General features: G+C 44.4%; 1 protein-coding gene across 1 annotated transcript; it reads left to right on the top strand.

Moving 5' to 3' along the window:
- Positions 1–5,749: 5,749 nt before the first annotated feature.
- Positions 5,750–90,072, top strand: TRABD2A (TraB domain containing 2A). The gene is made up of 7 exons (XM_064438101.1): positions 5,750–5,970; positions 13,863–14,423; positions 62,592–62,738; positions 64,924–65,098; positions 79,483–79,573; positions 85,277–85,537; positions 89,294–90,072. Exons 1-7 carry the CDS (start codon positions 5,866–5,868, stop codon positions 89,472–89,474), a joined length of 1,521 nt encoding a protein of 506 aa, XP_064294171.1. The 5' UTR covers positions 5,750–5,865; the 3' UTR covers positions 89,475–90,072.
- Positions 90,073–144,179: the final 54,107 nt, after the last annotated feature.

Consider the following 144,179-nt stretch of genomic DNA (forward strand, 5'->3'; position numbering starts at 1 on the left):
AAACAGAGCTAGAATAGAAACTTAATTTCAGTACTGCTGTACTGATGGGCTGTCAAGAAAGAAGAATCTCTGTAGCCAAGCAAAGGATAATCACTGACAGGCTCATATCCAGCTATGTGGTCTCTTGGGATAGCTCAAGGCTAATCCAAAATTGTATGAAACATTTTCAGTATGCTGTTTCTTTAATTTTCCTGGGACATTTTGCAGTGTGTGAAGCAAACTGTCTATGTAAATCTTCACAGGATCTGAGCTTTAAACGCCTTGAGGCAGGGACGGTCATTTGCTGTGCATGGCTCTATAGCAAATAACCCAGCAGGATCACCAGTGGCTTACTGCCATGCAAGGACACATTCAAGTGCTTCTTGGAAGTCAGGTCTGAATGGGTTGGCACATACACGGCAATTCTACTGTGCCACAAATGCCTGACCTGAGCTCCACCACCCTAAGGAAAAATCCCACCCCACTGAAGTCAGCGTCAAAACTATGTGGTTTCGTTTATGCTGGAGCTTCCATGATGCACTCTGTGGGTTTGTTTCTGCCTTAGTGACTGCAGGGATATGTTCACCATGTATTTATCTGATTTCACTAAAAAAGGTACCTTACACACTGCTAAGACAACATTTTGTAACAAGTTAGTGTTGCCTACACTGTGCCTTCAACCCTGACAGCTTTGCTAATATTTTAGAGCCAGTTCAAAAACCAGGTTTTCTCTTAGAAAATTCCTCCCCTCTTTGTGGAAATCTTTAATTACAGCTGCTAAAAAATCAGGATAGCTTTTCTCCCCCAAAGATGTCCTGAAAAAAATCATGCTAATTTAACGGATAAGCTGAATTCAATGCATTTCTACCTGTTTTAGATTTTCTTCAATTGTTCCACAGTGAAATTGTCCTGATATTTCCTGGAAGACATCAGAAATATATCCACATAAACTGAATGTTTTATAGACTGTGGATCCCTCCTGGGGGGCTCAGACTTTCCAGCTGCTTCCCAGATGGACACCTATGTGCACAGGACCCGGATCCACCTGGGTTTCCAGCACTGATTGCTCCTGCATCCTTCCTCCAACCCAGTGAAGGGCTTGAGAAAAAAGTAGGAAGAGAAGAGGGACTGTCTGATCCCTCCTTTCCCGTGCCTAAGCAGCTCTTTTGCAGTCAGTGGAGCTGAGGGCCATGTATAGGTTAGTGATGGGGCTACAGTTCCCAGAGAGATGGACTCTCCTTCAGGGACCTCCATTTCCCTTCCAGCCCTGCAGAGCAGGCTTGGACAATGTGCCTACTGTCCGGTACGCAATTTCATGGTGCAGCTATGCTCAACGCAGAGGAGCACCAAAGTATCAGGTGAGAGGGTGAGACGTGGGCTGATGGGGATGGAACATCCCTTTTGCTGGAGAAAAGAGGTTAATGTCACTCAGACTACTTCAGCTTCACCATGGAGTTGTGGTCTGTTTCTGCTTCTCCAGCTGCAGTATGATGACAATGCAACTAAGCTACCCCTTTAAAACCTCTCAAGATATACAGTACTTTATATCTGCATGAGATATGGTGTCCCTATTTACTGCATTTAATAAAATAATCTATTAATTGTATTCATTTTGACAACCTTTTGCATTTTTTTCCTCCTAACATGAATTAATAGCTGAATAATCCACACCATTCTTACTATTTTGTTAGCACTTTATTCTCACCTTTTTAAAAGTTTGAGTTTTGATTGCACTCTTATAAAGAATACTTTCAGAATGGGGAAAGGGATTTGTAAGCCATCCTTTAACTCTTTCCAGCCTGGCTTCAAATGATCCTCTCCTTTATTTCTGAAGTCCTGGGGCCTAGGGCAATTCAGAGCTCCCTGTTCTGGTCATGTACTTTCTCTTCACCCCCTTTCAATGCCTAAGAGATTTATTTTTGTTTAGCTTTCTCTCTCCATTCAAATTGAGATTACTATTATTAAAATGTGTTTAGAGAACAGAATTCCACTCTTTACTCTTTATTTTTGGCTTTTGGCTGACTATGCTTGATAATTACATGTAACCACTTCACTTTGTAATATATTCCCCATATTTCCCTTCCAGCTGACCTAGCACTTTCATACAGTAACATACTACAAAGTTCACTAACCCTTTTTATCTAGAGGCATAATTGGGGCTCTGTGTTCCCGAATCTCTGAAGTCCACATCAATCCTTCTAAGCAAACTTCCTTTCAAATGCAGATAGAGTACTTTCTCTCAACTTGATGAAGAAAGCTCTTTTACCTCCTTTATTATCTGCTTTATGATATCTGTTTCATAATTTTAAATGGTGAGAAATCCTCATTGCTTAATTTTCATGGAGTTTAAAATCTATGCTGAATTCAAAACCAACTGAATCACGTTCAATAGTGGGTGAATCACAGTTGACCTGACTGTTAGCAGAGTGTGAATATATTTTGTCCCAAAATCTGTGCAAAGCTCTTTTGTGGCAGCTTCTTTCACTCGAGGCTCACTGTGTTTGGCTGTATGAGGTGGCTTTCTTTCCCATTGCAGGTTAATGTTAGGTAGCAAAGGCACACGCACAAGCTGGAGAGGTCTGTCAGGAGTGTGTGCACTGTACATGCACTGTGCACTGTGTGCACACGGATGCATGCTATCTAAATTAGTATGTGCAGGAGTTTTGGGCTGTAATCCCCTGTGGATCTGTCAGCAGTAACACCCACTTGAGGAGACTTACGCTTCTGACAGCCTCTGAGCCATTTCGATATAAATGCTCCTATGGCCTCAGAAACAGACACAAGTTAAACATCAGCTGACAAAAAAAAAAAAAAAGTAGCTATTTTTTACACACAGCTGGGGGTCACTGCTTTGCCCCACCTGTAGGCACACTGAAAGCATGGGATGTGAGGGTGGGCAACTGCCTGTGCATGACAGCTGCTTGAACTAGCTGCTTAAACTCTGCTGTTGTGAGAGACACAGCTGTGGAACCTGCCCCTTTAGGTACTTTGAATTAAGTACCAACTAGACGGCTCAGGTCACAGACTCTCTGTGGTCTAAGGCCCTGATTCAGAAAAGCATTTAAGTACGTGCTTCAGTTTACCCTTTTTGTGCAATGTACATAAGCACATGCTTAGCCTTAAGCACATGCTGGAGTCCTATTGAAATAGTTTTGCAAGGGACTGGGATAAACAAATCCTGGCCATTCTACAGACAAGACTTTATTAAATAAAAATGTTGGTTTTATCTCTTAGGTTTCTGTTAATAGGTCTAGGATGTGGCTTTCTACTGAAAATGTTGCAGTGAAAGTACAAATTACTTTGAAAGTCTCCATAAAACATTCTTTTTGTCCTTCGTTGTTCCCTATTTTCCATCAGCAATTCACCACAAAGAATGCATTTCCCACCAATTCAAAAATAAAGCCAAGCAGCATCTTAATCTGCATTGCCCGTATGCCTGCAAGCTCTGTGTTTCAGGAAGTGTTATTATGTATTTTGCTGCTTTAGAGCCAAAAGGTAATAAAAATGGTCACTGAGAAGGTACCTAATCAGTCTGCCAGCACATCTCTGAGTCATGAAGGATTTATTCTTATTCTCTATAGTTTGATCTAGATATTGTATGAATGCTATCTGGCTTCCATGCCCAGAAATACATACAACCAAATGTGGGTGTGGCTTACTGCATTCCATGGCAGGAAAGAGTTGTTGCTATGTTTTGCACCTGGCTGCTAAAAGTGGTGTTTGTTTGGAAAAGCTCCTTAACTGTCTCTGACTGGTGGGCAAACTCGCTATTTGAACCGGTGGTATTGAATCAAGGATTATTTTTTTTTGAGAGGATGATGAAGAAAGATGTCCCATCCTCAATTCTCCCTTTGATAGGTATAGGAATATCTAGTGCATTGACAAATTGCAGGTAGTATTTTTCCCTGCTGTAAAACAGGAATAATAATTAAAATAGTTAGGGATTATAACTACTTTATATTGCATAAATGCCATATTCTTTGTCAGATAATGTTTTTTTGATCTAAATGGTTGGCATGACCTACCAAAAGAAGATGCACTTCATATATTGCCAATGTCATTCTCCTCATGGAAATCCACAGTATTCGTTACAGAAGGCAAGGCAATGAAGGGTTTTGGCTCCGGCTACCTTCTTCTGGAGGCAGTTACTTTGCACCACAAAACTAGGCTTTCCTAGCAAAAGTAAAGAATGGCAGCTTCACTTTCTCTGAGATGGTGGGGAGTTTGCCGTTAACTCTGAATGAGAATTTAACTTTAGAGACAGAGATTTGGATCTCTGGGATTGGAAAAGATTAGTTTAAAAGTAAGAACAGGGTAAAACTAAAGAAACAATTACTATCTGAGTCTGCAAAGAGCCTGAAACAATTGGTCTGCAGCTTGCCTGTTGCTTTGTGCATGGTGTTTTCACACACAGAGCTTCAGAAGGAATGGTCAACATTATAAAGAAATTATAGTGGTCTTTTAAGACCATCTTTGTGCTCCCAGTGTACCCAGCCCAGAGGTAGGTCAGGTCCACTAGCTATTAAAAAAAAGGCAGAAGCATCCCCATCCATCACCACGGGACAGTGAGCATAATGGTGACTACTGAAGTAGAAATGGTAAAAACACTATTACTGAACGCTGAGAAAAGGAAGAGAAATGCACTGTGGAGAAAGGTATGCATTAAGAGCAACACCTTATTCTGCTACTTAAACAAGCAGATGCTGGTTCACAGTGGCATAGCTTTTTTGCCTTTCCGCAGCCTCTGCTGTCTTTTTATTTATATCTGGAACAGATTTTGGCTTCTTCTGTGTTGGAAGTCCTTAATTAAAGCAACTGGGGATGGCACAGGAGGGAAGATACCATGCGATAACACCATACACTATGGTGGGCAATGGTAAAGGTTTTTTTAGCTTAAGCCCTAAAAGTGCTAAGTTTTGCTATATGTGAATTATGCATGCATATTAAAATTATTGGGAAGATCTTATTATGAATATTTTGAGAGCTATGGAAGTTCACTCTTTTATTTTGCACTGGACTAAAAGCTGGCGTATTTCTGGCTTTGCTCAATATTTTTAAGACTGTGATTAATAGCATGGATTTTTGTAAGGTTTTAAATATCAGTCTCCCCAGAAAATATGACTGAATTTTACAAAGATGTTGATATGTTCTTCAGTGCATTTTTGATCTTAAATAGATCACACTGCTTGCGTAAAGCACCTGGACACACAATGTCGGCACAGGCATCCTCAAACAAGAGGCAGTCAAACGTAGCAGTCCTCAATCTGAAGTTGACGGGCAATGAAGAGCCTTGGGAAGAATCACAATATTGCATTTTATAAGCACTTCAGGAGAGCTGCATGCTGGGCAGAGACTGGCAGGCGGGAGCAGGGAAGTAGGGCCCGGCAGGGCAGCGGGCGGGCAGGGCCGGAGGCGCTGCGCCTCCTGCGGGCCCCGGGCGCGCCGGGGCGCCCCGGCGGCTGCTGGGGCGGGGGGCCGGGCCGGGGTCTCGCCGCTATGCGCGGCTCCCGCCGGCCCCTCTGCCGTCTGGCTGAAGCAGACGGCAGCGGCGGGGCCCGAGGGGACCCCCCGCTGCCACCCCATCGCCCGCCCCCGGTGCGGCGGGCCCCGCGCCCTCCCCTTCCTCCCCCCGCCCGGCACGGGAACCTTTAAGAGGAGGGGGCAGCGGCTGGAGCGCTTGGCCAGGGGACGGGGCCGCCTCTGTGAGGGCGATTGGGTCAACCGGCCAGAAAAAAAAAAAAAAAAAAAGAAAAAAAAAAGAAGGGAAAAAAGCAAAGGGGGGATAAAAAAAAAAAAAAGGTGTAGAATAGAAGAAGAAGGGGGAGGCGGGGGATAAAAAAAAGGGAAGCCGTTTCCAAATTGTGCCAAGTCTGGGAGCGAGCAGGGATGGTGCACCCCGGCTGGCTTTGCCTGCTGCAGGGCTCCCTCCTCCTGCTGGCCAGAGCGCGGCAGAGCCGCGGCCCCGCCGCCGCCTGCCCGATCCGCGGAAAGGTAAGTGCCGGCGCGGGGCGGGGGGGGGGTGTCTCTGCCGCACCCCGCCGCACCGCACGGCCCCCCGCTGCACCCCACCAGCCGCCGGCGCCAGCAGCGCAGGGCTGACGCGGCCCCGCGTGACTGGCGTGGGGCGGGTTGGGGGTCACGGCGCGGCCGTTCTCCCCCTCGGGGGGCGGCGGCGAGAGGGTGGGGTGCGCGGGGCCGCCCCGGCCGCGGCTCAGCCCGCTCGGCGGCGGGCGTGGCGTGCGGAGCTCCGTCGGTGCGCGCCTGGGCGCGGGTGGCTGGCGGGAGGGGTCGAGGGAGCGGGCCGGGAGGGAAGGGTAGTGTCCTGGGGCTCCGCTCCAGGTGGGGCGACCGCGGCTGGGTGCTGGCGGGGCAGCGTGGCGGAGGAGGAAGGCGCCGGGGTGAGCCCCAGCGGGGCTTTTTGCCCGCGCTGAGCGGGACGAGCTACGCGGGCCGCAGCCGGACAGGCTCGCCTGCAGGGACTTGCTGCCGGCATCCCTCGCTGCGGGTAGCCTCCTGCCCTGCAGCCGAACGCCGCGTGTGGTGGAGCAGGTTCGGACCAGCAAATGGCCGTGCCCCTGAAGGGGAAATTCGGTTATAAGTTGTTTTAGGTTTTGTTCGTCCTCTAACCTCATCAGCCAGACTGTAGTCACCAGGAGTAGCGTGAGCTGACCTGGTTTCGGTGGGTGGTAAGGGCTGCTGAGGGTCCCTGCTGCAGGTTACAGATGATGTTCTGGACAGTGTGAAGCTTGCGAGCAGGGTGTCATTTCCATGAAAAATCAGACACTGTAAAAAGCAGTTCTCGCTGAAGTTTCTAAGATAAAAGTTACCAATAATAGTGTAGGAAGAGCCTTCTTGAACTTACTTTGTGTTAACATTGGTGTTAGTGTTAACAGACCCTTGTGTTGTCTGACGGCGTCTGCTTGGACGTGGAAGCCGCCTGACCAGAGGTGCTGTGTGCCCGAGCCGCTCCTGGGACGTGTATCTCACCATCTGTGTTCATGTCCTGCCCCGGGCAGGGTTACCTCCTCCAGCACAGCTGTTACGGGAACTGGAAGCCCCGATAAGAAAGTGCAGACCTGCAGCGCTGGGGAGGTGCCAAAGCCACCCTGGGCTCACTGTGGGGTAGGTGTGCAAGGATAGGTGTGAGGAAGGTCTGGTCTGTGACCTTTCTTCTCCCTCTCACCTGCACGTGCACCTACATGTAGCCCCTGGTCTAGGGGCCTTGCTGTCTCCAGCTGAGCGTGTGGCCCCCCCTGCAGCCATGGAGGCTGAGATGTCTCCTCCTAGGATTTAGGGCACTGCCAGTTCAACCATATGCCAAGCTACATGTACCTCACTAGAGGTGTCAGCCTGAGCCTGGGTTAGTCAGAGCTTAACTGTACCTTGGCAAGGCACCCTCCCCCAATTTGATCATGCCTGGAACCAGTTTGTCAGCTGGATTTCTAGGTGGCTAGCCATGACACAGCCGTAAATCCAGGTCAAGCCTCTCGAGTGGGTGCCGCCTTCCCCTCAAGGCCATGAAATGCAAAAGCTGTGGGCTGGTGTGAATCTACTGCAAGGAGCTAGTGAGAGCAAGAACAAGGAAGGGGACAGCCTGAGCAGCAGAAGCCGCGCTTGTGGAAATGGGCAATGCACTAATTTGGTGGGGCGCACAGGGAGTTTTCTTCAGGAGCTGTTGACTGGACTTCTGCCAGTTACCAGCAAAACTGGAGGTGAAGTGTGTTAATGATATCTCATTATCTGCTGATTATTATGTCATTAAAATGTGAGACCACCTGTAGTTCTGGTATTTGCAGGCTGTTTTCTAGGGTCATTAGGATGGTGGCGGTAGCCACACTGCCTAGGAATTTCAGCATCTGCCTTATTTGCAGAGCTGATGAGTGTATCCTTATAAATTTTTACATCAGCCCCTTGGGGAAAAAGTATTCTTCCCTAACCCTGCATCATCAGGGAATGCTTTTTTTGTTTGGTTTTACCTTAATTCTTTATGGGGACTCTTTTCTTACCTCTCTAGATTATAGGTATACCTTTCTTCTTTTTGTCAGGTTGCCTAAAGCTTCTGTCATGAAAGAAATACGTGCGTTGATGCCTGAAAGAGAAAAGCTGCTATTTTAAGGAATTAACATACAATACTTCAGAAGGCTTTCACATCATCACTCCAAAATATAGTTAAAGCTGCAACCAATATTATGGCCCATCCTTTTTTTAATAGGAAAAAAAGAAAGGCTTTGAAAACAGTTAAAAAAAAATAAAGTATGCTGGGATCCTTTGGGTTATATTCCAGTTACTAAGTAACGTGGTCTGGTGGTGCTTTCTTTTTGCTTAACATTGGAGAGTATTGGTAAATTTAAAGCCTGAATCCAGGAATTAATAGCAGAATGCTTGTGGTTGTAGCTGGTTAGTATTTTATGATGCGTTGCTCCTGATAGGGTGCCAGTTAATTTAAAGGGCTACCTTTCTCTATATATGCACTTCAGCAGAGCACATAATCTGTCTGCTCTCAACCCTTGGCTTTTTAGTTAAAAATTTGACTTTTATTTTTCATTTCTGGCAAACAGAGACTGAATGTGTGTTCTTATAATAGTTGTAGCCAGTGCAGTGTTTATCCCAGGCAAGTTCTGCTTACAGTCTTAAGCTGAGTTTGAGAGTGTCAGTAGTGCAGGTAGGCAAAAGCTGAAGAGAATGACTGTTAAAAATGTGCCTCGCATTTCTGTATGCATTACCGTAGATACATGGGCACTTTATGTGGTGAGTAAAGGCACAGTCTTTGCCTCAATTAGGTATAAATAAGCATTGCAAGATTTGACACCAGGATAGATAAGAGGGAGGGAGAAAGCCATATAGGGAGGGTTATAAGGCTGCCTGCCTGGGTGAAATGTTGCATGCCACATACTCTGGCTTCTGTAGGAAGCAAAAAAATTTAAGAGAATATTGTGGATTGAGAAACAGTGCAATCCTGGGCTGAGGTTCAGGAGATGAGTGGTAAGTATGAGGGTTACACTGAAGCCACAGAGGACACCTACCTGCACTGTGAGTTATACACTTTGTGGTGGAAAATGTATGTTCTACATATACAGACGGAAGATGGAAGGAAGCAGAAGTGAATGCAGAAGGAAGCAGGCAAGGTGTAGGTTTCCCATGTCTGGAGTGCACATACAGTTCCTCAGTCTTTGTACAGCAGCTTTCCTTCCCTCTGAGCCTCTGTTCCCCATATCACCACAACGTTCTCTGTTGAATTTTTTTGTTTTTTTAAACCCCCTTGCTCCTCTAGACATTGAGAGTGCTGCCACTAGATGCATTCTTTGTTACCCCTGGTTTTTGCTCCATTATTTTCTGGATGTTTACCAAAATTTTACTCTTGACAGTTGGTACATCCTTTGGCCCAATTTTAGCTAGTTTCTCAGAAGAAAGATGACATTCTCTCTGATCCTTTTTGGCACCACTCTGCCAGCAGAGTCATTGCTGCTTCACCTGAAATGATGAATGATGTCTGACAAACACAGTAGTATTTGTGTATTTGAAGACTACAGGTTTCATCCTATGGTGGATCTATAAATCCTGCTGGAAAAGCAAGCTGCTGGAGATAGTTAAAATGAACATAATCTAAGGCTTAGTATATTTGAAATCTGAAAAAAAAAAAAAAACTATTGGAAAGATAATGGAAATACCTCTCAGTCAAAGTGTGTGCTCTGCTGAAGCAGGTAGAAGAAAGGCAGGAGGTCATGGGAGTTTCCAGTGCCACCTGTCTACAACCAGCTATGTGATTAGAGGGCAGATGTTGGGATATGGGACTAGCATGCTCTGGTTTCAGCTACTGATGTGAAGTACCTCACTTTACTCTCCCTTTCCTCAAGGATTTTTTGTTCCTGCTGAGACACTTCCTCTGCTCATGAGGAAAAACCCTCGATGTGCACCATACTTTTCCAGGATTTCTGCAATGCTGAGCACTGTTGTCCACTCATTTTGGGGAAGCATTGTCTGGCCTTATATGCTCCCATTGCATCTCATGGCGGGCAGTGGAGTTCCTCCCCTGTGCAGCCCTTGTTGGGAAGGGAGGCTTTCCTAGTCTCATGGCAGGGAGTGGATCCCATAGGTCCCAGCGTGTTGTCTCTGTGACAGTGTCAGCTTGAGCAAGTCCTTTTCCTTCTCCCTCATTTGCCTGGATGGCTGAGGAAAAGCCTTTCTCCTTTTTTTGTTCCAAGCAATTTTTTGGCTGGGCTGATACCATCAATCAGTTCACAGCCAGCTATTGCTCACCTGGGGAGGTGAGGTAAGGGGAAGGCACTGTGCCATAGTGCTGAGCATTCAGAAATACCTTGATGTGCGACTATGTAGTGGGAGGTTAAACTAGAGGCACAGGGAGGTGTGGTGAGGCTAGCATGACACTGTTTCAGATCTTGGTGCAGCAGCAAGTTCAGAGACCTGTGTTCTTGTGTGAGACTACCACTCTCTTCCTTAGGCTGCCGCTTCATTTTTCCGCCCTTGCTCCTAGTTTTTGCCATCACATGTAATGCATTGAATACCACCCATAAATTAGAGAGTTGATATGGAAATATGTATCTTGATCTATATGTGAACCTGACTTTTTGTTTACTCTGCTGAAATACCTAGAGCTGTATAACCCAGCTCTCTTAAGCCTCCAGGACACCACTGTGACTGTAATTTATGCTGCTGGTTTTAAAGCACCTCTTTCTGTTGTAACTGCTATGTGGAAGGGTCCTACTGCAAAGGAAAATTGGGTTCTAGCACCTTTATCTTCTGCATGCTTTCAGGGAAGTGAGGTGAGAGAGAGGCGCTGCCAGTGATGGCATGTCCTGTGATGCTAAACAAGCCTCGGCACCGCTCATGTGCTATCTCACAGCCACCTAGAGCACTGTTTAACGGCTCCCCTTTTACGGTCTTTGAGAGAGATTATACTCTTGCTTTTCCCTCTCCGAAGCTGCAGTGAAACATGTGTGAGCTCCAGGAGGTGCACAAGGAACGTGAGAGTGCCAGAAGGTACAGCAGGGGAAGCACAGTCCTGCTCAGGCACACCAAGGACTTTGCCCCGTCCCCTCTCACATGAAGCAGTACTGGGCTGTTTGCAGGGGTCTGGCATGGAGGCAGGGAAGTGCTGGGACTCCAGTCTCCACCTCGTGAAGGAAAAGTAGATGCCAAAGGAGTGTGAGGCACTAGCGTGTCCCAAGCAGCTGTAATGCTGCCTTTTGAGGGAAAGTGAGCTTTTTGAGCTCCCACTGGGATGGTACCTAACTGCTGGTGCCCAGAAACTGGCTCTGCAGCATCTGGGGAGGTTTCCTATCAATGGTGGGAAACTGAGGCTGTTCTCCAGCCCCTCAAGCTAGTTCTGAGAAGGGAGGTCTGAATGGCACTCAGGGTGGGTTGCCAAGTTGCCAAGTGCTCTTGTTGGTATGGAAGTGCCAGGAAGAGTGCCCAGCCACTCTGCTTTTGTAAGGTCTCAGTCTCTAGGATTGTGTGAGAAGTTTTGCTAGGTCTTAGCCTGCTTTATTCTGCCTGTGCTGCAGGAAGGGATATTCAGAAACATGCAGAGGAAGGAATTCTGAATAAAGGAAGACTTTATTTACTCTCTGCCTGGTGGCCTGTGATTTCCTCAGTGGTACTGCTAATGGTTGGTAGTATTATTCTGCTTTCAGAAGCAGATTGTGAAAGCCGGGGGGATTTGCAGAGCAAAACAAAATTGAGAGTGCAATGCCAAACATGTTTCTAGTTGGCCTGTGTGCAGTAGTCTGGAGCAGTGCTGAAGATCCATGTTGAAGCCTGGTACCATCAGTCTGGGCTTGAGCCTTCTGGCTGGGTTTATTCAGGAACTGAAGTTTTAAGCTGGCTGGTGACCAGTTGTTCCTTATGATTCCTTGCAGTCATGGCTGTTCTTGTATACTGCCATGTACAAGATCATGCGTGTGCAAAGAGGAGTGTTGACCTCCCAACATCATACCTGTCGCAGTGCCTTTTTTGTCTTTTTACTTGCTTGCAGACAGAAAGCAGCAGTTCTGGTCCTTCTTCCTTGCTGTCTGATCACTACTTCCAGTTAATTTCTCACCACAGTGGTGTGTCCTTCCATTTTTCCCTCCTGACTAATGACAGGAGGGAGCCCTGGCTTGTTTTCCGTCTTGTTTTACTTTGCATATTCATTTTCCTGCGTTCTTCCTGGGTCTGTGCCAGATTTGTATTCATCATCTGTTGCCCTGTATCTTCTATACCTTTCGGTGTTGCATCATATTTGTTCTTTCTTCTTTCCATGGCCTAAAAGGGAGTTTTTATGGTCTGTAATTCAGGAGTGCATTTCAGGACTGTCCTATAGGATCCAGAGTTGTAGCATGTTGTTACCAAGGTCTGATGTATCATTCAGACTCTTGGCATGCTGTATAAATGTCTGAAGAGCTCTTTGGAATATACTTGGTTCATCAGTCCATGGTGGTAAGCTGGACTGGTGATAGCGCTTTGCTGAAGTGTTGCCTGATCTGTGGCCTTGGTTTGACAGAGAGCTGCTGGAGAAGGTTGTCTGGGATGACTCATTACAGAGCAGTCTTTAAGATTAACCTTTCTGACCCTGGGACTTTAGTATTAGAAATGTATAGGCAATGTGCTTCCAATAAATTCCTCCAAGCAGCCTGTTCTGCATTTGGCAGTCAGACAGGCTTCTTAGATCAGCACACATGCACGCTTAGGCTCAGAGCTGAGCTTAGAGTTATCTGCTGGCTAAAGGCTGACCAGATGTTTGAGTGCATCTGGAAGCCTGTCCTCCTCCTTAGACATGCAAAGGCTACCTCTTCGTGTCTGCACAGACAAATAGAAGCTGTGTCCATCACTCTAGTAAGGACCACTGCACCAGCAGGGTGCATGCTGTAGGTGATGGCAGGATCCAGGCGGGATCCATTTTGTGGCATCTGTTGTCCTGTCCTGCAGGACTCCATAGGGCTTGAGCACAGCTCTGCACTCTAGTTATCCTGGGGATTCTGTGAAGCACATTTTGCAGCGGAACAAACTTAAAGTCTGATTCTGACTTGCTGATGGCTGTAGTTTTTAAAAGATTTTAAAATCTAAAGAAAGAAGCTTTTTCCTCCTCTGCATTTAAAAGAGTATGCCCTGGAACCATAGGCTGAGTTTGGCAGGCAGAATTTATTCCCTGACTTTCTAAGGTGTTGCATATGTTTCTGTATTCCTTAAGAAGGAGGAGAACTGGGCCAGGAGGCGTCTTGACTGTGTGTCTGTCTGTCATGTGCTACATCCCTGTAAAACTATTTCTGCCTGCTCCAGCAATTCTGCCTGCCAGCTGTGTTTTGTGTTGCTTGTTTTAGTGTCTCGCTCAGAGCAGGAAGTTCTCCTAAGATGCTGTGGCACCTTCTGACTAAATGTCACAGCAGTTTCTTTGACGAAAGGTGCCTTGCTGTGCTGAAGTGAGAGGTGTCAAGGTGAAGGTGATTGAAACCCTACTGTCCTGGTCTGCTTCAGGAAAGTGATGTCAGCTTTTGACTCGATAAAAACTGGAAGCTGGATAAGCATCTTGTCTGTAGCATGGCCTGCTTTGGCTGTGTTCTTCTCCGTGTCTTGGCAGATACCCAGATGGTGAGCTGGGGTGGTATTACTGTTGAGAAAATCAAGCATTACCTTTCAGGAGGAGAAAGCCAGGGCCAATCTGCTTGTGTTTTTAACTAATGAAAATTGAATTTTGACCTCAAGACCTGAGAAAAAGTATGGTCAAAGAGGACTGTGTGTGAGCAAAACTGCTTTAGGAGAAGTCCATGCTGGCAAGCTGCTGAGCCAGGTGACCTGCTGGCTTGGCACCATGTTTTCCTTAAGCCCTGTACTGCAGTGGCCTGGTGTGAATGTCTGTACTTACTCAGCTGTGTCTCCCTCTCCCCCAGCAAAGCGAGCTGAACTCCTTCCTATGGACCATCAAGAGAGATCCCCCATCTTACTTCTTTGGTACCATTCATGTCCCATACACACGCGTCTGGGATTTCATCCCAGAGAACTCCAAGAAGGCCTTCCAGCAGAGCCACATCGTGTACTTCGAGCTGGACCTCACTGACCCCTATACCATCTCAGCTCTCACCAGTTGCCAGCTCCTGCCACAGGGGGAGAACCTCCAGGACGTACTGCCCCGTGACATCTACCGCCGGCTCAAGCGGCACCTGGAGTACGTCAAGCTCATGATGCCATCCTGGATGACCCCAGACCAGCGGGGCAAAGGGCTGTATGCAGACTACCTCTTCAACGCCATTGCTGGCAACTGGGAGCGGAAGAGGCCAGTGTGGGTGATGCTGATGGTGAACTCATTGACAGAGGTTGACGTCAAGTCGCGAGGCGTGCCTGTCCTGGATCTATACCTGGCCCAGGAAGCAGAGCGGCTGAGGAAGCAAACAGGTGCTGTGGAAAAAGTGGAGGAGCAGTGCCACCCGCTCAATGGGCTGAACTTCTCCCAGGTGAGACAGAGTGGTGTGCAGGGTGCCAGGCTGGCTGCTTGGGTGGATATCCCAGCAGCAAGAGCACAGGCTAGAGCGAGGGGTTGGTGCTCTCTGCCCAGAGGTTCACGTTTTCTCCTTGCAGCCTGTGCCCTCAGGAGAGCTTGCTAGCTGTAGGAGTCAAGGCCACATCCTAAATTGGTTTAGACCTGGCCTAGGGAGACCCCTCTCTTATTTCTTGTGCAGGCTTCACCTACTGGAACTTTGGATGTCTCCCGTCTGACCCTGGCTGGGCTGACCTGCAGGAGCCCAGGGCAGGCTGGGGCTCAGTGTCTGAACTTGCTTTTGAAATAGCTGGTTACGAAGAAAGGTGTGATCACTTGGGGGAAGCAGAGGTGCTGTGCATAAAGGTGAGAAGTAACCGTTGGTTGGGAAAGTATTCCAGTGGACCTCTCAGTGTCCTCGGAAATAGCAGCCCATCCTCTGCATTGGGAAAAGTGGGGTGGTTTTTTTTGGTTTTGTGGTTTCTGGGGGATTTTTGTGGGGGTTTTGTGGTTTGGGGTTTTTTTGTTTGGTTGGTTGGGTTTTTTTCCCTTCATGTGAGACCAGGTGAGGGTCAGCACAGCACAGCTTCCTGCAGGGAGCTCCACAGGCTAGTGCAGGCCGTTGTGCAAGTGCCTTTGTGTTTCCAAACCAGCTGGACTTTAGCACAGTTGTTGATGTGGTGTCACTCACACCAGGCAAACCTCTGTGTTGTCCATGCATTGGGTAGGGCGGTCACGGGCAATCCTCTCTGAACTAAGTACACCAGGGAGCAGCATCTGTTGCTCTTTCCTTGTGCTGTCACTCTTTGCTCACAGCCACCCTAGGAATTGGCTGGGAAGTCCCATTTCCTCCACCTCTCATCTGGTTGAGGCTTTATTAACTTTATTGCGTGTGTTTTTCTTTTGCTGACACTCCCCCACTGGTTTAGCATGGTGGGGGGCCCATGTGCTTTCTCCACTGCCTTGTAAGACAGTGGTAGGGAAGCTGAAAAATGTAGGTTGCTAGAAATATAGGTTGTAAATCATGTCCCCATTAAGCTCATGCAACTGTTGACACTTACTTTAGGCCTTCACACATCTTTCTTCAAAGAGTGGCTGTTGCTGTGCAGTTTTGCAGGTGGAATAAATACTGCGTGAGCTGGGAGGTTGCATGGAGTAAGGATACAGAGCTGCGACATCCAGAGTTGCCCAGCCTGGTGACATCTATTGTGAGAGCCCAGCTGAGGGGGTCAGGGTAACCAGAACTGCAGAAGAAACTCAGCTCTAGTCAGGAAAATCACAGCCTGTGATCACCCGACGGTGGGTAGAGACATGCATGCGCATCATGCAACCTGCGGCTCCTCCCACACCTGCCCACTTCCAGAGGGAAGGAGCACGCTGTCCCTCGTGGGAGCAGGCCTGGAGCAGCAGCTGCACCACAGATTCACACCCTGACCTATGCCCGCTACGATATTTCCAGTACAGGCAGCTCAAGGAAAAGGAAAACCAGAGGCAGACAGTTTTTATGTTTCTAAGCCAATTTCATGATTGTTTCAGAACCTGACTTGTGAACTCTCGTGGTTGGCAATTCTGTAAATCTTTGATTTCAGAGCCCTCTTCTCCGTTTGTTCAGGCAGTTGGGTTAATTATATGTTTAATATAAACCAAAGACTTTGAAATAGGCTCTTGGAAAATGATTTCCTTTGGTATTGTGCTGTTTGGGAACCCCCAGCATCAGACCGCTTCTGTGTTTGCCTTTCAAGTGAGCAAACTCACAGGAATGACTTACAAACTTCTGCTAGGGAAAATGGGGGCACAAACCCATGACAAATGGTCTAATCCTGTGCAAGAAATGTTTTTTTTTGTTGCGGCAGACTTGCAGAGAAATTTATGTGGCAGGGAAGCAAGTTCAGTGCCTTCAGTTCATGTTTCTGCATAGAATTTGCTCTTTCTTTCTTTCACTTACATGGTTGTATTACCTGGTGAGGAGGACTCCCAGGCCACGTACAAGCAGTCCATTGTTATTAGCTAGATCCCTCTTTTGATCCATACTATTGTACAAGGTCTGGTTGGTGTGGGTATGTTACTGCAAGTGAAGGTCTGGAACACTTTATCATTGATTGTCCTCACGGGGTTGCACAATGCTCAGTACCTGCAAAGTGCAGACAAACCTAAGCTAGAGACTTCCTTCTTGTGAGGAGAGAGAGAGAGGAAAAAATAAAAATAAACAAAAAACCCCATACATACAGCAACTAACACTGCCTGTCATGGAGCTCTTTTTCTTTGGCTATATTTTGTTCCAGTTTCCTCTTTATCTTTTGTTTAATGGCTCTGTTATTTTACCTGCCAAATCTCTCTGTTCTTGCTCAAGTCAGGCTGGCTGCTCACATAGCCAGGCCATAAAAGTATCATTTCTATATGGTACACAATGATGTGTTCCTAATCTCTGAAATACTTTACTGCCTCCTCAATCCTCCTTTCTTGTTCCAAGATCTATGCAGCTTTAGGGAGTATGGAAAGATTAGTCTGTCTCCATGCCAGGGCCATGGTGTTTACTTTCCTGTTTCATGCTCTATCCTAATTTGTCTCAAAGACTTTTTTTTTTCTCCCACCCCACCTCCTTTCATGGGTAGTGCCTCCCTTGTTGCAGAACCCTGTAAGGATGTAGGTCTCATTCCTAGCATCATCTGGGCTTCTAGAAGATAAAAGGCTTTGTAGCTATACACAGTCTGCCATTGCTAACTTCCAGCACTGGAGTCAGTCCCTCACACCTCCCATCTGTTCCTTTCAAGTTATGCATGTGCTTACATGTTTGCTGGATTAGAGGCATTAGTGCTCCAGCCTAAAGCCTGTGCAGCTTTGCTGTTGGCTCCAGCTGTAGTGTCAAGAACACCAATTTGGTATTGGTTCAGAAAATGAGCTGGCCTTGGCCCATACCATGCCATGTGCTCATAAACAAGCTGTGTTTTGCCATGCTCAAGTAGTGTCCAGGCTGTGTTTCTCACAGACCGGTTTGAGCTTGAATACAAGAAGTTTGTACTTGTGTTAAACCTAGGCGTGGGACCAAGGCTTGAGTGTGTAAATGCTGTCCAGGCATCACCACTTCCTAGCCAAGACGCTGGCCAGTTTGACATCTCCAAGCTTGGGACACTTGATGGAAGATATTGCCTGTTAGCTGTTCTTGATTTGAGAGTTGTTTTCCCCATGTGGCTTTCCTGTGTCCAGACCTTGCCGCAGCACTCTGTTCCTACGTGTGGGCATCTGAATACATGGCTACATCTTCAGAAGTAGTCTTCAAAGCTGCTTGAGTGGCAGTAGAAAGCAGAAGGCCACTAAGGACCAGCTGCTCCTGAAATCCTGGCTCGAGCTCTGGGACTGAGCACTTGAAAGTCTTGTCTTTTGCATCTTTCAGCCACTTCCTCCTATAGTTAGTTGCAGATAGAAAATTAAGCAGAAGCTTCTAGGGTTGATCATTTTACATTAATTAGGATATTAATTGTTCACATGTGTACACAAAGAGCAACCTCTGCAAGCAACAAAGTGCTGAGAGATTACTGCTTTTCTCTAAAGGGTTCCCCGCTCTTCCAAGTTCTGGAGCACTAACGGGACTCCGAGCTGTAGACTCTTACATCATGAGGCTTGTATTTGCTAAGTAACAGCAGCGTCATTTTTCTTGCTTAATCTATGTACCCACTTGGGTGAAAAGGCTACCCTTGATAGCCCCTGGTATAAAACTATCATTTAGAAGCAGCCCACATTTATGGGGAAAGTAGGAAGCCAAGACATGACTGCCTTGTTACATGTGGAGCAGAGAGTTGGTTGGTTTGGGTTTTTTCCCTTCCTAAGGAGGCTAGAGAAACAGCAGTGATGACCTGAAATTAGGCCCAAAAGATCTGATATGAAATTGGAGAGAATTGTGCTAGTCTCCTCATTTTAAAAAAAGGGATTTTTTGCTACATTGAGTTAATCAATTATAATGCGTATCTTTAATATCCGGAGTGATGAGGTCAGATCTGGCAACGTTTCTGTTCACAAGACCCCATTTCAAACTCACCTTTGACAACTGCAGTAACAGAGAACCTCGGAGAGAAGAAGAGCAAGGAGAGGCAAATGCTGGGAGCTCTGCGAGGGGTAGTTCAGATCCAAGCTTGGGGCAAGGTGAAAAGCAGTTGCTTGGTGAAAGTGCTGATGGAGGAGCAGAGCACTCACTGCTGAACAAGTTGGATGGCACACTACTTGCGGTAACCTGCTTGTATCTTCTGCCCTGAGGGTGTAACTTCAAGATGTATGTGTGAGTAACAGCCCTCCCTTCTCAGGTGATGGGAACATCAGGGTTTTCTGCACATGAACTGGAGCTGAAGCAACTGAATTGATCCTATTTGCATCTTTGGCTGCTGGAGTCTGACCTAGATTTGGTTTTGTTTCCAGTTTGTGTGTAGGCACACCTGCAGCCTCCAGGTCTAGACATCAGGGATGGGGAATGGGCTGGCTGGTGGGAACCAAAATAGCTAAGGCTTTGCATTTCTATTGTCATAATTAGAGTTTAATTAAGATCTTATTAAGTACCTGGGGAGTTCAAGGTTCTTCTCTCCCTGTGAGTAAAGAGGGAATTCAGTTGCTGATTTGCTGTCTCTGCATTCAGAAGGGTGGAGACTTTGTTTCAAACAGCCTGGACTCTGCAGTAGGGCTTTGAAATCCCAAACTGCGGATTTTGCTGTGGCACTGGTTTGCGCTGGTCACATGTGCCATTATAAGCTCCTTTCATTTGCACTCTACGTGCCTATCAACTAGATGGATTTTCTCTTTAAAAATGCCCTTTGCTCAGCAGAAACAGAAGACATCAGGCAGTAAATGTGGCTTCGTCTCTCCTCGCAGCTCCCGCAGGCGACCCCTTGCCTGTGGCTGGCTCCCAGTGTTAGAATGTGAGCATGCCAACACACATTCCCCTTTTCCCAGTTAGTGAGGGCTGGGTGATGAGTTGTGTACACTGCTCTGAGAAGGCTCATGACTGGGATACCCCGCTGTCCTCTGAGAAGTCAGCACTAGGCTGGTGGGCTGGTTGGCAGACACGCTCCGTGACACTTCAGATCCTCTAGCTTTGGGTGAGAGTACTGTTGCTGCAGAGGAGCATAGCCTTGTCAGCAGGCTGAGAGGGGTCCTGGTTATCGGAGGCAGCTCGAGGGAGCACACAGAATGTCTGGGCTCGATGCTTTTTGGAGCAACTCGACCAACAGTTAAGTGTGTGGAGCAGGGAAGGGATATGGGCTTGGCTCATTCAGCTGGTCGGGCAGTCAGGTGCCTCCATGCTAAACTTTGGTCTGCAAGTTTTCAGGTCTTGGTGCAGATTGCCAGTGATTAGTCATGGTGGCCTGATGCTGTGGCTCTGTCTGATGCCTGATCCTGAGGGCTCACTACTTATTTCCCATTGCTAAACCCAAAGTGTGGGGCTGTAGCTGATAGCTTTTCTCTTGGACAGTAAGGTTGCAACCAGTCTGGACAACCTAAAGGGGTGTGTCTGCAGAGCTGTAGAAGACAGCTTCCTTTCTGTTCTAAGAACTGGACTGCACTGCTGTCACCCTCCCATCCAGCAGCGGTAGGACAGTTCATTTTTGGCCCAAACTGGATTCCCTGGTCCACGGGGATCCCACTTGGCTCCTGCACCCCAGTGACAGTGTTTCTGTCCCATGGCAGTGGTTCCGACGACTAGTTTTTCGTTTTCTGCAACAAACTAAAAATACAGCCCAGTTTCAGCTTTCAATTGTTTGATTTTGTTAGGGTTTGTATTCTGCCAAAAAGCCTCTGCTAGCAACTTTCTCTACCTTGTGTGGGTAGTGTAACTGTAATCAGTTTGTCCTTTAATGTTCTTTTTGTTAAATGAAGCAAAGGGAACCCATTGAGCCTTTCCCAGTGGGGCACTTTTTCTACATTAACTGTTCCTTCAGCTCTCCCCAGGCCTTCCCTCTTCCTTTTCACTGCTTCCCAGGAAAGAGGGAGTGTTACCTTTCTTGTTGTGGTCCAGTCCCTGTTTGTTCCTTGGCCAAGACAAACTGCAAGCCAGCAGACAGTCTTTGTTTTAAAAAGAGGTCCAGATTACACAGCACTGCTGCTCTCTTACTGTAATTAGTTTGCTCCCCTGACCTTTGTTTTATCTGCAAAATCCATTAATGATAGAGTTGGGGTTTGTTGGGGTTTTTTTTGCCCTCTGGGTCGTTGGCATGTACACTTAATACTGTATGGCAAAGAATTTCCCCTGCAGAGGTCTTCAGTATCTTACACAGTTGTTTTTCATCTGCATTTACATTTTCAGGTCTACTGACTACCATTTTTGTTTTCCCTGTCTTCAGAATGTGATGTGTTGGTTTTGTATTTCTCTAAATTCCTACTACCATACATTCTATTCAGAGGTCTGTTCACTGATGCTATTGCCTTTACCAAGTAAACTTGAAAGCTTGCAAAAAGCTGTCAGGGTTTTTGGAAAGGCTATGGTTTCCATTTTCCATGTTGACTTGCAATTTTCTATAATCCTGTAATTATTTAATGTAATCTTAATGAAGGCTTTTATTAGCTAGTTAGAAAGGTCATTTGCAAGTAAGATGGGGAGGCTGAAACACAATTTTAGATGTCTGTTGCTTTATCTGGCCTAATGCAGAAAGGGAGCTGCAGGAACAGCTCATCACTGTTTTTGATAACAGGGGAAAGGTTGGGTTCCTCAGTAAAATTATTACCAGGCAACAGGCTTAGCAGGTAGATACACATCCACATGAGACATTCATGTCCAGTATGCCTCGATGAACGATGCCTAGACACCAAGACGTGTGAACAGTTTCAAAGGGATTAGACAGATTGATGAAGGATAATCACACCAGGGAGTCTCATATGTGTCCCAGGTGCCATCTTTGGCTCAGGGTGTCTCTTAGCCCCTGACAGCTTGAATTGATGGCAGGTGCCAGGCGAAGAACTGTTCTGTAGGTGCTCTGCCATTGTTAGAGATAGGGTGCTGGGCTTCTGCCCCACTGGGCAGGTGTGGGAAGGACATTACCAAAATGTAACTGAGGCTGCATTTCCCAGAGGCATGGCTGAAGTGAGCAGCTGAAACAAAAGGCATGACTTGTCTCTGGAGATGCTGAGCTATGCTGGCAGTGCCGGTGGGGACAGAGGATGTACATCCACCTGGGCCTGGCTAGGTGTCATGTATGAGACTCACTTGGTGCCAGGCTTTTCTGGGAGTGCTAGTAGCTGGCTGTCCACTCTCCTTCCTCCTCAATGTCCCACTCAATTTCAGAAGAGGGATGCCGGAGCAGGCTGGGCTTTTTGGTTAGTGTTGCCATTGCCCGTGCATGTGCTGTGCCTTTGGAAAGCAGCAGCTCTTCCTGCTGGGGTGCCAGGTGAGATGGTGCTCCCAGGGATGCAGTAGGCCTTTTCCTTCCAAAGACTGACCCTGGCATGCGTGATGGCCCTGCACGCAGTGCCTGCAGTCCAGGTTGTGCTCTGGTTCATGGTGCATCTGTCCAGTCTCCTAGAGCATGCGATCTGTGCAAGTGGGCGCTTGGAGACTCAGCCTGAGACAAGTAGCACTAAAGGTTGGTGCTCAGACACAACAGCTTTCAAGCTACATTGGCTCACTGGGAACAGGAGGTGGGCTTGGAAGTTGATAAGGAATAGATCAGCCAATGTAAGCTTGCCAGTGTCCCTGCTGGAGCACTCAGATGTCCACGTTTCTTTCCTTTTCATGACTCTCATCTTTTTTTGAGCATGTAGAGGTCAAATGTGAACAGACAAGCGTGTGGGGAGCCGTTGGCTGTGCAGTCTGAAACCAGGGAGAGGTTTATGAAGGGATCCATCCATGCAACTTAAGAACAGCCCTGTCACTTAAAACCAAATGTGTAACGGTATTTAGTCTGCAATTTACTGTGATAACAATCCTGTCATGTAACTGTGTAAGGGAAGATTTAGGTAGCTGGCCTTGTGCATTTCTCAGAGTCTTTGCTCTAACAAGATTAGCAGGATTGCTAGCTTTGGCCAGAACTCAAATTAATCTTTGGCAAAAAAAAAGATACACTGTTTCAGACTTGACTTACATGAAGCATCTGGTAAATGCATTACAGGAACGTCCTAGCAGATATTTTTTTTTAATAGCAGCTTTTATATGTTTTTGTGTTGACCTGTTTTGCTTTCTGTGTGTGGTTCTTTTTGCACAGAGGCTGCATCATCAGTGGACTCAGTAGTAGAGTCTGATTTTCATCTTATTTACTCAAATCCTTAATTTTTGTGTGGATTACTTATAATTTATCAGTGTGTCCCACTCCCCTGGTGTCCCCCAAACAGTACCATGTGAGAAAAATATTTATATGTCTTTGTGGACCATCAGGCTGCCAAAGCTGAAATCAACTGGGTGTGCAACTGTGCATCAAATCTGGCTGATTTTACTGCAAATAAATCAGTGCTACCAGGTGCTATTTGATCCAGACATCAGGCATCATTCCAGGGATGTTCCTTTCTCCCAAAGGTAAAAGCTGAGGTGCTGGCTACCTTTGCTGGGTATGCCTGCTATTGAGATACCCTCATACTGGCCACTTACAACAGCTGTAGTGAGAGACCCCACAGAGATGCATTGCTTGTGGGGAGAGCATCGTGCTTTTTTGCTGTCTTGAGAGTGCTCCAAGTACAGTTAGCCCCCTCCATCTTTCAGAATTGGCACTTGTTGGCTTACTGGGATGTCATACAGGATGAGCCATTCTGCCCCCACCAAGGAGATGGGTTTCATGGTTGTTCTCCACCCAGCTGAGCAAGGAACCCACTCCCAGCATGGCTCAACCCTATTTTCAGTCATGCTTGAGTCAGGGCAGCACAGGACTGCATCACTACAGCTCACTGGCTTTGCTTTTCTGGCACCTTGTGGCATTTTGAAGAGCCTCCTGCAAGCTCAGAGGAAGAGTTTGGGCTTCTTGTTGGAACCAGTTATGTAAATAACAACAGAAACTTTGAACTAGCAGGAGAGCTGCAGCACTGCAGTGATGTGCTGCTGAATGTGTCCCGGTGCAGGGTGCTGTTGAGGACCCTGCTACTGACACTACAGCCCTGGGTTCTTCTGATGCAGTGTAGGCCAGATTTTCAGTTGTTTTAACTAAAAGCTTTACCTTTGCTGGGGGTCCTGGATTAACTGCTTAAACTTCAGCTGCTGAGGAAATTTGAATTTTCATCTGGACATTAAGTATCGACCTGCCTCTTTACCTGCAAGCATTTAATCAGAGTCCCCGCTCCCTGGTACATCTGAAGAAACAGGGTGAAAAGCAGGTTTTGTTATTGCTTTGGGCTTCTTTCTACTTGTTTTGCAGGGGGGAGCTGGCTAAATCACTCAGGTGCTCAAAATCCACTGGTCTCTTCCCACAGTTTTACCCCTCTGCTGTGCAGCCAGAAGGACAGGTAAGTTATGACAGAATCCAATGGTAAAGAATGCTAAAGCATCTTAGTTTTCCACAGTTGCACAGGATCAGCACAAAACTAACGTTCCCAGGTCTTTCAGTAGACATCTCAGGGCTGTGCAGCTTTGGGAAGTCTTGACACTGTGGTTGCTAGCACGCATGATGAGGGCTGTTTCAGCAGGGAAGACATGCCCTTAGCACTAGACAGACAGAGGTTTGCTGCTGATGTTCTGAGCTCACTTTCAAAGCTCTAACCTTAATCTGGTCAAAGCAACCCATTCTGCTGGGAATGTGCAGCAGTTTGACCACCTATGTGTATTGATTAACATCACCTTTGTGATATCCCATTGTCATGCACTGTTCCTGGATTGTTATCCACAGTGAGACAGATTTTGTTTGTTAACATGCTTCACAGACGAGATGCCAGGTGGTTAACATATACCACAATTTTATTATATTTTCCACTGTCCTTAAGCAAGTTATTTTAACCTATGTAGTAAGCCCAGTACATAGTAAGACAGAAATTGGTAGAGCAAGATACATGAAATTGGGGGAAGGGTTATACAACCTTTTTGGTGTTCCAGTGGTCCGTGGCAAGGTCAGAGGTGATGGGGGTCTCAGACCAGCTGAGATGGAGCTCCACCGAGTTATTCCCATGCTCTGATTTTATAGCTGGTGTGAAGCTCCTAGTCCCCACATATCTTTGTACTCAAAGTCTTAATCACTACAGCACATCCCGCTACGACTCTGGCAGTTGAACAGGGGCTGTTTGGGGGGAATAAATGAGGGGTGAGGAGGGAGGAAGGCCTCATGGTTCAGCGAAAAAGTTCTCTCTTCTATAATTTAAAAGAGCCACACAACTAAACCCTCAAGCACAAGTTGTGCTTGTGTTTACTGTTTAGTTGGGAGTGGGTGACAGCTTCTTGATTTGATTTAAGTACTTCCCCCAGGGTGTTGTGTTAGAAACTGTCTAGGCTCTTGACATAAGTTTAGGCCTAATTTTCTGGCAGCTGATAAGCAGCGTAGGGAGTGTCAGAGGTACGTTATCAGAGTCTGCACAGCTGGGGCTGTGGGCTAAGCACGGGGTGACCACCAGGTCTTCACCTAGTTCTGCCCTTCACCTCGGCCTCATCGTGGTGTTCCCCTCTTCAGCAGACCCCTGACGTTTGTCCAATCCCAGGGCTGGGACCCCACACCCATGCCTATAATAATCCAGGAACTCCCCCGACTTCCATGTATGCCTGGGGAAATTCCTGTCCATGGAGTTTCAGGGTATCTCCCAAAGTGCAAACATGCCAAATTCCTCTGTAGCTCTTTGAGCTCTGTCACTGTTGGTATGTCTGGTAAAATGGTCTCTGGGGATTTTTAGGGCTGAGATTTCTATACTCAAGCAGTTGCAGACATCCTGAGATGAGCTGTATCTATAGTCTCCTTGAAACCATGGTCGGTACCTGGTAGTGTACCTTTCAGTCTTGCATTGGTGAGAGGTGACTAAGAGACCCATTCCTCCCAGTCTGGCTGCTTGCTCCCAGCCTCTCACCAGTCAGTGGTCTGTGACAGCTTGTGCGTTTCAACCAATTGCACTGGGCACTGCATTTCCGGTTTCCCAAATGCCTGCACAAAGGCTTGACCCTGCAAAATACAGGTATGTAAGGACTGGTTGGGAGCTGCCGATGGAGGCTTAGCTGCTGAAACAATTCGTACAGTATAGCCTAAGTCTAGGCTCCTGGATGGTCTCTGCTGCTCAGCCAGTGTACAGTAACTTGTTAGGGTAAGGTAATTTGGTCACAAGTTTCACCCCCTGTGAATTTATAAGGCCTGTTTATTAAGATAAATGGACTATTGTTACAGCTGGAGTCCAGTGGGATGAGTTGCATGTTTGGAATGTTTAAAAATAAAGTAGCTACAGACATGCTTTCTAGGAAGGATGAAATGGAGAAAGAAGAGAGGGTGACACCACATATCTCTCTATTTGCTGTGAAGCTGGTGGTAAGTCAAAAGAAGAAGACAGGGAAAGCTCAAGGCTGTAACTGATCAACAGCACCACAGGGGACAGAAGTATTGCACAATGCCTGGGTGAGGAGCTCCTTGAAAATCTGCCAGAGGAGAAGAAAGAGGAAAATTATACTTCTATTTAGATATTTGAGGTATGTTTTTGCAGCACTGGAAGAAACCTATTAATTTAAAACACGAAGGTGAATAGCAGTCTATCTAGAAGGTATCACAGCTGGCTTGGAATAATGCAATTTCAGACCTCATCCAGCTTTATAAAAATGAATTAATCACTGAACTGAAAAGGATGTTTGCTTAGGTACAAGTAATTGTGACTGAATTTAATTTGCTATGTGAAAAGGGAATATATAGTCCCAACCAATAGTATATATGATTGGTACTTTAAGGGGGCCCAGTTTCCCCAAGCTGAAAATAATTATGGGCCAAATAAAGTGGGAGGAAAAACTTAAGCATAAAAATGTGAATAATAATTGGGAGTTGTTCAAGAATCTTGTACTAGATCCCTGAGAAACCACAATCCTGCATTTGCAAAGATTAATTCCATGGTTAAAAAAACTGTTCTGGTTAACAGAGGAGATGAAAGCAGCAATAAAAATCCCAAAATACAACACATAGAAAAATAGAGGAAACGACGTGGACAAGCAATCTGCAAGGAAATGTAGAGAATTGATGAGACAACTGAAGAGTACCAATGGAGTGCCTTTGGGCAGTGGGTTTGGAACAACAAGAAGGGATTCTTTATATGTATCAGGGATTCATGAAATCCTAGCAGTGGTACAGGCTCCATACTGTACAGGATTGCAAAATTGTTGCTTATGAAATAGGCAGAAGTAACCAGTAACTATTTCTTGGTTTTTGGAAAGGAGAAGACTGTGTATTCATAGCTTGGTCATAAGGCAATATTTTCTGCTCCAGTAAGAAATAACTTCCAGTAATTAGGAAAAATGTTAAATGTCAGTGTTTTTAAATGCACAAAACATTAACAATGGTTAACTTACAGTCCAGAATATTTAGAGGCTAAGCCAAATTGCTCTTTGAATCATTAATATAGGCACTCAAAAAACTTCAGGGGAGTGGAACAAACCTGCTGTATCAGCATTATTCTGGGACAATGAGTGGATAGCTTGTCAGGCAACCCAAACTTCAGTTTGCTCAAAGCGTAAAAAGGTTGATAGGCTCTGCAGCTGGTAAAGAGCTGAGAGAAGGCAGGATGATGCTAGCCAATTTCCCTTGAATGTGAAGCTGGCCTTGTCAGACAAACATGATCCCACTTCTTGATAAGAGTATTATTTTTGGTGATAGAAGTTGTTGTGTGTTGACATAATTTATATATAGATTTGAAGGCTTGACTTTGTTCCTGGTGATACTCTGATATAGGAGTACACGCTAGACAAAATGAAAAAAGGGCTTGTTGTAGACAGCACAGGGGAAGCAATCATTCTCATAAAATGGCTGCAGGTAGAGAGTCATCCTCCACCAGGGAGGAGGGAAGCTTGAAGATGCATGTAAAGAAGTATTGAAGGTATCAGTTCCTGGCCCTGCATTACCCAGTGGCCTTGTCAGTGATGTAAATACCAAATAACTGTTTGCACAAACATAGAGGTGTTGCAGACGGAGGGGAGGTAAACAGTGGGACAGTTGTGGGAACAGAGCTGAGTCACCTGGAAAGGTGGGCTCCTCTACTGCTGTTAAATGCAAGGCTGTACATCTAGGAGCAAAGCATGGAAGCCAAGCTAATAAGACTGGAGGCCTTATCTGGAATACATTGATGGTGCATAGGGATATAACTACTGAACATGACTGCCAAGCCCGGTACTGCAGCTGAAAGGGAGTTTGCAGTCCTCAGGTGAGTGGTAGGAGCAAGGGAGAAATGTCATGGGGAGCCCAGTGCCGGAACACTGGTTAGTCCTGGTGTCAGCACTTCAGAGAGTGTTCAAGAATTGGAGCAAGGTCAGAAAAGAGCTATACAATTAATCTGGGACCTGAAGAGCATGCCTGTACAACAGGAGAGGAAAAAAACTTGTTCTATGAAGTTGTTTGTAGAGAAACTGAGAAGTCATTCCATGAACATCCTCAGGTATCTGTCTGAGGAAGAAGGACAATGCTGCAAAAGCCCCAAGTCCAGTGGCCTAACTGCTGAGGATACACACTTTGAGAATCAATATAATTGGTTTCTAGTAAAGACAGTTAGCCAGTTGAACAGATTTCCTTAGGACCTGGTGGAATGGCCGTCATTGAGGCTTTAAATCACCACCAAATAGCTGTCTGAAACAAAAACGATTGCTAGGTAGTGTTCAAAGACTACTGATTCATGCATGAAATCAAGGTACATTTTGTTCTGTCTTATAGAATACCAGTTTGGGACATTTAGACATCTGCAATTAAGGCTAGACAAGCGGTTTCAAGAAGCTTTCAGACTCTTGCTTTTTGCAGATCTTTTCTGTACATCATGTTGAAGCTTTGTAAGTTTGTTGTCAGTGCCAATCTGACTTTCTTTATGCTAATCTGAAACCAGACTTTTTTTTTTTTTTTTTTTTTGACAATGAGGCATAGGACAAGAAATTATTATAGAACAGGTACCGTGACTTTAGCATAGGGGCAGGCAGGAGTAGGGGGGCAACTGCAGGTCAAAGCTTTGTGCTCTCTGCTGCACATCCTCTGCACATGGGTGACCTTTTAGGAGCACTGAAACAACGCCACCAAGCAGACGGGTCTGTTGTGTGCTTGAGGTATTGAAGGCCTTTGCTAGCCAGTTCCAAATGCCCACAGGCATCAGCCAAATGTGTGTGTACCTGTGAGAGGGACTTGGAGGGCTGCATCAGTCCTGCAGAGGAAGATCCGTAAGGGGCAGGCACCAGCTCTTCTGGGCTCTGTTTACCTGCTTAGCAAGGAACAAAGTGGGATCATAAAGCCATAATGCTGTCTGGAAGTCACATTTGTGCTCGGACTAGTCAGGGGTGAGTGTTAGAGTTCAATGCCTCTTTCATCTCACTAAGCCCCCGCCTTAACTTCCGTGGTTTACATCTCTTCCAGGAGACTGCAAAAGGGCAGGGACTGGTGTCGCTGGCTGGCACAGGGCAGGGGATGGTCCTCAGGGTATGCATAGCCACTGTGGGGATATGTGGTAGGCAAGCACTGAGCACCCTGCCTTGTGAGCAAACAGTATGGCACTGCTCCCTCCCTTCATGTTCGCAAAAGCCCTTGCCATATCCTGTGCTGTCAAGTGGAGGTCTGGGATTGCGAAGTGATGACAGCCCTTGCCATTGGCTCCATCAGCTTGCTATTGATTTGTGGTGCTGAGTGCAGGGAGCACCAGGCAGTTGAAGAACGATTTAAAAAGTACTGTGTTGCCAAGTCCCTTTAGTCTGAGTCTATCCTGGAGTGCAAGACCCTTTCCTGGGTGCTTCTGTAAAGATGGCTTGAGTTGGTCCCCAGAGGAGTGGTTTGCAGTAGTTACTGGGACAGCAACAATGGCACGGAGTCTGTGATGCATACAGGTGGGAAACTGAGGTGTCAGTGGTGCTGATAAGTAGCAGAAGTCACTCCTCATGTTCCTACTCTCTGGGAAAAGTACAGCATGTCTACACAGTAGCATTGTAATGAATCCTCTGGGAATAATCCATTTTCCTTTGCCTAAAATTTGGTTATTATTTTGGGCTAGTCCAATTTGACATTAAGAGCTACAATTTCCAGGCTTGATTTTTCAGTCTGCACTGAATCCTGGCCAGTTGGCCAAAGCAAGAGTTGGGGCACATTACCACTATCACAAAACTGTATCCAAAATGTTAATCTGGTGCCACTGTTATGGATAGCATCGTGGATAGGTGGGGACGTCTCTTTTGTCTTCCCCATGTTCAGCGAGGACCGGGAACCTGGCCAAATGCATTGCCTTGCTCAGGCAGTTTTCAGGCCGGTAGCATTTCAGTGCCATTATGGTGTTTTGAAGACCTGTCATGAACATATCTGTTCCCTGTCATGGTGGATTAGGGAAGCCGGCTCACCTGCACATCAGCCCATTGTACGCTGGAGTGTAATGTTTTCCTAACTTCCAGAAGTCGTGAGCTCTCCTGGGGAAGTGCTTGAGAGAAGGCACTGTTTTCTTTTTCCAGTGCCATCACGCGTGGTTGTGCACATGCAGTAGCTAAGCAGAAAGCAGATATCTAAAATTCAGAGGAATTGCATCCTTTGGCAGCTCAGGAACCTAAGTGCATCAGAGGCTGCATGACTGTGAGAAAGGAGAAACAGAGGTGTTTCCAGACACTGTTGTCCTTAAGAGATGTGTGCTGGTCCATAATTGATGCTTCTGTATACCTTCTGCCAGTAATGTCTGTCTGGAAGGAGCCACCCTGCAAGCTCTGTGCTAAGCTCAGTACTGGTGGCTCTGGTTTGGAAGGGGGTGTGCAGGACCGTATGCTGGCGTAAAGCAGGTTCCCAGGCAATGCAGTGGAGTGATGGTGGCAACTCAATGGTATCTGCTTAGTGTACACAGTTGTGATCCGACACGTGCATGCTTTTCTGTTCTTGCTTTTGATAGGTGCTGGAGATCTCTTGGGAGGCTGTTTGTCCATGTCTGTAGGAAATGATCAGCTGGCTGTAGAGTTGCTGCATGGTGCTAGATCTCCCTAAATAAGGGGCTTTGCTGTGTGATATAGAGCCAGAGTGGTGGATCCCACAATGAGTCCCCCAAGCCAGAATAGGCTTGGCTTGGGAAAGACTGTGAAAAAGGAGTCCTGCAGCTCTTGGGAAGTCCTTGAAGGGTTCTGTGTAGCCAGCCAGAAGGTGAGCTGATTCAGATCTATTCCAAATTTTACAGAGAAGCTGCTCTAGCCTGTGGTGCTATTTTCCTCTTCCTTCTCTGACTAGTTTTGGTGAAGCTCAGGACCTGGCAAAGAGCTCCCTCTGCATGCAGACCAAGTTGGCCAAGGGTGAAGCAGGTAGACCGTGGAAACTGGAAAGGTACCCATAGTCTTGTCTTAATGGATTTTGTGAAGTCAGCTGCTGTTTCTTGATGCCAAGTTTGTGTAAGTCAGGAAAGGATCTCCTGCAGACATCAGTGGATTTCTGCTTCAGTCCCTTTAGAAGAAATGGGAGAAGTTCTAGCAATAATTTCTGATTTAGATCTCCTCATACAAACATGGGACCCATTGGCCTCATGGAGAATACCTCTCTCTGGAAAACACAGCTGGTGTACTCTTGAGTTTACAGCTGCTCCTGTGTGCAGGTGGTGGGGCTAACCTTCACTTTTTATCCCTGCCTGCACACTGCTTTTCTGAGATGTGTCCCAGCCAGGGAAAGCACCAATTCACTGTATCAAGCATGTTATACATGTTCCTGGAGTGTAACATTGCAGGGTACTAGGTCTGTAGTCCCATGCCTTGGTCACACTGGCTTACATCCTGAAAACTGCTTACTCATTTAAATGCTCAGTGGTTGCAAATCATTGATTCACTGATTTTATTAGAAATATACATGTTTTTCGTATGCGACTCTCTTTTTAGTCTTTATATGAGTACCCATGCCTACAGTGCCTGAGTTTTGCATGGGGACTGAATGACTGCATTACATGGGCTAGAACCAGCCCCGAAATGATCTCTGCTCGTGAAGAAACTGTTGCAAGGGACGCTCTGGTCTTCCTGCTATTTCAGGTCAATCAGCTTTTCCCTGCTGTCCCTAAAACTTCACTCATTCTCCAGTATATGTGGTCAAGAGCCTTACAGCTAGCGTTAAGAAGAGCACTAAGTCTAAAATGCTCAGTTGTACTTTCCTTTGTCTTGCATTTTCTTCTCCTTCCTCTCCCCCATCTTAACATAAACGTGGTCTAGGACTTTGCTGATGCAGAAGCTAAATGAAATGTTACTTTGCACTCGCATGGTTGTATGCACAGCATACAACACAGGTCCAAGGGGGTGTGTGCAGCAGAAGAAGGGGAGAGGTGAAGGGATTGGTATTTGAGCTACTCCCAGTCTCTGCCTCGGCTGTCATTCTGCACTTAGTCCCATATCCAGGGCTTGGTTTTCCAGAAATTCTCAGTCAGGTCTGGCTTGCCTGCCACCCTGGTATTGTGGCACTATGTATGATCCTGCTGCTGTCACTTTCCTCTCTGCCTCTGAACATTACAGGCGTTGGGAAATTTAGTCCTGTTCCCCTTCAGGGTGAGCAGACTTTTTTTTTAATTTATTTTTTTCTCCCCAAATACAGGGCTCATGCCCTTTTTTGGAGTAAGCACAAGGGGGCAGAGCTAGAACTGAGTTTTAACTGCATTCCTGCCAGCTCCTTTTTCCAGTTTAATATCAACACTTGGCCAGGGTTTGGTTTTTTTTCCTTTTATTTCTTTCTTCCTGGAGTACACAGGCACACTTGTTCCCAAGACAGTTAGAGAGGTCTAATGCAAAATAGTGGGGTCCCCAGGGACTGACTCTAAGCAAGCAAGTACTTTGGCCTCCAACAGGGTTCATCTTTAAAAATAAAGGCAAACTTTCCTGGGCTGGTGGGTGACAGGCATAAGCTCTGCAAAAGCATCACTGTTTGTGCCAAGATGCTTCAGCTCTGTGCTGGAGCACTGCAGGCCTCCTGGGAGTTGGTTCCTTTTGGAGGTTTCCTCCTCCAGCATCAGTGCAAGTGCATGTGATGTCCTGGCAGCTGCAGAGCTGGGGGCAGCAGGTCTCCCTGCTGTGCTCCTGCCCACAACATGTGTGCACTGGGTGATGGTCCTACCTGCCAGGAGATGATGGAGAAGGAAGCCCAGATTCCTGCCAGTCTTGCACGACCTTGTTACATGCTATATGGAAAATGCCCTTCGGGCAGGACTGCGGTCCTGGCAGGATTCATATAGGTTGCACGGCTAGAGCTGCAGGAAGACAAGAAGATGATGTGGGGAGGCAGGAGGATAAGGCTTAGGTTTCCATTCACTGACAGCCTCTTGTGAGATAAAAATGAATGCTCTTTCCTCCAGCTGGGAAACGAGGCCAGAGGATGAGCAGTGAAATGGGTTCACCAGGGCATGTGCTGTACAAGGATAATGCCGTCTCACAGATGGTTAAAGAGCTTCCCAGGGTCTGCAGTGGTGGAAGCTGCACAGACACCTGTGGAGGGAGCAAAAATGTAACCTGTTGCAAGGCTAGGAACAAGGCAGATGCTCCGGTGCTGCTGCATGTCCTCCCCAGCTGAAGTTCCTGGTTTCTGTACTCACCTACCTTTCTCAAGGACTTGCATAATGAGCCTTTTGTTGCCTGCATTGCCTTTGTGTCGCAGGGGTCAGCACAGTGCTTCTGTTCAGAGCCTGCCTATAGGCTTTTGATAAAGAGCACTTGCCTTCCTTCTTGTGTTACCCATGCTAGGCAGAGGTGCAGCACTGCTGAAATAGGAGGAACATATGCTTCGAAGCTGGGATCTACACCTCATGGAGCAAGATCCTTTTCAGTCCCAGCATCTCTGCTTGCAAATGCCTGCTTCTACACTACCAGAGCCTGTGTGCGTGCTTCGGCACTGCTGGTCTGCTTGAATTACAGTTTGTTTTCTGTTCCCACTGCTTCTCAATCCAGCCTGGCTCCCCTAGAAGTGAGTCAATTTATCATCCAGAGTCTAGCCATAGGTCATGTAGTAGAAACCTGGAGACCCACCAATATATGAGTCTTCACCTTAGGTATTGTATTAGGTGGGGCTTTCAAGCATCCTGTAGATTACTGTCTGTGTTTCTAACTGCATTCACCCTGGCCAAGACATTTTCCTCCATCCACTTCAGTCCCCAGAGAAGAGTAATTGCAGATTAGTTAGCTGATAACAAGAACTTTATCTTGGCCACAGAAGGTCCCAGCAGAGGATTTTACTGATGGGCTTGCATAGCTGAGAGTTAATGCTGATGGGAAAGCATCGTTCTGAAAGTTGTGCTGCATTTACTTTTAATGAGGGCAGAAACTGTACTTTCCTCAGACTGATTTGAATAGAAACCATTGTGCCTCACCTCTGTTGTGATTTCTGGTAAGAGTGGCAGGGGAAAGTTATGGTACTGTCTTGTTGCTAAGACTCACAGGAATGAAAATTGGGTAGTCTCTAGCTCTCAGATAGTGGTGCATGAAGCCAATCCATTTCTCAGGCTTAACTCCTACCAGGAAGATGATCTTATTTTCAGTCACATGCCATCTTATTTATTGAGGAGCAGCAGAACTGTGATAGGAAGCAGCTCTGTCCCAGCATGAGTCAAACAGCAAAGGGACTGCTGGGTTAGGCTTCAAAACTGCACAGCACAAGCAGCCATGGGAAGAGGGGCTGTGAAATGGTTGGTGCAGGAGTGGAGAAGGCTAAAGTAAAATTTTGCAAGGACAGGGACTACTAGGCCTCAGAGGTATTGCAGGGTCATCAAGTAAGTAAGAGGGAGTGCAGGGAGGATAGCACAAGAGACTAGCTCCTAGTTTTGGCATTGCTGCTTTTCCCTCTACCTCTCCAGGCTGTGCCAGTGGCAGCCACTTAGCAGGTCCTGTAGAGATCTGGTTGCTTTTAAGTGTTTACACTTTGTGCATATCTGCTCATACTGTTTTTATCTGATTTTCAAGCAATGCATAATCTTGCAGAATTTGTCTCCAAGGCATTTCAAGGTGGCTCGTCTTGGGTCTGCCGCTGTAATATTGTAGAGGTGAGTCAGTTGGTTGTTGTGCTGTGCATCATCTGGCAAATGGAGCAGCAACTAGAAAAAGCAATGCTTAACTGCAGAATTACAGGCACAGGGTACAGCTTATGAGATAGGTGCTTCTTATATCCCTGAAGGTTTCAGATGTCCAACTCTTTTGAGAGCCTCACAACTTGCCCTAGTGAGACAGTGAGGACACCACATGGATTTGCTAGCCAGTGGCACTCTGTGCTAATTTGTAGCGAAGCAGAGCTTTTTAGATTCAGTGCCATCAAGAGAGGGGTGTGTTGGATAGAAGCAGCCCTGTTGTGGTGTTGAGAGACAGGGATGGGCCATACAGCAGAAACAGACATGGGTTAGCCCATTATGAGTGTCTGAGTGCAAGCTTATAATGCTGCACAGCAAGCTGGCTGGAGAAGTGTGCAGAAGATTGCCTAGCGTTGCATTGATAATTATTAGCAATGTGATCTATGACAACAGATAGGCCTCTTCTGTGTAGTGAGCAAAAGTCTTTCTCACCTTTTCATTCTCTTGGTTTGTGCTGAAACATGTCCGGCTGTCCCTGATTTGTGGCCTGATATGTGGTCTCTGCTGAATTTAACATGTAGTTCTGCACTCCATAATCAGATGTGGCAAGGGGTACTCCTTTTCTGCTATGCAGATCATTTCCCCTCTCCTAGCCCAGGAGAGTTTACAACTGCAAATTATGCAACAAGACAAATTGTGAAACATTAAATTCCTGGACAGAGAGTGAACATGGCAGTTCCCACTGTCCTAGCTCAGCCTGACTCTTTAATGACAGCTTTGCGTTCACTGGCTAACTATAAAAATTAGGAGTCATGGTTCCAGCTAGATTTCACCTACTGGGTACTTAGGGGATGAGCATAAGAAACAACATGCATAAATTTACTTCCCCTTGCATGACCTCCCAGTTTCTGGTTATCAGAGGCATAGGGACTTCCTGAGCTAGAGTTGCATTATTACTGAGGGTTGGTGAATGCATTACAGCTATTCTGCTGAACTTGGCTAGCAGAGATGCTGACCAGGCAGGCACAGAGATGAAGGAATTGCTTTGTTTCACTGCCTTGCAATAAGAATTAAAGGAAGCTAGCCTACATTAGCAAGACAAGAACAGATAACCTTTCCGGAGCCACATATCAAAAGCACTTTGGGTTTGAAGGTACAAAACATGTACTAGATTTTTTAGCCAGAGGAGAACTCATAGGCATGACAGTATAGGGGTGCAGGTCTTCTGCCATAGACAGAAGACAGTATGTGGGTGTAGCAGACAACTGTGTGGTACAGCGTACCACTGCAGGGTACTCTAGCAGTTATGGCCTTGAAGTCCTTGCCAGCTTGTCATTCCCAAATCTAGGGACTGGATTACTCAGGAAACCTTGCAATCATCCAGTCCTGGGGCTGGTTTGGGACTACATCTACAGGAGAAGAGTTTCTATTCAACCATTTTTCTTGTAATGTGATTTTTATGACTGCTGATCTGGACCTGCTGATAAACAGGTCAAAGCATGTAAATCAGATCAGCTGAATTAAGTAAGTGTTGGCCTCTTCTCAAACGTCTTCCAGGTTTAGTATCCTCTAAGTCAGTTTTCTAGCTTTTACATTGTCTGTTGCAGGCTGGCAGCGTAGCATTTCACTTTCCTTCTTCATCTTCCTGACCCTAAGATGTTCAGTTATTTATATTAAATGAACTTTGCTGGGGACCTCTGTCGAGCACTACAGTGTTAAATTGTGAATATGAAAGATTATCATCTTACCTACTATGTGATATTGCAATTCAAGCAATCTTCAGCTGTTAATTGCTTTTTCTTATCAAATGGAAACATGACACTTCAGAGGCTGTTAATTCCCTGCCTTTTCTGCAATGTTCTTTCTCTACTGCTGTGGTAAGTCAGAAGCATGGCAGGAGAAATTATGCCCACAGGCCTGGTTTGAAGGTTAGATTCAACCTCAATGAAGTTCCTAAATCATGGGAAAAGTTTTGATTAAATTTGAGCCATGGTGTTGGTCCCTTCTCCCAAGTAACAAGTGATAGGACAAGAAGAAATGGCTTCAAGCTGCCATCTAAGCCTCATGGGAGGATTAGATTGGATATTAGGAATAATTTCTTTAAAGAGTGGTCAGGCATTGGAACAGGCTGCCCAGAGATGTGATAGATTTGCCATCCCTGGAGGCGTTCAAAGAAAGTGTAGATGTGGCACTTCAGGACGTGGTTTAGGAGGCATGGGGGTGTTGGGTTGACAGTTGGACTTGATGATCCTAGAGGTCTTTTCCAACCTTAATGATTCTACGCAGCTGCACAAGACCAGCAAGTAGGCTTTGAACTCCCAGCAGCAGGTGAGCTGGTAGCGCAGTTGGTGCATCCAGCTGAGGTGTGGCTAGTATCTTGTCCTGGTTTAGACAGGAGGGAAAGTTGAATGAGATGCAGTCCCATAAAAGATTGAATCAGAGTGTAACAAATGCTGTTGGATAATTAGTTCGCTGTAAGAGATTCAGAGGAACAGCATGCTGACATATCCAGCTTAACTGTTCATGTATAATCTGGGCAGGTCTGGCCCCCGCACTGCACTGTAGCATGTTTTGCAAGTGTCCTACTTATGCAAAATGCATCTTCACTTGAAAAGAGACGAGCATAGAGCACCTACATTGTTGTAGGATTGGGTTATGTGAAGTGGGAGAGGAGGGATCAGATACTCCAAATATATGCTCTAGGTGTCAGGACACCTGGTTTTGTGGTCTTTTCTCCATCACCTCTCTCTTTGTCTCCTCAGAGGGATTAGTTATGACACATACCAGAGAGTTGCCACCAGATAAAAATGAAAGGAGGCTGAGCCCGGAGGACATGTACAAGGATGCCAAGAAAAGGTCTATGGTAGAGGCAGGCTTAGGTGATCAGGAGGAGGAGTTGGAGAGCCTTACTTGCATGTGGTGGCTGGAGGCAAGTTTCTGCAAACAAGGCCTGTGGGCTAGAGGGAAAGCAGGTGCTGTCATGCTCTGCGGACTTCCATTTATCTTCCATATATGGTCAGGATGACAACGTGGTGTGGTGCCTCCATGTCTCACCTGTGCCTGTTTCCTGGGCAAGCTCTGTGGCAGCAATGTAATTCCTCACTGACAGTTCTGTAGAGGACTTTGAGTAAGTTTGCTCTGAGGAGTTGAGGTGGACTCTTTTGTACCTAAAGTTTTGTCAAAAGGTCGGGGTGTCCTCAGTTTGAAGAAAACAAAAACAAAACAAACAACTCAAAAAAAGCCAACCCTATCAAATGTAGTCTTGATGATGGTTTGAAAGAGGCAATTTCCAGGACTGTTATTTGGGGTTTCTTTGGCAAAAGTATTCTTTTCCTTTGAAGGATGCCATGGCATGGTATGTGACAGAAAAAGAGCCCCATGTCTCTAGGCTGAAACCTCGTAATAGGAAGACCTGGTTTTAATTCCCAGCCCTGCCACTGCCTTCCTGCCTCTTCTGTGCCTTGTGTTCCTTGTATAATCTCAGAATTAACAGTGCTCTGTAGAGCTGTTATGAAGATGTTGCAATGTGTACACTGATACAGTTCTTGGGAATAGCAGTAGCAAAAGAGTTCACAGGATCAGAGAGGGTGGTAGCGCGCTGGTTCTGCTGTTGGCTTTCCAAAATGGGTATAGCCTGTCCATGTGCTTTAGTCATGCTCTAGGTTCAGTTTTTTATGGACTCCTGAGAAGCTGATCCTTTCCTAGTTTGAGAGTCTGGTTTCCTGAGTAGTAACAAGCTATTTCAGTAGCCTTTTAAAGAGGTCGAAGTGGGGTTGTTTCTGCAAAGCAAGCTGAGGAGACATGTGAGGTAGTCCGACTGCTTTGAATGAAGGTGGATTTAGCCCCCCAATAAGTCTAGATTTTTCACATGAAGCTATGTTAATAAAATAGATATCATATGTTTTCTTTCAGTAGCTAAGAAAGCGTTTTTGGAGTAGCAAAAAGTAGAAAAGATCCATCAGGATAACAACAGATGTGCTTTTGTGGAGGGGTACTAAATCTGTTGTGTAAGCAATAACCAAATAATTGCCTAGGAGAAAAGGAAATGCTGGAATAGGTTGTTTTGCTTAATCTCTCCACTACTCTGTTAATGTGTCTGTTAACATCAGGTGGTGCTGCTCTTGTTTGTGATCGTTTGTATTTTAAAAAGCATTTTCTTGTTAAATGATTTAGTGAAGGTATATTTTGTTAATTTATGTTGGCTTAATTTTAGCACAAATTTTATTAGGATTGACAGCAGCTCAGCATTGCAGAGATCCAGCTGTAGCATATATTTATTGTGTTTTGCCTCTTAATAGATCTCCGTTCCTCTAGCAGGAATTAGATCGTCATGTTTGAGAAGATTATCTTCTAAAACATAATTAGTTTAGAGCATAGTGCTGCATCAGAGTATTTCTGGGGGAGGAGGGTAGGAGACATCTCAGGATTTCTCTATGTTCAGGGCTTTGATCAGGGTAAATTGAATTATTTTGGAGACTGGAGCAGTATTTCACAGTTCTGTCACCAATGGACATGTTTTAAAATAGCAGGAGGGTAAGTCCCCTCAGATTACAAAAGTTAGCATGGATTCTGGCAGATGGTCCTCCATGGCCTGAACCTAACGTTCCCGAGTGCTTTGACTCCCATGGTTAAATGAGTGATGCTGGGTCATGGTACTTTTAGTTCAAGCCTATGGGTCATATTGGTAGGTTTGTGCAGGGAGTGATGCCCAGTGACTGCTGGTGCGTGGCAGATGCAGAGCTGAAGAGGGGAGCATTTGACATTTTGTGGTGAACACCAGCTGGCAAATCAGTGCAGAAGTCATCTGAGAAGTGACTTGAAAGTGCTTCTGAAATTCCTGTACAATTTTTTTAAGGCTCCCTCAGTGTGAAGGCAGAAAACATCCTTTGCTCCTGGATGTGATGATTGTCAGATAAATAAGCGTTGGTTGAACCAGATTTAGGAAAGTGCTAAGTGGATTAGAAGAACAAGTCCTGTTAGTCTCAATGGGATTTGGAGTCCTTCATCCCCTGTCTGCATCTGAAAATCTTTGCTCATTAGGGCTGTCTGGGATAGACCAAAATCTGTACAGTACAGGATTTTGAAGGAGCTATTTAAAGCACCCTTGTTCTTTTTAATGACACAGTTTGTAAGAGGATGTTAGGTCTGAATGTCCTCGCAGTTACCTTGCGTATCTTGTGACAGCCCCGTCATCAGTGCCACCGCAGAAGGAGCTGTGAAGAAGTGATTTTTCCAGTTGTTAGGAAAGTGCAATGTGTCTGCTCAGATTTCGGGGTGTGAGAAGACTCCTTGCTGCTTCTTGGCTGGGCTGAGCTCTCAGCTGTGTTGCTATGTAGCAAGGATGCAAAGGAAAAGCATCAGCATGCCTTTTAGAGGTGAAGGTTGTGGCTTGCTTTCCAAGTGCTTTGCTGAGTATCTTTTCCATGGATTATGCTTACAGCAGAGACAGCAGGTTAGGCAAAGACAGGTGCATAAAAAAAAAATTCTTCCAGTGATCCTGGGGTGGGTAGTTTGGTGTTGTTTTTTTTTTTCTTTTTGAAATGTCAGCTTGGTATAACTCAGATCAAGGGAAATTTTGACCTTTTGTACATACAGTTCACACTTTTTCAGCTGCTCCATAACACTGCTCTGAAATTGCATTCAGCTTTCCCTTGGTGGTACACATTTTTGTGCAAGTGGAGTGTGTGTGTGCACACAAGCATGCTAAGGGGAAGCAACAGTATGACAGGAGGTCAGATGCGTGAAGAGGATCTGAGAAAGACACGGAATAGAGATGCAGAGTTTGGCAGAGATGATTTATTGGGAAGGATTGGAGAACCGCGAAGTCATAACTTTTCTTGTGAGAATTGGTTTTTAGTTTTCGGTTTTTTCCTTTGCCGTAAAGGCTTGTGGATGGGATCCGTGTGTGACAGAGACCAAGGCAGTCCCTTGGCTGCAGTCGCTCTTTCAGCAACCTTTTTCTGGTTGCTAGAAATATGTTGTGACTCTGTCTCTGCTATAGGAACAAGCTGGGTGGCCTGTGAGCTCTGTGGATGTGCATGAATGGTTTCTGTTCAATAACTATATTAACAGCTAATTTAACAAGGACACTTGGTATGTTAAGTAGGTTTATAAATAAGCTGATTTAATTAATTTAATAAATTGAAATTGAAGGCCCAATCAACTGCCTGCAATTGGCAGTTATTAAAATTCAAGACTGAACTGGTTTGCAGACCACTTCTGTGGGTACTGTGCTCATATGTTGTGGGTGATCTTTTTGCATTCAAGTGTCACGATACAGAGAAAATGCTAACTACCACTTTGTGGACAATCGCCAAGGTGAAATTATTCTGTCATATAACAAACAGTAAACCCACAAGATTGGAAATGTTTCTGAGTTTAATGAATTTAGCAGGAAAAGTATGCTTTGCCATAGCATGCACTCTCAGAAATTAATCTTTGGAAAGGTTATCATATTATTTTGGACACTGACTTTTCTCTGCATACATATATTTCCCCTGCCCTAGATGGCTCTTAGTTAATTATTGTGTATACAATATTCTGTTCTTTAGCCAATTTCAGTTTCATATTACAGCAGCATCTGGAACTTTGTTTATAAAGAGACACAAATATACAAAAAAGACTAGACATTGGAGCAACCTGTCAGTCAATATGACTTTGTTTCAGTGCTCAATTTTCCAGTGCTGGAAAGATCTAATATTCTGTTATGACTTGAACCAAGAAAGTTCTAGCCACAGTAGTTAGGCCTAGGAGATGGGGAATGGTGCAGACATAATTGGGAGAATAAGGCAACAAATATTTTAAAAAGGGAAAACCCTCAAGTATTATGTCAGTTCAAAATGGAGATGGACTTGAACAATTCAAGTGATACTAGTATAGTAGGCAATGCCAATTTGAGGCACCTTGCTTGTTTTTGTCCGTGCTTTCTAATATGGTTTATAAAGACAGAGCTTGCTTCTTTTTTGCCTTTGATTGGCTGAACGCAGGTAGTACCTAATATTTTACTTACTTTACTGTCTGAAATGAGCCATTTTTCGAGTGTTCTTTCCTTAAGAAAATAGCCTAAGGAGGATGCTAAGCAGATGATGGTTTAGATGTCAAAGGCTGAAAAACTCTTATACAGAATCACAGAACGGTAGGGGTTGGAAGGGACCTCTCGAAATCATCTTGTCCAGCCCCCCTGCTTGAGCTGGGACACCTAGAGCAGGGGGCACAGGAATGCGCCCAGGTGGGTTTTGAATGTCTCCAAGGAAGGAGACTCCACAACCTCCCTGGGCAGCCTGTTCCAATGCTCTGCCACCCTCACGGGAAAGAAGTTTTTTCCCATGTTTAGCTGGAACTTCCTGTGTTCCAGTTTGTGCCCATTGCCCCTTGGCCTGTCATTGGGCACCACTGAAAAGAGTCTGGTCTCATCTTCTTGACACTCACCCCTCAGATAATTGTAAGTATTGATAAGATCCCCCCTCAGTCTTCTCTTCCCAGACTAGACAAACGCAGGTCTCTCAGCCTTTCTTCATAAGGGATATGCTCCAGTCCCCTGATGGTCTTCGTAGCTCTCTGCTGAACTCTCCCTAGTAGTTCCCTGTCTTTCTTGAACTGGGGAGACCAAACTGGACACAGTACTCCAGATGTGGCCTTGCTGGGGCAGAGTAGAGGGTGAGGAAAACCTCCCTTGACCTGCTGGCCACACTCCTTTTAATGCACCCCAGGATACCGCTGGCCTCCTTGGCGACAAGGGCACTTTGCTGGCTCATGGACAACTTGCTCTCCACCAATACTCCCAGATCCTTCTCAGCAGAGCTGCTTTCCAGCAGGTCAACCCCCAAGCTGCACTAGTGCATGGGGTTGTTTCTCCCCAGGTGCAGGACCTTGCACTTGCTTTTGCTGAATTTCATGAGGTTCTCAGCTCTCCAGCCTGTCCAGGTCTGACTGGGTGGCAGCACAGCCTTCTGGTGTATCAACCACTCCTCCCAGCTAGGTATCGTCAGTGAACTTGCTGAGGTTACACTCTGTCCCATCATCCAGTACATTGATGAATATGGTAAACAGGAGTGGACCCAGTACAGACCCCTGGGGAACACCACTAATTACAGGCCTCCGAGACTATGCCCCTCTGAGCTCTGCCATTCAGCCAGTTCTAAATCCACCTCTCTGTCCTCTCATCCAACCCACATCTCTTTAGCTTGTCTGTGAGGATGCAATGGGAGACAGTGTCAAATGCCTATTGAAGTCAAGATAGGAAACATCCACTGCTCTCCCTTCATTGACCCAGCCAGTCATGCCATCATAGAAAGCTATCAGGTTGGTCAAGCACGATCTCCCCTTGGTGAATCCATGCTGACTACTTCTGATAACCTTTTCCTCTGCATGCCTGGTGATGACCTCCACGATGAACTGTTCCATTACCTTTCCGGTGATGGAGGTAAGGCTGACTGGCCTATAGTTTCCTGGGTCTTCCTTCTTGCCGTTCTGAAGACTGGAGTGGCACTTCCTTTCCTCCAGTCCTCACACATCTCTCCTGTCCTCCACAACCTTTCAAAGATGATGGAGAGTGGCGTAGTGACAGTATTCGCCAGCTCCCTCAGCACTTGTGGGTGCATCCCATGGGACCCCATGGATTTGTGTTGTGATCCAATTTGCCTAGGTCATCTCTAACCCAGTCCTTCTCAACCACAGGGTAGTCTTCCTTCCTCCAGATATCCTCTCACATCTGCGTTCTGGGGTGCCTGAGGGCCAGCTTTAGTAGTAAAGACAGAAGCAAAGAAAGCATTTAGTAGCTTTGCCATCTCTGCATCCTGCGTCACCAGGACACCTACTTCAGCAGCAGACCCACAGTTTCCCCAATCTTTTACTACAGATGTATTTGAAGAAGCCTTTCTTGTCTTCTTTGACATGCCTTGCCAGATTTCATTCCAAGTGGGCCTTGGCCTTCGTCGTTGCGTCTCTGCATACAATGACAGTGTTCCTATATTCCTCCCAAGCGGCCAGTCCCTTTTCCCACGTACCGTGAACATCCCTCTTCCATTTGAGGTTCTCTAGAAGCTTTTTGCTCATCCATGCGGGTCTCCTGGCTCCTTTGCTTGACTTCTTCCTCCTGGGGATGCACTGATCTTGAGCTTGGAGGAAGTGGTCCTTGAATGCTGACCAGCTCTCTTGGACCATGCTGCTTTCTAGAGCCCTAAGCCATGGGATTTCTCCTAGCAGGTCTTTGAAGAGGCCAAAGTTGGCTTTCCAGGAAGTCCAGGGTTGTAATCCTACTTGTGGCCCTGCTTCTACCGTGCAGGATCCTGAACTCCACCATCTCATGGTCACTGCAGCCAAGGCTACCCTCGACCCTCATCCTCAACCAGCCCTTCCTTGTTTGTTAGGATAAGATCCAGCAGCACATCTCGCCTCATTGGTTCCTCCACCACCTGCATCAAAAAGTTGTCCATGATGCTCTGCAGGAACCTCCTGGATCATGCATGGCTCACTGTGTTGCTTTTCCAGCAAATATCAGGTTGGTTGAAGTCCCCCACAAGAGCCAGTGCCTGCAATTGTGAGGCTACTTCCAGCTGTCTGTAGAAGGCTTCATCAGCTTCCTCTTCTTGATCAGGTGGCCTGTAGCAAACACCCACAACAGTGTCACCCATATTTGGCTGTCCCTTAATTTTTACCCATAAGCTCTCAACTTGTTCTTCCTCCACCCCTAGGCAGAGCTGGATATGTTGCAGTTGCTTCCTCACATGAAGAGCAACTCCCCCCACCTCTCCGTGCTAGCCTGTCTTTCCTAAAAATCCTGTAGCCATCCGTGACAGCATTCAAGTCATGTGAGCTACCCCACCATATCTCTGTAATTATGATCAGTTCATGGCCCTGCAACAGCACACAGATCCATAGTTCCTCCTGCTTATTCACCATGCTGCATGTGCTGGTGCACAGGCATTTCAGAGAAGTAATTGAACATGCAGGTTTCCTGGGAGGGGTGCACGAGGACCCACTATAGCTGTGCACACCCTTGAGGTGGTTGGTCTTCTGGTTGTCATGAGGCAGCTAAGGCACCTTTGTCGCTGCTCTGGTTGGCTTATTCCCTCATTGGATGCGATGGCACTAGCATTGCCACTTTGGACCCCACCTCCCAGGTCCTTCATTTTAAAGCCTGCCTCACCAAGTTGGCCCTCCTGGTGCCAAAGATTCCCTTCCCCCTTTAGACAGGTGGATTCCATTTCTCTCTAACAGGCTATGGTTGTTGCAGAAGGTCCCATTGTCATAAAAGCCAAACCCCTTGTGATGGCACCAGCCACATAGCCAAGAGTTGATTTGCATTGTTTGTCTGTTATGGGTTGCCCATTTTCGTCCAACTGGTAAAATTGAGAAGATGACTTGGGCACCAATGTTTTTCACTTGCTCCCACAGAGTTTTATAGTCTTCCTTGGTTCTGCCCAGGCTTTGGCTTATGGCATCATTTGTGCCCGCATAGAAGAATAACTGCAGATAGTAATCTGTGCTGTTGACAAGTTGTGGCACCCTCCCAGTGACATCTTGGATCTCATGGAACAGAGCAAACCTCTTGTGATTCCCTCTCAGGTTGGCAGATGGGCTTCTCAGTGTCTTTTAACAGAGGATCACCCTTCTTACAGTATCTGCTCTGTGCTGCTGGTACAGTTGCACATTGCAGACCTTGCTCATGAGTGTCTACAGCTGTTAAAGCTTCATATCTGTTGTTGGTAGTGATGCTGGAGGGTGGAGACTGAAGCGGAGCCCTGCTTGTATGGGTCACCAGGGTACAAGGTTCCTCCTTCTCAGTGGTGTCTGCTGCAGGAATGTGGTTCTGAAACCACCTATCTGTCTCCACCTTGGCTCCACTAATAGTTGCGCAGCCTTTTAAGTGTTACCTGCAACTCTGCCACCTGACGCAATAGACCATCAACCCGTCCACACCTTGTGCAGCTACTTACCTTTTCAACAAGAGAAGGGTCTGGGCACTCACTGCAACCTACTGTCTGTACTGAAGCCTCCTTCCTTACTGGTTCCGTCTGGGTGGTTGTGTCAGACATCTGTGTGACTTTGTAGGAACACCGGCTTTAGCTCTGAGGCTAGTGTCCACCATTTTTGGCAGAGATCTAGAGCACTTCCTTCGGCTGTGGACCTATAAGCAGGGTGCAGAGCCCTTCCTGCCCACCCTTCTGTGTGAACTGCCATGCCGCACTGTCCGACGTGCCATGCTCTGTTTGCCAACCCTGTTCACAGCATTCCTGTGCATTCCAACACAGAAATGTACAGTCAATAAAAATAAACATATTGCTTGTTTGTGAGTATGAAAAGTCCTTTGATTTCAGTGACCTTTTGGTTTGGAAGCTCAAGAGATGTGGCAAGCTTGAGACCTGAATTTGTCAGAAATGTTGCAAATGAATTGTAATTACACGTTCATTCCATTAAAGTAGTAAATCCCATAAGCTTTTGCTGGATGGGAAATACTTATTAAATAGTACTAGAATGTATCAAGAATAAAATGAAAAGTGGAGGGATTATGATGTTTTAGTGCACTCAACTATACTAGTTTGTGCAGTGATTCTGGACAGAGTGTTTGGATCATGGTATATGACTTGCTGCAGTGCTGCACGGGTCACAGCCACCTGTGACTCTGGACTCCCCTAGCCATGGTACAGCCATGGCTAGTAGCACAGCGTGGTACGTGCAGTCTAGCTAAAGTCTGTGTTTGGTGTGCGTTGCCATGTGAAAAGAGGAGCAGCAAATGTTTTGGGAGCTCTGTCCTAAACAGCTGTAGCAGTGTAATTGTGATATTTCACATCTGCAAGGGAGGAGGACCTTTGCAGTTAGAAGCGTTAGTGCCAGGAGCCAGCCTATGACGCAGGTTTATGATGATTCCTGTTGAGCTATTTCAGCAGACTTGGTGCATCTCCGGTCACCCTTTTTGAAAGGGGAACCTGATGATAGCATTTGGGCTGTTAGGGTTTTTTTGCCTTCTAGAGCTTTTATTTTCTGGAAAAGCTTCTTTTGTGTGTTAGCTGTAGTGCTTACCAACACCTTTGAAAGACACCCACTTCTCCATTACAGGGTTCTTGAAAAGAACAGGACTGAGGATGAAGGCCCTCATGATGAAAGCAGAGGTATTTCCTTGTGTCAGCAGTTAAGAATTTAAAAGACTAAAAAAACTTTACAGAATCAGACATGGGACTTCCCTGCTACTGTCTCTTTCTGTCCTCCTCAAGTAGCCTGTAAATGTCTAGCTGCCTGTGGAAAAGTTTCAGAGGACTTTCTGGTCTGGGTTTAACCAGAACAGTTATTGCTTATGCTCCCTACCAAGTGAAGGAAATTGACTGTACAGATTTGTGCTTATTGAAATCCAATACTTTTTACTTGACTTGTTGAACAAAGAATTTGCTTCTAGGGTAGATACAGTCATGCAGTCTGATGAGTGTGATACAAAAATGGAGTGGGTAGAAGAAAGAAGTCTTTTAAAATGGCTTTTCTGGTGGGTAGGTTTTTTGAGAACTCTCCATCAGCCAGTCTGCACTGGTGCAAACTCCCTTGTGATGCAGAAGTATTCATTGCACCATTTTGCAGCAGGGCAGCAAAAGCTGTGGAGGTAGGGAAGGAAAACAAAAAGAGAGAAGCTCTTGGAAAAAAGAAGCTTTGGAGTATATGAGGATGGAGGAAGGGCTGAAGCAAGCAAATATTTCCGTTAAGAAACAGTACTGTTACAGACCATCAGGAAAAGAATGGAACTGGTATTGGTTTATCCAACAAGTTCTTGATGCAGGGAGCGTGAGAGGACATGTGGTAAAACTAGCTATTTCAAAACCAGCAACACCAGATGACACACAGCCAATGCTTCTGAAGGAACTAGCACAGGATGCCATGAACTGCTAGCCAGCCTTTTTGAACATGCATGGAGAACAAGTGAGATCCAAGAAAACTGGACTAGGCATACATAGTAACAACCTTTAACAAGATAAAAGCATATCCTTAGAAATTGTTAAGCAGACAGTTTGAATTAAAACCATTTTGAAATGTAACAAAAGGTCAAACATGGCAGCATTTATATCAAACACTCTTTTTCAGCTATTTTAAATTTAAATTGAATTAGCCCTTTCTAGTGGTGAAGAATTGTAGGCCATCTTGTGCAGTGTTTTTGAATCGATTCCATCTGCAGAGGAGAATTATGCTAGGCTTAAAGTGTTAATTATTTTTATTTCATGATTGCTTGGGTCTGATTTTTGATGGTGGCTTTTAAAATGAGCAGTCATTTCATGGACCGTGTCTGATGTCCTTGGATGACTGGTCTGTCTGACCGCAATTTAAATAAACACTGAGCTGCACCAAATACATCCTTGACACAGTGCACTGAGGGTTGGCCCAGTGGCTTTTGAGTATCATGAGGTCATTCAAGATGAAAGATTGTGCTGACAAAACTGACTGTCTCTGGACCAGAATTATGTGATTGCTGTGTAAACTGAAAACACAGGGCTGGATTAACTGGACCAAAAGTAAAATTGCCTATGTGATCCTTCCTGGACACAAAATAAAGGTGCTAATAACTTTTTTTTTAAGGGCGTCTGCAGAGAGATGATACAGTCCCAGCAGAGGCTGGATATCTGTAGCAGACAGAAGGGACTTATTGTGATTTGGATTTACATTCATTTGATTATCTTTCTTGCACAAAGAGAACTTGCACAAAGTCCCATGTTCTAGAGCTGTGATGGTTTGTCAGTTTCCATAACCGAGAACAGGGAATAAGGGAGTTATTTGCCAGGGTGTACAGCCTTCAAGTTTTGTTTTATTTGGTTTGAAATGTGTAGAATGTATATGTGATTGGACATACTAGCTGTGAGCCTGATGTATGACTTAGGTTTGCACCACTTAACCAGTGGTGCTGCTAATTTTGTGTTTGTAAACTCACACTTTACTGGTGTGCACATTAGACACTTTTCTGGTAGCAGTGCTGTCTACTTCACCTGAAGGGTCTCCTGGAAGGTATGGTACAAGGGGGTTGCAGTAGGGGCTGCAAAGATTGGAGTTCTGGGTATAGTACTAAGCTTTGATGCTGAGTGAGTTGTCTCTCTTGGATCTCACTCTCACCATTTAAGGATGAGTGTGGAAGCGCTTCCTTCCTCAGTGCTTCTTGTCACCTAGCAGAGCATCCATAGTTTCATGTTAGAATAATCTGACATATCAGTGTTGCAACCCATATTTGAATTTGATACTGAAACATTGACACCTATTGCTATTGAGACTGGGAGGTACGGGCAGCTTGATTACAAAAAGCAAATCATAGGATCATAGAATTGTTAAGGTTGGAAAAGACCCTTAAGATCATCAAGTCCAACCACTAACCTATCACTGCCAAATCCACCACTAAACCATATCCTCAAGCACTACATCTACCCTTCTTTTAAGTACCTCCAGGCATGGAGTATACCTCCCTGGGCGGCCTTTCAGTGAAGAAGTTTGTCCTAATATCCAACCTAAACTTCCCCTGGCGCAGCCTGAGGCCATTTCCTCCAGTCCTATTGCTTGTTACTAGGGAGAAGAGACCAACCCCCGCCTCGCTACAACCTCCTTTCTGGTAGTTGTAGAGGGCGATATGGTCTCCCCTCAGCCTCCTCCTCACCAGGCTAAACAACCCCAGTTCCCTCAGCTACTCCTCATAAGATTTGTTCTCTAGACTCTTCACCAGCTTCATTGCCCTTCTCTGGACACGCTCCAGCACCTCGATGTCCTTCTTGTACTGAGGGGCCCAAAACTGCACACAGTACTCGAGGTGCGGCCTGACCAGTGCCAAGTGCAGGGATATGTCTCTTCCCTGCTCCTGCTGGCCACACTATTCCTGATACAAGCCAGGATGCCATTGGCCTTTTTAACTGCCTGAGCACACCGCCAGCTCATGTTCAGGCGGCTGTCAACCAACACCCCCAGGTCCTTCTTGGCCAGGCAGCTCTCCAGCCACTCCTCCCCCAGCCTGTAGCGTTGCATGGGGTTGTTGTGACCCAAGTGCAGGACCCAGCACTTGGCCTTGCTGAATCTCATACCGTTGGCTCTGGCCCAACTATCCAGCCTGTCTAGGTCCCTCTGCAGGGCCTTCCTGCCCTCCAGCAGATTGACCCTTCCACCCAGCTTGGTGTCATCTGCAGACTTACTGAGGGTGCACTGAATCCCCTCATCCAGATCATCAATGAAGATATTGAACAGGACCGGCCCCAACACTGAGCCCTGGGGAACACCACCCATGACTGGCCACCAACTGGATTTGACTCCATTCACCACCACTCTCTGGGCGTGGCCGTCCAGCCAGTGTTTAACCCAGTGCACTCTTTCAAGCCATGAGCAGCCAGCTTCTCCAGGATAATGCTGTGGGAGACAGCGTCCAAAGGCCTTACTAAAGTCCAAAGGCCATGTGATGGTAGTTAGCATATGAGGTTGTTACCATCCGGAATGGGCTCTACCCTTTTCCTCTGCACCTTTGGAGCAGCAAAAGACTGGGAGCATTGAATTAAGTGAGTTCTGGCTGAGTTTGTCAAGTGTTGAGCCCACCAAGGGCACTTTGACTCTGGGGCTGGTTTGGATAGTCATGCAATCAAGCTGAACACCAGCAGGTCACAAACAGACAAGCAGAAGGGGAAGACTAAGTCTGGAAGAGGGGACTTGGAATGGTAAAGGAAGGGAATTTATGTAGAGCTCAGGTCTGTGCAGTAGGAAGAGGGGCTTCAGCCAGTGTAGCAGAATGAACTCAATGTGCTCATATAATGTGAAATCCTATTTCTGTTTGCAAGGAGGAGTAGAAACAGTGAAGTGAGAGGCTAGTAAGAGCCTTAATTTGCAGCACTGCTTAGCTGGAAGACTTCAGCTGATTAGGACTGAGCTTTTTGGACAGTAGTGTGCATGCACATGGCAAAAGGCTTTAACGTCCTCTATTCTTGGAATTCACATGTGTACCCACAATGGTTTACAGATCTCTACTGGGTTTACAGAGATCACAGTGGGGTTGGTGTGCAAAACTTCCAGAAGCTTCTCAAACCTCTTGGGAAATTTAACTTTCCATTTTGCATTAATTCTAAATCGGTCAGCAGGTTCTGGAGGTTTGGCACCATTTCAGTTCTTTTGGATTTATACAAGAGTTTGAAATGCTGTTCTGAGGGATGGTGATTTCATTTTTGTGTTTTATCTGTCACAAACAGATGTTCTTCTGTGTAAGGTTCCCTAATTAAATGTTTGTTTGTGAATTTACTTTTCAACACCAAGTGTGTTTAACAATATAATGACATGTTCTGAACATGACATCTTTGTTGTCTGGGTAGGTTTGTGTTTAGTTATATTTAATCGTGAATGGTGCAGAACTTGAAAACTGGCATCATTGAGAGTAACTCATATCTGTTATTGGTTGATGAGTGTTTTTGGATAAGCTGGGGAGATTACTACACCCACAGGGCTATGGTGGTCTTTTCTTTGAAGCTGAAATATTGCTGTGTCTGAAAAAATAGGGAAGAGGTAATATTGACATTTCTCTGTCTTCAGTGAGTTCCCCATCCTGCTTGTGTGTAAGAAGGCAAAAAACCCTAAAGATAAGCTTAAGTTAAAAAACAATCTAATGCCCCTGGAGCTAGGGTTGCTTTGAAGGGTGAATGAACACAAATTTGGAAACAGAATCCTGACAGGGTGCAGTGGAAAATACAAAATTGTGTATTGTGGCATACTGGTGTGTGTAGTCTGTGAGAAGGGCTGCCATTGAGCTGTGACATGAGCTAGTCCAGTGGGGTCCCTTACTGTTAAAGACTCTGGTAAAAGAGTGTTGCTTCTGTCCCTGTTTGGGGATCACGCATTGCAGGGTAGCAAATACCAGATGCCCTGTTCTGAGGAGGCAACTTTGTCTTAAGAATTGTTTCTAGTTAGAAAGGTTAAAGGTGAAGATAGATCAGAAATACCAGCAGGGCATCATCTTTTCCAAGATGATAAGATGAGGAATTTGTAGGAGTTCATGAATTATAAGAGATTGTTTCTTCTGTCTGTTGGATTTTGTCACAAGTTCCTCAATGACAACTTAATTTTCCCTGTATATGAGTTTGGGGGTAGCGTTTTAATCCTTTCATCTACATGAATGTTTAAAAAACCCTGTAGGAGCTTTATGATGGGGGATACATAGTGTATTTGAAGGGGTGAATAGCTTCTTTTTGTTATCTGTTCTGTGTCACAATTCAGAGTGAGGTATTCTCTGAGCATTCTATCCTTAATCCAGCATCACAACACTGAATAGACCCATGGCTTGTGGACATGCATCTCAGATTTTAACTGAAGAGTCATGAGCATAAGGAGTTCCAGTAGATGTTGTCTGACATAGAGAAGACACACATTAGTAACGATTAGTAATGATGCAGGAGGGAGGCATCTTTGTGCAGATATTTGGGGTGGATAGTAGTAATGAAGCTTAACTCAAGACTTTCTATATGGTGTGTTCTCATTCGAATGTAAGTTTTCAGACTAGACTTTTTGGAGTGCAGATGTCATGCCTGGGCTGTACAAGCCTTTTTGAGAGTTTGTTGTCCAAAAAAATGGAATTAAATCACTTGGGAGTGACCCCAAGTCCCTGGGAGAGATCACATTTGTCTAAAAGTACAGCTTGTCAGAACTTACTCAGCTTGGAAAGGATGAACAGTTCAGCCACTTGAATTTTATTGCCCTGATTACTTACTTATTGTGCTCTTTCTGTCAGGGTTTTAGCAAATGTTCACCAAGCAACTGCTGTTGTACGATATTGTTTGTCTTGTGATTTCCAAAACTGGGTTTAGAGAATCAGGACTCACATCCCATTATGCCTTTAAAATCCGTTGCACAATTCTGAGTGCACCAGAGCTTTTTATTTCAATGCTGAAAGTTACAGACCTTAAGCCAATATATTAATGCATTTTTCCATACGTAGAATTGCTGGTTGAGTTGCTACCAGTTGCGTTGCATCTTTTCCACATAACTTCTGAAAAAGCATTGCCTTCCCTAGCCCAGGAAACCAGGAAAAAAAGGAAGCCTAGGAAAACTACCCAGGGGTTCCCTTCTAAGGCCAAAGTATGACATGCCTGTGAGATAAATCTTGCCATGCTTTGTTCTTATTTTACCACCACATTTCATCACATCCCAGAGCTTTCCTGCTTACCGTAGGCCATCTTAACAGTCAGATTTTTGTAATCCTGGTGAGTCTGTGAAAATGATGAGCTCCTGGCAGATATCTCTGCTTTTCTCAGGGGTCCTTGAGCAAATGATTATCCAGGCCACTTACTGTGACAGTGATTGTGTGTGACCATGTGCTGGAACTGCTGTGGGGAAGGTGACCTGCCCTGGCATGTAACAAAATGATTTGACTATCTAGGGCTGACACAGGCTAAAGAAGACCAGGTTAGCTCATTGCTGCGACTGCTGTCTGCCCTGTTCACTGAGGTGATTTAGAAATCTCTGATCTGGTCTGTGGGTTATGAGTTCAGAGATACTCCATGGCTTTCTTGCCTGACAAAATTTCCAGATAATTTTTCTGAGACACATTTATTTCGATCCATTCCAGGTGACAGTGCGGGTAGATGCCTGTTACAAAGCTACTGCGATCCAATTTGAGCTAACATCCTTCTGACTTCATATTTTGATGGACTGCAGTTAATTTTTGGCAATTTAACTTTTTTTTTTTTAATGTAGTCAGAAGGGGAAGGAAAATTGCAAAGGCCTGTTGTATAGCAGGTGAGTCTTGGGGTTGGCAGGGTAAATAAGTATCATTTCTTCTGCTTTTGGATGCATTGAAACTGGCACAGAAGTCCACAGGTTAAAATGTTCCATACTTTGAGATCACTAGCTTACCCTATCTGTGAGATTCATTCGATTCAGTTGAACTTAGGAAGTCACTTAAAATTCCTGAGGGGTACTTGTTAGCAATCCCTTTCAGGAACAAAACTGAAAGAGAGAAAAAACCAACAACAAAACAAAACAAAAACCCAACCAAACAAAAACCCAAACCAAAACCCCAGATACTTTTTAACAATAAACAGCCTGTCTTTCAGTGGTGCCAAACGCCCATCAGTTCCCTGATTGCATTGGCAGTAGGTGGTTTTCATGTGTCTGAAAATCAGAGTATTTTAGATTTGCCACAAAGGCAGCTTGGTACGTTGGCTAAAGTGGGACTGCTGGTCATATACTAATGTAGACAGCCAAAGAAGTTAGGGGAGGTCCTGCCTGGCAGTGAAGCCAGTTGGGTCATTCCAAGAACATGTCCTCAGGGGGTTCACACAGCACAGCTGGTAGCTTGTAAATTCCCACCCTACCTTAGGTTACACCAATTTTTATATGTGGCTGAGCTCACAATTGCTGTGAAGGTCACAGCTTTAGGCCTGTGTTTCACTATGTGAAAATTTTGTCAGTTATTCTTCTTGGAAAGCTTTTGCAGTGAGAACTTCCAGCCTCTGATCTGCCTGAAACCAGCTAGGGACCATTTCAGCAGTTCTTGTTTGAGGTTTTTCTTGGCAAGTCTAACACTGATATAAACTCCCCCTTTCACTCTTGTACCTTGAAAAGGTCATTTTGCTCTGCTGTACTCCATTTGGAAGCCAGAAGCTTCTCTTAAAGATGCTCCAAGTTAGTTTTGACATAAACACTAGTTCAAAGTTGTTCTGTTTGGAACAGCAGCCAGAGTCCTGGCCTAATTGTTCTGTTGAGTGGAAAAATGTTTTATCAATACTGAGCGTTTTATACAGAACATGCTTTCCCAGCTGGCAGAACTTCAAGAAAATCCGAAGTATCTCATTGGCCTGGTTACCAGAAAGCTTGCAATGTCTGAGCTTGTTCATCACATTGCAAGGTTATGTAGTTTACTCTGTGAACTTCACAGTCTTGATTTGCTCATGCTTACATGAATTGTGCAAATAACGTACATCAATTTTACATTGATTTTACAAAGAGGGGGAAGCACTCAAGCCAATTAAAAGTTTCTTTTCCAAATTATTCCATTCTACCAGAAAAGGTACACAAGAACTGGTGAGAGTTGTTTCAAACTTCAGTATTCTGCATTTGTAAGACATGCTACTTTTACCAATCCTCCAAACCGCTGTCAGGTTTAGTCATAAGCTATGCATGGCCTGTGGTAGAGAGGAGAAGTCAAAAAAAAAAAAATAAAAAAAAATCAGTGTAGGCAGGAGGGGACCTGTGAAACTTTTTCCTTCATCTCACAGCACTCCAAAGAGCATCTGTGGTTGAGTGAAAGAAAACTGGAGGCCAAATCCCACGTCATTGATACCAAGTTTGTTTAGTTTCATTGACTACGTTTTCGGAAGATAAAAAGTACTTCGAAATGTTGCCCGCAAAGCTGTGGAGATAGGTTGGACTTCGACTTTGTTACTAACTTACAGCTTACAGTGGCAGACACAGTGATGTTTTAATCATTTCTACTTTTTTTTATATATATATAATTTCTACAGTTTGGAAAGCTGAATTGTTCCTTTCTAGGGGAATTTTCATGTAAAGTTGTTCAAACATAAAAAAAAACCAAAGAAAGGTTTGCTAGCCTTGGTACTTTAGTTTTGCTTCCACTAAATTAAGATTATCCAGTGGAAAAGAAGGAAGAGGAGGTGGACTAAAGCAACTCCTATTTTAGTAGGAGTTTTTCTTTAAAAACCAAACAAGCAAAACATTAACTGCAGGTGTTGAATTTTAAACATATAGCCAGTCTCAGCCCAAGAAATCCTAGTTTCAGATTTTTTGCTATGCAACTCTGTATTCTTTTAATACAATTTTGAGATGGCTTTAAGTGTGTTGTAAAATAAATAATTATGCAAAAGAAAGAAACCCTTACTACTAGTATGCTGATTAGACAGTCCTGTAAATTGGAAAGTGGGCATACTGTAAGAGAAATCTGGATTGCTAGTAAATCTTTTTCATTTGGTTAATTGTTCCCAAGTCTGATCTTGACTTGAGTTCAGGAGCTAGGTGGCAATACTAATCCAAAACAAGCTGGATATTGCAAACTGAAGAAATGCTGAGTAGGAGACAGGTAGGAGTTTTAAGTGTAATGTGGTGAAAGTCCATGTTTTTGCTTTGAACTTTGGTTTAGGACTGTAGAAACCTGAAAATTATGGAAAAGGCTAGTCCCTAGTGCTGTTTGATGAGGTAAAAATGTATATGATGAAGGTTTGATTAGTGAGGGCTTACAAAATCTGTAACAAAGATGGAATTAAAAAATAATTTTAATCCTTCTCTAGTAACACGCAAATATGCAACACCAGTTCATTTCTAGCACAGAGCAAAGATTTTGTGCACAAGGGTGACCTTCATGAAAGCTTGAGGCATTCCTGCAGCATGAGGAGGAAACCCAGTGAGGACTTAAGTGGAGGGCTCTCAGGGACAAGGTGCAGCAGTGAGTTCATAGCCACACTATTAGCCCTGTAGAAAGATGGGAGCAAGTCCCAGCAAGGTCATGGAGGTGTTCCCCTGTGAACTGCAAGCTGACCTGTGAAATGGGAACGATCTATTCCACCACTGGTCTTGCTCCACATTCAGCACATAGTGTGGCGTTTATTACTCCTGCTGTCAGTGGAAACGTAAAAGCCTACAAATCAGTGTAAATTACGCAGACAAAGGGCTATGTACTAATGCCATCTTTACCAAGTAAATGAGTTGCACTTCTTCCAGCAATGATGTAAGCAGTGTTCCTCTCATTCAGCATTATCTACCATCCTCACTGCTTCAGAAGTGCCTGATAAATTATTGGAAGTCCCCTGGTTTTATAGCTCCTAGCTGGAGAAGGGTTGGCATGGGTATTCCCATATAAAGATCAGATAACAACGAAAACCTTCACAGCATCTTTTTGTTCAGTTCTGGAAAGATAAACTGCAGGAATCTGGCACTGGGTGTGCTAGGGTGAGTTTGCTGTCAGCAGACCAAAGACTAGATTCTTCACTGCCTATACCTCTGCCAGCATCTGTGTGCATGATTTGAGGCAAACATTGTCATCTAAATGCCCTGGATGATTGTGCTAGAGAAGAGGTGCTCCCTCTGATTTTCATGCTGGCTTTTGAGAACAAAAACCATACATAAAACCAAGGCCATGGGAAACGTGCAGCTCATGGGCAACCTAGAATAGTTTCCATTTCCTTTTGTTTCAGTGACTTGTTGTACTCTTTGTCTCTTGTCCTCTGGGTGAGTCCCTTGGATAACCTGTCTCTTCTAGCCACTACTTTCTCACAAAAGTGATCCAGGACTGGGAAGTTGCTTCCTTTTTCTCTCTTTACAAAAGCTTGTAGCAGGGGCCACAGGGAGCATCTCATCCGGTGCAACAGTCCTGAAAGTGACTTAGACTCCTCTGAAGGCTGCAGATGGTGGGTTAAATGTCCTGTTGGTATCCTCAGCCCCTGCCAAAATCAGACTTCTCCTGCCTGTGTGTGTAGGCTGGTGTTTCCAGGGCTCCTCATGGCAGATGGGTTCAGGTTTCCAGGCTCTGAGAAGGCCAGTCCCAACTTTCTGCCTTGAAGGCAGATGGGGCATGGGCACCAGACATCTAAGGAGCTGTCACACTGGAGCAAGGAATCCCACTTTCTTCTCAGCATTTGGCCTGCTGGACCATTACCATAACAAAGAAGGATTATTGACTTTCATAGTCATGATGCCTTTGATTTGAGGCTCACTTTGATTTGGGGCAGTAGTGTTTGCTGGCCCAGAGAAGCAATGGCCTCCTCCAGGTGAACTGCAAGGAAAGAAACACACTTTTGAGAAAGAGGAGGAAGAGGGAAAGAATTGGCTGAAGAGGCTGAATGGAAGCTGTAATGGATGCAGTTAGTTGCTGGGAAGGGCCCAAAAGCAGCCCAGGATTCCTTAAGACAATTAAAAGCAAATTGTCCGGCTGAGCGATCCCAGAGCAAGGAAGATGCTCCCCCAGACTATAATTCAAGGGGCTGAATGGCCCTCAAAAACTGAGAGCAGAGAGAAAAAAAACCAGAAGATGAGGCAAATGATGGAACAGATGTGAGCGCTTTTGTTGGGAAGACTTGGAGGCTAGCGGGATGGCGATAGGCTAATTTGAAGCGCATAATGCCAGGTTCCTTTCATATGCAGAATAGCACTTTGATCCAGTATGGATGAAAGTGCTGAAAAGTGGAGAGGATGACAGGGGGTCTTTTGTCTTTGACAAAAAAGGCATCTGCTGGGCTCTAACCCCCTTTTCCCCACCCCTTTAGCCTAGCAGGCCACTCCAACAATGCTAGCAAAAGGGACAAGTGTCTCCTGACAGCTGAAGAAATCTCCAGGAGGAGAATGAGGCTTGCAGCAATATGTATACCAGAGAGCTTAATCGATTTTTTCCACAGTACAAAAAGGGAGAGGGTTGGGGGGAAGACAGAGAGATCACAGTGGAAATGGGAGGTGGGAGGAAAAAAAATCCCTTTCTAATAAACTTGTTACTTTTGTTCTCAGAATACATCTTTTCAAGGGATGCTTTGATGCTAGTATGAATATACTTAACGGAGCAGAGTAGGGTAGAGTTGCTGGAGGCGGGGCGGGCAGAGGTTTGAAGTAAGGAAGAATAGTTTTGCAAGGACGATGTATGTGCAGTGATTTCTGAGGGTTCCAACACATGAAAGATTTTGGAATCAGTAAAACACAGTGCAATGCAAGAGATACCTGGAAGATAGATGCATGCTTTCTGTACTACTTGTTGGAGGAGCTCAGCTCAGCACAAATTCTTGGTTTTGATTTCTAAGCAAAATTGAAAATTTCTGTTCAACCTTTCCTTCTTTTCTGTTGTCTTCTTAACTCCTTGGACTTACTAGAAATTGAAGGACTACAGAATTGAATGGAGAACTAGGAAGGCAAGCAGTATTTGTGCTAAGCAGATATAGCAGTTGCAGATCAACTGTTGACCTGGTCCCTGCTTCTCATGCTCTGTTGATTTTCCTCAGCTTTTCACATCTGTTAAACAAGACTAGGATCTAGTCTGCAGAGTTTGATAGCTGTGGTCTTCCTTAAGTATTGCTTTTGCACCTAGTCTAATGTTTTCTTTGAGAAATAATGACAGATAAAGGATTTAATTTTCTGAGATGGGTCTTGCTCAGAGGTTGATAACTCTTTAAGAACAGTAGGTTCAGGAATCTTCCTTCTCTTGAGATCCTGACAGTGTTTATCCGTTACTATTTACCAAAGATAACCTTCTCACCAGGTTACAGCTTTAAGCAACACCTAGCAATGCAAACAGCTCTTCACCCCCACATCCCTTTTCTTTCTGCCAGGGAGTTACACTTCCCCCAAGAAGGTACGAGTGATACAGAAATGGAGAGAAGCTATCCCATTCCTTTGAGAGGCTCTACACACACTGATGCCAAATCATAATCCTGTGTAGTTGTTCAGTAGGTGTCCCATGATCCCCCTCCAGCAGATGCCACCATTCTGTTCAACCCAGCTGATGTGGAGAGTATTTTTGGCAACATCTCCTTCCCTCAAGCTGTGCAAAGCCGGATGATACGAGCTACTGTATCTCATTAGGGAGGGCTCATTGTCAAGGACATTGATGCTTTTTTGATTTTTGCCCATTTGTCGTATCTTGACTTTTCTTGCTTCCAGTGTTTGGGCTGTGGTTAAAAATGGTGCACAGGGACTGGGGCTGCTGCTGCTGCCGCCATCAAAGGAGCTGAGACCACCTCTCTTCCTCACAACACCAAGGTGAAAGTCACCTGTCTGGGTGGGCTTCAGGTGGTTATTGTGTGAATTCTCTCTCAGGTGTTATGCACAGTGATAGCATGCATGTCTAAATCCAAATGGGGAAAGACGTTGCTCATAAGGAGCTCTGACATGGCAGGGAACAGCCCTCTGTAGTCCTCCATGCCAAACAGTTCATGCAGTGCCATGTAAGCTCACCGGCCAGGCTGTGGGGTTCATGATAGCCTGCTGGATGCTCCCTCCCCAGGTAGCAATGGTGGGGATGGGGTGTAGGAGTCTTGGGCAGTGAGCTTGGACACTTTGTTCTTTGAGGTGAAACATGAACCACCTCATTGTGAAATGTCTTTTATGCTTCCCTAGCTGGGCAGGCAAGCCCTTCAGCTGCTGCCATCCTGAGATTTCTTTGCATGTCCAGTATCAACTCTCCCACCTCTGCAGAAAGATGTACTCTTAGCAAAGACCAGAGAGCTGGCAAATCTGCCTCACTAGGACAGTTTTGTGTCATGCCAGCCGTAAGTTTAGAAATACAAGGGGAGGAGGGGTAAATTACCTCTATTCCTGTGTAAATGTGTGCAGTAATCCTCCGTAACTGCAGGTAGTCATTGTGGTTTTAAACTGTACTCCTGAGAGAGATTTATTTAGCTGTTTGCAGTTTACTGTGTGCTAGTTTCTTATGCCAGTGGGTGGGCCTGAGGAAGGAAGATGCCTGTGTGGCTTGACCTGGCTGCTACGGTCCAGGTCCAGGTCTGTCTGGAGGAGAGGCAGAATCTGTTTCACCTGAGGCACACTGCAAAGCAGGAGGGAAGAGATGTGAGTGGAGCAGAGGGTAGCATGCAGCAACAGCAAGAGCGCAGGCCATGTGAGTACAACGGAGAGAGGAAGGTTTGCTTTGTTCTCACGTCTTGCCCAGCAGGCTGGTGTTTTCTCTGCAGAAGCCGGTTACCCTCCACTGGTTTTTGTTCAGATGAAAATCAAACAGTACAGATTACAAAACCTCATTGATGTGCTTAGTCTACATTGTCGCAGGGCTACCTGACCAGCTCAGGAGACTGTCACAGGTCTTGTTCCTACTCTGTGGGCAGGGACTCTCTGGTCATTGTTTCAGAGGCTGCAGAGTCTAGAAAGGGACATATTGCTTTAATGGTAAATTGTTTAAGCGTATGCTGCTATGGTAGTCAAATAACTTAAAAAACAAGCCATTCCCATGGAAGTACTTTTGGCTGGAGCCATTGTACATATGAGATTTTCCTGGCATGACCTAGCAGCCTTGGCTGTAGAAAACCCACATTTTCAGCATGGATTTGGCTTGTCTCTCAGTGAATCTTGTCTGGTCATTAACATCCATTAGGGCTTCTCTCTGTGGGAAGTGAAGCCAAACAAATGGAAAATGACGGCTTTGGAGTGCAATAAACCCCAGCCTGCATGCAAACTTTTGTTCAGACATAAAGTGGTTTCAAACTGTTTTTTTTTAAATTTACTTCCAAATTAAACAGAGGTCCTTTGCAAGATGGCTGCTCATTAGTTTGATGTAACTTTCCTGAGTGTCTACCTGCCAGTATTCTTTTAATCAGGTGCAGTTTGTACCAACAAAGTGAATTCTTGCCCTTTTTAAAAACATGAGATAGGAGTGAATGTTGCTATTCATTAACACCCTTCCAGAACTAATGTTGAGTTATGTGCTTTATATTCGGTTAAATACACAGTGGTTTGGATCCAGATGGGCAGCTCGAGCTGTAGTGGGGACAGCGTGATTTCCAGTTTGGTGGGACCTGCACCTTTCTGTAGGAGACAGATTGTTGTGCCGGGGGAGGGCAAACTGCACCTGTTCATTCCCACATCTGCCCTGTCCTGTAATCCCAAGATTTGGTTCACGTATTCTCAGTACATTAAGAGTGTGCTTACTCATGTGAGTTTCATGATGTTGGTGAATATCTCCAGTTCTAGAGTGCTTCTAATGGTGTTAAAGAGAAATAGCCAGGACAAGTTAATTACACAGAGCCCTCATCAGGCTGCAGAGAGACAGCAGAGCTTGGGAAATAACCCTCCCAAGAATAATTTTTGAAACGTGTTTCAAGACCTCAGCAATATCTCTCAACTTACTTCCTTTAGAAAGAAAAAAATAAATAAGCCAGGAGGTAGTAGGAAGGCTTGTTACAGTTGTCTGGTTTTGATGTGCAAACCAGCGGTAGCTTGAGTAAGCACTGTGTTCAGGCAATGTTTTACTTGGCACGTGCTGCTGCCTGCATGGGTGAGTAACCAGGTCTGTGCCCCACCAATGTTCCCACTGGCATCCCATGCTCAGCCTGGGGAGTTTCTACCCCAAGTCTTTCTTTGGCTCCCTACCTTTCCAGGGTTTGGTAGCTGTCTGCTGCAGTGACTGCAGCAGTGAGGGAGAGGTACAGAGGTGCTGCATTGTCTGTTTGTCTCCAGAGGCGGCTGTCAAGTGTTGCTCCAAACTGCTCTCTTGTGCCTTTTAAGCAGCGGTCATCCTCTTGGGGTGTGTGTTGCCCCAGGCAGGAGGCAGATGGAGGCAGGTCTCTCTGGGTCAGGCCCTGAGGCCACCACCCTGGGAGATCCATGCTGTGCTGGAGGTGGGGAAGCAGCAACACCTGGAGGAGCTCTCTGCTGATCTTCTCCCTTTCTGTCAAGGGAGAGGCTCCCTGGGGGTAGGTGCTGTGGCAGCCATGCTGGCTCAGCTTGAGGCAAAGGGAATGTTTGTGTTCCCAGGTGAATGCTGAGGAGGAGGAGGAGGGAGCACAGGCAGTAGCAGCCCCCATGCCTGCAGAGGCAGTCAGCCTGGAGATAGTGCTGAGCTGCTGCGGGGCTACTGCCCTCAGACTTTGCCTGAGGGAGTGTGGCTGTCTGTGTCCCCCCAGCAGCCACCATACTTCGCCAGCCTGCTCTGGAGAGCCATTGCTGCCTGAAATAAATGAGGTGTGCGGGAGGAGACACGAAGCAGGAAACAACAGCGTTAATGTTCTTTGCTGATGAGGAAGAAAGAGCAAACAGGGAGAAGTCATGGTTAATTTAGGTAGGTAGGTGAGTTGCTGTGCAGATAGGAGCCTGTCAGGCCATAGGGTTCTGTGGTGGTCAGACAAACTGTTTTATAGGGGAGCAAGATTGTCCCTATTTCAGTATGCCCCTTTGTATCTTCTCTGTTAATCTTCTCATGGGCAAGCGTGGGGTGGGGTTACATGATTTGAGTCAGTTCCCTATGAGCAGGCCTGTGGGACCTGAAGTGTGAGTATCTGCAGTCCTGGAGGAGGCCTGGGTTGGCAACACGTGGACTGGCGTGCTTGGAGTGGGAACAGCTTCAGAGAGTCTTTGGCGGGCAGCTGTATGTCTGTGACCTTCTCAAGGGGCAAGACGAGAACTCACCAGGAACTCTCTTTTCCTCCCTCTCCCCCTTCCTCAGGTGGTCTTTGCTTTGAATCAGACTCTCTTGCAGCAGGAGAGCCTCCGAGCAGGCAGTTTCCAGATCCCCTATACGACAGAAGACCTTATCAAGCATTACAACTGTGGGGACCTCAGCTCCATCATCTTCAACCATGATACTTCTCAAGTGAGTCTTGCCACCGCAGCCCCCGCACTACGCACATGTCCTCATGGCGCTAACCTCTGTCACACTCACGCTCATCTCTCTGCAGGCAGGCCCTTTGCAGCTGAGGGCCAAGGGCACGTCAATGGCTCCCTAGCGTGTCAGCTTTCCTGCGCCCCCTCTCCCAGGAGTCTGCACCACCTCACCCCTGTCCTGCTGCACACAAGCAGCAAAGGCACACCTGGCTTTCCCTTTTGGGCATGTGCTGTGTTTGCTTTAGTGTCAAAGCTGTATGAGTTAATCCTTTATTTTCTTAAGGGTCCTGTAGAATTATGCTGGCTTAGGTATGAGCAAACTTAATGCCAACAGAGAGCAGCAGCAGGCTCTTTTGTGCAAATAGTGACAAGAGAAATGCACTTGTGACTTGGATGCTTCTGTAATGCTGGGCAAGTTGCAAGATTTTTAATGTCCCCTTTCAGTATGATTGTATACTGTGGGCAAGATCCAAAGAAGAGAAATGGAGTGAAACAAAGAAAAGACAGAATTAGACTGAGTGTTAAGGAAAAGAAAACCTTCTGAGGCCTTGCAGACTTGGTTTATGGAGATGGTTTCCTAAGCAGCACAGTGGAATGCAATGCTCTGATCTTTAAACCACGAGAAAATGCCCAGCAGGAACCAATTTGGCCTGTTCGGGCTTTTAGATTAGCTAACCTCAGACTGAAGCACCAGGCTTCTCTCTTCTTGTCCGTGAGGTACTGCCTGGCAATTCGTACACATCAATGAAAACATAGGCTTTAGCCTTGCAGTGCTCAACAAGTGGGTGTTGATACCTGGGCTTTCCCTGCTGAATAACCATTTTCCTATGGCCTTTTGATATATATGTTGCAGTGTTGCAGAGCTGGAAATACTGTCATACTAACCCTTGCTTCTCCAGCACTGAGCTTTCTGCATGCATTGTTATCTTCCTGTTCTGCCCACCCTTCAGCCTGCAGGTGCAGGCAACCTGGTCGTTAACACTGCTTAGCTCTTACACAGTGCACTTCATTCATAGATTTCAAAGGGCTTCTCAAAGAAGGTCAGCACTATAAGAGTGTACAGATGCTGCATCACTATTCTGCTGAGGTGTTACAGACTGCACACAGATGGCATTGCCTTGAGGACCTGGGAGAGAACAGCTGTTGCCAAGACATGATGTGTCTGAGGGAGAAAGTGCCCTTTACTTACATGAGGGGCTCCACCACAGGGCACTGTGCCTCACAGTGGAGATAAGTAGTAGTAGCCTGCAACACTAGCAGCTTCTGTTTTTAAGCAGAACTTCTCTGTAAATTGTATTCTACCCCATGCTTGCCAGTAGATGACTGACCGTGGGCTAAGAACCCTTTGGAAACAGTTGGTAATAGTCTCTGAGTGGCTCCAGAGCTGCAGCCTTGGAAGAGAAAGCACCTGGCTTAGTGGCTGTGCTCCCCAGAAACCACCTCTTGCAGGCCCTTTCCTTAACAGTTCCCGTAGCTGCGATGCCCAAACCTACTTGTCAAGAAGCCAGAATGGCTGCAACTCCAGACCCATATTTCTCTCCACTAGCAAGAGGTCAGAGTAGTGTGCAGCCACAGCTGTCCTTGGGGTCCCAGGGGAGGAAGCCAGTATTTTAAAAGATACCTTGAGAACAGGGGAACTGGAGTTGGTAATACTTTCTTTCCTGACAAAATCTGGCCCTCTTTCTTTTGGAAAGTTTGGGGATGTTTTTGTAAACTAGTTCAAATGGCAGTTATTCTGTGACAGCCTAAGGGGTCTCATATTAGTCAAAGTCTCTTAGAAGAGGGTAGTTATCATTATAGTTATGTCATACCTATGGCAATTTAAGGAGGAGGTGTGTAGCTAAAGGTAGCCAGGGGCAAATATTTACTTTCTTTAACCAAGCAATCAGGATTTGGTATTTATAGTGTGGCAAACAGAGAGTATTTGCTGACTTTGCATCAAAAAAGATTCAGCTGGCTGGCTAATGAAATCATATGTTGAGAGAAATGGAGCACTATGCATTATTAGAAGTTCGCTGAGTCATTTTTCAGCTTGCTTTGGTTTTTTTTCCTACTGGATGTGCATTGAGGGACAAGGCAATTGCCACATCCAGTGATGGAGCAAAATGCCTGTGCATGACAGCTGCCTGTGAAATAAATGCCCCTTTCATGAAGACGTATTTTTTCTACCTTAGGTCCCAAATTTCATTAATGCTACACTTCGAGCCCATGAACGCATTACTGCCCAAGAGATAGACAGCTACTTCCGTCAGGAGCTCATCTACAAGCGAAATGAGCGAATGGGCAGGAGGGTGAAGGACCTGCTGGAAGAGTACCCAGACAAGAGTTTCTTCTTTGCATTTGGAGCTGGTATGTGACTGAGGAGCTCTTCAACCTGAACACATTCTTCCCATATCCGTTAGAAGCTTTTAACAAATGGTGGACACAGAACAAAGCTTTGTCCTGATAGTTGTGCTCTTGTAGGAAAACTTTTTCAGTGTAGGAGAGTGTTTTTCTTCAGTATACAAAGAGCTCGCAGTGTATGCATTGATTGCAGTATTAATTACAGACTTATTATATGCATAGCCAAAGATGCTGAACCAACTACAGCGCATACACAAAAGGAACAGCTCTTAGGCATATGTATTTATGCTGTGGCCAACCGAGGCAGAAAAGTAGGAGAAATAGGGAGCTGAGCTGAAAAGTAGCAAATCAGAGGTTGACCAGTGCTTGAATAAACCTTTCAAGAACACATCCAAAAGAGTAATACTCCAAACTGTGTGAAGCGCACTTCCACCTTTCTTTTCCTGCTGCAGCTCCTTATCCCTTTCCCTGCACTTCCACAACTACAAGAAAATTTTGTCTGCCACTGTTTTGGAGCAAAGCATTGGGCCCAGATGGGGAAAACCAACTCCATTTTCTGCCTCTTAGCAGCCAGAAGGAATCCATAGGCACATACAGCAGCACATCCAACTCAGATTAACACCCACACTTCAGACTAGGGCTGGGTGGAGGGTGTAAACAGGATTGATTTGCCATGACTCCCATTTTTTGTTCTAGCTCCCAGGAAGGAAAGGAGTGAGGATCAGTGTTTGAAAAGACAGGTGCTAATTCCCAGAGACTATTGCATCCCCTCCACCATGAACCTGTGGGCCTTGGGAAAGAGGGAGAACTGAAACTGGTGACAGGATCCATGTGATGTTTTCCGGTCTCAGTGGCTGCTGCTTTAGTGAGGATGGAAGATCTAGACAAGGCAAGGAAAGTATTTACTTAAACGCTCTGAAGGCATTGGTATTCGAAGTCTCTGAGAATCTCCTCACTTGCAGCAGGGAATTGTGGTTACAACCTTATCATAACAAGGGTCCTGTGTGTGAGGATAGGGAGGTAATGAAAGGTGGCTGAGAATGTCTGTTCAGGCATGCGTCAAGACTGTAACATGCTGTCTTCATGCAGTATCACTGCTCTGTGCAACTGCCTGTCATGAAGGACAGCGAAGCAGGCACAGGTTATATAGATTTTGGTCATGTTTGTAAGCTAAGGTGAGGGCTTTGCTGTACTCCACTGCGGATGTTCTGATCACACTTGTCCCTGCTGGACTGATGTTCCTGACCAACACATATGCCTGCCCTGAGTGCCAGTGCCCTAGTCTTCTGTCAGGAGCTAGTCATAGATGTTGGGGCTCCAGTAATTGGATCACAACTGAGCAATGCGCAGTCCATGCAGATGGGTGGATGTGGATGCAAGTGTCACTCTGAGTCTGCCTTGCCCCAGGAGCAGGATCCTTTGAGCAAAGGGAGCCTCTTACCCTCCCTACACACACCCTGCATCTCAGCAGCTGCATTGGGCAAATCACATGTCTTTAAGATGCTTTTGTGTCATTTGTCTCCCCTCTCATCAATTTCCTTCTCTTCCCACTCTTCTGACCCAGACTGCCTTCATTGTCATTACTGTGCACAGCTCTGCCCCAGAGCCCAGAAGCACTGCAGGAGCAGTACATATCCCTGTCCTACCCAATCTGTCTTGCCCTCAACCTTCACAACAGTCCTAAAACCCCTTCCCAGAGTTTCTGGATTCTTGCTTTACTCCTTCCTCTTATTTCCCTTTTCCCAGTTGTCCCCTTTTTTGTCTCATGATTGCCTCTTCAGGTAGAACAGAATTAGGATTCATGCAACACTGCTATACTGCAGCATTCCTGGAGTCTTCAGTCTATATGAACACCCTTGATGTGTGGCTTATGTGCGCATGGCTTGATCTCCAAGCACCAGGCATGCTCTTCTCATGCTTTTCCATCATACTTTTGAATCCAGACAGGTTCTCTGTCTTTTCTGTGGACTCTAGGTCAAATGTGAAATTGTCTCTAATAACACTCTGGCTTTGATACCAGTCTGGCCTCTGTTCTCATCGGCTTTTCCAGATAGCTCTGCTCAAAGCACAGTGCCAGCCTCCCACTTTTAGCAGCACAATTCCTCATTGTCCCCTTGTTTGACTGCATAGGTTTTTTTTTTTTAATTTGTTTCATATTAATTGTCTAAATGAAATAAATAACATCACAGGATATAACACAGAAAACAGATCCATTTCTACAGAGTTCTGAGGTTTTCTGAGTACACATTACAAATATGAGGCAGGCTTTTATTGTTTTCCAGCCAACTAATTTAGCCTTTTGCTTATCCAGATTGCTGTATGTGATAGATAATTATGTGGAAGATTTATTTTTGTGCCAACAAACAGTGAAGATTAATAAATGTCTTGTGTTCAGTTTTGAGCATTGCTTGAGTACTCAGTGCTTGAGTATTGTACTGTTATTAATTACTGGAAAAGGGTTCCAGGAAAGTGCTTGCACAAAGCATGTTAGAATGAGCTGCAGCAGAAGGTAGAAGAAGAGGAGAAAAAGAAAGGCTGTAGGAATGGGACTAAATCATCACTGCATTGTGATTTTCCTTCTTCTGGCCTCCAGTGAAATAACTATCTCCCAGCAGTGGCTGATAAAACTGCAGGACAAGGTTGTGGGATGGTAGCAGGATATTGAACAGTCCACAGGTTAGAAAGCGGAGAAGACTTTCAGTTGTTTCTGTCCAGATTTTTTCATCCTGTGCTTTTTTATTTTTTAAAGGGCTAGGTTTTTTGTAAGGAATGTTTAATTTTTTTTACATTAACCAAACACCATTGAAAAAACATTTTTATCATCAATTATATCCAAACAAGGTGGGTGACTGTGGTAATACAAATACCCCCTTTTTGTTATTTAAACTACTCTTGGTATTTTTATTTTAAATGGGCTAAATCAGAAAAGATTGATGATTTGTTTTATATTCCAAGTGGTTTAGAAATGTGTAATACATTGTGCAAAAAAAGCACATATCTCTTTCCAGGCCTTAATACAGCTGCATGTCTACAGATGTTGATTTCTTACATGGAATGACATGGTAGTTCGGACTGTAATAGATTTGATCATTAGATCCAGCATATTTTATGCTTTTACTACATCTTAACAAACTTAGACAAACTCCCCCTATATTCTGTTGAAAACATTTCACAGTCAGAGCTCATTTCTGGAACTATTTTTGTTTGGAAGTAATTTAAGCTTGCACAAAAGCGGAGAGGAAAAAAATAGCAGATTTTGCTGAAACTATTCAAAAAGCTTTGCTTCTGGACAAAGTGCAAACATGGAAAGTTTCAAGCCTCAAGTCTGTTTGAGGGAATTAGAAGAAAGTATGGGAAGAGAGAGATGGTAATGCCGGTGGCATACTGCTAGGTTCAGTTATGATTTTATCTTAATTTTGTACAAGCCTTTTTATAGGGCAGCACTAGAGTTACAAGCCAGATCAACTTCCTGTTGCCAGTAGAACTTGTGAAGCAAAGCCAGCTATAATCTTTCACAAGCAGTATTCCTTCTATATGCATTTTTAGGTTATCTGAATGCTAAGCCAAAGCAAATGATGGCATGCGTAATTCCATAGACAACCAGATAGATAACACTATAGGTTTCTGGTTTGTCTAAGAGGTGCACATTGATGTAGAGAGGGCTGCATTGTCCTGCTTCCTGCTGTGCTGTGGACAGTTTTGCCTCTTGCACAAGTCTTACAAGGGTGCTGCCTGCTTGCTAAACCTTCATAGAATTACGGGATGGTTGAAACTGACAGGGACCTCTGGAGATCCACCCCTGCTCAGAGGAGGACCATATAGAGCAGTTTGGCTAGGACTGAGTCTGGTCAGGTGCTGAGTGTCTGCAAGGATGGAGACTCCAGAACCTCCCTGGGCAACCTATTTTAGTGTTTAACCACTGTCACAGTAAAAAACTGTTATGTTTAAGTGGGATTTCCTGTATATCAATTTGTGTTTGTTGCCTTTTGTCCTTTCATGGGGCGCCACTGAGAAGAGTTCTGTTCCATCTTTTTTACAACCTCCTTTCGGGTATTTATGTGTATAAATATATACCCCCCTGAGGCTTCTCTTCTCCAGGCTGAACAGTCCCAGCTCTCTCAGCCTCTCCTCATATGACAGATGCTCTAATTATTCATCATCTTTATAGCCCTTTGCTGGAGTGTCTCCAGTATGTCCACATCTCTTTTGCACTGGGGAGTCCAGATCTAGACACTGGACCCAGATATATGTCACCAGGGCTGAGGAGCAGGGAAGTATCACCTCCCTCAGTCTGCTGGCAACACTCCTCCTAACACAGACCCTGAGACCACTGGCCGCCTTTGCCACAAGGGCCTGTTGCTTGCACAAGGTCAACCTGATGTCCACCAGGATAGCACATGCTTTTCTGCAAAGCTGCTCTTCAGTCAGTTTGGTGCCTGGAGCTATTCCTGCCCAGGTGCAGACCTTGATTTGCTGAACTTCATGAGCCCAGGTTCCCTCATCGTAAGTCTGTACTGATCAGTCCCAATCATCTGCTTATCCCTAACACATTTGGAAACGGATTTCAGGATAATTTGCTCCATCACCTTCCCCAGGAATAGAGGTGCGGCGGACCAGTTGGTAGTTCCCCAGATCCTTCTTCTTGCCCTTTTGAATATAGGACTGATACTTGCTTTCTTCAGGTCCTCAGGAACCTTCCCCAGTTGCCACAACCTGTTGAAGATAATCGAGAGTGGCCTCACAGTGATGTAGGCAAGCTCCCACAGTTCCTGTGGGTGTATCCTATCAGAACTTGTACATGTCCCATTTGTTTGAATGTTCCTTAGCCTGCTCCTTCTCCACCCAGGGTGAACCTCCTTTGCCCTGGACTTCCCCTCTACTTGTAGGAACCTGAGATTCCTAGAGGCTGGTTTTACCAGTAAAGAAGGTGACAATGGGACTGAGTATCTTGGCCTTTTCCATATTCTTTGTCACCAGGTCTTCTGCCCCTCTCAGTACCCAGCTGACATTTATCTAGTCTACAGTTTACTGCTGGGGTGTCAGTAGATGTTTCCCTTGACGTTTCTCACCAGATTCAACTCTACATGGGCTTTCCTTCTGCATGGTTACTTTTATTCCAGGATGAGCATGGCTTGTTTGCTTTAGTTTATGGTTTCTGTTGAAGGGGCTAAAGAATAAGAGAGAGAAAAAAAAATGTTTTGGGTTGGTTGGTTTTTTTTTTTATGCAGAAGGAAACATACTTAGTGGCATGAGATCTTGACTTTATTATGACAGGCAAGGCCTCAGGTGAAGCTAGAGTGCCTAGGAGCCAAGTTTAAATTCCCTTTCTGGCCTCTTTGAACAGCTGAGAAACTCCAGAAATGCCAGCTCATGAATAAGAAGTAGAGAGTGATCTAAGATGCCTTATATCGCTGTGGACAGAATGTCTGACTTCACTGAGAGACACTCACTGATGTGACAACTTCAGAAGCTGGAACTCTTAATCTTGTAAACACAGGCAAATTCCTTTTTCTCTCAGAGCTCTTTTTTCTTTGCTTCTCCTGCATCATTCTGAGGCTTTAAAGTAAAGTGGATGTTGGCAAGCCACCATTAACACTAAGAACAAAAGAATGATGGTGAAAACTTCTTTAGCTATCATTTCTTCTAATTACTATAGGAAATAATGAATGCATTTATTTAGCGTTACTCAGACTGTATGGATTCAAACCTCCAGGGGCTGGCTGTTTTTTCCCCATTGTTTTCCCCTCACTCCCCACAAGATGTCCCAGAAAGAAGAATTGTTATGAGCAGACTGATGTACCAATATCCAAATTAGCAACTCTGCTAAGTGCTCCAGACCTTAGTTGTCTTCCTCCCAGCAGCTGAGTCAGCGGATACTCACTAAACTAAAATTAACTCTTTCATGGTTGATGTGTGATTTAACAACACACAGAAGGATTTGGACATCATTGTAGAAGCATAATTGACCCTGTCTGAGGTGAAGATGAGTGTGTAACCTATCATCTTAGCCACCTGGACAAGCAAAAGAGAGAACATGCTACCACCTATGGTTACCCCAAAGTCTGCCATAGTCCACCAAATGGCCTTGTCCAACGTGTCTAGGTTTTGAGGCAGTGCTTGGGATGTGGGACACTGGTCAGGTCTCATGTGCCAAGGATCCACAGGCACATCCGATGCCTTTTCACTTGCCGCTTATGTCACAAAAGCAAAAAAAAACCCCAATCCTAAACAAAAACAACTGAAATTGTGCTGAGTGTCTGTCCTGAATGGTGTGTTAGGTAGTGTTGTTTCCATGTATAGCTCTTCACTGTTACCTCTTGAAATTTGCTGTTCCATCTGGCATTTTTGAACGGGAAATTATGCAAGAGGGGAACAAGATTTCTTGTCTCTGGAAAAGAAAAGATGGGAGAAAGGACCTGTCACCAGTGTTTGTAAAACAGTGCTGTGCCCAGGATGTCTCTGTCTATCTTGTGTAGGTGTTTATAGGTAAAACAAAACCAAACAAAGACCTGTCATGCGAATATGGAAGTAGGGACTGGAAATGTGGGTGTGCACAGGGAATATAAATGTATCTATGCCTTATTATAAAGGATTTGAAATGTGTAATGAAGAAGTTCATGAAAAATCCACATGAAGGTGAATCTTGGCAGATCCTGGAAGAGGACAAAAAGGCGGGGGGAGGGGGGAGGAGGTGGCAAGGAGGAAGATAACATAATGATAAAACAGATTAAATGAGTCTTGTGGGGCCACCTCACTTCTACTGAGCAACAAAGGGCTGATTGCCTTCTTGCTTCTTCTGTCTCTGCAATGCAGCATCATTTTAGCCTCTTTGGGTGGGAGGAAGGGCTGAGTCCCTGAAGGTGTGCCTGTACCTCTGTAATCTGAGAATGTGAGATACAACCCAGAAGCTTTGAGACTGTTTTCCTTAGTAAGGACTCTTTGAGTCTGGAGAATGCTAATGACAGGGTTTATTAGAAAAACAACCCCCCAGAGGGATAGATAATATTGTGTGGCGGCAGGACCCGCATCCAAAGCCCCAGGGTTCACACAAAGGGTACTCCTCCTGACATCTCTGACACATGAAATGAGGAAAGCTTTGCATTCCTGCATTAGAGGCAGAAACCTCTGTTTCAACATATTAGTGCAACTGTCAAAATCAGCCAGGTCAAACAACTGTGTGCTCTTTCTGCTCAGGTACTGACAGTCTGGTGACCATCAGCATCTTACATGTGCTGGGGTTTATGCATTGCTACCTTCATTGGACAACTACAGTAGGAAAAGTTTGATCTTGTTATGCATGTTTTAAGCTAGTGGGATTTCAAGTCCTTAATACCTTTTTTAGTGAAATGAAGAAGTGGTGTGAATAGGAGCAGATCCAGTGGCAGAGGTGGCTGTGAGTACTGCAGCTCAGACCTAGCACTGGTATTTCCTTCCCTTACTGGTAGCATAACACTGGCTGCTAGCATAGTCAGTCACCTACTCGAGGGTCTCCTTGCCTAATGAGCCTAGGGCTTCAACAGTGGAAAACTCTCAGTAAATGCCAGTGCAGATGGAGACCCAGTGGCTAAGGCTGCCTGAACAGAAGCTGTTTCTTTTGACTCAGTTTTTACAAACTAAGTGGTATGGAGCTGTAAACTTTTTCCTTATGTTAACTTTTCTGTACATTTGGCCTTAAAATCAGTAGAAAACTTTTCTCTGGCTTCAATTTGTGTAGTTATCGGGAGGTTTGACTTTGCCCAGAGGTAAAAATGGGAATCCCCGGGACTAAAAAGTACTTGGGTCATACATGTAAGAGGCCCAGGTTTTGACAGAACCTGGTAGATGAGAGTGTCATGTTGTCTTTCACAAGAAAAACACCTTCATTTTGGGTCAGGCAAATTGTAACCTCATATGGTTCTTTTCTGCAGTATTAGCCGAATTTTCCCATCTTCTGCAAGGCCATCATCATCAACTATTTTGAGAAGGATTTCATGTTCACATGATTGATGTACAAACAAATGTGAAAAATGAATCCTCGTAATTCCATGTAGGTGAGTTAATTAGAAAAGGAGATTACTTTTAAAGAAATTGAAGGTTATTTTTTGTTTCTTCCTGAATGAATGCAGTTTGAGGCACCTTCTTTAAGTCTGTCCATGTCTAATGAAAATATTTTCTTGGGCATAGAGAATGCCACTGTTCCACAGTCCTGCCCACCAGATTTTCCCCCTTAGTTTCAGGGTGGTGAAGTATGATCCACTAAGATTTTATACTAAAAAAGGGATTTGTAGCAAGTCATGTTTTTTGAAGACAAGCACTCGTCCTGGCCTTAGTGGAGTAAAATCTCAAGTTCAGTGTTTATGGAGTAATATTTCATCTTACAGGTAATGATAAGAAGGAGTATGTTTGGAAGACTGCAGTCTTAAAAAGGTGGGAGGGCTGCTAGCAGGGAATTTGACCTACATGTGTGCAGAAACATTGTAATGTAACATACTTATACTCCTGCACATGAATTTGGGGAATCTTTAAGTTGACTTACAATACCCCTAGGGCTGTCCCCATCCCTTTCAATTTTTGTGATTTCCTTCTCCCAGCAGCATTAGATTTGCAAGAGTACCATGCTCTTGGTCCTTTGGTTTGTGTTCTGGTTCCTGAGCTTTTCCTGACTTGGAACTACCTTTACAAGCAAGAAGATTTTATTACATTTAGTGTTACATGTTTATTGTTTGTGAAACTGTTGTAACTGAGGTGGCAAATCAGGAATCCTGGCTACCTTATCAATGACCCTTATTTTCCATATATTTTTTTTATCAAGTGTAACTGCACAGGACTTCCTCCCTTTGATTCTGGGAGAAGTGAAGTGCGAGCTCACCTCACCTGGGTGCACGGTGCTCATGCTTGAAAGCAGTCGCTTCTTCCTGAACAGCATGTACATAAAACACACATCTAAAGGAAACCAATCTGTAACTTAGTCAATCACATCACCCGCTTTTGTTCTTTTGCTTTGGATCATATTAAATATTTTGTCTAGCTTTTTTCCTCCATAATTTTACTAACTGGGTTAAAATTACTCCATGTTCTGCATCCCAACATGTACTTAAAAGTATAACCATGTGTATGGATGAGGCAAGGTAATGAGATTTGCCCCTGGGTTTCTGAGCACCAAGTACAGGTTTCTTCAAGGATGCTCAGCTGGGAATATTAGCCACTGCAGGTGTTGTCAGCCCATATAGGAAGTCCCCTGCAGTTTTGCACAGGATCTTTTGCAAAGTTTGGTAGTAACTTGGCTGCACAATGCTGAGGGCGCTCTGTGCTTGCTATGGTATAACTGCCTCCAATACAGATTGCCAAGTTCTGCCAGTAAGACAGAGTTAGGGTTATCTTTCTCTGCTCACCTAGTACTATATGGTGATACGTGTGAAAATGGACTTTGCCTGTAACAGAATGTAAGCTGTCCCTTGTCCTTGTGCCAAAAGGTTAAACTAAATAGAGATTTGGGGATAGGGAGGACCATCCTTTTCTTTCCACATATTTGCTTCTGTCTCACTGATTTCAGCTTATTTTAGGGAATAGCAGGCTATGGAGTGGGATGAAGAAAATTCCTCTGTAAGAGTTCTTGCCTGTGGGAACACTGTGGGTGGGGGAACCACACAAGTACTTTTGGTGTCTCCATTCTTAGTCGTTGTGTCCTAAGAGCTGTGTCTTCCAGGAATTCATTTTAGTTTTGTCAGGTACCTGATGTCAATAAGGATCACTTTGTCCCCCTCATGGGCGGATGAATGCTGAAGAGATCTGGACCTGTAGAGGGAATAGGATGTCTGTTTTGCAGTTTGGCTTCCAGCTAATGAAATGATTTAAGACAGTACTCTGCATTCTCTATGTAATTAGCTGCATCTGCCACATGCTGAACTTTCAGCTCTTCACTGCAGGTACCTGTTGGACTGACTTGAGGTATGCATGTCTCTGCGCTCCAGGCCATCAGGAATTCTCCTTTGCTTGTGTTTGCATCCTTTGAGGGAGCACTGGCAGTTTTGAACCCTTTTCCATGAGTTTATTGGCTCACAGACTGCTATTGGAGGATACTTTGATTACTGAAAGGGTAGGAAAAGGACACTGTCATGGGAGGCACATAGAGAGGTATGAGCTGTCCTTTGTACCTCACAGTTAAGTGATAGTTTTTGCTGAAGTTTCTCTTTTTTTTTTTTTCATTCGTGAGTGACAGAGTCAGCAGCTTCATGTCATGCCTGTTTTACAGGCCTGTAAATCTAATCCAGTCACCTGTAGGAGTCATGTTCATATTAATTTATATAATTCTTGGAAGCAGTCTAAGAGGAACGATAGCAGATGATCATTGCCATGGGCATTTCCAGGAAGTTTCTAAACTAATTGTAAGATCTGTATCTCTAAAATGTTCTTGAAAATACTTGTTTCACTGACCATGGAGTCTCTGGCACCAAAAGCCCATCTGAGCACTCCCAGCGCAGAGATAAACATCCTGCTGTATGACGTCCTCAGTGGCCAGAGGAGTTTGTGCTATTTTGTGGTTGTACTGTTACGATCATGTGCTGTAGCTGTTCCAAACACTTCTTGGAGGTCAGCTGTCCAGATCAGGTTTCCTAACAAACATTTTGCTTTCTTCACATGTACATCCAGTGATTCATTGTCTTGGGATATTTGTTGATGGTCAGGTCCTGGCATGTTTCTGGGGCAGACAGGAAGTGCCATCTTTCTGCTAAGGAAAACACAGCACACATAAAGAATTATGTGGGTTTGGGGGTTTCCTTTTACATGACTAAGAGCAGGTCAAGGAAACTTGTGTATTCAGCTTGGAATCAAGGATTTTGTTGAAATTCAGAGAGGAATATAGTTTTCTTCAGTCTTGCAATCTTCTTTATATGAAAAATAAAATATCAGGAACAGAAGCAGAACTTCTTTTGTGCAGTATTTCCTTGTTAATTTTGCTAGATGAAGAAGATTTTCAGCCTCGGGATGGCTCAGGTCTGGGTCCAGGAGCCTCTGCTGAAACCCAGTCTTAGCACAGTTACCTAGATAAAAACACTTCTTTGTGTACTGGCAGCAAAAGCTGCAAGCTGGAGACATGGATTTCATGGCAACAGCAGTAGCCTGTGTTCTGCATGATGGGGGGTATTGCTACTGAAGAAGGTTAGGAGTGCTCAGTGCATATCTGAGTGCGTGTACTAGTCTGCAAGTGCACGTTAGTCAAACAGCATTGTTGTTTGAGTGTATAGCCTGTTGCCGGTCCCTGCGTGCCATCTCCTTTCAGTACAGATTAAAGGCTGGGGTCTTATTTACTTTCCAGTAGAGAGCATGGCTGAGCTGGTGCATACAACAGCTTCTTAGTTTCTCTTTGAGCTTGAACACAGAAGAATAGACATTCATGGCTCCCCACCCCCTGCCAGAGTAAATTGACCTCTTGGAGGCATCTCTTCACCTAGTGGTGTGAGGATAATGCAGGGCTGTGTACAGAAAGAAAAGAGCAGGCTTTCTGATAGGACAGGGCCCAGGGCTTTTCTTTCGGGGGCATTCAAGTGTGTTAGGCTAAAACAGAAAACAGGTGAAAGAGGCCTACTGTCTGTCATGTGACTTTGGGTTAAGTCTCCCTTGCAGCATAGTTGCTTAAATCTTGGAGAGTGAATCCTTCTCATGTTTCTTTTGGTGATCAGGTCTCTCACACACCACCAAGCTCTTTCTGTGATGATTCCCAGAAAACAGGTAGAAGTGCTGACTCTAGAGAGGCTTCTGGTAGGGTCCTGTACCTCAAACCCTCACCCTTCTGTCTTTTTTTTTCATTTTGTACCTAGCTCAGGTTGAGCCTGTAGGTCCTCTGGGCCCCAGACCAACTCTTTCATGGAGCACAGATGGCCCACCTTTTGGATAGCAAACACTGACATCTCCTAATCCTTCTATGAACCTAGACTGAGTGGCTCCTGACTGATCACATCTTGTGAACAATCTAATATCCCATACCTGTTTGTATTTGTATGCATGTTTTACACATATCTATGTATTTGGTCTGTTCTCTTTTACATAATATCAGCACACCATTTTTCTTTCCCATGCAGGCATAACTCATTGCATCAGCCACAATGAGCAAAGGCTTCTTGTGAGGGCCTATACATGTGACTTGTGATATAAAAGATATTCTTATCACTCCATCAAATTAAAATGAAGATTAGGGCCCAGCTTCAGTAGATGACTCAAGCAGGTTGACTGATTGAAATGGGATTTATCCATGTGCCACAGTAATCTCCTACATACCAGTCTAAGTCACTGCTCTGAGCAAGGGTCAACTGAAGACTGATGGGGGTTGTGCATCTGATGGTGTCAGGTGAGCAGCTAGCCAGTGGCTCACTCTCGAAACGCCTGAGACAGTAAGCTCTTAAACTGGCACAAAGAAAACTATTTTAACACTATCGATTGCCTTATAGATTGCTTCTCTTTATGTCTTGTCCCGTTCCTCCTGAAGGACTTGGTTTAGGAATATATGAGTTCAGAGCCTTGGCACTGCTTTTCACTGGTGAGGGTGGGATTCAGCCCATCCAACGTTGCCTGTGTGAGATGGATAGCTAGGCTGAACTTGCTCTATACACTGCCTTAATCCTCATCAACAGAGGGGTGCTTCTCTAAAGGTCTGAGTTGTCCTACCTCATTCTCACTTACAAGGGGTGGATCACACTTCCTCTGCTGTCTGGAGGCAGGGGAGGACAATTGAATCCCCTCTCCCCTTCCCCTTGCCCATACCTCTCCTTTGTGTCAAAGGTGAGAGATAGCAACTAGGTCTGGCAACTTACATACCTAATGTTGGCATTCCAGTGGCTACTTTTACTCAATTACAATGTCATTCCTGTTCCCTGCTGCATGTGGTCTTTTCTCTGACATGAGGAAATCCTCAGTTAACTGCACTTGGGGCTGAACCATTGGCAAGCAACAGATACCAACAGTATTAGGTTAGGTCCATGTAATGGTCAAGCTTTACTCTTACCGAAGGCAAAAGTTAGGCCAAGGAACTGGGGGGGAATCCAGTAGTAGGTGAGAAAAAAATGGTACCCGATGAATGTGCATTGCAGTGTTCGGTGGAAGTTTCTTGTGTGCTAGATCTCTTTGTGTTCTTAGGCTCTCAGGGAAACTTCATGTTGATAAATGTCTGTGCTCAAATGGTACTATCCAACTGTCATGCCTTAAGCTGATAGTTCATGAGCCCTTTACTGTTGTGTCATGAGAAACTAGAATTTTGTGCTCTGATTCATTGATTCCATTTTGGAGTGAAAAGTCATAAATCCCTTGGGTTTGTCCCCTGTTAGTCTCATCATCGTTGGACTTCTCTTTCTATGTCCTTGCTTTTCCTGGCTACTAGAATAATTCTAGTGGTTTAATTCCCATGTATTTATGAAGAATATTGGCAGAAAACAGTTTTTTTGACGTTACTTACCAGTTTTAGCACTGCTTACATCTACAGAGGCAAGGTGGCACTCTAATGAGTCATTCGTTTAAGCCTGATTTTAATTAATGTAGGGTGTTAAATGAACAAATGTTTTCAAAAAAGCTATATCTATGAGGGACTGTGCAAGGCCTCTCCTGTCCACTGCTTCTCAGCAGTCTTGTCTGATGAGGTGTTAGAGCAATGGTGGAAGTCAGTCAGCGTGCAGAGCATACAATCCTTCAGGAATAACTCCTGCACCCTTTGAGTAGTCATTTATTCACTATGGTGCCAAATTATGGGTTGACCAGCCACCACAGCTCTCTGAAAATAGAGTGGAGACATAAATCACAGAATTAGGGCAGAGCTATCTAAGTCCTTCCAAAACTTTTGTCAATACGACTGAAGTGGAGTTTCTCTCCCCAGTGGCTTATACTGAAGGAATGAAAGGGGTTGATCTAAGTCATTGGCTTTCAGAGCTGTTTTCCACAACTCTGCAGTTGGATAATTCTTCATAATTTAAAAATTGTTAATGATGTTGACTGACATCTCAGATAGTGCCTTTATCATGCCAGAGGATGTTAAAACAATGCATACACTCTGCCCAGATTCTGATCTGCTTTGCACCACCACCAGTTGTGGACTCAGAGCTGTTCCTGAGCAGGTGTCTCCCAGCTTCATCTCTTATTGCCCCAAGAAATCCACAGTGGCCTGACAGTGCATCAATCTGTGGGACTAGAGTAATTTCAGTCACATCTGCGCTTCAGAAAGCCAGAATATGGTAACTGAAGTGACCTTGGGAAACTTCAGCAATCATTTGCTAGAGATCCTGTGTTTCTGTTGCATGCTGGTGGGGAGTGATAAAGCACTGCCTGCCCTGAGTGTGCACACCTCCTGTGATGAGGAAGCACTTTGTTGTTGTTCTCTCTTTCCCTGTGCTCCTTGAGTTCTGATGTCATTTTTCTCTTAACTGCAGGTCACTTCATGGGCAACAACACAGTGATTGATGTTTTGAGGAAAGAAGGGTACGAGGTAGAACACACTCCAGCTGGACAAGCCATCAACAAGTAATGCATGCTTTTATCTAGCTGAGCAGCCATTGGGAGGGTGAATTTGTAACTAATCATGAAGAGTTAGTGGCAGCTGGAACTATACCTAACAGTGAACTGGTCTTCCTCTGACCTCCCCAGCAGTTTGCTTTTTTCTTCCATGAGCCAGTTTGGAAACAGGACTTAATTTGGTTTGGGTTTGGGATTTTTTTGTTTTGTTTGGGAGATTTTTTGTTGTTTTCTGTTTTATTTTGTTTTCTTTTAATAAAATAAAAACATACCCACCGCAGCCCACCCCACCCCCCAAAAGTTTTTAACTCTTAAACAACCATAGAGTATGCATACTTGGTTCATCAGATCTGGATGCTGTCTCATACCACATAGGTTGACAGGGTCTTCCTTCCTCCCTCTTAAGTGTTTGACTGCCCTGCCTTTTAACGCTCTCCTTCCCTTACACTGCTATTTTTGATTCTTTCTGATTACTTTCTCTCAGCCTGGAGTCTGATTGCCCAGAGTCCACCCAGCCTCTTTGGAAGCTGCCCCAGTGACTGATTGATCTCATATCCCCTGCTCTCTTCTGCATTTTTTAACCCAAAATATTTGCTGTGCTGGTTCATCTTGCAGTTGTCCTTTGGGATATACCCCTATTGCCTCTTTTTATCTCTCAGTGGGTGCATTTATCCATCTCCATGGTTTTAGTAAGGGCAGAATGTCAAATAATGTCCTCCTCCATACTCTGCTCAGAAATACACGTCCTCTTGACTCACCTCTTCCTGGACTTCTTGCCACTGGCATAGGCTCTACAATCCTTGTCTTCCACTTCTCCAGACTCTGGTCAAATATGTGCTGTTGTATCTCTCAGATATCCCCACTCTTCCTTAGAGTCACTGCTAAAAGATCAGAGTGGAAAAAAGGTTTGATCCCAATTATGATTCTGTCTCCCTTTTATCCTCTGTGTCAGGCATGCTGTACCTCACTGCTCAGATCTCTGTTCCCCGTCCCCCAAATTTCTGATATAGGGCTTTCAGACAGCGTGATGAACCTTTTGTGCAGGGGTCACAATGCAGAATCTTGGTCTGTGCCAGAGGCTCAACAGATGTGGTGCAAAATGATAACATGTTTTTCTCATACTCTGGTTGCTTTATGGAGTAATACAGCTTGAGTGTGCTCACCAGGTATGCACAGGACAGCCAGGGGATCAGGCCCAGCCAGCATGGCTTCATGAAAGGCAGGTCCTGTCTGACCAACCTGACCTCCTTCTATGACAGGGTGACCACCTAGTGGATGAGGGAAAGGCTGTGGATGTTGTCTACCTGGACTTCAGTAAAGCCTTTGACACTGTCTCCCACAGCATCCACCTAGCGAAGGTCTAGGCTCATGACTTGGACGAGTGTACTCTTCACTGGGTAGAACACTGTCTGGATGGCTGAGCCCGGAGAGTTGTGTTGAACAGAGCTAAATCCAGGTGGTGGCCGGTCACAAGCAGTGTCCCCCAGGGCTCAGTTTTGGGGCCAGTCTTGCTTAATATCTTTATCAATGATCTGGATGAGGGGATTCAGTGCACCCTCATTAAGTCTGCAGACAACAAGTTGGGTGGGAGTGTTGATCTGCTTGATGGTAGGAAGGCCCTGCAGAGGGACATGGACAGGCTGGATAGAGTTGGCTGAGGCCAGTTGTATGAGGTTTAATAAGGCCAAGTGCCAGGTTTGTACTTTATGTCACAACAACCCCAAGCAACGCTACCAGCTGGGGGAGGAGTGGCTGGAGATCTGCCTGGCCAAAAAGGAACTGGGGGTGTTGGTTGACAGCCGCCTGAACATGAGCCAGCAGCATGCCCAGGCGGCCAAGAAGGCCAACAGCATCCTTGCTTGTATCAGGAATAGTGTGGCCAGCAGGAGCAGGGGAGTGATTGTGCCCCTGTACTTGGCACTGATGAGGCCACACCTTGAATATTGTGTTCAGTTTTGGACCACTCAGTACAAGAAGGTCATTGAGGTGCTGGAGCATGTCCAAAGAAGGGCAACGAAGGTGGTGAAGGGTCTGGAGATAAGTCTTCTGAGGAGAGGTTGAGGGAATTGGGGTTGTTTATCCTGGAGAGAGGAGGCTGAGGGGAGACCTTATTGCTCTCTACAACTACCAGAAAGGAGGTTGTAGTGAGGCGGGGGCTGGTCTCTTCTCCCTAGTAACAAGCTACAGGATGAGAGGAAATGGCCTCAAGCTGTACCCGGGGAAGTTTAGGTTGGATATTAGGAAAAATCTTTTTACTGAAAGAGTGGTCAGGCATTGGAACAGGCTGCCCAGAGAGGTGGCGGAGTCGCTATCCTTGGAGGTATTTAAAAGATGTGTAGGTGTGGCACTTCAGAACATGGTTTAGGAGGCATGGTACTGTTGGGTTGGCGTTTGGACTTGATGATCCTAGAGGTCTTTTCCAACCTTAATGATTCTTTGATTCACGTTTGCACCACTTTTGCTGCCTTTTTCAGACCATGAGATTCAAACTCTGGCTGGTCATGGCTTTGCTATGATTCTTGACATGGACATACATCATTAACTGTACTTGGAGTGAAACAAACAGAGCCAAGACTTATCCCGATGAGTACATGAATGCTACCCCTTGCCACCAATGGGCAGTTAGTCTGACATGGAGAAGCCTCCTGTGCTTAAGCACAAGACAGCGATACTGCAACACTTTCAGCCATGCTAGTCAATCCAGTGTATCAGTGTTTGCAGGGATAATAAAACCTGCCTGCACTGATATTTTTGAGTTAGTTTCCCTTCCCCCTGCCCAAACATTCTTAGTTTAGGTAATCCTAAAAACAGCCATAGCAGATTTGTAAAGCAAAAGAAAGAGAGCTTAATATGTACTTGAGAATAAACAAAATCTGATATTGCTCTGTAAAGGTGTACCTGTAAGGAAATCAAGGGCAGACAACTGTGGAAAGCAGGACTGTATCTTCACCCATCAGGAAGGTAGGTATCAATTATACTCAGGGTAGCTGGGCATCCTGTTCTCTGACCACATCATGGGAGTTCATTGTCCAGCCAGTGACTCTTGTGCCTTTGAAAGCCCTCAGTTTGGCTTTGGGACCTTTCGTTAGGACTACTGGACAGAACATCTTTCCTGGATTCTTGATCTTAAAGCTGAGTGAAGAAGCTAAAGAAGATGGCACTTCTGTGGTTTCTTTGAGAAAAGATGTTAGTATATCTGGATGACTTGGAAACAGACTTAAAATATGAAATGAGTTTGAAAAAAAACATGAGTTCCGAAGAAGAGTATTTGTGATGAGGGGAAGACCTGTGGCAAAAGTATGTCACGAGTCATGGGGGAAAGGTGATGGAGGGTTTCATTTGATTGCTATACTGTGCTTGTTATAGGAGCAAATACCAGGGCAGTCTGTGTCAAAAAAACCCAGTCCAGCCCATGTAAATACAGAACCATATTCAGCTATTGTCTTAGATAGCGGCACTGCACACAGTCCAGTCAGTACCAGTATCCTATTTCACAGGACAAAACAGAGAGGAGAAAAAACTGGCAAGCGGTTGAACTGAGACTGAGTATTCAAACGGCTGTTCTACTGTCGGATACAGTAGGGGATATTAACCAAGCAGTCCTAGAATAAGAATATGCAAGCCTGCAATTGTTTCCCTTCCAAACCTTAATGATTCTATGATTCTAAAGAGTGGGTGATGTGAAGATGTTTTGGAGTAGAGCCGAGGGTCGTGACACTTCAGAGGTGATAATGTGAGAGTGTGACAATCAAAAGGATTTTGAAAGAGATCGATAGCCCAAGAACCATTCTGCGCCAGTCTCTGTCACATAAAGCTCACCATGTGATCAGTCAGTTATTTTCCTTGCAGGAAATAAGACCAAATTCTCTTTATTTTCTGTCTACTCTCTCCCTCATGTTCCAGTCCACAACTTTATTTCTCCTTCTCTGGGATGAACCCTCTTTATTCTCCATCAAAGAAATGTGCCCACAGTGATGGGCTAGCTTGAAAACTGCAGCCATGCTGAAATACGTCGCCTTCAGGACCTCTTCCTTTTGATGCCATTGCAAGGCAGAAAGGAAACATGCTATAGTTGTGGGAAGGTTTCATTGACTGAAGCCAGGTTTCCACACAGCGGCTTGTGGTCTTCTGTTACCTTTCTGAATTTCAGCCCAAGCCAGTCTCCAATTTTGTCTTGTTGCAGAATACTGCTGGATCTCTTCTCTTTATGAAGTAGCCATAAAGATCAGTAAGATATTTGTGTTGTCCTCTGTATCCACAGGGTGGATTGAGTTTGTGAATTTGTCCAGGATGCTCATGAACAAGTAAAGAGGGGGAATCACTTTATTCCAACCAACAAGAAGTGTGGGCCAGCAAAGCCATGAGTGAATAGGAGACTGCAGACTGCCTGCCTTGGAGTACAGATGAGATGTTGCTTGCTCTAAGTGTAATGAAACAGAGCTTGAGTAGTCAGAGTGGTGCTGATTGTTTCTTCAACATACCACCTTTGCATGAAGTGCAAGTATGCATAGGCCTTAGAGCTTATTCTGGGGGCTCAACTTGAGTTGTTCTTTGGGCTTCCAAGATTTGCCTTGTGAGAGAATGTGTGCATGCCCATAGTCTCACTGCAGTATCTCACTTACTGGAGCTGCTTTGAAATTCCAGATAATACTGCCAGCCCAATAGAAGACCTGTGCGGCCTGAAAGCTGAAGGCCTGACTCCTGCTCCCTCATTACTTGCTATAAATCTGTGCAAAGCTCACTTCTGCATTGTGGGAGAGCTGTGATTGCTCAGCCTCCTCCCCTTCATGTGTACCTTCATACTTGTCTGATAGAACCCTTTAAAATCGCCGTTTCATGCTCCTTGGTCTGCTTATCTGAGTGCAGGACAGCATTACCTCCTTTTGCAGATCAGCATGGAGACAGTAAATGCTTACACTAGAAGTCAATGCCACGATGGTGAGTTGAGCTCGGATCTCTTATGTGTCAAACATGTCGCCTGACCTGATGTTTTATAAAGGCTATGTACTCACTGCTCTGTACCACCTGGCTTAATGAAAGAGAAAATGAGATGATGGCGAACTTGGCACTGCAACAGCTACTCTGCTTCCAGTTGCTGCAGACTAGATGGCCCAAAGGATTGCTTAATGGTATATGGAGCCATTCCCTTAAATGATAATTTGCAATATATATTTCTGCAGCTGTGACCACAGTCACTACTGAGTGACTAGCTTATTACTTAACTTCTCCACCAGTGAGAGTTGTTGATCTAGGACTGGCTCCTTTAGCCAGTGTGCCTTAGTCGTCCTGTCCCTGCCCCTTCCCCCATCCCCCCAAGTTAGTTGGCTCTGGGCGGGAATCGCCCTAAAGGAATGATCTGTTCTGAGTTCTGCAGTACATCAGACTAGAGGAGTGTGGTTTGACCTCCTCTGACTTTGAGGGTGATTCCTTTTTTGCCACTTTCTAGATACACAAAGTTATTCCCCCCTGAGCCAGACTGCATTCTTTCCTCAGTTCCAGATTATCTCTTTTTCCAAAGCTTTTTTTGTGAAAGAGAACTATTTCAATCAGAATATTGACTTAAGGAAGAGAGGGCAGGAATATAAGGCAGAGAAATAAGCACCCAGCCAACATGTCAGGGAGAAATAACTGTGTTAAATATGCCTGCTATCTGTACCAGAATTCTGCCTCAAAGCCCTTTCAAATATTATCTGTGTTCCCTCCTTCTTCCAGCAGAAACCCCCCCAAAACCTTGTTAGCTTTTTCATCGTCATCACCAGCACACAGCCCCTATGTTGCATCCCAGGAACTCCCACTGCCATTGCACCCCCGGAAGGAGGAGGAAGAAGAGCTCCTGCCTTACCTGTTGCTCCCTGATGGCATCGATGTGCTGGAGAAGGTAGAGAGGAAGTATAAAAAGAAGAAGAAGAAGAAGCAGCAGAAGAAGCAAAGACTGCGACAGTTTAATGACCTCTGGGTTCGCCTTGAAGGAAGGTACCTAACAGCTGGGTAGGGAGGAGGGTTTGTCATGTAAACCAGTCTTTAACTTAGACTGATTAATCCAGTATGCCAGACTTCTGCAGGGGCTAGATACATGCTGAGGGCAGGATCTGACCTTCTTACTCACTGTGATTCTTGCTGAGATATTTACTCAAGGGTGCTTGTGCTTGTAGTGACAAAATAGCTTCTTCCGCACGGGTAGGTGTGTGGAAAATTAGACATAATACAAGTGGAAGCCTTGTCTAGACCATTTTGCATTTGGGCTTGAGAGGCTGTGAGCATATGGTAGTCCTCTTTATCACAGAAGGCTGGGTCTGGTGGTAGATGGTACAAATCAAGGCATTGGACCTTTATCCAAGATCTGCTGCATATGTGGAAACTGTCATATCTGGCACATGCTCTTTGCATTTGCAGTATTTATGTAATACTTCCAGTCTCTGTATTCATCCAGTCTTAAAAAGCATGTGAGCCCCATGGCATTACTGGAATTGGGAAGGGGAGTGACAACCTAATGGATGATGGAGTTAATATAAAAAATGGAGTGTGTTGTGGGACAAGGGTTCACACACATCCCCTAGTTTTCACCCAGAAGAGCTTACTCACCTACAAACACTACAGCAGCCTGCAAAACCAGCCAGCTTCTCCCTCACTAGCTATACCTGGGCCTGTGCTGAATGTGTACCTTAATGTTCCCCTCCTGTTAGATAATAAGAGTCTGCTCTCTTTTGGAGTTTGTGTCTCTGTTTGTATCTCTGCCATACTTAGGTTGAAAGGATTTTATTTTTATGGTACTATAAATAACCAGACAGGTCAGAATGATAGAGAAGGGCTAGCAGTTCTTGAAGTGAAGCCTCTACATTCTTTTTTTTTTTTCTCTGAAGAATATTTCTTCCTGCTCCCCAAGGAACTGAGTATATCAGGTTCTCCTGTGCCTGTCCTATCATATCACAGAATCACAGTATGGTAGGGGTTGGGAGGGACCTCTGGAGATCATCTTGTCCAACCCCCCCTGCTTGAGCAGGCACACCTAGAGCAGGGGGCACAGGACCACATCCAGGCGGGGCTTGAATGTCTCCAGGGAAGGAGACTCCACAACCTGCGTCCCAGCTGTACTACTGCTTTGAGTAATATATTGCTCAGCTGGCTGCAAGCCGGTGCAGCAGCTGTTCTGTTCCAAGCATTCAGCCATTGTTAGACTTTTTAGACCAGAGTCTTTTCCTCTTTTCTAGATCAGTTTTGTGCTGTCTCTCTGTTCTTCCTTCCAACCTAAATGTGAGTAGTTTGGAGAGGAAGGGAGACAAATGCACATGGAGGTTTGTATGCCCACTGACAGACCTGCACACAGTCCAAAATTCACTACTACAAGTCCTATATTAAACACATTCAATTTTGTATTTTAGTGCATCATTTACGTTCTCTTAAGGTAGTTGATACCAGCTGTTTAGGAATGGGTTTTTGAAGCTTCTGTTGACAGTCTGCTTAGTTGAAATGCTAAGGAATGATTTGGAGTCTTTGTGATATCAAGCTCCCACCCTGCCTGCACACTGACATGTTTAGTTCTTCACACGCAGTTGTTGCCGCGAAGCTCAGGAGAGTCAATGGGCACCCTGATGTGAGATACACATGTACTTGCAGCATCAGTGACTTCAGAAAAAGAGGGAAGATGGGAAGATGTGCTACTGTGACTAAACTGGAGGTGCATTAGGGCAATATACTTGACTGGGCGTACTGCAAGGCAACAGTGAGGTAAAAGCAAAGCTAATAATGACAGCTTAGGAAACTACTGCATAAATATGGGAGCAGCAAATGCCTTCTTTCCTTTTTCTTTTGTAATTTTTCCTTTCTTCCCCTACTTATTAAGTATCCTCTAGGCTAGAAACTTAGCCAGGTGCTAGAAACAAATTCTTTTTAGGGGGTGAGCATCCAAGCAGACAGCTTGGACGTCTGGAGATGGAGCATGAGAGTATTGGGCAAAACAAGTGATGCTTATTGCTGCACCCTTACTGCAGAGGGAAAGCCGCGAGTGTCAGAGAGACAGCTGTCATTCAGGCACAGACCCCACCCGTGCTCTGGTTTTAGCCTTTCTAAAGCAGGGGGAATCACCACTTTCTCTGCCCCAACACCCACGTGTGCAAGCGGTCTGTGCCGCTGCAGGCTGCCTGGACAGGCATGGGCCGAGCTGACAGCCCCACCTCGTGGCTCAGCCCCGATGTGTCCCCGCGGAAATCCAGCCCCGCTGGGCTCAAGCTCACACGTGTGCAGCGCACATCTCAGTGGGAGTCTCAGCCTGTGCTATAAGCATTCACCGGCATGCCCAGGCACAGGTAAAGCTGTCAGGTTTCTTATGCGTGGGCCATTTGCAGCTTTCCTCCTGTGAGCCTAGAAATGTGAAAGGTGCAGCTGAAGTGATTTAATAAAGTCTTGTAGTGGGCTTGGCAGAATTGGTTTGGTTCATGCTCCTGTATGCATCAGCTGTCAGCTGTATTGCTGTGATGTGCTACAAGTTGGCTTCTCTCCAGTTATTGTTCAAATCTTCTATGGGGGCCTTTGGGTATGAAAGGGTGTTTTTAAAAAGGTTACTAATTATGTTCAGTTTCCCAGAGTGATTTTGCTTAATGTAGCTGGCCAAAATAAGGCGAGAATGGTGCACAGCAGCTGGGGAGTGGGTGCAGGAGAAATTGCATTCCTTTTGTATTTGGCATGTAGACTTGGTTTTAATTTTGTCCAAATTTGTCTTCTGGTTCCACACAGCACCATGAGGCTCTGGGGTATATGTTAGCCTTACAGCTGTGGGGTCAAACGTGGCTTTCAGTCCATTGCTGAAGAGAACAACACCTGTGTAGTATCTGACCCTTCGGACTCTTGACCTGCTGTGCTGTGGGAGCTCCTCCAGTTCGGCACAGTTGGTGTTAGCTGCCTGGAGCATACAAATTTCTTTCCTCCACCATGTGTTGCCATAATGGGAGTTCAGCATCATGTAGGCTTTGACTCAGGTCTTGTTCATCAGCATCTGAGAGTCCTCACTGCCACTGGAACATACTCTGGCAAGTGGTGATCTTTTCCCAGTGACTTGAGGATGCGTTTCTGGTAGTGGCTCTTTCTCTCCTTAAAGTATGTCATGTAAGCCCTTTGTAATTCCTGACCTGGGGAAAGGAACATACAGTATAGGCACAAGTTTGGCCCATGCTAAGATGCACGTACAGAAGCATGGCTGGGGAAAATGGATTCAGCTGAAAGCAGATGCCTAACTCCTGCTGTGCTCAACAAGTGTTACTGCAGTGACACTCCTCTGCAACAAAACTTCCTTTGTTCTTCTTAGGTATTTTCTGCTGAGCTGAAAGGCTGGCTGGAGGGTGCTAGGAATACGGTCATCTTACCCACCTGACTGACTGCATAGGAGCAGTAGGCAGGCTGGCTGGGTAGACCTGAGTACAGGACAGGTGCTTCAGTGCTGTCTCCACCCTCATTCTCCTCCCTGTTCCCCCTCAAGACTTCTTCACAGCTCAGCTGGGCAGTGCTCCCATCCACGTGGGGTGGTATGGGAGGTGCCCGCACCTGTAAAGAAAGGACAAGGCAGCGCTCTGCCATTAGGAGACACAGTCCTTTGGTGAGCATGGAACCACTACAAAAGACCATTCCCAGAAGCCCAGAAGACTGACAGTGGGGCACAGAGGCTGACCACCAACTGCTCTGTGGGCATTCGGCTGTTCTGGGCTGGGTCTGGACTGACGTTCTTCTCTTGCCTTGCAGTGCTACCGACCCTCCTCCCCAGATCCGCATCATTAACGGCTACATCACAGTTGAACCCCAGCCCCAGGGCCACGGATGGTCTAGTCATGCTCGTGCAGATACCGGCAGCGCTCACCAGCTTTCTCATTCTCTCTTCCTCTCGCTACTGACTTTGACTTTGCATATGATAAGGCTGCATTGAAACACAGTGGGAGCCAAGCTGCAGGGCTCTCACCTTAAAAGGCAAAAAAGAAACTGATGTGAAAAAAACAAAAATAGAAGACTCTGGGTTGGACACCTGTTCTTTGCAGTGTTCTTAAACTGCCACCTTTTCCTGCATCTGGATCATTAACACTATTAACTGGTTTGACCTGCCCAATACAGGAGAAGATATTTTAATGGAAGTATTATTTATCCTTCTCTTGCAGAAGAATGATTTCATGTTATCCCATAATGCTTTGGGGAAATTATAATGTCGCTATAACATAGCTGTTGTTCAGCTGTATGAGCCCAACTAAATTACTTTTTTTTTCACCTTCAGTGCCTTGTAAGAAGATTTACACACCACTAACTTGTTTATTAGAACCGAATATTTTGGTCATATGAGCACAGCTGGAAAATAGAGGTTGGTATTTTATGTCTCTACTGGTAATGCTTTTCATTCTTTTTGTTAGGGCTCCAGATTACACATCTAAAGCTTCAAGGCAACACCTTCTACAATAGAATAAAACAGTAAAGACTTGTGAACAGAATGTTTCTGATGTCTGTTTGGGGCTGTTATAAAATGGGTACACCTGAACCTCCAAAGGCTGGATAAGTCTCGTAAGCAGAAACTAATGTACACTAAAGAAAAAAAAAATTGTCTTGGGAGCTTCACAGCCACACTGTTGGATGCTTCTAAAATAAGTCAAGAGGTGATATGAGAAGCCCAGATGCAGGTTTTCCTTTACTTTCTAAATCACAAGGATGTTGTTATTTTCCAGCTGGATTCCCTTTTGGTGAAAGAGGGCTTTCTTTTCATTTTCTGCACAGTTCGCCTTCATTCTAAGAAATCCTTGCAAGTTTTCTACCAATTTCAACAGAAATTTCCAAATTGTTTGTGTCCTTTGCTGTCTACTTAAAATGGACATGCTGTTGACTGTTGGAAGTAGGCAGCTTAAAAGAGGTGATGTATTGTTTTCTGTGTTTGTACAGGACTTCCTCTTGTGATCACATTGACTCATTTTTTGAGCAACATATCCCTTCTTAGGAAGGTTTCTTTGCCTGGAGAGGTCTCATAATGTTCATCCATGGGAGGGCTTGAAGCCAATTTGCTGAGCCTTGTACCCTGGAAACAGAGCAGTCACATGCTCCAGTGAGACAACAAACCCTCAGGTTTCCCTTCATATGCATGTACCTATGCTTCGCTACTTTTTTTTTTTTAATGAAAAAAGTAGCCTATAAAAAGTACTTCTCTTTCTCATCCTTCTACTGCACATTGGAGGAGGTGAAGCAAACAGTTCCAAGCTTTCCTAACAGGCTTCACATCTTTTGATATCAGATTTCAGTCCTTCTTCAGAAGGACTGAGCCTGAGCAAAGCCTCAGTTTGCTGAGGAAAACAGGGAAGTTTTCTGTGTGCAAACTCTCTGCCTCTCATTTTTGCTGGAGATGGGCTCCAAAATTCAAGGATTGCTCCCACACCAAAGATGCCACCACTGAAAGCTATTGCTGGTCCTCACTGCCCCTTGACAACCCTTTCACAGACATACCAACACTGGGGCTCTGCAGTTTGCAGCAGCACTGTGGGGAGAGAAATACATCTTGTCTGGGTTAGAAGACAGCACTATCTCACTGTATATTACTTCTTACAGGGACTACTACAAGACCTCAAGGTCCCAAACGTGTTCTGGCTTCCTTGGCTTTACACAGCAGCCAGGCTGGTGATGGGCTCTTCCCTGTCTCTCTTTCTGGTTGATCTTTCACTAGTAAACTGTCATAGACCTGATGGGTCTGGAGCTATATCTGTGGCCTGAATAAGACCTGAGGGGAGCAGACCAGATGAGAGATAGATCAGTTACAAAGCTGCACTGCAGGCCTGACAAACTGAGCGCATACTTGTGTATTTACCAGTGTATCTGAGGGGGCCACCAAAAATGTTACATTGGAGTGTGTTCTGCCACTTGCTAGCCTATGCATTGGTATGTCGTCTTCTCCCCCATCCTCTGTCCTTCAGAAGCACTTGATGAGGTGGGGCATAGGTCCAGAGGGCTCCTGAAGCTCTGGGAGAAGGGGCTGAGGCAGAGCTTGCATTGCTTTTCTCTCTCACCAGACAAAGGCTGCTGTGTGAAATAGCCCCAGGCTGAGTTTTCCCTTTGTTCCCTCCTCTGTGGTTGCTCCTGAGCTTCACTGCTGTGAGGGGAGCCAAGTCAAGTGGAAGAGCCACCAATTTTTTTCTTAGGTTGGCATGAGGGCAGAGTAATTATAAAACACCAAGAATAACAGTGCTGAAGTAGCACTATGGATAATTTAGTTCTCGTGGTGTAACTAATTTTGTAGCCTGTTTCCAAGTGCCTGAACATGTCAGGGAAATAGAGATGTCCTTAAACTGTGATGGATTGTGTGCCTACAGAAGCTGCATCCTGGGAGTATTCCTGCAAAGTAATCACATTCTTTCAAGGTATTTTTGAGGGTCTCATGGGCTTGGCTTGATACCTGGGAGCTAAACTGGTGGTTCCTACCCCTCACTTTTTGTTCCAGACCAGTCATTGCTGACTAGCCGTAGGACACCAAAGTCTTGAAACTGTGACTAGTATGGAGAGCAGAGCCTTACTCCAGCTGCACATGCTACTCAGCTGTTTCCAGTGACCGCTGGGGAGCGCTAGGTTTAGGTCCAATTATTTCTCCCTAGTTCCAGAAGACGAACAAGTTGCCTGTATTAGAACAGCCTGATGAGCCATCCTAATGGTCAAGGTCTGCTCAGGTACCACCCTTCTCTGGACCACAGAGCATCAGGAAAGCAAGCATTCCCATTATGTGCCTGGAAGACTTCACTGTGCCTCTGTCTGTCCTTCCCAAGCACTTGAGCTAGTTTTTAGTTGCCTTACAATTGAGATTCAGTCAGGCATGTGTAGCAGACTTGGATCAGAAGTCACTGTGAAGGTGCAGGTACTTCCTTCTTCAGTGCAGGGGCTGAAATCTCCTGTTGTCTCCTGAGCTAGGTGCCTCTGCATCCTGTAAGTGCTAAAACAAAGTGTTCTTTGTTATAGCTGAACATCTTGGTCTCCCTTTTCCATTCTCTTTCCTTTGTATTTACTAATTAGCCTGTGCACTTTGCTGTTTCCCTCTCTGCTTAAATTGTTTTCATAAATCATCTTTCCAATGTTCTCTGTGAACAGATCTGTTTCGAGCTGACTGGGACCCTTGCCATAGCTTCCTCGTGGTCAAGATTCCTCTTTCTCTGTTGGTGGGCTGCTATTTGCAAAGTTATTAGCAGAAATTAAAAACCTACCCGCTTCAAAATGTACTGGTTTGATAACGTAATTCCACACACACCCTAGATTAAATTGTAATGTTGGAGAATATAGGTTATAACCGTTGCTGATGTTCAGCAGTGTATTGTGAATTTTTGTGAATATCTGTTGCTTGACTAAGCTTCGCTAGTGGACTACTATGTTATATATGCTTTTTTATTGTTATAAAACTTCACATTTATGTATATAGCTAGGGAAAAAGGGCAGGTGAACATCCTTCTTGGGAAAAGGGCTTGCTCATAAATTCCTGTTTCCTGAGATAGTCAGCACTTGCACTTTATTTCTGCTTGCTGATGAAATGGACCAGGCATTAGTCATCATGTATTTTGAACTTCATTGACCTTCCAACAGCTACCTCCAGCAATTTCACAGCTGCTGGTAGTCACTTCTAACATGCTGTAGCTTTATTTTTCTGATATGATATTTGGTTAGCAACTGGGATTTCTTGCAAAGTGTTGCAGGAGGCATGACTCCACTCAATGTGCTTTCATACACAGTAATATGCTCTTATCTGACACAGCTTTTCTGTGAAATGTGAATGCCCCTTAGTGAGCTAGGGATCCAGTGCTGCTTTACTTTCAGACCCTTTCAGATTAGGATGTGAAAAATAAAATTAAAGAAAAAAAATTTCTTGTTCTTCAGATAGGGTCTAAAAATGTACAAATCCCTCCTAAGAGATAATTATAACAATGTGAGAGGGGATGCAAAAACTCTGTGGATTACCTCAGTCTATCCTCTGACATGCCTTAAGGACCTTACATGGTTTTGTTATTTAAAGGTGCAGTAGCATACAGAGTAATGCAAAAAACCCTCCTCAGTGATTCACATTTCTTTCCTTTCACTTCAAAACTTTGGAAAGAGGGAAGATGTTTTTTTCTGTTTTTAATCATTCATATAGCAAAATTATGTTTCTAAAACAGATTAGAGGAGAAAAGTGCAGGTGTTACAGAAAGCAAATAAATATAAATTAAGAAATCTAAGCATTTTGTTTCTTTTCTAATTCATGCTCTTTTTGTTCCCTCTGCAACAAGGCTTCAGACAAAACCATGATGTTCTTCAAGTGGTGAAAAAAAGAGCCAGGCACTGAAGGAGCAGAGCCCTCTTTTCAAACTCAAGGATAGTCTTTTGGCTGGTCTGTTCTTTTCCTTGTAGAGTTGAAGATGCAGTTACTTCATAAGTAAGATAACAAGCTGGTATGGTTCAGTGGGTTGCTACAGCCCATTTTGATCAGCTGTGACACAGTCAGTGTGTGGAAATCAGGCTGAAATCTCTTACTTACATAACCTAAGAGTGTGCTTTAGAAGATGTATTCTCCAGTGGCTTGCTGCCTAGAAAACACGCACAAAACATGTCATATACTCTTTATCACAAAAAATGAAATTTAAGCTATGAAAATTAATAAAAGAAAAGGTGATCTTTTTATATCCATGGTGAAACTGAGTACCATTTTCTACCCTTCTACTCTGCTTTATCCAGACTGCTATCCTATAAGCACCAGTGAATGCCCAAGATGTTTATTCAAGTCAGGTCTCATTCTGAAATTAATCTACCTTTCAAGATCATAGTCCTGTTACAGTGCAGGTTTGTCCTTATCAAGAAGACTCTATGTATCAGTAAAGGCTAGAAAAAGTCTTTATGAAAATATATTAGCACTCCTGCCTGTAATCAGGCCGCAGCTAGACTGGGTGGGTTAAATGGGTTAAAATTAGAAGCACACAGTGCTGCTGGGTGCTCCCTGTGCTTCAGAATAGTAATAGCCATCTGGTATTTTTATTTTGAAGACTGCTCTGAAAATACCTATGTTCTAGACAGGGAATTGAGGCTTCTGCCCTTGGTCCCTCGAATCTTTCTGAGGTGTGTATCTTTCCATATGGATGTTTCCAGCAGTGTTCAGGTATACCTTATCCAAGAGCTAGGTTTTCCAGTGCTTGAGCAACCAGGTATTTCCTGTCAGTGTCCAGGGAACTGAGCATCAAACAGTTCAGAAAACCTGCACCTGCAAACACTCTGTTTGACCATGGCTAAATTACCTCTGATTATACAACTTGTATCCCAAGTCACTTAATCCTTCAGGTCACAAAACCCATGGAGAGTTTATTCCCTCCTACACTGCAAAAAAAATAAACCTTGAGATTTTGAAATATCATTTGTCTGTAGATGCATAAATAATTGAAGAGCCAGAATGACAAATACTTTGCTGTCACAGCTTTCTCTCTGGTGCGTGTGAGAAATGACTACAGGTCTTTTGTGCAATATCTCTTTTATTTTCTTTATTTTAACAGCCTTTCTTCAAGTGACTATAAGTTGATGCAGCTGAAGACAAGAAACAGTATTTCACCTTTGTTTCCTGACAAATGTTAGTGTTTGTGCATGGTCTCAGTTCTCCTTACTTGTCCTCTCTGCATCCTCCACCCTGACTCTGAATGAATTTGTGCAATTTTAGGCAGTACCAGCAGAACATCAGGGGAACTGCCACTGGGGTCCCCACAAAAAAAGGAGCAGAGCTAATGCCTTTTAGCTGTCAGGTAGCTCTGGGGTTAAAATATTGGGTAAGCAAGACCTGTTTGCAGCTTGTCCTCTGCTGGAGGGGATTTGAAGCCACAGCTCCTTCAGGTGCAGTCTAGCACCCACTGAGAAGTTAATTGGGGGAGATAGTTCCTCTCTTTTTAGGATGTATGAAATATATAAATGTTTCTTAAGCAATGGGTGAGCATGACTTAAGAGCTTAACAGCTGATTACCAGCATCTGCCAGGGGTTAGCTATGTTAACCAATGGAAGGCTGCCTCCCTGCAGCCATTTTGTACTGTGTATTTGATAGTCATCGTATTCAACATGAAAACATTCCTGGGACACATCTGAGGTTATGAAGTAGTGGCATCTCAAAAGGTGCACCCAACACTGATGATCAGCCCTGTGAATGATTCAAACCTTGCATACTCACAGGACTTATCATTCAGGGTTAGTGCACATGATACAATGTACGCTGGAACTATCAACCCTGTCCAAGATTGTTTTGCCTACTGTATGTCTTCTCAGTACGGCACAGCAGGCCAGCTTGAGGCTGGTCTGAGTGGCTGCTGGTGGAGCCAGAATTCTTGAGGACTGAGAGCTGGCGGTGCCTTTGTGGAGCACCAGGTGGTATAGACATAAAGAGACAAAGCAGCTCTGACCCTGTGATTAATAGGGAAACAGAGCTCTTAATAAAGCTGAACTGAACACTTCAGATCAAAAACCCCATAGAGTGTTCACCTCCTTCTTCCCCCTTCTAGAAACCAAAGCTTTGAATTTTTTAAAGGCCCTCTTATTAATGTAGTGAGTATTCACTATAATCTTATAAATACTTGTGTAGAGTTCAGTGGAAGGAGGTGGTCCCTTCTAAAGAAATGGTAGAAATCAGATATTTTCACTATGTTCAAATTAGAAGAAAATAAGCCCGTCTTTTCAAGTTGCATTGCAATAGATGTGCTGCTGCACACAGTCACACCTTATGTTATTGTGATGGTATGCCAAGTTCAACTGGTACATGGCTTTTGAAAACATCCCAGGAAATGCATTTCATATGTCTGATTTGAATGTAGTGGAATGTTAAACATAAGTACGAACCCACTGGCCTGCCCCACAGTTTGCTAGCCAGCTAGACAAGACAATTTTCTGAGACCTTCCAGTGGTGGGTGCCAGGCCTCAGTTCCATGTGGAAGGCAGGTGAAGTTTTGTGCTGGACTTCCGTAACATACTGGGTAATTATTTGCCAATATAGCTTTAAGGATATGAACTCACACTTAAGTGAATCAAACAGACAAAGGCTATTAAAAGAATTGGAGCAGAAATGCTACGAGCAACAAGAATCTTGAATATCGGGCTCCTACCCTGTCATGAAAGGTAGAAAGATGTGTAACATAAGTACAGCAGTTACACATCTGTACTTAACAGGCCACGTAAAACAGCCATCTGTCTTGGGGGATTTAATGGTTTGAAGCACTTTGCTTCTGTGCAAACACCCACCCATTCAGAAAAATGTAGGCATTTCCATTACTAAGCAGACAACCCATATCCAGGCTCCTGTGGGACATGCAGGTACAGAAGCTGTTTTCCCCACTGTAGATTTACGCTGAAATGTTAGCTTCTTAAACATCATGCAGCACTATTTCATTTCTGCAGTGTTGTGTACTTCATCTGTAGCTTGTGTTGCTCACCAGTGAATTTGTGCTGCCTATGGCATTAGGATATAATATTGAAAATAGTACCTTGCAAAGGAACTTGTTCTCTAGAAGATGACTTAAGACCAGCGTCACTCTGGTGCAGCTGCAATGATACAAGAAAAAATGAAGTCTTTGCCACCAGAAATCACCAAACGTGGCCTTGGATCCATTCATATTTTGCTGAAGGATTATAAGCTAGCAGGAGAGCCTCTTCAAGATTGCTCAAGCTTCTTCAAGCTTGATGCTTGAATTGCCTGGGTGTGTGGGAGTTTAAACAGAATAAAAGTACCCCAGTCAGCTGAATTCACAGCATTGTTTGTTGATTATTGTGGGTGCAGTTGTCTATTATCTGCTTGGGAGGTAAAGCCATAATGCTGGATTTTATGTGGTAAGACTCAGATTTGAGGAAAATCAGCTGTGTGGGAATTTGGAACACGTCACTCGTGGTTAGCCCAGGAACTCAGTAACTAATTAGAAAAGAAATTAGGCAAATAAGCAGTTTATGGAAGAGCTGACAGCCTCTGTCTTAACAGTTCAGCACTGTCAGCAGGAATGGAAACTGATGATCCAGGAAACATTTAGGTGTACCACTGTGAACAAAAACAATAATTTGCCCGGGAAGCCAGGTGTCAGTGATGAACTACTGTAGAGAGATTGGTTTAAGCCTGAAAAATGACAAAAATACCCTTAGCAGTGGTGGCTGCTAATAACAAGCTGAATATTCTTCAAATACTCAATTCTTTACTGAATTTGTTATCTGTTCAGTCTCAGTGACTTCCTCTGGTAGTGCGTTCAAGATCTGACCTGGACTTTCCTACACGGAGTTTCCTTAAAACTCAAATTTGTTTTGAAATTTCTTCATGCTTATAATTTGGGATCTGCAATTCTTGACGTACTAGTTCTGATTTTTTAAATTCAGGGTAAATGTGCTGTAGATCCAGAGGTATTTAAATCACGTCTGCTCTTTATGTGGAAAAACAGTGCATTAGAGATGTCTGTAGCACCTCTCTCAATGCACATATCTTGCCAGACCTCTCTGGGAAATCTGTTACTTCATGACCCCTTGTATCCAAAAGAATTAGGGTTCAGTCTAGACTGTCTGGTGAACTAGCAAGTTAAGAATGAAGGAAGTTTCCATGAATTTTATATCCCCTAACATGATGAGGCCAGCCTTCAAATTGGCAGATCAAGAGGTGAGTTAGAATTTAGGCTTGAAATGCACACTCATGTTAAGCAGTATTACAAATGGCCATCACCTCTAGCAGCTCCAGAGCCTGGGGGTTCCTTCTGCCTGGCAGCTGGAGCCTGGTCCAGGGACCCAGGGGTCTCTGTCCCAGATTGATGGATGCGGCTGCTGCTTTCCCATTTGCAGGTTCAAGTAGTAGCAGAGCTGAGCATGTAGCCCAGAGACAGACAGACAGGCATGAGTGTGCACACACACAGAGGTCACTGACACAGCAGATCACATGCACTGCCACAGATGAGGCACTGCCTTCAACAGTACCCACATACAGGAATCACGTAAAATATAAGCACAGACAGCCAAGTCCCCTCCTTCTCTTCAGCTGGTAAAGATGGAAGTTCACTACTGGAAGTGCATGCACTCGCCCCCTCAGTTCATATGCACACACGGAGCTGTGGCTGTCCCACAATGCAATGACCCACCCCTCAGTCCATCCAACACCCCCACCCAGATCCTGAACCCTTTTACATGCTTCACAGGTCACCTACTCACCATCTCATCCAGCTAACAGATCCAAAACTCACATACTCATTTCACAGGTACCCCCCACTTACCAGCAGAGACCTTCTACCTACTTGGTACCTCTGCCCAGACCAAGTGCCTCCTACTCGCTGGCTGGAACAGCTTAAGGTTTGCCAGTGAAGTACACCCCACACTTGCACATGGCAGGTTTGCAGAGGATACAGACCCTCTGCAAAACCCACAGTGACTGGTGCCAGGCACATGTGTCTGTAACATAAGGTCCCACTCCAGGCGCTGGAGCTGAGCCCTTCACCTACTTAATTCTCCCCTGTTCACAGAATCATAGAATTGTTAAGGTTGGAAAAGACCCTTAAGATCATCAAGTCCTATCACTGTCACTATCACTGCCAAATCCACCACTAAACCACATCCTCAAGCGCCACATCTACCCTTCTTTTAAATACCTCCAGGAATGGAGACTCCGCCACCTCTCTGGGCAGCCTGTTCCAAAGCCTGACCACTCTTTCAGTAAAAAGATTTTTCCTAATATCCAACCTAAACTTCCCCTGGCACAGCTTGAGGCCATTTCCTCTCATCCTATAGCTTGTTACTAGGGAGAAGAGACCAGCCCCCACCTTGCTACAACCTCCTTTCTGGTAGTCGTAGAGGGCAATATGGTCTCCCCTCAGCCTCCTCTTCCCCAGGATAAACAACCCCAATTCCCTCAACCTCTCCTCAGAAGATTTGTTCTCTAGACCCTTCACCACCTTCGTTGCCCTTCTTTGGACATGCTCCAGCACCTCGATGTCCTTCTTGTACTGAGGGGCCCAAAACTGCACACAGTACTCAAGGTGCGGCCTGACCAGTGCCAAGTACAGGGGCACTGTCACCTCCCTGCTCCTGCTGGCCACACTGTTCCTGATACAAGCCAGGATGCCATTGGCCTTTTTAGCCGCCTGAGCACACCGCCAGCTCATGTTCAGGCGGCTGTCAACCAACACCCCCAGGTCCTTTTTGGCCAGGCAGATCTCCAGCCACTCCTCCCCCAGCTGGTAGTATTGCATGGGGTTGTTGTGACCCAAGTGCAGGACCCGGTACTGAGCCTTGTTGAATCTCATACCGTTGGCACTGGCCCAACTATCCAGCCTGTCCAGGTCCCTCTGCAGGGCCTTCCTGCCCTCCAGCAGATTGACCCTTCCACCCAGCTTGGTGTCATCTGCAGACTTAATGATGGTGCACTGAATCCCCTCATCCAGATCATCAGTGAAGATATTGAACAGGACCAGCCCCAGCACTGTGCCCTGGGGAACACCACTCGTGACTGGCAGCCAACTGGATTTGACTCCATTCACCACCACTCTCTGGGCATGGCCATCCAGCCAGTGTTTAACCCAGTGCACTCTTCCAAGCCATGAGCATCCAGCTTCTCCAGGAGAATTCTGTGGGAGACAGTTCCTCCCAGTTGCTGTTTTCTGGGACACACACTGTTCCCATCCCAGTGGCTGGTGGCTGAGACCCCCCACCTGCTGTAGTTAAAGGATTTAATAAGAAATCAGAACCAACTGCAGTGATCAGGCACAGGGTGTGATCAGACAAGCATACTGACCAGCAATGTTTCACATGCAGCTGCCCCTTTTTATACCACTTTCTGTCTATTCCCCCTACTTTTTTCCTCCACAATCCACTTCTACTAAACATTCCTTTGTAAATTTTGCATAGTCCCTCAGACCACCCGTGAATATCTCAAATCCTCACATTCCTCTTGTTCCCCTTTCTTTTCAGTTACAAAACCCAGGTGGCCATCTCCAAAGCTGTGCCTGGGAGTTTCTCTCAATCATCCATAAATTAGTAACTAGAGACTTTAAATCCTTGGCACCATCTCTTTTATCTGTTGTCTGCCAGGTTTGTGTCTTTATGTGTTCTTGCTTATCACTTCCCCTTTTACTTATCCCCTTTGCACTGAAAAGGTCCTTGATCAGATAACCTTAATGAAGCAGAGTCTCTTACCTTCCACATACCCTTACAATACCTCTGCACAGGACATTCTCGAAGCAGATGACAGAAAGACAAGTGATTTTTTTTGGTAGACAACTTGTATTTGTGTCAGCAAGAGTACAGTCCAAGGAACAAAATTTATCAACCTTACATTTTAATGCTTCCTTTGCTGAAACCAAGTCTATGGCACTAAAGCCAAGAAAAAAAAAAAAAGTGGATCCCTGTCTTTGGAAATGCAGCATGTAAGGACAAACTGCAGGTGATGCTGTAAAGATGGCTAGCATGACACTTTAAGGTATTAGCTTGTTTGACCTCCTGAAGCCACTGTAGCCACCAGTACCTTGTACTGAGCCAAATGGGCTGCATCAAGGTGGTATCAAAGAGGAAGCCAATGACAGCATCTCAGGATCTCTATTTGTAGCTTACTCATAGCTTGTGAACCATCTGTGCCTTGCTGGGAGTGCAGCTGCTAGCTGACTCCCAGGGCAGATACACGGACAGGGAGTGAGTTCTGATCCTGTCAAAAAAGCTGAGGGATTTTCCCCAGCACCTCATACAGCTATGGTTTGCCACACAAACAACCGCTGTTTTAGTCTGTAGGCACCAGCATATGGGATGTGCATACTGGAGGCAGGAATCTATATATCAGGCCATACCAACACATTTTGTTGTCTGGGGAAATAATGCCAGCTGAGCACATTCTACCTTCTCCCTCCCCACCAATTTTCTCTTGGAAACAAATGGCAACGTAAAGATTGTGGTGTTCTCCTAATAGTGTACAGAGCTGTGATGTAAAAATGGTGAATATAGTGTTTGGCCTGACCAGATTGTTGGGGTTCAGCAGACGAGCACTGTCAGTATAATATGCTGCTGAGAAAACAGATTCTAGTCTAGTATTGAGGGCCTGATAAAAGTTTTGGGGTCCCAAATATCTCCCCAAGTCTTAGTACTTGGTCCCCAGACAGAGCAAGGGAAGGATTCTCAACAGCTTAGACAACTGATTGCTCTGAAGCACCAGGGGAAGGTTGGACCCACACAGTAAAATAAACAAACAGCCCTTTCAGCCACAGCTTGATTGCAATCTAGCCAGTGCTAACCCTCTTCGGAAACTTTGTCGGCATTTGCTGGTCCTACGGCCTTGCTGCCACAGTGTGGAAGAGAAGCTTAGAGAAGTTAGAGAAGCTGCATCACAGATGAAGGGGGAGGAAAAGGGGAGAAAATGGGATGACTGGTATGTCACCAAATAGGGTAAAGGCTCCTGTGTTAGCAGGAGGGTTTGAGTTGTGCTGACCTCTGTGTGCCAGCATCACCTGACTTTGGAATGATCTTCTCTGCAACATAGCCTCCTCCCATTCCCCGTTACCCTAAAGAGCATGTCTGGAGCACGCATATCATTCCCTATGATCTCTTCATTCCCTGCTTGAAACCCTGACCACGCTCTACGCAGGCCCTCCTTCGTTATGTTCCTCCTGCTTAATCAACCATCCATCCATTCCTATTCAGTAACAGTGTTGTTCTGCAGGGCAGTAATTCTCCTCCTCTCTGACAGGACCAGTGTATTTTTGGCTTCTTGGACTGTGGCCGTCACCATAGATTGATATTGGAGAAAGACGCTCTGTGTGCCTCCACACAAACTTTTTAGAATTTGTAGGTTAAATGATAGTAGGACCTTTGCTATTCATTTTAGCTAGGCCAACGTAGCACTACTCGTGTGGATTAAGAAACTTGTGTGTCTAAGCCACAAAATTTTTGAATTGAGACTATTTTTTCAGTTGAGCTTGCTTTCCCAAGGCTTCTCATTCTTCATTTATTACTAAGTCTAAATGTGATACCAATAGAACTGACCACTGACAGCATTCAGGCATTGAGAAAAAGCAAGCAAATAGATGATGTGTGCCTCTTGTGGTAACACCTGCCTGATCTCTGGGATGCTTCATCTTGATCTGAGGTAAGGAGACCTGGTTTTCATAGAAACTCTTTTATAGTCATTGATTATGAGTGGTTCAGATGTTTAGCCATTCACAAAGATGCTAGAATATGCAGTATTCCTCAGCTAACACTAGATGTTGCCCATGTGCTTTAGAAGCTGATACGCCTCATGCAAAAGGGAGCAAAGCTTCCTTGAGGGCTTTAGAACAGCTAACCTGGTTGCAAGCCACGGGCATCTTATTCCAGAATTGTTTCAGTCAGCAATATAAATATATGTCTACCTTACTTTATCTGGCAGTTAATTCTTCTTATTTTTCTCACCATGCTTCAGGCCTGCCTACTCCGATCTGAATGGTGATTTGGAAGGAAATTCTTAACTGTCTTCTTAAAATATTCACTCAGATTTTGTTACCTCCATAGGAAGCAGTGCCACACAGGGTGGAAATATATGCACTGCAGGTGAATATGCCAAAGTTGTTACTAAGCCTCCAAAATATTGCCACCGTTTTCTATGCCATACAGAGCATCTTTGTGCTATGTCTGTTGTTCTGTTGTCATGTTGTTGTTTGTGGGACAAGAAGATGTATATAGTTAAAGCCCTGAAATGGGAAGTTGGGGTACTGTGTTCAGATCCTTGCTCAGGCAGAGATCTTGGAACTGTTTTAGATGAGTAGTTTTGCTCTATTTGTGCCTTGCTGTCTCTTTTCTTAAGGACGCACCTACAGGTGCTTCTTTCCCACATGGGGGTGTTAAATTCTTAAATACATATCTAAGTGCTTGGATGGGAGTGATAAAATCATGTGGGAGAAAAGTACACCTAGGGACTAAAATCATTAGAGGCATCATCTGTATTAAGGATGGGAAGTCTATCTCAGAATATTCAGGTCTCCAAAGTATCATGTTTTGGGGGGAATTAATGGCCAGTGTACAGTCTTGGCAGCCACTTCCCCTGAATCCTGGCCAGACCACTGCTCTTCCTTTTCTGAGGGATACCTTGTAGTGAAGTCTTATCCATCTGCAAATCCTTCAAAGTGCTTTTACCATCAATCTTTCAGAGAAAATTAAACCACAAATGCTCTGAATTCCATCCTGACCACAAGGAGGCAGGCTGCATACTAGGATACCCCAGGCTATTCCCTCATTTCTCCCTGTGAGAGAAAGCTGCTTCCATCCCCAGCACTACTGCTTTTCTTAAAGATAAATCCCTTTCATCCTGATGTGCTGACAAACACACAAACTGATTTTACTGCTCTTCTTGGGTTTTATATGCAGGGTTTGAATCATCTAGTCACCCAGTGGAGTCATGCGCTGCATCTTCATTCTGTATGTCGTGCAGCATGTCAAAGACAGCCTGTCTGGGTGATAAATCTACACACACTGTCAGAAATGCTCAAGGCCTGAACAGTTTGCAATTAACAGGCACAACATATCTATGCAGTGCATGTTCTCCTGTCCAATACCATCTTCTTGACTGGTGTGCCTTCTCCAGGTCCTTTGAATTTCAAAGCTTGGGGGCCCGGAGAGGTTCTGCCTTCCAGGTGTGGGGTTAAACATTTCCCTCCATCTCAAAGCAAAAGGAAAGGCTGCAGTATTTGTTCACACAAAAGCCATCTTCAGCACACTTCTGATAGACCCACATTAGCTACACTGAAACCTCTCAAGATGAAAGAAAACACGTAAAGCTTTCATCAGTTTTCAGAAACCTGTTCTTGAAAAACAGCCTCCACAAGTAATTTTATGGGGTTGTTTTTTGTTGGATTAATGCATTAATTTAATTCTCATGGTAAACACTGGTATTCTGTCCCAGGCAAGTGGTCTCCACAAGCAGGTTCCTAGATCTGTCGTCCCTAAAGCTACACAGTGCCTCATCTGCCGACGGAAGGCAGGCCCGCCTGTATCTGAGGGAGCGAGGAGCTGGGCCCTGCCCAGAGTCCCGCTGCTCTCCAGAGTCTCTCTGCTCAACCGGCATGGGCAGATTCAGCTCTGCTTCCTCTGGCAGTACCCGGTATTCACTCCTTCACCAGCCCTCACACGCAGCCCCTCACTTCAGACCTCCACGGCAGACGCCTCAGCCCAGCTCCCTCGTTGCCAGGTGTGCTGCCATCGAAGGCCGCGGCCGGGTGTCGCCAGCACCAGCTGCCGCCGTTAGGGGGCGCAAGGCCTGCGGGGCGGAGCTTGTGGCCCGGCAGCCCGAGACTCGCGGCTCTGATTGGTTGAAGGCAGCAGGAGCGTGATGACGGGGCAGCAAAGTGGTTTACCGTTACTCGTACGTACCGGATCCGCCAGGCAGGCTGTCAGGAAGCGCCGGGCGGGCGCCATTGCCTGGCAACGGACAGACTCGGTTGTGCACAAGATGCCTTGCCCTGCAGTACAGGAGCAAATCGGCATGGGGACTCCAGCCCTGGGACCCCCCTCCCACCTGCGCCTTGGGCCTTTGGGCCTGTCTGCTGCGGAAAGGAGATGGCCAGTGTTTCTGTCATGAGGGACCCCCACCAATATCCTCAGGGCAGTGCCCCCGGTAACTCTAGGCTTCCTTCTCCTGTATGTGCATCCAGGAGGCTCAGCCTCCACCCACCACAAGAGGCAAGTGGGACACCCACATCCCAGTTACAGACATGGTCAAGGTGATGAGGGTCATTACCTTGGTGCTTTCATCTCCTGTGCCTCCCATATGTAGGCAGCTAGGGTCTCCACCCCCAACTTCCCCTGCCCCCAGTTTTTGGGTGCTCCAATTATGTCTAACTTTCAGGTAGAAGCTGCTGACTGTTGTGATTCAGCTCCCCCATGGAAAGAGGTCCTTAACAAAGTAAAATCAATGACCTATTAATCAAGACTTTCTGACTTTGCAGACATCTATCCCAGAACATTGTTTCCTCTGGACTGGGCTGTGAGGGGCTTCCCTGTAGTCAGAAGAGACAGAATTGGAAAATCTACAATTGTAGACTTCATTTGCTTGAAGAGAGAAGAAAGAAGATTTGACATTTAACTGTCGCAAAATTAAATGGCAAAGGTGTTTGAACTATTGTTGTGGGTTAGCCCTGGCAGGCAGATGAGCCACACAGCCACTTGCTCAGTTCCCCACTGCAGGATGGGCGAGAGAGTTAGGAAGGTGAAAGTGAGAAAACTCGTAGGCTGAGATAAAGACAGTTTCATATGGAAAGCAAAAGTTGTGTGCGCAAGCAAAGCAAAGTAAGGAATTCATTCACTGCTTCCCATTGGCAGACACATGTTCAGCCAGGAACAGGAAAGCAGGGCTCTGTTACATGTGCTGGTTACTTGGGAAGAAAAACACTGTAACTCCAAATGCCCCCCTCTTTCTTTCCCCCAGCTTTTATTGCTGAGTGTGATACTTTATGCTATGGGATATCCCTGTGTTCAGCTGGGATCAGCTGTCCCAGCTGTGTCCCCTCCCAGCCTCTTGTGCACTCCCAACCTGTTTGCTGGTGGAGCAGCATGAGAAACAGAGAAGGCCTTGTTGTTATGCAAGTACTGTTCAGCAGTATCTAAAACATGTCCATGTTATCAACACCATTTTCAGCACAAATCCAAAACAGCACCATACAAGCTACCATGAAGAAAATCAACTCTGTCAAGCCAAACCCAGTACAAACACGGAGGAAGTTAGTATCTAAGCACTTAAAGTTGTACAGATTAGATTTGAAGTTGCCAAAACATCATTATTTTTTTCTTTAATAATGCACGTTCGATTTGTAGGTAATGATGTTGAAGAAGCTCTCTCTACCATTCTTCTCCTCTTAGTCATCCAGGAGTGAGAACAACAGGAGTGAGAAATATTCAAATGAGGAGCTACTTAGTACTGTCAATAATGCCAGTAAGCCAAGGGAAAGGCTGGTTTGTGTGGCTCCCAAACACACAGCAACAAGCCCAAGTGCTTTGCAGTTTGTGCATAACACAGAACTACAAGACAGAACAAGGAAGAGACAGCAAGCTGTAAGTGTGGAACCCTTGGTATGTTAAAGGCTTTAATATGGTTTAAAAGATCTGTAGTGGGCCCTGCTGCATTTATAGTCTAATAGTTTAGGACAAATGTTGTCAGAATGTTTCTTTCAAAACTGATGGTGACTCACTGGACTACTGAGGAGTATTCCCTGCCAAGGCCTGAGTGGGGATGACCTGGTGCTGCCTTCTGGGAGGTTTTCTCTAGTTGCTAACAAAGGTTAGTAGAACTAATGATATTTTGTATGTATAATATTCAGCAACATGCTGATGTCTTCTTTAGTATTTCTTAACAGAGTGTCTTTAATGAATTTATAAGACAAATGTGTGCTAGTTAAGGAATTTTTTATTTTAAAGGAATTTTCAATTGGACCCAGCACGCTCAGATGAAAAAACTGTTTGTATTTCAGTTTAAATGGTTTCTGATCTTATCTGCTCAAAAGAATATTCTTTGCAGGATATTAAGAGCTTATTTTCCATACATATATATGCTCAACAATAATATGTTGCACATACTACACTTCAACTGCAGTGTATTACTAACATATTTAATGACTGAAATGTTACCGCCCAACCTCAAGATTCAGAATAGTTTATAGGAATTGGAAACACTACAGTTCTGTTATGTATAGGCAAAACCACCATTGTTGTGTCTGATAAAGGGACAGTGGACCAATAACCTTTACATCACTGCACAAATATTTGCTGCTTGTACTAAGAAACAGTTACAAACAAGAAGAAGCTATTGTCCTTTATGCACTAGGCAGTAGAGGAGGAGTTGACACTCTCTTCATAGTGCCTTATACAGGTGTTTATAAGTACCGTGTTCAGAACTGGAAATCTTGGTTCCTCAAACTGTTCAGAGGTTTAGGAGGTCAGATTTGCACAATAATTGAGCCTACTATTTTTATTCTGAAAGTGATTATGACTAATTAAATGTGTCTCAAGTCTGCAATATTATAGACCTCTGCCAGGTTCTGTTTCTTGTTACTGACATGTGAAGCTGTTTTGTCTGTGTTGGTGGGTTGAAAAGTGACTAGAGCAGCCTGCTCAGGAATTTGCAGTAGGTGGCTGTGAACAGAGTAATGAAGGGAAAACATTGTCAAAGGGCTGCGTAAGAAGTAGAAAGGACAGTGAACAGACTGTTCTGCTCTTGGTAGCCCTGTGTGGTGCAGAAACCTGTAAGACTTCTGCAGCTACTCTCAAAAGCTGCTCTTATGATAAGGACATTGAATACACAGAAGCACAGGGCAGGCCTGGGTTTTTATACTCTCCCAGCTGCCAACAGTTCTTGGCTTCAGCACCTTTTTTCTGAACCAGATGTTGTTTCTGTGTACTTAGTAACCTCTTATAGAATTCTTTTCCATAAACTTGTTCAAGCTCCCCTTGAACCCATGTAAACGTAGCATCTGCAATGTTTTGGCAAACTTTTCCACAGACCTTCTTCTTTCTATGTGAAGAACCATATCCTCTTACTCATTTTTAACCAGTGTTTTGGTAGCTACTTAAGTCCTTGGGAAGAGCTGAACTGTTTTCAAATTAAAATTTCCACAAGTAATTTTACTTTAGGGAAATAGACAATGTAGGATATGCTCTGACAGCAGCATGCTATATTAGCTTCAGAAACATTGCTGCACTTGCTAGTAGAGTCTAATGGAGTGGCATTAGAAAATCAACTGTAGTAGGTTAGAGGTTAGCAAAGGTTAACTGACAAAGTGGTTGCCCTGACTCCTGTTTTTCATTTTAAACTTGGATCTGTGCTGCTGTGAGTGTCTGACTTTTAAATCACTTTCACAGCAGTACTCATACAGTGCTACCCCCACTTAGAGATCTGCAAGGGAAAGTTTTTGTCAAACACAGGTAGTGGCAAAGTCACAAGTTAACTGAAACCAAAAGCTTATAGTGGAATTGTTAAACACTATCAATTCCAGTTACTTTTGTTTCCTCCATTTATAATGTTTCCTTGATTATATGTTTTTGTAAACAAATATTCATCTTCTGTTACTAATATTAATTAATCAAAATGCTGTATATCATTCCTGTGTATGGAGCCAGTTTTCTGTTTCTCGTGTTTCTTTGCAAGTTTATGCATTTTGGTTTATTATCAATGCACAACTGCTGAAAAAAAATCGGATAAGATGTCCAACACCCTCTGAAAAACCTGCCATTTAAAGCCAAATGTTTGTAAACCATCCTCCTTTCTCTCTGCTCATGTATTTGAAGATGCAGAAGATGTAATTAAAGCTAATATTACTGACCCTCTAAAAATTTTTCAAGTTAAATGTGAAAACGAAAGTCTTTCTTCATATGACTGATCCAGTCCCTCAATTCAATATAATACATCATTCTGAAGTGAGTTATTTTTCGAAACATATGTTCAGTTTATACATCCTAACTTGTATTTCTCTCTTGTAGCTATTAATTGTAAGCACTACTACCCATTTGGTAGCTGACTGCTTTGCTAAAAAAGGCATAAATCTTTACATATGTTTTATGGCTAAAATAATGCCTTCATATGTTATTTTAGTTCTTTTAAGTTAGGTAATATTATGAAAATGCTGTTTATGGGGAAAGATTTTTTTTTAAATACGTATATGAGCTGAAAGCCAAAACCACAGTCTTCACAGAGAGCACAACAGAAAGTTCATTATTTTTTCAAGTAATGCGTAACTCTTTTAGGCCTTAAGCAACACAGGGCCCCATAAAATTGTACTTTAATTAACCTGGCCACAAACTGATAAGTTGTTGGTCTGCACATCCCCAGATGTATGGTGCTATGTAAGTTACAGCCCTGCTCAAGACCTAGATGTGTTTGAACTGTGTATGGCAAATCCAGAGAAGCAAATGGGAAGTATACATATTCCTTCAATTCAGTTAACTTCTGCCTAAAAGCTGATTGATGTGAGTTGAGGAGAAATGTTAATCTATAAGTCTAAACACAGAAAGATTAAAGGAAGCTTGGAAACAAAAAATAGGTAAGAAAAGAGAGGAGGAACTTGGTCCTGTCTGTATTATCCTCATGGCAGTAGATACATTCGAAGTCTTTTTTCCTCTTGTCCATTAATCTGGAGTGCTACACATTTCAAAATTCACTGAATTTTTTATATGATATAGAGGCTTCCTGTCTCCAGAAAATTCCAGAGGTGGGCTAATCTTTTAAAAAACATAATTAGTGAGTTTTCTTTGAGCTGTTGGTGGGGTCTGTGTGATATTGTACTTTCAGAGCTTTTTTTTTTTTTTCTCTGTGTTTCCTCTTTTTGTCAAAAGTCAGGTGAAAAATGCTTCTTTCTCTCCTCGTTACCTTACATGACTACTAAAAGAAAATTAACTATCCAATCTATCTTCAGGTTTCTGATCTGGGAGATTAGTGGTGCAGTCAGCAAACATCCTTCAGAGGTAAGCCTGGCACAAACCGAGATTCTGAACACTAAAGTCATCATCAGCTGTGCTAATATGCAGACAAAGACTCAACTCCGTAAAGCATTTACAAACATCTGAGAATATTATTTCTCTTCTGTTACCCAGATTGCCACATCTGGCAGGTCCAGACTTATTCCAGTGATATCCACAGAGACTGTGTCTAAGTTCCTCTCTCATGTTGACCCTAGGTGATTTATCAGTTTTGTGGTGGCCTAGTAGTCTGGAAAGCCTGCTTGAAATCTTGACATGTATTAGACTTATTTGGTATTTTTCCTTTTTCATATGAACAGCATGTATATATTTTTTGTATACTGCTTATGTAAATTCTGTTGCATACAGTTTAATGAGCAGTATTGTATTGGGTTTCTGTGACTTCAGGGATTCATAGCAGGGGGTGGGTGCAGGGGGACCTCTGTGAGGAGAGGCCAGGGCTGTGCTGTGCCAGACACCACTAGTTACAGCTGGCTCCAGCAGATCCACTGAAGGACGCAGCAGAGCCCCTTAGCCAAGACAGTAGTGCCTTGGGGAAACCATATTTAAGAAAAGTAAATAATGCCACAAAGGCAGAAGAGCAAAGGGGAAAAAAAAGTGTGCGAAGCATCAGTGGGAACAGCAACATTGGGATACCAGGAGGAAGAGGAGATGCTGAAGGCGCCAAAGCAGAAATTCCCCTGCAGCACATAGAGAACCATGGTGGAGCAGATATCCACAGTGCAATCCATGGATGACCCCATACTGCAGCAGGTGGACATGCCCTGAAGGAATCATAGAATCATTACGGGTGGAAAAGACCTCTAGGATCATCAAATGCAAATGTCAGCCCAACACTACCATATCCATTAAACCAAGTCCTGTAGTGCCATACCTACAGGTTTTTTAAACACCTCCAGGGCTGGTGAATCCACACATCTCTGGGCAGCCTGTTCCAATTCCTGATCACTCTTTCAGTAAAAAGATTTTTCCTAATTTCCAATCTAAACCTCCCCTGGCACAGCTTGAGGCCATTTCCTCTTGTCCTATCACTAGTGACCTGGGAGAAGAGACCAACACCCGCCTCACCACAACCTCCTTTCAGGTAGTTGTAGAGAGCAATAAGGTCTCCCCTCAGCTTCCTCTTCCCCAGGATAAACAACCCCAGTTCCCTCAACCTCTCCTCAGAAGACTTGTTCTCCAGACCCTTCACCACCTTCGTTGCCCTTCTCTGGACACACTCCAGCACCTCGATGTCCTTCTTGTACTGAGGGGCCCAAAACTGTACACAGCATTCAAGGTGTGGCCTCATCAGTGCCGAGTACAGGGGTACGATCACTCCCCTACTCCTGCTGGCCACACTATTCCTGATACAAGCCAGGAAGGTGTTGACCTTCTTGGCCGCCTGAGCACGCTGCTGGCTCATGTTCGGGTGGCTGTCAACCAGCAGCCCCAGGTCCTTTTTGGCCAGGCAGATCTCCAGCCACTCCTCCCCAGGCCTGTAGCGTTGCATGGGGTTGTTGTGACGGAAGGTACAAACCTGGCCCTGAAATATTTGGATGATGCAGTTGTGTGTTTTAATGTTTGAGGTATTTTTGTTAACAGACTTTTTTTTGAATTCTGATATGGAACGGACATCAGCAGATGTCCATGCTCCCAACTGTGTAAAAAAACATTGCAAAGAACCAGCTGTAAAAATTATTTATGTGGAGCAGGCCATGAAAATACCTTGTTGCAGGAAGTTAACCTGGTTAATGCTTGCTGCTCCTTTTAGAAAAAGCTATAGTTGTGCATTCTCCTCAACCTCTTCATTAGGATTAAAGTATAAACATAGTGTTCCTTATAAATTGTACAATAGTAACTGTTGAGTTAACTCTCTAAATTCTGAGCTAATTAATTAAGTAAATAAAACCTATATGGTAGATCAAACCACACACTGTCTCTGAAAGGACTGAATGTTAAATACTTCAGAATGTCTGTGTGGTTTAGATTTATCAAATAGTAACAAGATTCTCTCAAAATATTTTTAACCAATTCTTCATACCTGTTGTAGATGAGAGAAAAAAACTACACCCTGATCCCCTCAGTTAAGAAACGAGATCCTAAAATACATTGACATTGTTATTAGGTGAGCTCATAGCTGCAAAAGCATGATTTTTGCTTTGTTCCTTCATTTTATCACAGCATTCTGTATGTGTATCATATTATTGTTTACATTAGATTTTAAATATCAAAATGAGTTCTGCAATTAAATTTGCTCCAGTCTTTATTATAATTAGAGCTGGGAAAGGAAGCTAAATATTTCTATGGTTTTATATCTGTGCATAACTATACTGAAGACTACTCGAGGTTTCTTTAAGAAATACATTTCTAAGTCGTCTTGAAAAGACTATGGTGAGATCCTGTTATTCACTCACAAATTTTACAGTCATGGTCTGGGCTAACAATGACTTTCAGGTCCCCTGGTTCTGAGCTTCATGTTTATGGTATGAGATAAACTTTACTATGGATCTATATGACAGCATTTTTTGTGGGCAGCCCTATGAGTGGCAGCATAGCTGGAAACTGCAGAGCCATGAGCCTGATCATGGCTTTCCTTGAATCTATGGCCACACAACACTGAGTCCTCTTAGTGCACACTCACCCTCCAAATCGATGAGGTCCTTCAGAAGTAGCCTGCCTGAACCAGTGGTCAGAATCCTCCTCGTCCTGGACATGAAGCTTTCAGAGCCTCAGCTTGTGGTAGAGAGGTATCAGAATAAGGCTGAAGAGTTTACTCCGATGATTATCCGATGAGAGTGCTGAGACTCCAAAGATGGGGTTCAGACAATTTAAATCTCTCTGCCTGAGATGCCGGTGCCTCTTAAGCCTGGAATGAACCTGGATGAAGTGTAGTCAGGGTAAAATCAGTGGCTGACTGCACATGAGGCTGATTTCTAAATTAAGCAGTCCTAGCATCTGAATATATCGGGGGTTCTCCTACTTTCTTCCTTGTTTCCTCTCTTTCTTAATTTGTACCTCTAGTTCCAGAGTGCATAATAAATTATGTTAATTTTCATGTCATTTAATTTTATTTTCTTTTATTTCAGGCCATTTGTCATCCTCAAAATCCTCCAGGGGATTTATCTCTACCTCATGCTCTTAGACACTTGTGTAATCCTCCATGTGACAACAGTGTCATAGTTTTGCCATTGGTTTGTGTATCCTGTAACTTATTTCATTAATTCTCTGATAATCCTTTAATATCCTGTATATTTAAGCATTGCTGAAATCCTGAATCTTTCCATCATTCAGTTTTTAAAAATGCCAGGATTGTGTGTTATGTCTGTTTGTGTCTATACAAGTTGTCTAACATGCTTTTGGTCTTATGCTACCTCTATAAATAGAAGTAATTAGGTCAACGTGATATTTTTAATAAATAATATTTTGAAAATCATTCAAAGCTCAAGAAGGATAGGTCATTTGGCTTCTATTTGATATCATGATGATGCTATGTCTTCGGTACAGGAAGTCCACAGGACTGGGAGGATATCACAGAAGAATAATTACAACTTACTTTCAGTTTTATTCTGTATCCATGAATGTTTAGAGCTGGAGATAATATCCAAAGGGATCTTTCATCTTCAGGAAGTATTGGGTTGTTTATATGTTTACCATTTACATCTGGATAATGACTAATGGGAGAACAAGTGAAATTTTTATGTCTTAATGGAAAATTCAGACTCCAGGAGGTTTGGAAGACATTGTGTCTTCCAAAGAAGACTTCTGTCTCTGCCTGCCCACACTTTTTCTTCTAAAGCACATTTAGCAGTTCAGTTCTGGAGGCCATTTATGTACATATTATACATTAAAACTAGCCATCATCTACTTTTGGGAACGGAATTAATTTATCTCATTTTGGAGATGCTCAGCACTTTATAACGTGCTATAAAGGACTTAGCTCTCATCTTGTCCCTGCTGGGCTTCAGAGGCTACATATTTTTCTGTCTGTTTTTGTTAGAAGTACCCATTTGGATGAAGAATTCAGTGAGTGCCTGAAAGATTGACTCTCCCATGGAAGGGGGTAGAGGGAAATGAGTCTATCTGTCCCATTTTTAGTGTCGATTTAAGTCTTCCAGTGTTTGAAGAACCCTTGAAAACATCACTGCATGACAGTGAAGGTCCATTACAGATTCAGTTTCTTCTTTATTCGGAGGGGTTCAAGCACCCATTAATGGGCAAGAGACAAAAGTATGACTGCTCTGATGAATAGTTAGGGGTTTTTGCTGTGAAGGGTGGGGACTTGAATGGAGGAGAATCTGTTGATCAAAGTAGAACAGGGCTCTTCAATGCAGTTTCACAAATAGCTTAAGCCAATGTAAATCCAGGCTGGGGCCTCAATGAGTGAGTGTCCTGCTTATAACTGTTCTGTCCCATAGACCCCCTTACAGACCTGTGGCATCAAATAGACCAGGTCAGAGTCATAAGTAGGTAAAAATTAGTTTACTGCTATTGTGATTAGCTACAGAGGCTAAAAGAGAAATTCATAACAGACATTCGTTCAGCCTCAACCAAACAGTGTAATTGTCTCTTTTTATAGTAAGATGTAGAAAATGGAGTGTTCCGAAGCTGAATGAAAAGACATGAAGAGTTTGATGTTCAAAGGACACGTTTTGGGGATATAGAGCCTTTTTGAATGAAAAGAATGGGCATACATGTGAAAGAAATTTCAAGACAGGTAACTGAATGTGGTTAATGGCATTTGTAGATGCCATTAATTCTAGAATCCTTAGATTCTAGATCCTCACTGCCTACTGAAGTTAAATCCCTTTAGCATAGGACAGTAGTTTGCTCTAGCAAAATATGAATGAGTGTTTCAACATCACCCTGTTAGACATATAATATATAGCTTTCTACCAGCTGCTGACATAGCAGAGTGGAAAACTGAAGAAAAAATAGGTTTTTAGGGGAGGAAAAAGGTAATTTAATTTCTGCAGAATTAAAGGCCAAAGTTTTGAAATATGAGCTTTTAAATTTAGTCACCTAGTTCTATAATGAGGCATCTTAAAGAAAACTTGACTTTAAAAAGTGCTGAATCTCACCAGAAGTGTACATATCACCAAACCTAGACTAGACAAAGTAGGACATGTTCAACGCTTCACACTGACAGTTTCAAAAATTAATATGAAGGTTAATCTTTGCTATGAAAATTTACCTCCCAGAAACTTACTAAGAAGTAGGCTCTATTGATTAATATTCTTGTGGAGAAAAATATTGCTAGTGTGGTTGCTGAAATATTACTGTTAAGAGCTGTTGTTCACTTACACGAGTATTTGCTGTAGTGCTGACATCAAAGCATATGAACAAGGTTGGTTAGCCTATGTACATGCCTTGAGAATTAATTAATTCACATTTGAAATCTTACTTTCTCAGCCTGTTTTGCATCTGAAGGCAATATGTGCCAAATAGAGATTTGCTAAAAAATGTGTGTTTAAGCTACTAAACTGGAACCTTTCCTGCATTCCTGGATTGGAATGTCATTTTCCCAATAAATTTCTCTCCTAAATATTTTGCTTTGTGCCCTGACTGTCACAATCTTTTCTGGACAACCCTTGGTATGTTACCAAGGAGCAAAAAGACTCACTTGTACTCACTTGTGAGAAACAAGTCTCTGGATGGCAGCAAAGCATAGCAAAATTGCTGCTGTGTCATAGGAAGAATATCCTGAAGCTGATTTTGAACTGATTTAGCACATTAGTAAACATAGGTAATTCTTTCGGCTGCAGTGGAGCTGCTCTTTATTTCTTCCTCTTTAACTGACATGTGAGGCACACCTCCTAAAATTTGTTCACAGAAACAAACTTAGAAACAGGTGGAAGTTTTGCTGTTGAATTCTGTGGGATTGTACTATCAGCATTTAGCTTGCAATAGGCTTCTATTCCTTTGTTTACCCCTTAAAAATATGCTCAAAACTCTATACAGAAAGTGATTTTTCATAGAAGATTAAATATTTACCATTTAACATAATCTCTTCGTGGATCTTACGGCCATTTTTTAAGTGTGACTTTTGCTTCCCACATCTGGGCCTGTGGACAACTGCTTCCTAGTCAGCAGCAGCAGAATCCACATCAGTGCTGTCAAAACAGCTCTTATTTATGAGGTGGTAGATGTGCTTCCTTGAAATATGTCATCTTAATAGGTCCTGTGATCTGCGCTTCTTCCCTGTTATTGGAGTTTGAGAAGGACATGGAGGCCTGCTGGGGCATCTATCAATTTTACCCTATTGAAAGAGAAGAAGTAAAGCTCAATGGAGCTCACCTCAGGTGTGTTCCTCTGGTGAGCACGCCAGGCTGGGAGGCAGTGGCAGAGCATCAGAACTCATGAATTCCATCACTGGGGAGTTGCAGAGAGATTTCCACTTATGTGGACAGTCTCTTGGACTTGGGGGCTTATACTTTCAGTAAGAACTTCTTTGGATGAATTCTGGTTTTATATTTTTTTTTCTGTAAAGATTTTAAGCATACCTATTAGAAATGCTTTGTCTTTGATACTTTAAGTAAGCAATGATGTTGACACATCCCCAGTCTAAACTTTACTTGTCCATCTAAGTTCATCTTGTCAGTAAACAGTTACTGGTAGTTTATTGCAAATGGGCTACCTCGGTCCCCAGAATTTTAGTATGGGTTTCTTACCTAAAATTTTTCATTTTTAGATTTAATAAATACATGATAACAGTAAAATAAAAACTTGAAGAGATCTACTATTATGCTTCAAGATATCAACTGATCAGTAATTTCCTCAGGTAATGTTGAAGCTTACTTTAGCGGTATGTTACTCCAGAGTATGTTTTCCATGTTACTTTCCTCTTCTTTTCAAATGTGGGATAAACATCAGTGCTGCAGAAAGAAAGGTATTAGAAATTAGTCCCTAATCGGAAATGGTAAAACAGGCTCATATGTGCTAATGCTAATATGATAAAACCAATATGAAACTAAATTGTGTGTGGAATTGCTCTCTTTACAATTGCTTAGAGCTGTGTTTACATCATATATTTGGTTTTTACTTCATGCATTTCATATTGCATGATAAAAATTCACTACATAGCTACTCTTATGTCACCCAGTTGGAAATCAACTTCCAAACAGTCTCTCACATATAGAAGGCCCATAGCAGATATGTTCATAATAGGATATATTTTCTCATTAAATAAATACCTTCCTAGGATAACAATTACATAATGGAACATCCCGAAACCCTTTTTTTTTTTTTTTAATTTGTCTGTATTTTGCTTTAGCTTGCTCAGAACTTGGGAACTGCTATCATCTTTTCAGATGTGCTTGTACATTTGCATGCTGCAAGGGAATACCAGGCTAAATGAATAATTAGCACTGCAAGAAGCATAAAATTACTTTTGCCAAACTGAATACCAGTGTTGTATAACAAAGAGTAAAACTGCAACCTGACATTTCACCAGCATTTATTATATGAATAACTTCTAACAATAAAAAAGAACTACAAAAAGTGTTACTGAGTTCAGCTTTCCTCATGCTTTTATAGCTGTTCTTGAACTCTTTGCTGTCCTATTCTCATCATCCTAACGCATTATCACGAAAGGATGTTTTTGATGCTGATTCATGCAGTGTCCTGCCATGCCTCATTCTTCTGGGGGAAAAAGGACCAGTGCAAAAATGCCATTGTGAAGGGGGAAAAAGAAAATAGACTTTTTTCCCTTTTCCTGTAAATATCAATATAATTCTTTTCAAGACTACAAAAGCTAACAGACATTACTTCTACCAGCCTTCCCATATTGAGAGCATGGTGAGAGACAGTTCTTTGCATTGCTAAGGAAAAGTAAAGAAGAAATCAGCTTATTTAGTAAAAAGGAGTTGTTAGTTAGAATACTAAGAAAAAAGTCTTCTTTATGGAGAGCATGATGAAATTCCACCCAGAAAAGTGTGGAATTTTCCTTCTTCCGAGTTTTTTGTTATTTTTGTTGTTGTTACTGTTATTAATTATTTATGGTGATAGTAATAATAATTAATGCATGTCCTTGAGCGAGTTGCAAGATATGGGAAAAGATTTCAGCCGTTGTTCAGATGAGCCCATTGTCACCTGGCTGCTCTGATGCTGGGATAATGGGCCAGTAGCCTGGAATTAGAGGGAAAAGAAGCCAAACAATTGGGATCCCTTTCTGGGGAAGGGGGCGTTGACAAAGCAATTGGAAAAAAAACACAAGCCCTCAGCATCTGGAGGCGACTCCTGTCCGGAGTGAAGGAAAGGTATCCCTTTAAAGAAGATGTTACATATCGCCCAGGAAAATGGACAACCATTGAGAAAGGTATCCAGTATCTAAGGGAATTAGCTGTGCTTGAGGTGATTTATGGTGACCTGGACGATCAACGGTCATCCAAAGATCCAGATGAAGCCAAGTGCACATGACCTATGTGGCAGAAGTTTGTACGGAGCGCACCATCTTCGCATGCGAACTCATTGGCAGTGATGTCCTGGAAAGATGACGAGGCACCAACGGTGGCGGAGGTGATTGATAGACTCCAGGATTACAAAACAAATATCTCTTCCTTGCTCGTCTCTGCTGTGGAGAAACTATCCCAAGAGGTGCAGCAACTCAAAGAAGCTATGTCCTGTTCCCCACCCCTACAGAGTAGTGTCTCAGCTGTTAGGAATAAGCGTCCTTTGGCTCAAAGGAGGGGATACACACCACGGGCCACCCTACAGTTCTACCTGCGTGACCATGGAGAGGACATGATGAGGTGGGATGGCAAGCCTACCTCGACCCTACAGGCACGAGTATGTGAACTGCAAGGAAGAACAGTCACTCAGGGAGGCTCTTCCAGGAAAGCTGCTGCTCCAGTTTCCAGTGAGCAACTCCCCAGACAGAGGAGCAGAAGCGCTGATTTTATTTCTAAGAGTAATAGAGGGACTCCTGATTCACATTTACAGGAAGTGAGTTCCGAATGCCATGATCAGGACTAGAGGGGCCCTGCCTCCAGCCGGGTGGAGGAAAGGGATAACCGGGCTTACTGGACTGCATGGATCCGATGGCCTGGCACGTCCGACCCACAGGAGTATAAAGCTTTAGTGGACACCGGCGCACAGTGCACCTTAATGTCATCAAACTATATAGGGGCAGAACCCATCAGCATTGCTGGAGTGACAGGGGGATCCCAAGAGCTAACTGTATTGGAGGCCAAAGTGAGCCTAACTGGGAATGAGTGGCAAAAGCACCCCACTGTGACTGGCCCCGAGGCTCCGTGCATCCTTGGCATAGACTACCTCAGGAGAGGGTATTTCAAGGACCCAAAAGGGTACAGGTGGGCTTTTGGTGTAGCTGCCTTGCAGACGGAGGAAACTAAACAGCTGTCTCTGCCTTGCCTGGCCTCTTGAAGGACCCTTCTGTTGTGGGGTTGCTGAAGGTCAAAGAACAACAGGTGCTGATTGCCACCACAACAGTGCACCGGCGGCAATATCACACCAACCGAGACTCTCTGATCCCCATCCATGAGCTCATTCACCAACTGAGGAGCCAAGGAGTCACCAGTAAGACCCACTCACCCTTCAACAGTCCCATATGGCCAGTGCGGAAGTCTAATGGAGAGTGGAGGCTAACAGTAGACTATCGTGGCCTGAATGAAGTCACTCCACCATTGAGTGCTGCTGTGCCAGACATGCTAGAACTTCAATACAAACTGGATTCAAAGGCAGCCAAGTGGTATGCCACAGCTGATATCGCTAATGCATTCTTCTCAATCCCTCTGGCAGCAGAGCACAGGCCACAGTTTGCTTTCACTTGGAGGGGTGTCCAGTAGACCTGGAATCGACTGCCCCAGGGGTGGAAACACAGTCCTACCATTTGCCATGGGCTGATTCAGACTGTACTGGAACAGGGAGAAGCTCCAGTACACCTTCAATACATTGATGACATCATCGTGTGGGGCAACACAGCAGAAGTTGTTTTTGAGAAAGGAGAGAAAATAGTCCAAATCCTTCTGAAGGCTGGTTTTGCCATAAAACAAAGTGAGGTGAAGGGACCCGCACAAGGGATCCAGTCCTTAGAAATCAAATGGCAAGATGGACGTAGTCAGATTCCAGTGGATGTGATCAACAAAATAGCAGCCATGTCTCCACCAACTAGCAAAAAGGAAACACAAGCTTTCTTGGGCATTGTGAGTTTTTGGAGAATGCATATTCCAAACTACAGTATGATCGTAAGCCCTCTCTATCAAGTGACCCAGAAAAAGAATGATTTTGAATAGGGCCCTTTCGACAAGCCTTTAAACAGATTAAACAAGAAATAGTTCATGCAGTAGCTCTTGGGCCAGTCCAGGCAGGACAAGATGTAAAAATTGTGCTCTACACCACAGCCAGGGAGAATGGCCCTACCTGGAGCCTCTGACAGAAAGCGCATGGGGAGACCCAAGGTCGACCCCTAGGATTTTGGAGTCAGGGATACAGAGGGTCCAAAGCCCGCTATACTCCAACTGAAAAAGAGATATTGGCAGCATATGAAGGGGTTTGAGCTGCTTCAGAAGTGGTTGGTACTGAAGCACAGCTTTTCCTGGCACCCTGACTGCCAGTGCTGGGCTGGATGTTCAAAGGAAATGTCCCCTCTACACTGCATGCAACTGATGCTACGTGGAGTAAATGGGTTGCACTGATCACCCAGCGGGCTCGAGTAGGAAACCCCAGTTGCCCAGGAATCTTGGAAGTGATCATGGACTGGCCAGAAGGCAAAGATTTTGGATTATCACCAGAGGAGGAGGTGACACGTGCTGAAGAAGCCCCACTCTATAACAAACTGTCAGAAGATGAAAAGCAGTATGCGCTGTTCTCTGATGGGTCCTGTCACTGTGTGTGGAAGCACCGGAGATGGAAGGCTGCTGTATGGAGTCCTACATGACAAGTAGCAGAAACTGCTGAAGGAGAAGGTGAATTGAGCCAGTTTGCAGAGGTAAAGGCCATCCAGCTGGCCTTAGACATCGCTGAACGGGAAAAGTGGCCAGTGCTCTGTCTCTATACTGACTCCTGGATGGTGGCAAATGCCTTGTGGGGGTGGTTACAGCAACAGAAGTAAAGCAACTGGCAGTGTAGAGGTAAACCCATCTGGGCTGCCACATTGTGGCAAGATATTGCTGCCCAGGTAGAGAACCTGGTTGTAAAGGTACGTCATGTGGATGCTCACGTCCCCAGGAGTCGGGCCACTGAAGAACATCGGAACAACCAGCAGGTAGATCAGGCTGCCAAGATTGAAGTGGCTGAGGTGGGTAAGGGTGAACTATTTCTAGCTCGGTGGGCCCATGACACCTGAGGCCATCAAGGGAGAGATGCAGCATACAGGTGGGCTCATGATCGAGGGGTGGACTTGACCATGGATGTTATTGCACAAGCCATCCACGAATGTGAAACTTGTGCTGCAATCAAGCAAGCGAAGCAGGTAAAGCCTCTGTGGTATGGGGGACAATGGCTGGAGTATAAATATGGGGAGGCCTGGCAAATTGACTATATCACACTCCCACAGACCCGCCAAGGCAAGCGCCATGTGCTTACAATGGTGGAAACAACGACTGGCTGGCTGGAAACATACCCCGTGCCCCACGCCACTGCCTGGAACACTGTCCTGGGCCTCAAAAAACAAGTCCTGTGGCGACATGGCACCCCAGGGAGAATTGAGTCAGACAATGGGACTCATTTCCGAAATAGCCTCATAGACACCTGGGCCAAAGAGCATGGCATTGAGTGGGTGTATCACATCCCCTATCACGCACCAGCCTCTGGGAAAATTGAAGGGTACAACGGACTGTTAAAACGACACTGAGAGCAATGGGGGGTGGGACATTCAAGCACTGGGATACACATTTAGCAAAAGCCACCTGGTTAGTCAACACGAGGGGATCTGCCAACCGAGCTGGCCCTGCCCAGTCAGAAATCCTACATACTGTGGAAGGGGATAGAGTCCCTGTAGTGCACGCAGAAAGTATGCTGGGCAAAACAGCCTGGGTTCTTCCTGCCTCAGGCAAAGGCAAACCCATTCGTGGGATTGCTTTTGCTCAAGGACCTGGGTGCACTTGGTGGGTGATGCAGGAGGATGGAGAAATCTCATGTGTGCCTCAAGGGGATTTGATTTTGGGCAAAAACAGTCCATGAACTGAGTCGCACAATGTGAACTGCTGTATAATATTGTGTGTCACCTCTGTGTTGTATCAATGATATCAGAGTACGAGCCTCCCAACCCATGGAAGATAAACTGTGAAACAAGCCGTGCAGCAGTGATGGAACAATGGCTGACTCGGTATGCAGCGACCCGACGCCATACACCATCTCTCCCACCCAGAAAGCCTGATACAGCAGATGGAGCCCAGAGTCATGGACTGGGTGAACTCAATGGACATTTTAATAGACATTTTACAGGGAAGGTCCATAGACTAAGGGAATGATGTCTGTGTATTATGTTAAAGGATGGGAAGGGGAGGGGTGGTGGTTGGTACGGTTGTATTGGATGGTATGGGACCTGGGCATGGTGTAAATGGTATGGAATAAGGGGTGGAGAATGTGCCAGTTTTGGCTGAGAAGGGGTTAATTCTCCTCACTGTGGGGGTCAGCTACCTTTCCAGCTTCCCGCGCTCTGCCGCGTGGCGGGGGGGGGCTGGGAGGGGCAGGGCCATGGCGGGGGCGGCTGACCCCGACTGGCCAATGGCACGTTCATTCCATACCACGTGACCCCATGACCAGTATATCAAGGGGGGCAGTGGCAGCGCGGGGGCGGCGCGGCGTCGGGTTGGCGGGGGGTGAGCGGCTGCGGTGTGTACGGTTTGTTTCAGCAGTTCTTTCCCCTTCCCCCTCCCCAACCCCACCCACCCCCCTCCCCCAGGGTTTTGCGCCTCTTGTTGTTCTCCTTTACATTGCATTTCTGTTGTTTTTTCTTTTCATTTTAATTATTAAACTGTTCTTATCCCAACCCACGAGCGTTACCCTTCTGATTCTCTCCCCCGTCTACTGGTGGGGGAGTGAGCGAGTGACTGTGTGGGGCTGAGCTGCCGGATAAACCACAACAATTCCTTGTGTTGTCTCAGACTTCGCAGGAATACATGCGTAACAGTGAGGCTTCTTCACTCCCTGTAGTCCAGCAGGCTGGTTTCTAGTAGCCAGATTTCTTGACACAGTGAGTTTCCCCTGATGTTCATTCTATGGCTGTTTATCTGTTAAGTGATACATGAATACATCTATGTTTGGTGGAAACTGGCTGTGAGACTAAGAAAGTAGAGCAAAATGATTTTATTTAACAAGTGGAACCCTTCAAATTTATCAAGCATTGATCCTTAGTACCTTAATTAGCAAACTTAAAAGTTGAAGAGAAGACAGATGTCTGGATGGGTAACATTAGGGAGGACAGAGAAGTATGTCAAAGAGTAGTAATCAGGAATTTACAACTGTTTAGAACTCATAGGAAAGTGTAACATCATGGCAGAGGAAATTCAGTGTTGGCACATGTAAAGCATTGTCATGGACAATTATTTTCTTTGTCATGCATCTTACTCTGTTAGCCTGACTGTTCAAGATACAGGCCTGGGCATCATGTGGCCAAACATGATTTTAGGATGCACAAAGAAGAAAAAATGATAAGGTGGAAAACCTTATGAGTTACGAGCAACCAAGCTCAATTTTAAGAAGAAAATACACCTGGAGCAAGTTATTCTATAGAACTTTCTCAGCTTTATCATGTCTGGAATATGTGGTTTTGGTAAAAAAACATTGCTGAGTTTGTGTGGCAATTCATTGTTCTTAAGCAACAGGCATTGCAGGTGCAATGTGAAATATCCTGAGTATATTGGTTTATGCTGCTATGTCTCTCTGCAAGATGAGAGGATTTGCAAGGTGAACTGGAAAGCAGAAGGAAGGGTTGGCATCTGTTTCACTTCTTCCATTCCTTTGAATTATTTCATTGAACTGTGTAGACTATTGCATAATGAAGCATAAAATGCATGCAACTACACACAGCTGGAAATATGCTATAGTTCTTACTAATAATTTTACATTTCTTTCTAATGTCTGTAGCTGCAAAGGGACTGTGAAAACAAATTCAAGATAAGCAGGCTATGTGCCAATTTTTCTAAATTTTTCTGCCCAGACATTGTGAAGAACACAGGAGATTATTGAATCCAAATTAGAGAAGAACAAAAAATACTTGAGGTAATTATTTTCCTAATTTTTCCTTTATTTGAATGGCAACATTTTGAGATACTTTCTGTTGCTGATTTTCACATACTGGTGTTAGGTCCAGTGGAAGGCCAAGATAATCAGGGGGGTGGAACACTTGACATATTAACAGAGGCTGAGAGAACTGGGTTTGTGTAGCCTGGAGGAGACTTAGGGGATATAAAGATATTTTTTTTACCATGTGGGTGAGCAAATACTGGAATTGTTTGCTCACAGAGGTTGTCAAGTCTCCATCCTTGGAGGTACTCAACAACTGGGCAAGTAGAGACAAATGCTCTACTGGACAAGAAATCAGATTTGATTAGCCTTGCTTTGAGCAGGAGGTTGGAATACAAGATCTCTGGGTGGGCTTTTCTGGACTAAATTACTTTATGATTCTATAGTTCACTGATTCTAATGACATATTACAGAGCATGGTGAGTGAAAATTAGCTTCACAGTCAAGTTACTATTAAATTGTAACATCACAATCAAAAAAAACTTCAGCTTTATAATTTAACAGATGTAGTTGTTTTAGTTTTACAGCTGAGCACAAACTTGAGATACCTCATACTTCAAATGTATTTTAACACAGAACTTGCTGTATGAAAAAGTTTCCAAAATTATTACCAGTGTGATTTATATGTGCATTGTTCAATCATGCCCATATAATCTGACATTAAAAACTTATTTTAGGATTTTACTTGTAGTATATTGCCTCTCAGCCAAATTACTACCAGTGATAGTACCGCTGCACACAGCGGCAGCAATGGTAAGTCCTGTGACTGGGTGCTAGATTGGAGTAGAAAAGGGGGTTTCCTGTGCTGGGGAACCCAATAAAGAGCCTGGTGGGGCCCTCGCACCAAAACCAACCAGCTGCTCTTGCGAGCAAGGCAGAGGGGGCTTGGGCACTGCTGGTGCAATGGTGGGAGATTTAAATGGGGCCCTAGGGAGTGCGAGTGACCTGGAGTGCAGCGAACAGGACGTGGCATTTCAGAAAGGGTGCAGCACGGCAGATCGCGCAGGCAGGGCGAGCAGGCAGCCGGCGAGCTCTCCTCGTGGTCTACGCTCTCCCGGATAAGACTTAGCCATGGTCTCTGCTCAGACAAGAGCTATCACCAGGAAGCATGTGGCAATGCAGACAGAACTCCCACTAAAACATGCAGCCACCCAGGTCTCTGGCTGCAGGGAGTGCCAGAGCCTTGCTCCAGTCATGGCGGGCTTCCGAGACAGGACCTGTGTGAGTTGTGAGCAGGTGGAGGATCTGCTCAGCATGGTGGCAGAGCTGAAAGAAGTAGTTGTGAGACTGAGGAGTATCAGGGAATGCGAGAGGGAGATAGACTGGTGGAGCCACTCCCTTCCATCCCTGAGATGAGCGTACCAGATAGTGGCATCAAGAGAAGGAGTGGCCCCCCTACCCTCGTGCCCTCCAGGCAGAGGGAGGGGACACAAGAGATGGAAGATGGATGCAGATCCCTGCTCAGCGCAGTAGGTGAATCCTCTCCCAGCCAACTTCACCCCTCCAAGTGCCCTTACACAATAGGTATGAGGCTCTGGAACCCGAGGGCCAGGAGGATGAAGATACAGACAGTGATCCACCCAAGGGGTTGACTAGAGGGAACCAGTCAGCCCCACGCATTACAACAGCCACTGGTAAGAAAAAAAGAAGGGTAATTGTCGTAGGCAACTCCCTTCTGAGGGGAACAGAGGACCCGATATGCCAGCCAGACCCATCCCATAGGGAAGTCTGCTGCCTCCCTGGGGCAAGGCTAAGAGATATTACCAGGAAGATCCCTAGGCTAGTAAAAGGATCCAATTATTATCCGCTAGTGGTTGTTCAGGTCAGCAGTGAGGAGGTAGCTGAGAGAGGCACAAAGACAATCAAAAGGGACTTTAGAGAACTGGGGCGATTACTTGAAGGATAGGAGTGCAGGTAGTGTTCTCCTCCATCCCATCGGTAACTGGGAGACATACGGAAAGGAACAGGAAGTCCCATCTCATTAACATGTGGCTCAGAGGCTGGTGCCAGCAGTGGAATTTTGGTTTTTTTGATCATGGGGCAGTTTACATGGCACCAGGCCTGCTGGGGACAGATGGGGTTCACCTGTCGTAAAGGGGGAAAAGGATTCTGGCTCAGGAGTTAGCAGGCCTCACTGAGAGAGCTTTAAACTAGATACAAAGGGGAAGGGGATAAAACCAGGCTTGCTAGGAATGAGCCTGGGGGTGGCATGCCTGTGTTGGAGAAGAGATCAATAGATCAACCAAAGTGCATTGATACCAGTGCATGCAGCATGGGCAATAAACAGGAGCTAGAAGCCATTACGTGCTAGGGAAACTATGATGTGGCCGCCATCATGGAAACGTGGTGGGTTGACTCGCACAACTGGAGCACTGCAATGGATGGCTACAAGCTCTTTAGACGGGACAGGCAAGGAAGGAGAGGTAGAGGGGTAGCCTTTTATGTTAGAGAGTGTTTCGACTGTCTAGAACTCAACAATGGTAATGATAAGGCTGAGTGCTTATGGGTAGGGATCAGGGGGAAGGCCAATAAGGCAGACATCCTGGTGGGTGTCTGTTATAGACCACCCAACCAGGATGAGGAGGCAGATGAAGTACTCTACAAGCAGTTTGCTGAAGTCTCACTATCTCCAGCCCTTGTTCTCTGGGAGACTTCAACTTACCAGATATCTGCTGGAAATACGACACAGCAGAAAGAAAGCAGTCTTGGAGGTTCCTGGAGTGTGTGGGAGATAACTTCCTGACGCAGCTGGTAAGCGAGCCAACCAGGGGAGGTGCCCCACTGGACCTGCTGTTTATGAACAGAGAAGGCCTGGTGGGTGATATGGTGGTTGGAGGCTGTCTTGGGCTCAGTGACCATGACATGATAGAGTTCTCAATTCTTGGAGTAGTAGGGAAGAGGGACAGCAAAACCACTACCCTGACCTTCAGAGGGGCAGACTTTGGATTGTCAAGGCATCTGGTTAACAGAGTCCCTTGGGAGGCAGTCCTGAGGGGCAAAGGAGTCCAGGAAGGTTGGATGTTATTAAAGAAGGAAGTCTCAAAGGCGCAGGAGCAGGCCGTCTCCATGTGCCGTAAGTCGAGCAGGTGGGGGAGAAGACCGCTTGGCTGAATAGTGAGCTTGGCTGGAAGTCAAGAAAAAAAGGAGAGCTTACCGCCTTTGGAAGAAGGGGCAGGTGACTCAGGAGGACTACAAGGATGTTGTGAGGTTATGCAGGGAAAAGATTAGGAAGGCAAAGGCCCAGCTGGAACTTAAACTCGCCGCCACTGTTAAAGATAACAAAAAATGTTTTTATAAATACATCAGTGACAGAAGAAGGGCCAGGGCGAATCTCCCTCCTTTGTTGGATGCAGAAGGTAACCTTGCCACGAAAGATGAGGAGAAGGCTGAGGTACTTAATGCTTTCTTTGCCTTAGTCTTCAATAGTCAGACTGGTCATCCTTGGGGTTGTCAGGCCCCTGTGCTGGGAGATGGAGATAGTATGCAGAGTGAAGTCCCAGTTGTTGAAGAGGTGGCAGTCACCAACCTGCTCCTCTACATGGATGTTCACAAGTCCATGGGGCTGGATGGGATCCACCCAAGGATACCGAGGCAGCTGGCAGAGGACCTCACCAAGCCACTCTCCATCATTTAGTAGCAATCCTGGTTACACAGGGGAGGTCCCAGATGACTGGAGGCTTGCCGATGTGATGCCCATCTACCAGAAGGGCCGGAAGGAGGATCCAGGGAACTACACGTCTGTCAGGCTGATCTCGGTATCAGGGAAGGTTATGGAGTGGTTCATCTTGAGTGTGCTCACCAGACATGCACAGGACAACCAGGTGACCGGGCCCAGCCAGCATGGCTTCATGAAAGGCAGGTCCTGCCTGACCATTCTGATCTCCTTCTATGACCAGGTGACCCACCTGGTGGTTGAGGGAAAGGCTGTGGGTGTTGTCTACCAGGACTTCAGTAAAGCCTTTGACACTGTCTCCCACAGCATCCACCTAGAGAAGGTCTAGGCTTATGGCTTGGAAGAGTGCATTCTGCGCTGGGTTAAACACTGGCTGGACGGCCACACCCAGAGAGTGGTGGTGAATGGAATCAAATCCAGTTGGCGGCCAGTCACGGGTGGTGTTCCCCAGGGCTCAGTGCTGGGCTGGTCCTGTTCAATATCTTCACTGATGATCTGGATGAGGGGTTTCAGTGCACCCTCAGTAAGTCTGCAGATGACACCAAGCTGGGTGGAAGGGTCAATCTGCTGGAGTGCAGGAAGGCCCTGCAGAGGGACCTGGACAGGCTGGATAGTTGGGCCAGAGCCAACGATATGAGATTCAACAAGGCTCAGTACCGGGTCCTGCACTTGGGTCACAACAACCCCATGCAATACTACCAGCTGGGGGAGGAGTGGCTGGAGATCTGCCTGGCCAAGAAGGACCTGGGGGTGTTGGTTGACAGCCGCCTGAACATGAGCTGGCGGTGTGCTCAGGCGGCTAAAAAGGCCAATGGCATCCTGGCTTGTATCAGGAACAGTGTGGCCAGCAGGAGCAGGGAAGAGACATGCCCCTGCACTCGGCACTGGTCAGGCCGCACCTCGAGTACTGTGTGCAGTTTTGGGCCCCTCAGTACAAGAAGGACATCGAGGTGCTGGAGCATGTCCAAAGAAGGGCAACGAAGGTGGTGAAGGGTCTGGAGAACAAGTCTTCTGAGGACAGTTTGAGGGAACTGGGGTTGTTTAGCCTGGTGAGGAGGAGGCTGAGGGGAGACCTTATTGCTCTCTACAACTACCTGAAAGGAGGTTGTGGTGAGGTGGGTGTTGGTCTCTTCTCCCTAGTAACGAGCTATAGGATGAGAGGAAATGGCCTCAAGCTGCGCCAGGGGAAGTTTAGGTTGGATATTAGGAAAAATCTTTTTACTGGAAGAGCGGTCAGGCATTGGAACAGGCTGCCCAGAGAGGTGGTGGAGTCTCCATTCCTGGAGGTATTTAAAAGAAGGGTAGATGTGGCGCTTGAGGATGTGGTTTAGTGGTGGATTTGGCAGTGATAGGTTAGTGGTTGGACTTGATGATCTTAAGGGTCTTTTCCAACCTTAACAATACTATGATTCTATGATTCTATGAAATAAACACTGTCTTTAATTCACATCTAGGCTTAGCCCCTGCCAGTACAACTGAACAACTGTAGACTGTTCTGCTGAGATGTAAACTGGCTTTTAATATCAATATTTTTTCTGCAATGCAAGCATCCCTTTCTTTCACAAAGTATGTTCACTACATAATCCAAAGAGCAAATACCTACCTATAAAAAATACATTGGTGTAAAATAAGCAATAGATAAGTGACATTTTGGGGAACGCAAGGAACACAGCTAGAACAAAATAGAAGTATACAACAGTTTGCTTCCTTTATGGAACTAATAAAAATCTTAATTATTATTGGTATTATCATAATTAATCATATAATAACAAATATTATATATACACATTTTGTTATGTGTATTATTGTATATTATATATTATGCATATATAATATATATTATGAGAATATATATTATCAATATATAGATACCAACCAAATGGGTCAGCTCTGCTTCCCAAATTTTGGCAAATAATCTTGCCCCATATATTCTTCCTCCTCTGCCAACCCTGGTGGCAAAATCTAGAACCCTAGCAGTGGAGAAATGCTATAGATTTATTTGAATGATTTGAATTTTTCCTTCCAGAAATTAACCATTGTGGAATTTTCTGAAAGCTGAAACTCTTTGAAGTGTGGTTTGTTTGTCATTGCTAGATCATAGGAAACAGTTAAGATATCTGGGATAGTAATATATCTTGCCATGATTTACTAGGACTTTAAACTAGAGAATTTAACAAATACAGAGAAGGTTTGTGTTAATCTTGAGGTTATCTATGATTAAAAGTGATGGATATAAATTACTTGCCTGATTTATGTACCTACCAACTCCTTCAGCTTCTAGATGAAATGCCATGAAAACCTGATTGTTTTCTCCTATCTGTCCTTAATTTACACTTTCTTTCAGATGCACCCTGCTTTCATGCTTGTTTTTTCCTGAATTTTTACTACTGACCTGGTAGATTTCACTCTTGAGTTTCATATCATGAGAGTGTGAATAAAACTGTTAACTAGAATTCTACATAATGACAATACCTGCAGGCTGGTATTCCTTTGACCTAAGACTACACCCTGTTTCATAGTGGAAACTTCAGAAGTCCTACAAGGTTAAACAACAATAAAGTTTTTGTTCTTTCTTGTAAACAAACATTTCCTACAAAAAGTTTAAAGTGCTACCCCAAATCTGTAATTTTAATTTTGTAAATGGAAACTGGAAGCAAAGACAAGTCTTCATATTAATTCATTCCTTTTTTGTTTACTTCCTAGGTGCATCAGGAAACAAAAGAGTTGTTCCTTCTGTGGATGTTTTAAACATGCATAAATTGTTCCATTATGCGTCTCAAACTTCTCCTGAGCTCCTTCAACAGAATTTGGAGGTGTCTATGACAGGGATAACTTAGAAGCTGAGGCGACCTTTATTTCTTTCCAAAAAAGTTTATTTATGTGGTGAATCTGGTAAGGTTACTTGGATTCCACACTTTTATATATAGTTGTAGGGTTATAACTCTTTACTGTTTCTAAACTTAACATTAATTTTGTTTATACTATTTTTTGCATTTATCCTCTAAAATTCAGAGATTTTCTTCCTTGTCTGAGTCTTGGTAAGGATGTGATCTCAGATACTCCGTGACTTTCAGTTTTCATGATGACATTTGTTTTGCATATCACTTCTGTTTGAGGAGGACACACTTCCTTCTGACACCAGCTACCCCTGCTCCTTGTAGTACTCTCATTGCAACAGTGTGAAATATGTATTTGAACCATCTGACCCCTACCAGCCCAGAGACTGAGGCAGCAGGATTGCTTTACAGCAGTGCTTAATGTTATACATAGAGTCAGCTTCTGAATGTAGCCTTTTTCTTCAAATGGTAATTATAGTATTATTATCCAGGAATTATTTGTTTTTCTTAGCTTCTTATTTAGTGCCTGTTCCTCTGTCTGCACTACAAACTGATTTTATGAATTAAAGTTCCAGTCCTTTTCTTGTCATTTGTTGTATATTGAAGATGGCAGGAATGACTGCTGAGGAGCAAAGCCACTAAAGAACTTATATCTATTAGATTACAGGGCGGAAGGTGGCAGAAGGTGGTGTGTTTTAAAAGTGCCTCTTTCCTGCATTTGACTGAAGAAGCCACCACTTGGTGATCTATAATGTACACACAGATCTGTCTGGAGTGGATCTGATGCACTGGAAATTCTCCCCTGCCAAGGGAGGTCCATGGCCTGTCGGTGGTGGTGTAAGGGGCCTCAGGCAAGAATGCGCTCAGGGAAATAATCTTCGCAAGCCTGATGGGGAACGTTCCTGGAGGGATGTAAACAATCCAGCAGCAGGCGCCTTGGTTTGAAACCAAGGCAAAAGGAACTAAGGACATCTCCACCTAGATAAGGGTCAGAACACCAGCTGAAACCAACGCACCTCGCAATACACTGTGACAACATTACTCAATGGGCCAGCTCATGACTGTGTGTGGAAGGACTGCGAGTTCATGGATAGGACACAAAAAACACCCCTTCAGCAAGCCACTAGGGACCACCGGAGACCACCTTCAGGGGCTCCTAAGGGACTTAAAATGCATGGGTAATTGAGACGCAAGTATTATAATTACTTCCAGGAAATCTAAGGCATATGTATATAACTGAGCAATATAAGCTTTGTCTATCGCGACTTGTGGCATGCACGCTAGGAGGAATTATCCCCTGTAGTAAAAATGCCTGCTTCTTAACACTACATTGGTGTTAAGGAGTTTTATTCCCAATTTCGGTGACACAGCCAGTCATCAGACACTGTTGTGACAGATCAGTTTTATTACTCTAAGAAACATGGATAGTTCTCCAAGATAAACTAATTGAAATAATCCAGTTGTGCTTCATGTCACTAAAAGAGGGGTTGCTGAAATTAGCAGGACATTTTTTTTAAAGTAACATATAAGTGGGATTGAAACATATCTTAATAGAATTTACTGCTCCTTTGAATCGTCTGTCCCTGGCCATGATTAAAAAAAGAAAAAATTTCACAGATGTCCACTCTGCATTACCAAATATAAGATTGCAGTTTTTTCCTGTTTGTGCACAGAATGAATTTTTATAAATATCACAAACACTTGAAATAGGTTTTCTTATTAGGTAAGTTGAAAACATTGGTCAATAACATATGCACCCTGTGATATTGAAATTAATGATGTTAATAATACAAACACACATCAACATTCCCTTTCTTTTTTTCTTGTTTTCGCTTCTAACAAGCCACTCTGCCCAGTTATGATTTCTGTGCCATTCCATCTTTGTTCTGAATTCCATTCCAAGTGATGGAGAAATAGTAAAGCAGGATTAAGTGTTTCATTGCTGAATTTGAATTTTTCATAGAATTAATGTTTTAGAATTTCACAATCTTTCTCTTTTCTTCCCTTAGCATTATTCTTCCTGCGTTTTCTGCCACAGACATTTGTAGACACTGTATAATTTTGTAAAATGTCTCACATCTTACTTTATTCTCCTTTTTTATTCATATTCTGATGCTGTTCGATTACTGAACACTCAAGCTTTCTGGATAGACCCTCCAAATTCTTTTTTTACTTTTAAAGATTTTTTAAAATTCTGTTAGCATAGAATGAAACTTTCTGATTTTAACCAACAAAGTACTGCATCTCTTTTTTTACATAGGTGTTCTCCACTGTGATCTCCACTGTAGGAGAGACCAAATGGAGGATATGTTGTCAAAAAAGCCAAAGATTTTTCCATGACCACCTCATCAACAGAGGCCATCCTATTTCCATCCTATGATGTCTGAAATAGCCTGTAAATAGAACAGCTCATTTTATTTGTATTGCACTGGGCACGCAAATGTGTCCTACACAAACCTGTCTAAATTTGAATGTTGATTTGTAGCCAAACAGTTTGTAATCCCAGAATATATTGTGTATAATCCAATTATATTTTGTGACTTTCTTAAAGTGAGTGTATCATTAAAATAATTATTTTAAAATGTCTGATATAACCGAAATGGTGGAAAACAGAAGCGAATTAAGTTGCATGTGTTCACAAGCCAATGGGACACAGGCCTCTGCATTTGGTAGGGAATTTGTTTTTTAGCACATTATGAGATGTCTGTATTAATAAAATTAGAGTTTTGCCCAGCTGTGGTCTCAGTCTGTCAAAAAACATGTTTACCCTTGTAAATAGACTGAACTACATATAACACTGTAATCACTGTAGCCCTGGAGTCTAAAGACTTAAGAGAACCTCTTAACAATTCTGGAAATGAAGAGATAAGCAGAAGTTAATAATCTTCAAGAAGTCGTGGAGAACAGGGGATGTCCCAGAGGAGTGGAGGAAGGCAAATGTCACCTGTTTACAAAAAAGGCTTGAGGGAGGATCCAGGTAATTATAGGCCTATCAATCTTACTTCAATCCCTGGGAAAGTTATGGAATGAATCCTCTTGGGGGACATCACAAGTCAAATGAAGCACGTGACTGGCTGACAGGCTGCACCCAAAGGGTGGTGGTAAATAGCTCTTTCTCAAAGTGGCAACCTGTCAGAAGTGGGGTCCCCCAGGGATCGATACTGGGCCCAATGTTATTCAACATCTTTATAAGTGATCTGTATAATGGGATCAAGCGTAGCCTGATGAAGTTTGTAGATGACACCAAATTGAGTGGGGAAGTAGACACTCCAGAAGGGAGAGCTGCTTTGCAGGGAGATCTGGATAGGCTGGAAGAGTGGGCCAACAGGAACCGTATGGAATTCAACAAGGACAACTGTAAGGTCATGCAGCTGGGAAAATATAATCCAGGAGTTCAGCACAGACTGGGATCCACCTGGCTGGAGGGCAGCTCTGTGGAAAGGGACCCGGGGGTCCTGGTAGACAGGAAGCTCAACATGAGCGAACAGTTGCATCAAAAAGGGCATCACCAGCAGAGAGAAAGAAGTCATTATCCCACTCAGCGCTTGTCAGGCCACACCTGGAGTCCTGTGTACAGTTCTGGTCCCCTCTATACAAAAAGGATGTGGACAGGCTGGAAGGGGTCCAGAGAAGGGCCACCAAGATGATCAAAGGACTGGGAAGCTGCCATATGAGGATAGGCTGGGAGAACTGGGTTTGTTCAGCCTTGAGAAAAGGAGGCTTAGAAGGGATGTCATTACAATGTACCGGTACTTAACGGGTAGCTACAAAGAAGATGTAGACTCCTTTTTTACACAGAGTCACATGGAGAGGACAAGGGGGAATGGACACAAGTTGCTCTTCAGGAGATTCTGATTGGACATGAGATGGAAATTTTTCACACTGAGGACAGTCAACCATTGGAATAATCTCCCCAGGGAAGTGGTTGACTCGGCCATGTTGGACACCTTCAAGAGTTGTCTGGACAGGGTGCTGGGCCATCTTGTCTGGACTGTGCTCTTCCTAGAAAGTTTGGAGTAGGTGATCCCTAAAGTCCCTTCCAACCTGTAATTCTGTGATTCTGTGAAGTTTAAATATTTTTTGAAAGTCTGTTTGTCAGAGAAGTAGCTGATCTATTTTTCAGTAGAGGAAGCTGCTAATGCTTTGGGCCCTTAATAGTAAAGTGCTTGAGCAGCAATGGCAAGGGTTTCATGGTACATCATCTCCAGCAGCAATGCTGCCTTAAAATGTTGCAGCTTCCTGTCAGCTCTCACTGATTCCAGCATACACCAATTCTTCCTTGGTACCTGTTTGTGGAGCTGTGCAGTAAGCTTATTCAGCAAACCCTGCCCCCATCCTTCCCTACAAAAACAGTAACAAAACAGTATAAAAATCCACCATTTTTCAATTTTTTTAAAAGCCTGTTTGTCTCCTGATTGGTTTTGAAGTGTGGTGTACAAACAATCTTGAAGTAGGATGGAAGCAGGGCAAGTAGGAGGAACACCACAAAATGAAATGGCATGCTGACTAGACAATACTGCCTGCCTACCCACAGCATAAGGATATAAATGAGGCAGAGTTTTAGGAAAAGGTGGTAACTTTTATTATACCACTTAATGTTTTAGTTAAAACCCATAGGTATGCTTTCAGGCATGCAGATGATATCCCAAAGAAAATGCAATTTTCCACTAAGCTATAACAATGAACTATGTGAGCTTGGCAAAACAGAATTTGGTGGTCAGAGAAGGGAGCTGAGAGATAGGGAATTATTTGTTTTACTACTATATCCTTGAAGAATAACTGAGAGACTGACAAAAGGTAGTATCCCACCTCAGAAGACCCCGAAAGCTGTGTGATAAAGTATATAGTAAAGGAGGAAAACTAATTGGCATGTTGATAAGAACTAAAACTAAGTGTTCTTTAGGTGAACTATTCTCATTATAATACTAAAAATCAGGCCCATGGGCCAGAAACCCCTCTATTCAAATAATCCCCTTACTCTCTGGGCATGTGTGGTAAATTCAAAGGTGAAATGAGAATGCTGCAGGGTGTGAATATTAGCTGTGACTGACACATTTAACTGTATAAATACCTTGTAGTTTCTTGGTGTGGTGTGCTAGCTTTATGGAGGTACCACCCAGCACCCATCTTTGCGCAAAAATTAATCGAATAAAATACCTCTGCTCTGTGTGTAGTTTGGCTTTGCACACTGGGCAAACGAACCTGCTTTTCAGGATAACACATAGAGAGCTCAAAGATGGCTTCCTGTCCCTGAAAGCTTACTCATTTTTCAGTAACATCAATGAATTTAATAAAAGACATTGCCTTTCCTTATGGTGCTTTACTGGTGAGTAGAGAAATACTGAGATTCTGAAAAAGGCACAGTTTACATCTTAATTGTAGAATAGATGGTTGAAATGAGTTTATTTCCTCTCCAGTAAGGTTTCTTGGATAGGAAATTGAGATTCCATGGTAGTTCAGGAGCAAGTTACTTAGCAGATATATTGGGATGATACCAATAACAGGGAGAGCTTATTATCCTTTCTGTCCCTTTGCAGGTCCAGTGGGAGGGTAGATTACGAGAAACATTTTGATCATTCAACTCCAAGGCAACAGACAAAAAAATGGATGGGTGACTGACCCCACTTGTTTCACACTGTAGACAAACTCAAGCCTGAAATACTTTTTTTTTTTATTTAAAGGAAGGATTTCAGCAAAACACTTATGCTCAAAATGAATTTCAGCTATACCATTATCACTTAGATACGATCACTTAACTGTCTGTCACAAGAGGTTTCAGAAACAACCATCTTTCACAGAAGTAAGTGTTTCTACATTCTTCTCTTATCTGCACAGGCAAAGGTTTTATTTTGCTTTGATTCACTTCTCTAAGTGGAAACTCAAGACTTCTTAGGAATTTCTTTCTACCTAGTCCCAGAAGATATGTCATTATAGAAGTAGTTAGATAGGAAGAATTAATTTGGTGTGCAAGTTAAAAATGAGTAAGAAAGGATGTATAGGTACAGGCTGAGAGATACAAAAACTGAAATATTTGACCTGCAATGTGAGAGTGATTTTGCAGAAAATGAGGCATGAAACACAGCTTAATTGCAATTAGAGTAAGTCAATTCCTTATTTTGGCCCTATATTGAAAGATGTCGAAGTGGAGCTTTTAATGAGCTGAAAAACTAAACTGAAAATGGAGACAAACAGACTGTATTACAGTTTAAACACACTGAAAAAATTAAGCATGTATTTTAAGCATGAATTTTTGGCACATAAAAATAAATATATTTGTAAGCCTGTTGCTAGATTTCCAGTTCTGAAAATGTGAACAAGTAAATTGTATGATGTTTTAGAACTCAGTTGGGAACAGAAGAAGCTGATAGACTATATGAAGATCTGGCAGACATAGAAAAAAAAATAATATAAGACTTGTCATCAAATGTAATCTGTCATAACCTAAAACTGAAAGAGCTAGTTGTAATTTACTGAAACAGTAGCACCCCTTACTGAGCACTGAGATCAAGAGTTCAAGGAGCTCTACAGACAACCACCTGGATAGCTTGACTTAGATGCAATTACAGTCTAAATGTGGAAGCTGCATAGCTGTATACCCATGGCTTGCAAGACAGAGTGCATGTCCTTCCCAGGACCTCTGCCTTGTTTAAAAAATAAACCTAGGATGATACCTACCCATGAAATTATTTTTATGGGTAGCAGTAATCTGTGGTGACCATCCGTATCAAAGTCAATAGGTCCTTTCAGCTTCTCTCATCTTTTGTACAATAAGTAAGGTTTTAGTGACAATTCTTCTGTTCTGGTCTTCCAGAATATCTTTTCATTTCCAATCTAAATTTCCTTTTATGCATATTTTAAAGCTTCCTTGCCTTTTTGGTTTTTTTACTCCTATTCGTCCTTTTGCATGCTGTAGGCACTCCATGAGCAATACTCTCGTAATATGAAAGCTACATTACGAGTCTTTCTGATGTCATGACTTGTGGACATAAAAAGGAAATTATGAAGAAAGTGTTCAGGTTTTTTTTGTGGATTTGTATTTTTTGTGGGTTTTATTCCTCCCTTTTAATAGTTTGAAATGCTTTTCCAATGTGTAACAGCTATTTTTGTAATGTCTTCCATATGTTATATAATGTGTAGTGTTTATGCTGTTAATATCAATTTCTGTGACTGCTTTCTTTGTTTCCATTGTTACAAGTGGTAGTCAAATCTCTGTACAATCTTGCCTGTAGATTGTTATAGAGGATTTATTGAAAGATAAAATATTCTCCGTTCTGTGGAATTACCTAATATACTTCAAAAGTATGAATTAGTTAGGCAGCTATCACAGATAAATCAAGAGAAATAGCAATACCGGGATTGGCTTAGGGCAGATAGGATTTCCCATGGAAATCAAGATACTCATTTTGAAAGAAGTAAAAGCAGAATTCTAATAAGTGCCTTCACCATCCATCTTCTATTTATCTCATTTGAAAAGAGGAGAATATTACATTTCCTTTATAACTGCAAAGACCACTGTCTAGGTTTTTTGATGAATACAGTGCTTTGTCAGATCTGGACAGAATATTGATATCCTAGTTTTAGTGACAGGAGTGCAGTAGGCAAAGTATTTCAGAAAGGTCATCTAGGTTTACTGTCAAAATTGAATTATGTTCTGGTATCATCGGAGGAGTGATTACTAATCATTTGGAAAGGCTGAACTTCTGAAACTTAATGGTGGAGCGAGGTTAACTCACTTTACGTTGTGAGAACTAGTGTTCATAACTGAGGAAGAAGAATTAATTGGAAGGTACAAATATCCATTTCTTCACATAGGAATTAAAAAAGTGAAAAACAACAACAACAAAAAGGAAAAATAGATAAAAAGGCAAAGTAGTGCCCTTAAAATCAGGAACATCTTTATCTATCTGCATATGTATGTGTATATAAATGTAGGTAAATGCTTTGTAAGAATGTGCAGTTTGTGCTGGTTTTGGCTGGGATAGAGTTAATTCTCTTCTCTGTAGCTGGTATAGTGCCGATGGCACACTGATGCTTTAGTTGCTGTTAAGTAGCGGCTCAGTGTCACTAAGTGGTGCCTATAGAAGTCAGGGACCTTCCTATCTTCCCATGGTCTGCTGCCTGCACGAGAAGCCGTGAGGGGCGGGGCCACAGCCAAGACAGCTGCCCCAAACTGGCCAATGGGATGTTCCATACAATATGACGTCATGACCAGTATATTAACTGGGGGAGTTGGCATGGAGCGGGGAGCGGTTGTGGCTCAGACTGTCAGCGTCAGGTCAGCGGGTGGTGAGCGGCTGCGTCACATGCTGTTTGTTTTGGTTGCCTACCCAGGTGGTGGCATCAGGAGGACACGAATGACATCCAATTTCTAGTTTCTATTTTCCAAAGCACAGCCAAAAAACCTGCTTCTTCAACTCTTTGTCTTCACCTGCTTCCTTGGGGAGAGATGAAAATAGTTTTGTGACTGAACTTTTGACTGTCTACTGTGTGATCTCACCCTATTACACAGCAGTTAACAAAAAGGAAAAAAAAAAAAGTCCTCTCTGGACTAACATTGATGTTGTGCAAATGAGCATCCTAATGCTCACCTTGCAACTGATGTAGTGGTAGTGGTATAGCGGAAAAGCACTTCCTCCCAAAACACTGTTGGTATCAAAAATATATTCTCCAGAGACTCCAAAAGCATCATAAATTATGTAGGGCACAAGAATATTTTTGTTACAGTAACCCAGGATAGTTCACCTCCCGCATCTGAGTATGCAGAGTCCTGAGCACATGTTATCTTCTTGTAAGGGTAACCTGTGACAGTTTGCTTCTTCCCATCCCATTCAAGTATGTAGAGTCCCAAGCATGATTTACCTCTTTGGGATAGTTTGCTTCCCTCTGCATCTTAACCTATTTTCCCATGGCTGCCAATGATGGCAGCCAGCTGCAGATCTCAGAATTCACACAACAGCACCTAAACTACATCAGCGAGTTCACTAATGAGCAAAACAGGACATTGAATACGTATGATATTTTAATCAGCACAAGTTTTGTCATCCAACCCTGCAGTGCTTCCCCCGAGCTTCACTCCCAAACAGGGCTCTGCTGCATCAGGTCCCCATTTGATTAGCATCGCCATCCCAGGGCTCCCACTGTGGAAATGCTATGCTTTCATTAAAGCCAAAGCTTTCACTTGCCAAGTGTTGTGCCTTGTCCCTGAAGGATCTGCACCTGCTTTTTGCTCATAACCAATGGCCACACAGTTTTGTCCTTTGCTGGTAGTTGCCATACAGCTACAGCCTCATGAACTGACAAATTTAAATCAGAAAGAAGGAATTTGTGTACTCAGAGGAATTTGCCTCTTGTAATTGTTAACTTTTTAATGAAGACATGCAATTTGTAACAAAGGCTGTGTTTGCAAATTCAGAAAGTAGAATGGAATTGTGTCCCATCCTGGGATTAGCCAACTCCTTTATCTATATATGTAATGCCAGGGGAGAAAATCTGCTTAGCAAAATTAATGAAAATAAATTTTCTGAAATATAAAGGATTTCAAAATGATAATTTCTGCTGTTTTGGAAATATGCAAAAATTTCTAAGTCAACCAGGCTAATGTTTGATTAGGTAGTTTTAACACATAAGTATCGGAGCTTGGTGTTTTCCAATTCCCTGCTTATTACATTAAATTTATTTTACTCAGAAAATTAAAGTCTACTGTAAAGCAGGTTTTGTAATGTGGTTTACTTTTTGAAGTTTGTTCTACATTAATATGTTACAGCACAATTATGCCTAACTGTTGTCCATAAATCACTTAGTAATTTCTAACTCTGAGAAATGTTTTCATATTGGTTGTTCCTATGCCATTGCTATGGATGATTCTTAATGCTGTGTATTTATAATTTTTAAATTGTTTTTAATTCTATTGTTCATGCTGTGTCATTTTTAGCATGTTTCATGTGCTTATGAATATTGTTGTTCACAGAGTTGCTGCTTGCTAGGCTATTAATTTCCTTCTATGACTGCTTAATTTCCTTCTATGACAAGGTTACCCACCTGGTTGACCAAGGGAAGCCACATGATGTGATCTTTTTGGATTTCAGTAAAGTTTTCGATAGTGTCTCTCACAGAATCCTCCTGGACAAAATGCCCAACATACAGCTGGATAAACATGTAAGCAAATGGGTGAGTAATTGGCTGATGGGTCAGGCTCAAAGGATCATAGTAAATGGGGTTACATCAGGCTGGTGACCAGTCACTAGAGGGGTTCTGCAGGGATCTATCATAAGGCCGGTACTCTTTAATCTCTTCATAAATGACTTGGATGCAGGACTTGAAGGAATACTAATTAAGTTTGCTGACGACACAAAATTGGGAGGAACTGTTGACACTCTTGAGGGGCCCTGCAGAGAGATCTAGACAGACTGGAGAGCTGGGCAATTATCAAGCGTATGAAGTTAAACAAGGGCAAGTGCTGGATTTTGCACCTGGGGCACGGCAACCCTGGATGTACATACAGACTGGGGAACTGGAGAGCAGCTCCACAGAGATGGACCCAGGGTTCTGGTCAACAGCAAGTTGAACATGAGCCAACGGTGTGCCCTGGCAGCCAAGAGGGCCAACCGTGTCCTGGGGTGCATCAAGCACTGTATTGCAGCTGGTTGAGGGAGGTGATTGTCCTGCTTTACTCTGCACTGGTGTGACCTCACCTCAAGTACTGTGTGCAGGTTTGGGTGCCACAGTACATTAAGGATATAAAGCTACCAGAGAGTGTCCAGAGGAGGGCCACAAAGTTAGTGAAGGGTTTAGAGGGGAAACCATATGAGAAGCAACTAAAGTAACTTTGTTTGTTCAGCCTAGAGAAGGGGAGACTTAATTGCAATCTACAGATTCCTCTCAAGGGGAAGAGGCGGGGCAGACACTGATCTCTTCTCTCTGGTCACCAATGACAGGACCTGAGGGAATGGCAGGAAGATGTGCCAGGGGAGGTTTACGTTGGATATTAGGAAAAGGTTCTTCACCCAGAGGGTGCTGGAGCACTGGAACAGGCTCCCCAGGGAGGCAGTCATGGTGCCAAGCCTGACGCTATTCAAGAAGCACTTGGACAATGCCCTCAGACACATAGTGTGAATTTTGGGGTTGTCCTGTGCAGGGACAGGAGTTGGACTGATGATGCTTGTGGGTCCCTTCCAACTCAGGACATTCTATGATTCTATTGTTTAGCTGATGTACTTCTTACAAATGATGCATAAGAGAGGCCAGCTAACAGAGGAACAGTTGAGAGGCAGCCAATAAATGCAGCAGTTTGCACAGCAAACTGCACAAAAGGGCGCTCAGCAACTTGCCTTAGAAAAGCACGTGTCCTCAGCAATGGTGTTGCTGCACCACAGAGCATGGTCCCCAACAACTGTTAGATAACTGTCCCTCTAGCATCTGAGCCGTTGACCCAGTCAGAGCTCTGTAGGGTGGATGCTGCCTTCCATGAGACCCTGGGGCCTCTTGATGAGGCTGGGGCAGTGGGAGAAGACTTCGCCTGCTGCAGGAGGTGTGCTTTTGTTCAGAAACAGTGTTGTCAAATAAGAAGCTGCAGGAGGAGGTCAGAGAAAGAGATTGAGCAGGTCATCTCTGAGACTCTGTAGCCTCAAGAGCCTAAACCTAAAAGTGTACTTAATGCAGCACAGGTAGAGTCTGTACTTAACTGGTTTGGGAAATAAGAGACTCTTATTATGGTGGAATTTTATGAGTTCTGGAGTCAGGAGGATGGCTTCTGCTTCATCTGAAGATTTGCTAATATGGTGTAGGTGCAATGATTTTGCAGTTCGTGAGGGCTGACAGCTTTGTCAAATGAAGCCTCCAATAGGGCTGAGCTTGAGCCCTGCAATGGCACCAGGATAAAGTAGCAACTGATGGTGGTGAAAGACTCCCTGCTGTGATCCCTTTGTGATACTTAAGAGGTTGCCCAGTCCCAACCTGAGAGGAGAAGGGAGAGTGACCAAGGTTCTAATGATCTCCTCAGACTAAGTTAAGGTGAAATGACACCAAATGATCAACTAAACATTTTATTTGGATGCAGAAGTAACTTGGAAACATGAAAAAGCCTCGGTGGTGGATGTTCTTATTAAGAATATTTGTAAAACAAGAAGAAAAGAAAGTGCGAAGAAGAGAGGGAGAAGAGAGGGAGAAAGGGAAAGATAGGGAGATTTCACCACCCTTGGATCCAGCGCCAATGATGACAATGTAACCATCCTCCAGTGGTCTCTGTTTCTTTATTGTAGTGTCTTTTATAGTCTAAGCCCCACCTTCAGGTATGCCTCCTGTGAGCTTATATGGTTCTTGTTCCAGAAGTTTTGTGATCTTCTGTGCAGGCGCCATTGTGAGGGGTGGTGGTGAGGGGTCTTTCGGGCAGCCATAAGCCCCTTCCTCAGATAAACTTTGTATGACCTCAGCAAGTTGTTATGTGAGGCCCAGCAGAACCTGGGACTGCGCATCCTCTGATGTGCCCCTCCATGCCTTGTGTCCATCCATTTCCCACCTGCAGTAAGCTACATCCAGCTTTACAACAATGTTTGAGTCATTAACTCTTTCAGTCCCTTACAGAGGTACATAAACAGAAAAGGATCTGATTTAATTTTTGTAGGAAAGAGTGACAATTGCTGGAGCCCTGAACTAAAGAAAAGGAAAGCAACGATCACAAGTGACAGAGCAACAAACAGAAATTCAAATCTTCCCTAGTGATGTTGTGCATCTGTAGGAACTGGAGCTTGAAGACCAAAGAACTCAAATCATTACATGCACCAATGCTGACCAAAAAAAAAATAAAATCAAGGCCATTGAAGATAAAGTTCTCGGAATGTTTTGCATTTCTCAGGGAAACACCCTGCACAATGAAGAACCCATCAACGCACTACAAGAATCAAACACAGGAGACATGCTTCTGGTTACTGGTCAGAAATCAGAATAAATGATTGATCTGCTGGGTTTTGGTTTCATATTTCCCTGGATGGAATTACTTCTGCAGAGGAAGTATTATTCAGCTTTTGAAAATGTGGCCTGTTAATACCACTAATTAGAATGAAATTCTTTGAAAATCGACATGAACTGTGCAGAGTGCTTCCTTACAGCGTATACTATTCCTGTTTTCAAATCTTCATATTTAAGGTTTTAAATATTATATTGCTATGGTTGTCATTAAAACCAGTATATGTCACTGGCTACAGCAGCTTATGATATGCAGCTCCTCCTTAGAACAGAGAAAAGCTGTTTCTAAAGCCTGCTCAAAAATGAAACCTTTCCACATAGCCAGCTTGAGTATACTTGAACTGCAGTTTCACATTATTTGGTTATTTTTATTGATGGCAATGGGGGGGGGGGTTTGTGTCTTTATTAGGCTCAGTAAGTTTTATTCTTGCCATAGATCTTTAGCTTTATTTTATTGGTAACAGCTGGCTGTTTGCTATAGAACTCTTATGCTGACCTCCTGATCGACTGAGGTCTGCACTATAAAGTCATTCCAACCAAGAA

Source organism: Phalacrocorax carbo, chromosome Z (genome assembly GCF_963921805.1).
Source record: "Phalacrocorax carbo chromosome Z, bPhaCar2.1, whole genome shotgun sequence".
Classification (NCBI taxonomy): Eukaryota; Metazoa; Chordata; class Aves; order Suliformes; family Phalacrocoracidae; genus Phalacrocorax; species Phalacrocorax carbo.

What these genes read in the sequence shown, in the direction of transcription:
- TRABD2A (XM_064438101.1), top strand. Translation starts at nt 5,866, where the DNA reads ATGGTGCACCCCGGCTGGCTTTGCCTGCTGCAGGGCTCCCTCCTCCTG. An exon ending in CCTGCCCGATCCGCGGAAAG is followed by an intron (nt 5,971 to 13,862) that starts GTAAGTGCCGGC and finishes CCTCTCCCCCAG; the next exon opens with CAAAGCGAGCTGAACTCCTT. An exon ending in GCTGGACAAGCCATCAACAA is followed by an intron (nt 79,574 to 85,276) that starts GTAATGCATGCT and finishes TCCTTCTTCCAG; the next exon opens with CAGAAACCCCCCCAAAACCT.